The following is a 144,179-nucleotide window of genomic DNA, read 5'->3' as shown; positions in this document are numbered from 1 at the left end:
AGAACTATCAATATACCTAAAATTAAACTGTCTGACACAGTGGTATCCTTGCCAACTGAATGGAGGTAGAAGCGCTCATAACATGCTTGTGGGAGAGCTTGTACAGTAAATATTTGTGTTGTGATATCACGAGAACCTTTTTTTCCTGATAAATAGAAAACATGTATTAAAAGAAATAGAGGGTAACTAAAACGAAATAGCGGGCGAACCATGTTCTTGGTCTTCGAAGTCAAGCCGCATGAATGATAGTCCAAATGTGTGCAATGTGAACTAGAGCTAGATGTCCAACTGACGTAATATATATACATTGATGCCGGGACCTGCCTCTAATAGTATTGAAAGAGGAATACTTATCCAGAAACATCCTTATACTGAGTGGAGAAAAAGCGTAGAACGTCATAGATAACATCATACGAACTTCGTCTAACTGTGCTAACACATCCATCAGAGTAACGTAACAACATCCGGTAGCCCCGGGGTGAATGAAGCCGCTATAAATAGATTACCACGTGTATTTGTTTACAAACATTAGAAGCAAAGCAAGGATGGAAACGTTTTGGTGAGAATGGCTCCCAGAAAGCTTCTCGTTGCCAGATCGTCGAATTGTTCGGCACATTTGGGTTCTATAGTCATCGTGCCCAACTTCAACAGTAGTCTTAGATGTATATAAAGTAAATTACGTCGTTTGAATACTTATCCTTTACCCGAGTGGTGCACATGTTTACATATCCGTGCAAACAGAACACAAAGATTAGAAAGTTTCGTACAGTCCAATTGTTCTCCAGTTATCTTGTGGGTTCTTCCTGACCTGCAAGGAGATGTCGATTCCTTTTTCAAGAATCCGTGTCTGTACTTTATGGGTTTTTCTCAGTTCAAAGGCTTTATTTGCAAGGCGACCACGGTGTTTTTTCAGAGAGACAGGGAGATCAGTTCGGATCGTGACCTTCTTTTCCTTCAGAATTCCCCAGTTCTTGCCTGCATCACTGTAGACATTCTGTCTATCTATTGCCCTGACGAATTTCACTACGATTGGCTTCGGCATTGAAGCCCTGAAGTTTTGAGGATCCGTGCTTTTTCTGGGTAGTCTGTGCACATTGTCGAACATCATCTCCTTGGCATGCTGTATCCCCAGTAGACTGAAGATTTCTTTTGCGGCTGTTTCAGGATCTTTTTCGTCGGGTATGCCATAGATTAGCAAATTGTTTTTCCTGGAGTAAAGTTCAGGAGTGAGAAACTTTTTGTCATATTCTGTTTTCATCGCCGACATATCATCTCTTAGCTGATTTATTTCCAAAATGTTCGCCTCAATTTGTTCAGCATTGTAGTGAACAGTGGCAAGTATGTCGGACGTTTTCGTGTGTAAATCCTTTATCTCAGTATTCATTGATTCCATTCTACTTACTATTTCCTTAGTTTGTACTTGTAGAGCTTCAGCAATAAAGCTTTTTAAGTCGTCCCGGTCTACCTTGTCCGAGTCGAGAACAATGGCGGCTGGCGTGGTTGACAAGCTAGATGTGCTTGTTGTTTTCTCGGTGATCATACTGGATCTTGTCTGAGCCCCATCATCTAGAATTGTGTGCGACGGCTTACCGGGCGCATCTGTATCTTGTTTTGCTCTGTTGTTTCTTTTCATGTTGGACATTTTTAACTTAAAACCGGCCTTTCGAAGAGCAAATGGTTAACGTGTTGTCATGTGGTGACTGTAGGTGGCGCGCTACCTACTTGGGTGTCCCACTTCTTCTGCATCAGATCACGACTGTAAGCTCTAGTGCTAGCTTTGTAGTCACTGTAAGGAATACGAAGTGGTGTCACAGATTTGTTAAGTGCTGCCTTAGCAGCAAGATCGGCCATTGCGTTACCGGAAATGCCAACGTGGCTGGGTAACCAACAAAAAACGATGTCGTATTGGCCAGTAGCAAGATCATTATATAATTCAATAATTTCTATTAAAAGTGGATGTTTACAAGAAAGATTTTTAATAGCCTGAAGGCAAGAAAGAGAGTCGGAATAGATTATATATTGTTTATGTTTATGGCGTCTTTGAATATATTTAAGAGCTGTTAATATGGCGTTAGCCTCAGCGGTAAAAATAGAACTTTCATCTGGTATTCTAGAAGATATTGTTCTGGATCCAATGACAGTGGCACAAGCTACTGCACCACCGTCCTTGGACCCATCTGTAAATAAGGATTTATAACTGCTATATTTGAATTGCTATGTTTGAATTCATTATATTCTTGTTTATACTGTAATTCATTACTTTCTGATTTTTTAAATGTGGTCAGTGTTAGGTCCACTTGGGGCCTAACCAACTGCCAAGGAGGAGAAGAAAGAAGACGGGAAGGAGCTATATTTTCCAGCTCAATGCCGGCAGCAGCAAGAAATGGTTTAATTCTTAAACCAAGAGGCGGTACAAGCAAAGATTTCATATTGTATAAGTCCTCACACAGAGGACTGAAAACACAGTTATATGTAGGGTTTGACTCACTGGAATATAATTTTGTTACATACTGTAAAGCTAATTTTATACGTCGCTGCTCAAGAGATGGCTCATCGGCCTCAACGTACAGGCTGTCAACAGGTGAAGTTCGAAAGGAGCCAAGACAAAGTCTTAGACCTTGATGGGGAACAGAATCTAAAAGTTTCAGGTTGCTTTTACAGGCTCCACCATATACAATGGAGCCATAATCATGTTTTGACCGGATCAGTGATCGATAAAGTTGCAGGAGGGTAGCTTGGTCCCCTCCCCATTTAGAATTTGAAACGACTTTCAACAAGTCAAGTGCCTTCAGGCATTTAGTTTTGAGGGATTTGATATGTGGTAGAAACGTTAAAAAATTGCGTGTGAGTCAAAAATTAATCCCAAGAACTTGGCCTCCTTTACAACTTTGATGGGAGTGCCATCTAGAGATAGTTCTGGGTCCTTATGTGGCTTATATGTTCTCCAAAAATGTATACAATTAGTTTTGGACTTCGAAAATTTGAAGCCGTTTTCAAGACACCATTTATTTATTTTGTTTAAACACAACTGCAGTTGCCGTTCAATAGTATGTATATTTTTACCACGACAAGAAATATTAAAATCATCCACAAATAATGATCCATCAATTGAATCGTTTAAAACTTTTGACAAACTATTTATCTTGATACTAAAAAGTGTGACTGACAAAATACTGCCTTGTGGAACACCCTGATCCTGATTATAATGATCAGACAGAGTAGAACCTACGCGAACTTGAAATTGTCTGTCATTTAAAAAGTTGGCTATGAATTGAGGCAAACGACCTCGCAAACCGAAATCATGTAGATCTATCAAAATGCCATATTTCCAGGTTGTGTCATATGCTTTTTCCAGATCAAAAAAGATAGACACAGCATGTTGTTTATGAATTAGTGCGTTTTTCACAAATGATTCCAGTCGCACTAAGTGATCGACAGTACTTCTATTTTTACGGAAACCACACTGTATATCTGTGATTAGGTTATTGGTTTCCAAGTACCAAACAAGTCGATTATTTATCATGCGTTCCATGGTCTTGCAAACACAGCTAGTTAATGAAATCGGACGATAATTGGACGGATCCGTATGATCACGTCCAGGTTTAGGTATTGGTACTACTATGGCATCACGCCATGAAGAAGGAAATTTACCTGAAGTCCAAATATCATCAAAAATAGATAAGAGCGTCTCTAAACAGGTTACTGGTAAATGTTTCAGGAGTTGATAATGTATGTTATCAGCTCCTGTAGCAGTGTCATGAGCTTGATCAAGAGCAGTATGGAGTTCATGAATAGAAAACGTTTCATTATAATCTTCCCCATTATCAGAATTGAAATTAATAGTTTTCTTTTCTTCTTGTTTTTGATACTGCTGATATTTAGGTACATAATTAGAAGAGGAAGAATGTTTAGCAAGAGTTTCGCCCAGTTTATTCGCAATATCTGATTTATCAGTAAGTAATTGATCTCCATGTTTAAGATGATGGACAGTAGATTTAGTACCTTTACCTTTGATTTTCTGGACCATGTTCCATACCTTGGACATGGGTGTCCGAGAATTTATTTTAGATACATAATTTTGCCAAGATTGGCGTTTGTTCTGTCTAAAAGTACGCCGTGCTTTAGCATTTAAAACTTTAAATTTATTTAAATTATGCACCATAGGATGGCGACGGAAATAATGTTCTGCTTATTTCCTTGCCTTCCTAGCTTGTTTGCACTCATCGTTGAACCATGGTTTTCTTATGTGTGGAACTACAGAGGACTTTGGTATACACTCATCAGCTATGGAATTCAGTTCATCAGAAAAGCATTTAATAGCATCAGGAACGTCAATAAAACGTTCAGGTTTAAGTTTTTCAGCACACAGTGTTTCATATAAAGCCCAGTTAGCCTTTTTAAAACTTCGTCTTGATGATGGAGGAACATCGGATGGAGTTACAGCTTTTAACATAGTAGGAAAATGGTCACTTCCACAGAGGTCATCGTGGACTGACCATTCGAATTCGTTTAATAGTTCGGAATTTGTCAATGATAAGTCGAGAGCAGAATAAGTCCCTGCACCAGGGTGTAAATATGTGTTGGAACCATCATTATAAATACATAAGTCATTGTCGGAACAAAAGTCCTCCAACAACTTACCTTTAGTGTTTGTATTTACACCACCCCAGAGTGGGTTGTGGCCATTTAAATCTCCCATTATAATACAGGGCTTCGGGAGTTGGTCATATAGAGCTTGAAGATCAGTTTTGACAAACGTTGAAGATGGCGAAATATAGAGGGAACATAGCGTAAACGCTACATGTAAAGTAATTCTCACTGCAACAGCTTGCATATTAGTATTAAGTGAAACGGGGCTTTGAATAACGTTTTGTCTGACTAGAATGGATGATCCGCCAGTGGCCCTATCACCGGGAGGTGAAAAACAATGATACGCATTAAATTGACGAAGGTCAAATGTATCTGTTTGTTTTAAATATGTCTCTTGGAGACATAACGCTGAAGGTGTAAAATCTTGGACTAATAGCCGTAATTCATGTAAATTAGTCCTCAATCCTCTGCAGTTCCACTGTACAATATTATTGGAATAAACTATCTTTTGGGGGGATTTATTGGGGATCTACCCCGCACTCTTTTGGAGGGCGACAAGCTATGTGCCCTAGAATGGACGTTTTCAGAAACGTCCATGTCTTCAAGAGACCCGTATTTATTGAACAATTGAATTTTGTTCTGTGATCCTTTAGGAGCTCTTCCACTTTGTTGTTTTGAAGCATCGGGCTTCGGCTTTGGTTTACTTTTCACCGTTTGTTGACTATCAGATGCCGATTGAGACTTTGAGTGTGACTGAGATGATGATTTGTGATCAGAAGACCTTGAGGTACTAGGAAGTGATGATATAGCAGTGTACAAATGCTGTGGAGAATCGCAATTTACCCAATTCAAGGTAGTTTGGCAGCCTGTGGTTGATGTTGTTTTAGAGCTAGAACCTGATGATGTTTTTGCTACTGATGCATAACCTTCTATAAGATCAGATCTCTTTACCAGTTTTTTGGCCTCAGAAAAAGAGATATTTTGAGTAAATTTTAGTTTATTCATCTCCGTTTGCTCTTTCCAAATAGGACACTGTTTAGAAAATGATGAATGGTCGCCTGAGCAATTGGTGCATGTTTTATAATCGTTGTCACGATCTTCTGTTGTGTGTGTCTTCTCACCACAGTGAGCACACACAACAGACAATGTGCAAGTATTTACACCGTGTCTATATTTCTGGCATTTAAAACACCTTAGCGGGTTGGGGATGTACGTATCAACTTGTATGTTGCAGTAGCCTGCCTTTACTGATTTCGGAGCATTTGGACATGAGAAAGTAAACAGATACGTATTTGTTTTGACGGTTTCGTTGTTTCTGCGAGTTGAAAAGCGCTTGACATATAGTACACCTTGATCCTTCATTTCAGATCCTATATCAAGTTCCGACATGTCATCAAACAATCGATCTCTATCTCTCACGATACCTTCACTTGTATTCAAGATTTTGTGTGCAGAAACCGTGACGGGAATGCCCACGAAAGATTTAATATTCATCAGATTTGTTGCTTGCTGCTTTTCCCCGCACTCGACTAGCAGGGCACCCGAACGTAAGCGTCTTATGTTCTTCACGTCCCCAGCAATGCCTTGAATACCTTTGGATACAGCAAAGGGGTTCAACTTCAAAGGTGTCTTCTCAGGAGTCTCAATCACAATTAAACGTGGCCAATACTCAATCGATGTAGACGGTCTATGGTCAGTACCAACAGGGACAATATCAAGTGGACGTTTTGTTTTTTTGTTGGAGTTTCATAAGCCATGGTTAGTGTAATACGGTTCATCATCCGAGCTCCCCACCCACCACGGAGTATCACAAGGACAATGCTAAAGCAAGCGGGCCTCCAGCTTACAGCACCAAGGATACCCGGATGATATACTCCAGCAGAAGAATTAGAAATAATTAATCTACCAGATTGGCCCATGAGCCACCGCCTTCTGGGCATAAGACTCTAGGCAAAAGTTCAGAACTTCAAAAATGCATTTTAAATTTCGAAAAGCTGAATGAACAAATAGGCCAAGACCGAAAGTAAAAATCCAAATAAAATTTGTGCAATGATATATATACTTCATGCACAGAGCTTGGCATGACCAGCCGATTGGTCGAACCGGGTCCATTCAACCACCCGTCTAGGTGAAGTCAGGGCCAAAGTGGTGTGTTGGGCAATGGAACACAGTTAAAAGACCCAGTGCCCTCAACCACCAGGATCCCGTCCTCCACCGACACGGGACGCAACCCACGGCAAACGGGTTGGTGGACCAAATATCCCCCCGGGTCCACTACGGGGGTGTCGGCGAGCTCTTGGCGTTACCCAGCACCCACCACGAGGAGGTGGCTCGCCACGGGTGCCAAAACTAGTAAGTAGAACTAAAACGGTATAACTATTTTTTGGGACAATACTATCTAAAAATGGGCTATAGATTGCCAACAGCTGAAGGTAGATCACCACACAGGGGACCATGGGGACTTACAGTACCTTCGCTACCTGCATGGACCCTAGCTGGATTTACACCATCCCCTCAGCCGTTAGCAGTTTAGATACATCTAGCCATAATTATAAATACAGATATGCTACGATTAAAAGTTGGAAAGTTGAAATTGACTGTGAATGATTGGGGACTTACGTACCCTCTCAGGAGGACAATAATTTTACAGTACTTTAACCCCCCTCGAGGGTACAGCCACTAACAATCTGAAGTACCAATTCAAACTTTCAATAATAAAATATTTAGCTATTTACAATTCATTTAACAAATCTACTTCTTTTGAAAACCCAATAATTAAATGAGAACTAATATTGTTAAAAAGATCCCTCATAGTTTGTGTTTTAAAATAATTATCCCTTGTGATGGAATATTCAACACAGTCAAGCAGGACATGCTTGACTGTGATTCGTTCATCACAAGGGATACAGAACGGAGGATCTTCACTTTTCAATAAATATCCATGAGTATATCTAGTGTGGCCAATGCGACATCGCCGCATGATGACCTCCTCAAGTCTGGACTGACAATCCAAGTAGGTGTAACCGATGGAGGGTTTTATTGCATGTAACTTATTAATACCTACTAGGGTGTCCCACTTCTTCTGCATAAGATCACGGATATACGATCTGATGACAGCTTTGTAATCAGAGTAAAGAATACGAAGTGGTGTCACAGATTTGTTGAGTGCTGCCTTCGCAGCAAGATCCGCCATTGTATTCCCAGAAATGCCTACATGGCTGGGTAACCAACAAAGGACGATGTCGTATTGGCCAGTCGCAAGATTATTATACAATTCAATAATTTCAATTAAAAGTGGATGTTTACAAGATAAGTTTTTAATAGCCTGAAGGCAAGAAAGAGAGTCTGAATATAGTATATACTGTTTATGTTTAGGGTGTCTTTCAATATATTTAAGAGCTGTTAATATGGCGTTTGCTTCTGCTGTAAAAATAGAACTTTCATCTGGTATTCTAGAAGTGATTGTCCTGGATCCAATGACAATGGCACAAGCCACTGCATCACCGTCCTTGGACCCATCTGTAAATAAGGATTTGTAAGTGCTACATTTAGTTTTTAGTTCATAATATTCTTGTTTATATTTTAAGTCATTTTTTATGTGCAGTTAATGTTAGGTCCACGTGTGGCCTAACAAATTGCCAAGGGGGAGAAGAAAAAAGACGGGAAGGCGTTATGTTGTCCAACTCAATGCCGGCAGCAGAAATAAATGGTTTAATTCTTAAACCAAGAGGCGGTACAAGCAAAGATTTCATATTGTATAAGTCCTCACACAGAGGACTGAAAACACAGTTATATGTAGGGTTTGACTCACTGGAATATAATTTTGTTACATACTGTAAAGCTAATTTTATACGGCGTTGATCAAGGGATGGCTCATCAGCCTCGACGTAGAGGCTCTCAATGGGTGACGTGCGAAAGGAGCCAAGACAAAGTCTTAGACCTTGATGATGGACTGAATCTAAAAGTTTAAGGTTACTTTTGCAAGCTCCACCATATACAATTGAGCCATAATCAAGTTTAGAGCGGACGAGTGATCTATATAAGTGAAGGAGAGTAGTCTGATCCCCTCCCCACTTTGAATTGGAAACAACCTTTAACAAATCGAGCGCCTAGGGGCATTTAGCTTTAAGAGATTTAATATGTGGCAGAAATGTTAAATGGGAATCAAAAATTAAGCCCAAAAACTTGGCCTCCTTTACCACCTTAATGGGAGAGCCATTTAAGGTTAGCTCTGGGTCCTGATGAGGTTTATATTTTCTACAGAAGTGTATACAATTAGTTTTGGATTTAGAAAATTTAAATCCGTTTTCAAGACACCATTTATGTATTCTATTTAAACATAACTGCAGTTGTCGTTCAATTGTATGCATATTTTTACCACGACAAGAAATATTAAAATCATCCACAAAGAGCAATCCATCTATCGAATCATTTAAAACCTTAGATAAACTGTTGATTTTAATGCTAAATAAAGTGACGGATAAAATACTGCCTTGTGGAACACCCTGATCCTGATTATAATGATCAGACAGGGTAGAACCCACTCGGACTTGAAACTGTCTGTCATTTAAAAAGTTGGAAATGAATTGAGGCAAACGACCTCGTAAACCGAAGTCATGTAAATCTCTTAAAATGCCAGATTTCCACGTAGTGTCATATGCCCTCTCAAGATCAAAAAAGATAGACACAGCATGTTGTTTATTAATTAGTGCGTTTTTAACAAATGATTCCAAACGCACAAGGTGATCGACAGTACTTCTGTTTTTACGGAAACCACATTGGATATCTGTGATAAGGTTATTTGTTTCCAAGTACCAGACAAGTCGATTATTTATCATGCGTTCCATGGTTTTGCGTACACAGCTAGTTAGTGAAATGGGCCTATAATTGGTAGGATCCGTATGATCACGTCCAGGTTTAGGAATTGGAACAATTATAGCATCACGCCATGAGGACGGAAACTTCCCAGAAGTCCAAATATTATCAAAAATATTTAAAAGGGTCTCTAAACAGGATTCTGCTAAGTGCTTCAGAAGTTGATAATGTATGTTATCAGCTCCTGTAGCAGTGTCATGAGCCTGGTGCAGTATGAAGCTCATGTATGGAAAAAGTTTCGTTGTAATCTTCCCCATTATCTGAACTGAAATTTATAGCCTTCTTTTCTTGCTGATTTTGGTATTGTTGGAATTCAGGTACATAATTAGAAGAAGAAGAATGTTTGGCCAACGTCTCACCAAGTTTATTTGCAATATCAGATTTATTAGTCAATAACTGGTTTCCGTCTCTAAGATGGTGGATGCTACATTTGGATCCCTTACCCTTAATTTTCTGGATCATAGTCCACACCTTTGATATCGGAGTACGTGAATTAAGTTTGGAGACATAATTTCCCCAAGACTGGCGTTTGCTTTGCTTGAAAGTACGTCTTGCTTTAGCATTTAAAATTTTAAATTTGTCTAAATTGTGGACCATAGGATGGCGACGGAAATAATGTTCAGCTTTCTTCCGTGCCTTTCTAGCCTGTTTGCAATCATTGTTGAACCATGGTTTTCGGATGTGAGGAACTGCAGAGGACTTAGGAATACATTCGTCAGCTATGCTCTTTAGTTCATCTGAAAAGCATTTTATGGCATCAGGAATATCATGAAAAAGTTCAGGTTGGAGTTTAGCAGTGCAAATAGCTTCATATAAAGACCAGTTAGCCTTTTTAAAATTCCATCTTGACGAAGGAGGAATATCAGATGGATTTACAGGATTTAAGATTGTTGGGAAGTGGTCACTTCCACAGAGGTCGTCGTGGACAGACCATTCAAATTCATTCAGTAGGTTAGAGTCAGTAATAGACAAGTCAAGAGCCGAATATGTTCCTGTGCCAGGATGTAAATATGTATGTGAACCATCATTATAAATGCATAAATCGTTATTCGAGATGAAATCCTCCAGCAATTTACCTTTGGTGTTAGTATTAGTACTACCCCAGAGTGGGTTGTGGCCATTTAAATCCCCCATGATTAAACAAGGTTTAGGTAACTGGTCATAAAGAGCTTGAAGATCAGACAGTTGACAAGGTGATGTTGGCGGTATGTACAAAGAGCATAGAGTAAAAGCAACCTGTAATGCAAGTCGTACTGCGATGACTTGGAGATTTGTTTTAAGGGGTACTGTGCTATGAATAACATTGTTTCTCACCAGGATAGATGCTCCACCAGAAGCCTTATCTCCTCCAGGAGAAAAAGAGTGGTATGTATTAAATTGACGGAGATCAAAATTATCTGTCTGTTTCAGATGGGTTTCCTGTAAGCACAACGCTGACGGTTTTAAATCTTGGAATAGTAATTGTAAATCAGTCAAATTGGTTGTAAGTCCTCTACAGTTCCATTGTATGATAGGCGAGGATATCATTTCTTCGGAGGATGGACGGGTGATCTACCCCTCAACTTCCTTGAGGGAGACAAGCTATGTGTCCTACCATGGCTATGGTCGGACACGTCCATGTCCTCAAGGGATCCAAACTTGTTAAAGAGTTTAACTGGATTGTCCGCTCCCTTCGGAGCTCTGCCACTGTGACACTTTTTGATAGTTTCAGTGGACGGGTTGTGTTTGTTTTGTGCAGTTTGTTTGACATTTTTGTCTGATTTGGCTCGTTGATCTGACTTTGATGATTGTTTCTGTGATGTAGTTGGGTCCATATTACAAGATACCATGTCCGTTTGTAAAGAAGACATCGTTTGTGAACTTGAATTCTGTTTTTGAGGCCTCACATGGACTTCGACAGGTAATAAAGTAGGTGCTGACTTCCTTGTCCAAGTGTAGTCAGTTTGACAACTGACAGAGTTACATGAAAAAAATTGTTTCGATTGGTATCCCTGAAGTGAAGCGGAAACTGTGGCGGAATATGTCTGACCAGGCTGTTCTTGTGCAAGCACAATCTTCTTTGCTTCAGAAAATGTAATCTTCTGTTCATGTTTTACTCTGGAAATTTTAGACTGCAGCTTCCAATTTGGACAGTCCTTAGAAGATGATGGATGGTTACCAGAACAGCTGACACAAACAGGGCTTTTGTTACACAGATTACCATCTTCGCAATTTCCGGCACAATGATGACACGCTGGTGGATTATGGCGTGACTTGGAGCCATGACCATACTTTTGGCATTTGTAACACCTCAAGGGGTTAGGAATGAACGTCTCAACCCTGAGGTGAAAGTACCCAGCCTTCAGTGATTTGGGATGGTTTGGAACGCAAAATGTCCACAGATAAGTGTTTGTTTTAATGATTTCATTATTCTTTCTGACAGTGAAACGTTTAACATCTGTCACCCCTTGGGCATGTAATTCTGTCACTATGTCAGTTTCTGTCATGTCCGAAAGGCAATGTCCAGCATCACGGACAATGCCTTTACTGGTGTTTAATGTCCTGTGTGGAGAGACCGTCACAGGGACATTTGCAAGAGACTTGGTCGAGAGCAGAATTTTGGATTGTATCTGTTTTTTGCATTCGATAAGTAAAGAACCGGAACGTAGTTTTGTAACTCCTTGTACTTCGCCTGCTAAACCTTCAATGCCCTTCGCAATGGCAAAGGGATTAAGTTTCAGAGGGCCATTATCCACTGAAAACAAGACAAGGAAACGAGACCAATTGTCAGGGTTGATTAAAACTGTTGGAGCCTCATCGTCCGAAGAGAGTGAATCATCAGACTCATGCGATCGTTTTTTAAGTGGGGGTGTCATGATCATAATGGATATAATTCACCTTCCTAGCTCCCCATCCACCACGGAGTGTCAACAAGGACGATGTCACATGTCTGTGGATCTCCAACAGACGACACCAGGGATACCAGGAGGGTATACTCAAGTAGGAAAAATCTTGAAAAGATCAATCCCACCAGATTGGCCCATCTGATGAGCCATCGCCTTCTGGGCATTAAGACTCTAGGCAAATTAAAGAAGATATATGTCAAATCGAGTGGGGTGTTTGAGAAACCAAAAGAGCCAAGGCCTAAATTTAACAACACGGTTTAAAAATATAAGTTGTGCAAATACAGATAATGCACAGGGCTCGACATGACCAGCCGATTGGTTGAACCGGGCCCATTCAACCTCCCGTCTAGGTGAAGTAAGGGTCAAAGGAGTGTGTTGAGCAAAGGGAACACGATTACAGGCTCCCAATGCCCTCAACCCCCAGACTCCCGTCCTCCACCGACACAGGGCCGCAACCTACGGCAAACGGGTTGGTGAACCAAATATGCCCCCGGGTCCACTACGGGGGTGTCGACGAGCTCTTGGCGTTACCCAGCACCCACCACGAGGAGGTGGCTCGCCACGGGTGCCGCAGAGGTGTTTAAATAGCGCAAGAAATGGTGTCTTGAAAAAGGCTTTAAAGTTTCCAAATGAAAAACAAATTGTATACTTTTAGTCATAAATACATACGACATAAGGACCCTGAACTGTTAAATGGCACCCATATCATGGCTGCAAAGGAAGCCAGGTTCTTAGGTCTAATTTTCGACTCCCATTAACCTTTCTGCCAAAAATTAAATCCCTTAAAGCGAAATTCCTGAATGCACAAGGTTTGTTGAAAGTTATTTTCAACTCAAAGTAGCGAGGGGATCATGCCACCTCCGCCCTGCACCTATGTCACTGGTCCTCTCGAAACTTGATATGGCTCCATCTTATATGGTGGAGCCCGCAAAAGCAGCCTACAACTACTTGATTCTGTCCAGTATCAATGTCTAAGACATTGTCTTTGGTCCTTGAGAACCTCTCCTGAAGATAGTCTCTCCTCCGAGGCCGACGAACCATCTTTTACAAACTGCTGTATATTTATCTTAACATTACCAAATCTTAGTTAACATTTATATTAGTTATATTACCAAACTATACTCGAATCTCCAATGAATCTAACCCTGCTTATAACTGTGTCTTCAATCCCCTTCAGGACGATTTATACAACAAGAAATCTATTGGTCCCCCTATTGGGCACATAAATAAACCATTCATTTCTACTACCGACACTGTGCTGGAAAATATACTTCTGTAGTGTTTTTTTTTCTTCTGCGCCTTGGCAACTGGCTCTTCCACAAGTCGACATAACTCTCACAATATTTTAAAGAAAATCAGGAGCCAATGAATTACAGTATAAGCAGGAATATAATAATTTGAACAGTGAATATAATGCATATAAATGCCTATTTAAAGATGGGTGCATGGATGGTGGCTCAGTGGCTTGGGCCATTGGTATTGGTAAACAATATCGTCTCGATAACCACATAGCAGATCTTTTCACAGCAGAAACACATTCTATACTAACTGCCTTTAATTATGTTTAGCAACACCCTAAGTACAAACAGTATATGATTGTCTATTAGGACTTTCTTTCGTGCCTTCAGGCTATTAAAAACCTTCTTGTAAACATCCACGTTTAATAGAAATCATTCAGTTATATAATGATCTTGCTACTGGCCAATTCTACGTCGCCTTTTGTTGATTGCCTAACCACCTTGGCATTTCTCTGAGCATAATGGCTGATTTTACTGCTAAGGCAGCACTCAACAAATCTATGACACCACTTCTTATTCCATACACTGATTATAAAGCTACCATTGGGTCTTATATTGGTGATCTGATGCAAAAGAAGTGGGACACTCAAGCGAGTATCAATAAATTGCATGCAATAAAACCCAATATTGGTTACACTTACTTGGGTTGTCAGTCCAGATTCAAGGCGGCCATTATGCGATGATTCCGCATTGGCCACAAACGACCCATACGCGTAAGATGATATATACTAAAAGGTGAGGATCCTCCGTTTTGTATCCCTTGTGAATAAAGACTCACGGTCAATTATATCTTGCTTGACTGAATTGAGTATTTCCATAAAAGTTGACAACTATTTCAAATCATGACCTATGAAGGATCTTTTTAACAATACCAGTTCTCATTTCATTGTTGCATTCCGAAAAGAATTAGATTTGTTAACTGATTTGTAAATAGATAATATTTTATTATTGGGAGTTTAAATTAGTAATCTCAAATCATCAGTGGCTGTATCCTCAACGATGGTTATACAACCGTGAAATTAGTGTCCTCCTGAAAGGGTACAAGTAGTATGGTACATAAGTCCCAAACCATTTGATGTAAATTTAAGTTTTCCACGCTTGTAATCGTAGTATTTTGTCATGTTAATGTATTGCTAATATTCTACATAAAAGTCAATGGCTGAGGGGATGGTGTAAATCCAGCTAGGGTCCATGGAGTTAGCTAAAGTAAAGTAATCCCCCTGGATCCTGGTATGGTGATCTGCCTTCAGCTGGTGGCGAATACTAGCCCATTTCTACTTTGAAATGCTTAAAAACAGGGTTCTATTCTAAACTCAAGACATACGCTAGCTAAGTTTTATTGAAGGTGTGATACTCTAGTAGTTGTACTGCCCTTCGGTAAGAGGATTTTATGTATGATATATATCTATTCGTATTTTAGAACTAGTTTGAGGTACGATATGGCTGGAATACTGCCTATGTGACTATAAATCTGAACTCACTCACCCCCTCATCTAATGATAGCTCCTGGCGCAGTTCTGTGACGCAATAACCATACGATCATGTGCTCCTTTCTCGGGGAAGCAGGAAGCATAGGGATGAAAATGCGAAAACACGACAGCTTTTAAGAAAAGTAGCGTTGTCAAGATTTCTTAAAGCTTAAGTTGTGGCCTGTCAAGTCATATAGTCTGTCTTTTATTAAAAGAGCAGGCCATCGCATATATCTATTCTTGTTCCGAAGTCGATTGTTTAGGATAAGGTTTCGGTGAATTTGAAATGAACTCGAATACATGTACATGAATCCGACGTTAGGGTTTAAAACATTCATCCATGTACTCGGTAAGTCCTCAGCAACATAGTTTCTTGTCTGAACAGACGATCCCGACCAACCGAATCGATTCGTTAAAATCTGTGGCGTACCCGACACTACCCGACATGTCTTGATTGATGACGGTACTTGTGTAAATCACTGACCTATCTTTCCCAAACTAATATAAAAAAACTTGCGTTCTTTTAACATAAATGTTATTGCCTATGGCGTCATACAACTGAACAAGCGAAGGTTGGAGCATTTAAATACTTCTGAATGCATAGTTCATATACATCGTCGGTGAGAAATGTCAATGAAAGATTTGATTTGTTTACTTTCATTAATTCAAACTATGTTCTTCTTCCTTCTCTCCTTCCATCGCTCTCTCACTGACTTTTGGTTTGATTCTAAAGTCTGAATGCTTCAGAGACACCAACATGTAGCATCTCCAGTAAGCAGGACACTAACTCACTTGTCCAGTACCAGGAGCTGTCCCTTACGGTGGACGTACGAGACTACTACTGCTCCACCGGCCACAACATCTCCCTCCAGACTGGGAATGTGACAACCCTGCTGATGGAAGCTGACTCTGTACCAAGCGCCACAGACAACAGCTCATCAGTAACACTAAATGTGACGGACTCCCATCTGGGCAAAGTAGGACTGGTGTTTAGATGTGACAGCAATCAGTGGAATATAGAGTGTGCTGGTGTGACTAAATTCGGTTAGTTTTACCGTATCCAAATGAAGCACATACCAAGTGTACAAGCTGTTGTTGATGTAGCCTCCAAATATGACATATAAAATAGAATACCGTTGGAAAATAATAGAGTACCCATCGAAAGTTACCAGCCTCTAACTTCAGTCAACTGTTCTATACTAGATTGTGCAAAACAGTCCATACTGTTTAAAGTTACTGTTAAAACATGGACTGATATATTGCAAAACAAATTCGGAAGGGTGAAAAGATTATTGTCATGAGTTCAGTAAATGATGAAACGTTTCCCAAAACTGTAGACCCAAACACAGTCGTTCACATGCACAATATCCGAAAGGTAATATCGTGTATGGCCTCCTTGAGCGTTGAGAACAGCGTTGCCTCGTCTGTATATGGAGTGGATGAGACGGCTGATGAAGACCACAGGAACATCGGGCCCAGACTTGGTGGTACGCCTGAGAGTGTTCAGTGCAAGTTGTCGACCTTGGCCGCACATCTCTGAGTCTCCTCTGGATCTCGTTCCACGTGTGTTCTATCGGGTTTAAGTCTGCACTGAGGGTAGGCAATTGAAGACTGTGTATGCTATGTTGACTCAGAAAGTCTCTAGTTGCTCTGGCAGTATGGGGACGCGAGTTGTCCTGCTGGAAGACATGGTTTCAACGATGACCAAAGTATGGTGAATGAACGAGTGGGTGAGTGAGTTACGTTTTACGCAGCACTCAGCAATATTCCAGCCATATGGCGGCAGTCTGTAAATAATCGAGTCTGGACAAGACAATTCAGTGACCACCAACATGAGCATCGATCTGTGCATGGGAACCGATGACATGTGTCAACAAAGTCAGCAAGCCTGACCACCCGATCCCGTTAGTCGCCTCTTACAACAAGCACAGTCACCTTTTATGGCAAGCATGGGTTGTTGAAGGCCTATTCTACCACGGGACCTTCACGGGTCACCACATTATGGCACGAGGAAGGTCTCAGTGCTTGAACAATATAGGGGGCAGGTGTTACACCATTTCCTCTACCGCGACTAATATTCTGGAGCACAAAAGGGCCTAGTTTGGGACTGAGAGCAATAGCATCCCACACAATGGTGTTCAGACCTCACCACGAGCCTCTTTCCAGGACACAATCATCTGCAAAACGCTCCCGCGTCATCGCCATACCCTCACTCTGCTATCAGCCGTCGAGAAGCAATACCGGCTTTCGGCGGAGAAGATTACAGTTCGCCACTCCCGGGGACGAAAAATTCCAGTGATGTGCGAGTCGCTTGAGGCAATGTCGAACAGTAAGGATCGGACCCAGGTAAGGCCTGTCACATCTGACGTTTCTCTGCCTCAAACGCCTCCGCACTGTGTCGGTGGTGATTGGTCTATGGTGATTTCCAGTGCTTGTCTGTGCAGTTTCCATAAACCTAGTAGAACCATTTTGCAGGCGAGGATAGATAATCTGCTGGTTTTGCCTCAGCATTGTCACGGGCGGTCTTCCACTGCGAGGACGGTCGGCTGTGCATTCAGTGGATTGGACTCGTTGCTGCAGGCGGTATATTGTTCGAACATGAACGGAACTATGACTTCCAACAATCTGGTCAGCATTCAGTATTCAAGTTTGGTCTCTCTGCTCCCTTGATAATGGTGGCCTGTTGCTACTGTCGAAACGTGAATGAGTCGGTGTATGTTCGGTGACTCTACTTATAGGGATGACATCTCGTGATGCAAGTGCATTGTCATTTTCATGAAATGCTCACAAAAATCTCGTCCAATCATTACTTTAGTAACAACGTTTTCACGACGTGTTTCTTTTTATCAAATACAAAACCTGAAATCAAAATTTCTTGAACTGTGGCCACGAACTAGATCTAGGTAACACATAAAACGTGAAAAAAAAGAAACTAAGACGTAACATAACTTAACATAAAATTTCTCAGATGTTGTATCACCATTTACAAACCTTTTTGAGGTAAAGGTAAACTTGCAGAGGGACATCAGTTGTCAGACTGCTCTTGAAAAAGTCAAAGCCGTGCTCATGAATTTAGCAATATTGCAGGCACCAAAATTTGAGATAGTTGATGCCAGTGATGTAGGTGCAGGTGCTGTCCTGATTCAAGAGGAAGACTCAGGAATTGAACGTCATTTTTAAATACTTTTCCAAGACATTTGACAAACAGCAAAGGAATTATTCTTCCATTGAGAAAGAGACATTAGGTCTTTTGATAGTTTTACAGTATTTTGAAGTGTATCTAGGTACCACTGCATTATCAACTGCAGCGTTCACAGATCACAATCCATTGACTTTTGTTCTTTAAGAATCAAAGACTTACGGAATGGAGTTTAACCTTGCCAGGGTTCAATTTTTTTATTAGACACGTTAAAAAAAAGTCAATGTTTGTCCTGAGGCACCTTCCAGTTTGTAAATGTGTGACGACAGAACTATCCTGACAGAACGTCGTCGACAAGCTCGCCGATTGTGGTGTCTAAATCATGTCTGCAACTGTGGTATGGTGGAGAAGTGTCGTTTTAACAGATGAGTCCAGGTTTAACATTACCATTAGCGATGGACGTCAACGTGCCTGTAGAAGGGTGCGAGAACGTAATGCACAAGTCTGTGTCTTGGATATCAATCGCTCTGGCGATGATTCCATGATGATTTGGGGTGGAATAACAACATGTCAAAGGACCCCTTTTTGTGATTTTTCAGGGCAACGTAATCGGTGTGGGCTAAAGGGATCAGATTACTTGACCTGTGGCAATTCCTTTTCTGCAACGTCATGGCCATGGGTTAACATTCCAACAGGACAATGCCCACCCTCATACGGTAAAGGTTGCTATGGATTTCTTACAACACCACAACGTTGACGTTGCCCAGCAAGTTTGGGACGAGACAGATCGACGTCTACACCATCTTCTTCATCCTCCCTCTTACAGCAAGGGTTTGCATGTATTTCTTGCAACACCATAACGTTGACCTACTGTCGTGCCCTGCAAATTCACCGGATCCCTCCCTGATAGAGCATGTTTGGGATGAGATGGATCGACATCTACGCTGTCTACGCTGTCTTCCTCAGATGACGTCCTTGACCTTTAGCATAGTTTGGCGTGACATCCCGCAAAGCCTTCCTTGCACGTTTGATAGGCTCTATGCGTCGTCGATGCACTGCTGTTCTCAACGCCGATGGAGGCATTATTGAGCATGTGACATGGTCGTTTGACCCCTTTCTCGCTTGTGGACTCGTTATGATTGACTTTTCAATTGAAATTCTCCATACTTGTTATGGTCTCATGATCCCTCCATTAAAGTTTATATGTACTTTTGACATAGTTACCCTACTTATCAACTGGGATAATATTGTTACAGTGCACAGTTTAAGTGGCTGGCATATAAGACTAGTTACTGTGTTGACGACACACACACGGACACAGGGATTTACTTGAGTTGTCATCATTCGGCCTATCTGCATATGTATACTTCCTCTTCTGATTGTCAACATCGAACTAAGTCCAACACTGACCTCTCATCGTGTAACATTCAATATAACTGTTTGTCACTCTCAAACCAAGACGGAATGGCGCATACGCAAGGGAGTGAATTGTTCTATACCTATCGAATCACTACGTGTATTTCCTCTTTTATGATGGGTCTTGGTGCTCGTATTTAGCGCAGTAACCATACGATCACGCTTGCCCCCCTCTCTAAGCAGCAAGTGGTAACATAGGGATGATAATGCGACAACATGACACACAGCTTTAAAAAAAGTAGCTTTGTCAAGATTTCTTGAAACTTAACACGTCTCCTATCTAGCCTTGTTTTCTAGTCATCACATATATCTACTGTTATTAGGAATTGACCTTTTAGTTTTTGTATTTTCATTATTAAAAGTGTTTGCTAAGTACGTAAAACTATATACTTTGCGTTATTTAGATTCGAATTTTCCACATTAACCAAGAGTTCTATGTTCACAATAAACACATCAAGGCTCATGTGTCGAATCCGTTACTTTATGAAGTTTCGCTGTCAATACTGGGACTAACAGAAACTAGTTGTAGTGATTTAGAGTAATGAGGTGAATGAAATCAGTTGAGAGAAATACAGGACAAGTAGCATTTTTTAACTCTAATACCGCTTGGGGATGATAAAATAAGGGTCTAGTGATTATTTGACGTGGTTGCATGTGTAAGATGATTACAATGAAAGTCAGGGAGACTGGTAATGTAATCCACTGAGAAAGGCACAATTTTACCAGTAGATAGTAGGACTAATTAACATGTGTGAGCCGTGGACATTCGAAATTAGGACGACCACTTAGCTCATTGTTTGAATTGACTGGACTAATTACAGACATGTGAAATTTCACTGTCAAAATTGCGAATTTATATAAACCCGTCAACAATGTTATACGTATGTGATATTTTCTTTGAGGTGAGGTTAGGCATGAAAACACACACGGTCATTTATATGTTGTGGTAAACTTATATTTCAGCCCTAATGCTTTGTTCGTATTTTTACAACTGAGAATGCTTGAATTCTGATACTAACCCTAGACTGCGTTATGTAACGAAAGTTAAACAGATTATCGATTAACGATTAGATGTATATGCATTTCTAAACTTGGCATCAGTGTGAGTACACTTTAACAATTTCAAAGATACTGATACACTTCTGGCAAAAAATATATAAATAAATAAAATAAATGCAGTCCTTTCAGTTCCCAGGACACCAGCATGCAACATCACCAGTGACAAGGACACAGAGATTCTAACCCTGCATGAAGCGGTGACACTGACCGTGGACATTACTGCGTATTACGATATCCGGGGCTCCCACTGTTCTGCAGATTCAAACTTCACTCTGCAGACAGGTGACGCCTCGCAATTATTACATGTTGGAGATCAAAGACTTTCACCAATAACATTCAATATGACTGAAACACACTTGGGTGGGGTAAGGCTGGTATTCAACTGTCAAGTCCAACACTGGAATCTCAGCTGCGGCGGTGTGACCCGACTCAACAACAGTGAGTTACATTAAAACTCAAATGCTAACGAGGAGTATGTTATCACAAGTACTTATTTGATTGCGATCCGCAATACGTAGCAGTACCACCTATAATGCAGGGCATGTTTTTCACCCTATTACGCCTTTTAGACTGCGTGCAGTCTGGATCAGTATTGAGTTTTCTTTTACACTGACGTTCCACACTGCATTGCAGCTGAGTCTTCGTTCTGATTGTTTTATTCAAAGTAAACCAACACATGTCTGTTTTCTGACGTATTGTCTGACCTTGTCTGAATACCCCGTTTGCAGAAAATAAAGCAATTGGACAAATAGCCACAAGCTCAACTATAGTTATTATTACTGGAGTTGTCGGTGCCGCATTGTGTCTCATCGTCCTCGCCATCATCATTTTCCTAGTCGTCAAAAGAAAGGTAAACTGATTTGAACACGAGTCACACTTCTTATGATCCTAATATACTTTTGAGAGTGTGGGGTATGTCACAACACATGTGTCACTATGCAAGCGAATGAGCGGTCACATGTTGTAAACCGGTAACATTTAATGAGTGAGGATATATCTCAAAATACCTAATGTTAACATGTCACTATGAGATATGAAACTAACTTTCCTCACAAATATTGATCCTAATTTGAATGATAACGATTCTTTAGGATTGCTTTGTAATTACACGCTGAATATGTGAAATGGGAATATATTCATAACCTGCACTTGCATCTGCTTACACTAAAATTGGTGCAAGCCACAATTTTCGGTGCAGGTGTGGGTGTAGAAATTACTTGCTTTGTAAATGACAACTGACGCTCACTGTTTATCCATATAATGGCATCACTCCTTAAATGTGCATAAATTAGCAACCTCAGGAAGCTGAATGTTTCTATGTTACTTTCTTGTTGGGTTAACAGGTATCTGAATTAACAGTACGCCCCCCTTCTGGAGGAAGTGAGCAGCAACCTGTGCACAATGTTGCAGTCAACTCTGGAGGATCTGCCTCTGGTAATAGCCAATACGTCCATGCACTGCATGTTCATTTTGGGTGCAAATCAGGTATTGTAGGTGTCACCTTGGAATGATATAACAGAATCATCACACGCGATAGGTCACAGAAATATATATGTTCAATCGGTCTGCAGACAAATCCCCAGTTGACAAAATCCCCCCAGGGAAAAACTACAACCTTGGACCCCCTTAGGACAAAAAAACAAAAACACGTAGAACAACAAAACCGAATTAATAATGAAGGAAAAAAAACTATTTAGCCGGCATCACACTTACAATGAAAAATAGCAAAAATTGGATTTTTAATTCAATACGTATACGAGACAGACAGACAGATGACAACCTTTACGTTATGGTATCAAGGAGTGTGCCTCTCTAGCTCCTGGAACATCACAAAAGCCACCTATATTGCCACTAATAAAGGTGTATATCACACTGTTGTGTTCACATCACACTTGTTTTTACAGGCACCCATGAAGAGCCACCTCCTCGTGGTGGGTGCTGGGTAACGCTAAGTGCTCTTCTCCCGTGTGGACCCGGGACAGAATGTGTCCACAGCACCCCATTGCTTGTCGTAAGAGGCGACTAAATTGGGCAACCTGTTTGCCGTGGGTTGCGTCCCGTGTCGGTGGAGGACGGGATCCTGGTGGTTGAGGGCAGATGGGCTTTTAACTGCGTTTCATTTGCCCAACACACCACTTCGGCCCTTACTTCACCTAGACGGGTGGTTGAATGGGCCCGATTCAACCAATCGGCTGGTCATGCCAAGCCCTGTGCATGGATTATATACAAAAGCACAGAATTTTTATTTGGAATTGTTGAACTTATGGTCTTGGCACCCTTATTCTTGGAACAATATTTGACTTGACTTTGATATGTTTATCGTGAACTTTGCCTAGAGTCCTATGCCAGAAGGCGATGGCTCATGGGCCAATCTGGTAGAATTATTAATCTCTTAATTTTTCTGCTGGAGTATATCACCTGGGTATCCTTGGTGCTGCAAGCTGGAGATCCGCTTGTTTTTAGCATTGTCCTTGTGATACTCCGTGGAGGGTGGGGAGCTCGGGTGATGAACAAATATGTCTTAAACATGGAATACCAAACACCCCCCAAAAAAACAAAACGTCCACTCGATGATGTTGGAGAACAGCGACAAGGTGCTTCTGCTGATCATTGGCCACGATTTTTGATAATGGAAACTCCGGATAAGACTCCCTTAAAACTTAATCCTTTTGCGGTTTCTAAAGGTATCAACGGAATAGCTGGAGAGGTACAAAACATCAAACACTTGCGTTCAGGATCCATTCTAATTGAATGTAGCAGAAAACAGCAGGCTATCAACCTTTTATCTACGGATATGTTCGTTGGAGTTCCTGTTATAGTCTCTGCCCATAGAACACTAAATACCAGCAAGGGTATAATCAGAGACAGGGATCGACTGTTGGCTGCTATGTCTGAGTTAGACATTGCTTCTGAAATGAAGGATCAGGGAGTAATATTTGTCAAGCGTTTTACTACCCGCAGAAACAATGAAACCATTCAGACAAATACCTACCTCTTTGCTTTCTCTTCACCGAATCCTCCAAAGTCAGTCAAGGTTGGTTACAGCAATATGTCCGTTGACATCTATATCCCAAATCCTTTGAGATGTTTTAGATGTCAAAAATATGGACACGGTGTTAACAACTGTACAAAACCAATAACATGTGGCCACTGCAGTGAAACTAGCCATGTTACAGAAGACTGTACTAGTAACATAAAGAAGTGCACAAACTGTACAGGAAATCATTCTTCCTTTTCAAAAGACTGCCCAGTTTGGAAAAAACAAATGGAAATTACTAAAATCAAATTTACCCAAAATATTAGCTTTGTAGATGCCAAAAAGATCGTTGAATCAACAGCACCAAGTGGTTCATATGCATCAGTTGCCAGGACATCTTCGGACACAAACCTAAAGGTAAACACCTTATCAGTACCCACCTGTTCAATACATTGTCAGACCGACTTGACATGGGTTAAAACCAACACACCTCAGCCACTCACACCTGAACAGTCTACTCAGACTGAGAACTCTGGCAATAACGTGGTTATCCAGCCAGACATTCCATCACAGTCTTCTAATCAAGATTCTTCATCCGGGGAACATTCATTATCTCAGTCCAACCAACAAACTCGAACTAAAGTCAATTCTAAAAACACTGTTCAAAGTATTCATAAACCAAGAACAGAATCATTGAAAAAAAGTGGCAGACCTCAAAAGGGTTCAGAAAATCCAATCAAGATATATAACAAATACGGTTCACTAGAGGACATGGAAGTGTCCGAAAACTCCTGTCCCAGGACACATAGCTTGTCGCCCTCGAAGAAAGTGAGGGGCAGATCCCCCATCATTCCACCTAAAAGATAAGTCAACCTGCTACTATCGTACAGTGGAATTGTAGAGGTCTTAGGACTAATTTTAATGAATTACAGCTATTAGTCCAGGATCTAACACCATCGGTTTTTTGTCTACAAGAAACGTATCTGAAACAGACGGACATTTTTACTTTGCGCCAGTTTACAGCCTATCATTGTTTTTCCCCTCTAGGTGACAGGGCCACTGGAGGATCTTCTATACTTGTACGGAGGGATGTTATTCACAGTCCCGTTATACTAACAACTTCGCTCCAAGCTGTGGCAGTACGACTTACTCTCGGTGTTGCATTTACATTATGCTCTCTCTATATTCCACCTTCATCTGCACTTCAACAGACTGATCTTCAATCACTCTATGATCAACTCCCGAAGCCATGCGTTATTATGGGTGATCTCAATGGTCACAACCCACTTTGGGGCAGCACTAACACTAGCACTAAAGGCAAAATACTTGAACATTTTATTTCCAGTAATGATCTGTGCATATTTAATAATGACTCAAGTACATATCTGCATCCTGCAAGTGGTACTTATTCTTCTCTGGATCTGTCTCTTGCAGATTCTATTTTACTGAATGAATTTGATTGGTCTGTTCATAATGACCTTTGTGGAAGTGATCACTTCCCGACTATTCTCTCAGAACTAACTCCATCTGCTTCTCCATCACATACAAGATGGAACTTTTCGAAGGCTGACTGGCCTTTATTCCAAACTATTTGTAAATCGAAACTGCGACCTGGCTGTTTCAGTGATATAACCGATCCCATTCAAACCTTTGCTGACATTTTAAATGAAATAGCTGATGAGTGTATACCTAAGTCCTCTACGACTCCACATGTACGAAAGCCATGGTTTAATACAGATTGTAGACAAGCTAGAAAAGCGAGAAAAAAGGCAGAAAATTATTTCCGTCGTCACCCAACCGTCCACAACTTGAATAAATTTAAAATACTCAATGCGAAGGCACGTCGCACCTTCAAACAAAATAAAAGGCAATCTTGGAGGAACTATGTGTCCAAACTTAATTCACGTACACCAATATCAAAGGTATGGAACATGGTTCAAAGAATTAAAGGTAAAGGTTCAAAAGCTGCTGTTCACCATCTTAAAGATGGGGATAATTTAATTACTGGCACATCTGAAATTGCAAATAAAATTGGCGAAACTCTTGCCAAGAATTCATCGTCGGCGAATTATGTCCCTGAGTTTCAGAGATATCAGAAACAACAGGAAAAGATAAAGCTTAATTTCGATTCACATAACGGCGAAGATTACAATGAAGTGTTTTCTTTACATGAGCTCCATACGGCTCTTGAGCAAGCTCATGACACTGCAACAGGTGATGATAATATACATTACCAGCTACTGAAGCACTTACCTGAATCATGTTTGATGACACTTTTGGATCTATTTGACCAAATATGGACGTCTGGAAAATTTCCTCCTTCATGGAGAAATGCAATTGTAGTTCCAATACCAAAACCTGGTAAGGATCATACAGATCCGTCGAATTATAGACCAATATCGTTAACTAGCTGTGTTTGCAAAACCATGGAACGTATGGTGAATAATAGACTTGTTTGGTATCTTGAAACCAATAACCTTATCACAAATATTCAGTGTGGTTTCAGAAAAAATCATAGTACCATTGATCATCTGGTACGTTTAGAATCCTTCGTTAAAAATGCTATAGTCAACAAACAACATGCTGTATCAATTTTCTTTGATCTTGAAAAGGCTTATGATACCACCTGGAAGCATGGCATTTTGAAGGATCTGCATGATTTTGGTTTGAGAGGCCGTTTGCCTCTTTTTATATCACAATTTTTAAAAGACAGGCAATTTCAAGTCCGTGTGGGTTCAACCCTGTCTGATCATTATAATCAGGACCAGGGTGTTCCCCAGGGCAGTATTTTGTCGGTGACCTTATTTAGCATTAAGATCAATAGTTTATCCAAGGTTTTAAATGATTCAATTGATGGATCGCTTTTTGTGGATGATTTTAATATTTCCTGCTGTGGTAAAAATATGCATACTATTGAACGGCAATTACAGTTGTGTTTAAATAAAATAAATAAATGGTGTCTTGAAAACGGTTTCAAATTCTCAAAGTCGAAAACTAACTGTCTACACTTTTGTAGGAAATATAAACCGCATAAAGACCCTGAACTATATTTAAGTGGCACTCCCATTAAAGTTGTAAAGGAGGCCAAGTTCTTGGGCCTAGTTTTCGATTCCCATTTAACCTTTTTGCCGCATATCAAATCCCTAAAAGCCAAATGCCTGAAAGCACTCGATCTGTTGAAAGTTGTTTCCAACTCAAAGTGGGGAGGGGATCAAGCTACCCTCCTACAACTATATCGATCACTGGTCCGTTCAAAACTTGATTATGGCTCCATCGTATATGGTGGAGCCTGCAAAAGCAACCTGCAACTATTAGATTCTGTCCACCATCAAGGTCTAAGACTTTGCCTTGGGTCATTCCGAACTTCACCTATTGACAGTCTTTACGTTGAGGCCGATGAACCATCTCTTACACAACGTCGTATAAAATTATCCTTACAATACATGACTAAATTATATTCTAATGAATCTAACCCTGCATATACCTGTGTGTTCAATCCACTTTATGAGGATCTGTACGACAAGAAGTCTTCTCTTGTTCCACCTCTAGGGCACAGAATTAAACCCTTTCTTTCTTCGGCCGGCATTGGGCTGGAAAACATAGCTCCCTCCCGTCTTCTTTCTTCTCCTCCTTGGCAATTGGTTAGGCCACAAGTTGACCTAACATTGACTTCATTTAAAAAATCAGAAACTAATGAACTACAATATAAACAAGAATATAATCAATTAAAAACTAAATATAGCAATTACAAACCCTTATATACAGATGGGTCCAAGGACGGTGGTGCAGTGGCTTGTGCCACTGTCATTGGATCCAGAACAATATCTTCTAGACTACCAGATAACAGCTCTATTTTTACAGCTGAATCAAACGCCATACTAACGGCTCTTAAATATATTCAAAGACACCCTAAACGTAAACAATATATAATCTATTCCGACTCTCTTTCGTGCCTTCAGGCTATTAAAAAATTGTCGTGCAAACATCCACTTTTAATTGAAATTATTGAAATGTATAATGATCTTGCAACTGGCCAATACGACATCGTCTTTTGTTGGTTACCTAGCCACGTAGGTATTTCAGGGAATACACTGGCTGACATTGCTGCGAAGGCAGCACTCAACAAATCTGTGACTCCACTTCTTATTCCATACAGTGATTATAAAAGTGCAATTAGATCTTATGTCCGTCATCTGATGCAGAAGAAGTGGGACACCCAAGTGGGTATCAATAAATTACATGAAATAAAACCTTACATTGGTTATACCCACTTGGGTTGTCCGTCCAGATTTGAAGAGGTCATTTTGCGACGATGTCGTATTGGTCATACAAGGTTTACCCATGCATACCTGTTGAAGGGTGAAGATCCACCATTTTGCATCCCTTGTGATGAGAGAACCACGGTCAAGCATATCTTGCTTGACTGTGCTGAATTCTCCATCATAAGGGATAAATATTTCAATGTAAAAACACTTTCGGATCTTTTTAACACAGTCAATACTCATTTAATTATTGGATTTTTAAGGGAAATTGATTTCCTTGTTGACTTATAATTGATATGTTCTGTAGATAGTTGTATTTTAATGGTTGGTAGTATATATAAGGAACATTGATCATTAGTGGCTGTACCCTCAACGGGGGTTGAAGTATTGTAAAATAATTGTCCTCCTGAGAGGGTACGTAAGTCCCAAAATTTTCAAAGTCAATTTATACTTTCCAGGACTTTTAAGTGTAGTCTTTGTGTTATTTTAATTTTGGCTAAAATTTCTTAAAATTGCCAGCGGCTGAGGGGATGGTGTAAATCCAACTAGGGACCATGCAGGTAGCAAAGGTACTGTAAGTCCCCATGGTCCCTAGTCTGGTGTTCTACCTTCTGTTGTTGGCGATCTATAGCCTGTTTTTATATTGTATTGTCCATATAACGATATCAGTTTTACCTTTCCACACTAGTTTTAATGCTAACTGTGATATCCTAGTTGTTTTACTGTCCTTCGTTGACAGATTTTATAATGGACACAATAGTCGTTTTCATTGATGAATGTTCTCGTCACGATATGGCTGAAACAGTGCCGATGTGACGTTAAATTGTAACTCACTCACTCACTCACTTGTTTTTACAAGTTCTTTTTATCTGGCCTCATTGACTGATTATATACATACAGGGTTTCCAGTACATCTAATTATCACTTCACATGCTGTATATCACTCTTCTGTGTTCATATCTCAGTGTTTGGGGATTTTGCCCAAAGGTTCTTATTTATTTTAGGGGGATTTGTTTCCTAATTGGTTTTGCCTTGAGGGTTTTTTGTCCAAAATGGTTTTGTTCTACAATCGCTCCGTCGTTCTAGTACACCACACAATTCACATCAGCCATTTCGTTCTAGCTGAAATACATCGTAGATGGAAATATGAATCACATAATTTCAGCTTGGTTTTATCACTTCATTCGTTTGTCTTGTCAAGTCACGATATGGCTGAAATATTGCCAATGTGGCCATATATTTTAACTCAGTCAGTCGTTCGTCTTGAGTCTATGTGCTAATATTAAATTTTCAGAAACAAATAGACTTTGCTAATTTCATCTAACTGTTTCAGGTGGTGATCACCTGCATCCTGAAGCTGGAGGAGAATATACGGCTCTGGATAGAAGTGCTGTCCAACCTTCAAACATATACGAACCTCTGGCAACATACGAACAGATATCCAATATGTGAAGCGTTAAAAGTCTACGAAGACACCGCAATTTGACTTTGCATATGAACACATTCTCACCTTTGTACGAAAAACATTACAAACATCTTGAAAAACATTGCGATTTAGACTTATTACCAAAATCAATAATAATTACAATAGAATATGTAAAACAAAGACCATACTGAAACGATATAATGTGCAGTAGACAAGGGTGAAAACCTCCAGCATGTTACAACAGTACTTTGTTAGACAAATGTATATCAGATGACGTGACCACGTTATATTGTTGGAGAAGCATGGGTATGTGTATGGATCCCATTCAATACAGAAGTAAATACACATGAGTAATATACTCAGAGCGTTTCCTTGAAAAATTAAACGTGCGAAAAGTCGATATCTTAAGCTTTCCCTTGCTAGGTGTGTCGTGACATCGGTTTATTCCCAATATGACTACTCCTAGTTTGACTACCCGGCCAATACACAACTTGTCCCTGTCGAGTGTTTTTTTTAATTACTTGCTCTCAAAAACTTAAAAAGTTCTTGTTTGATTTGAGAGAAATATTAACGTGGAAAAGTTCTCTGCAGTTCGAAGAATCCCTACATGCGATGTCACCAGTGTCAAGGACACAGGGACGCTTACACTGCATGAGGAAATGATCCTCACACTAGACACACTGCCCATTACTATGTACGAGGCGCTTTCTGTCCCCTTTCTCAGGATCAGCATAGTATGCACTGTTTAGGTAAATCGAACAGAAACCACAATCATCGGTTCAACCCTGCTGTACTTCGAAAGTATATTTGCAATGCAGTTTCGTTTGTGATTCTGTCAATCCAGAGCCTCTTCAGTTTCTCTCCTTTGCTTGATATCAGTCTCACATTCCAGTAGCAGGAAGAGCTGTGCCCATGCCCTAATACTGCATATTGACAGTGTATTTTCAAAATAGTCAAAATACGTTATATAATGATAGTAGATGGACTGTGACGTTGTGACTGCTTTGAAATACCTATATTTAGAATATAGTTGATATTTTCTTGGAATTTTTGACCGACTTCTATCAACATGGTGGTTACCGAGCATTTCCTACATAAAACGGCGAAAATAAAACCTTCCCTTTGAAAACGACGCCTCATTTTTAAATCAGGTGTTTTTATAGTTAACATTCAAATTTGCTGCGCTTTATGAAGTAAGCAGTATATAATCTCACATTGCCAACTTCAGTAAGTGCCCGTGTGCTGGTATCTAACCATACCTGATAAAGATAAGTGTCCTACTACTGCCACTTTTATTTGCCATTATACACGCACAACAGAATTTCCAGTTTGGACCTACAGTGTGCATGATCTATACCGTGTGCCATTTGCCAACAGACATGCCATTCACAAGGCATCTTTTATATAAGGTACTTGCCCTATATCCTATGTCTCTAGGTACCTTAGACCAACAAACAAAATGTTACAATAATCTATTCGAAACAGAAATAGCACATGGAACATAGAGAGACCATGCAATTTTCTAAGGTGTGCATTAACAACTGAGGAACCGAATACCTCCGTGATTATATATTTAAACAACGACAGTTTAAAGCACGAGTGGGCTTCATCCCACCGTTGTGAACACTTGGATCATTCTTTGATCACAATTCCAATGCCACGTACAGGAATATGCATACGTTTTAAAAAGGAGACACAAAATTTTAAAATCGACCAACGACCATCGCGTCAAGTTAGCGAAATCCAAAGCAAACTGTGATGCTATTCATCACGTAAGCACAAACCACAGTAGGGTCCTGAATTATCAAAAACAAGGTGGTTGAGAGCGCCAGATTCTCGTGTCTCATACACTACATGCAGTCCACTGGTAAAAGACGTTTCGAGTTCTAAGTGGGGAGTAATGATGACACAAAGGTTGATGATCACTTACTTGATAAAATCATACGAGGCATATTTAAGGCATATTTAAGTGCATAGGTGTAAGAAATATCCACGTGGTGTTACAGATATGTCAGGCTTTGGCACTAATTATACTAACATGATATTCCTGTAAAAGACGTGTTTAGAAATCTGCGAAGCCTGATTCAGAATTTTTTGGAATATTAATATTTAACAACACATATCTGCAGCTGAACTTGATCTCACTCTCAAGTGTCCTCAGACAACTCCTGTCTTCTCTAACTTCATTTTGAAACCCATCCTTTGGTATCCTAACAGGATTACGACTAATTCCGCTCAATCTATACTCAGAATTAAACGTTGATACGCCTTAGCGTATATTCATGGATATTCTTGTGAAAAATTTTTGGTTGTGTATTGCAAACAATAAGGCCCTAGTTCATGGCTGACAAATTTAAACCACGGACATCTCTCCAGTGGTATCGACAGAACTTGAACTTGTTTCACCTTTGAAACACGTCGGGGATTATCGACATTTCAGACGTTATCCAAATCCTGCAACAATGCCACAGGAATTCCACCAAATCCTTCCTCGGATATAGACTGATCTTAACGGGGCGAAGAGGTCTGGTCTGTTTCTATGCGCACGGTGTGCACACTGGCTGCTACCTACAATTATACTTTGTGTATAGGTTCTTCTTATGTATAAAGTTGTGTGTCACTTGCTTAATAACATTTTGCACCTACATCGGAATGTAGCATCTATTCCACAGATGGGTTATCGATAACAAGCAAAGTGGAAAACGACTAAAACCTAACCTGACATCAATGGCTTTCGTGAGATTTTGCCTAGGAATTATTAGCCTTCAATCAACATATAAACAGACTCATCATGTTCACAAAGGTCATATTTTAGTCATCAGCTAAAACCTTGTGATATTGTGTTGCTAATGATATTTCTTCTTTCCGTGTCGGCAGCATTCAAAGTACCCCTTAATATTTCAGGAAATTTTTCTCCCCCGATATGATTGTTATTTGTCATCGAAATGATTGCATGAGTTTCCTTATGTACGATAGTCACGCTTAGTTATATGACATAACTTTCGAACAACACAAGCCGTCTTTTCCCTAGTTTTAATGCCACTAAATCTCTCTCTCTCTCTCTCTCGTTCTTTCTGTCAAATATAGTCTCTCTCTTCTCTTAGTCGTTGGCTCTCTCGTGGTCTCAACAAAGGTCATGCATAAATATGTATGTAAGAACATCTGGTATTGCAGAGTGCTATACACATCATGTTGACTTTAGTAAGGGAAGAAAGAACAATGTCATATCTCGTGTACAAATACACGTCAATATTGACTCATACCGGACAGGGAAATGTGCTATGGATACTAAGCGTGTTACGACTGTATGACACATCTAAGAATTATGAATGCATCTGCTCTGTGCCGATGCTTGCTGATACCTACTACATTTTCCCGAACACTGTGTCTCAGTAAAGCGATTCATGAACACATACACTTTCATCGTATGACATGGTCACAATCCCATGCAAGTACAGTTGTTTAAGTGTTGTACGGAATAATACTTCACGGCATTCACTGAGAGAAACAACATTCAATCGTGGTATTAATTCATAGTCACTAAACGCCAAGAAGAAACGTTACCCTGAAAATAGGACAATTTAACACTTCTGAAAAAGGTGTGCGTCACCTTAATATGAATGTTTTTGAAATTGTTTTATGATTTGCATAAAGCTGTATTGTTCAACTTATAACGTCTAAGATATATTTGATAATTTTCAGAAATTCAATAAGGTAGGAGGCTAACGTTTCAGTTGACGTTTAGTATACATATGCATTAACACAGCAGATGTGGCGTGTTGCAGTCGGTTGCCGGATTTCTGTTGCCTTGACGGAAATCGCGCAATTACTTATTTGCGCATTCTGTAATCATGCAGCATTTACATGCCTCTTGTCAGCCAATGACGATTTTTTTGTATCACAACATAAACTTTTATTGTGGATCCGTTTTTGTCACATTATGAGGATCGGTGTAACCAGATAAGTAATATTTGGAAATCCAAAACTGAGAGTACATCACGTTTAGCTCATAACGGATGCTGAAGCCTGTCAATAATTATACCTCTCCCATTATTGGTGTTAGTAGTTTCAGCTTGTGTTAGATTTTATTAGTCCAGTGATATCTTCGTGGACAGCGTTTCCGGTAGTTAATTGCGCGTTTCTGGAAACTTCGCATGACTGTGAGGGGGGCAAGATGCCCCTGTGATCCACATTACACTACGAATGTATGCTACAAACGTGGCCACACTAGCCATTTTCATTTGGGGCAAAGTAATCCGTAAGCATTATGTAATGTTATTGAAACGTTTCTTCTCAAGGGTGTTGTCAAGCAAGCCACAGAGACTGTTTGTAAGGCTATGGGAAGAAATTCTAACTCATGCTATAGTAATAAATTCTGCATTGATTATAGGAGCAGATATCAACACTTTATTGCGAAGTGCCGGTTTCGGAGTGAAACGTTATTGTGTTTGGGCGTTTCATTGAGGGATAATTTGCAAACTTTCTCTGTCGTGTCCAATCCACCAATCTGGCTATTCATTTAGGTGATGACTTGGTGTCAAGTTTAAGGGCGTACTTTGCACAAGACTGCAGGTGCACACAGTTGCTTTTCGTGCAAGGCATAAAATTGTATTGATATGTGAGACAAATCATGAGCGGTACTGATTGATTCAGTTGATTGTATTCTGTACTTTAGAATCCGTTACCCCTTCAAAAAATCGCTGTATTTCTGTAACATGCTCTATTCCGAAGAGTTACCTCCCTTCCGCCATTATGTTCATGTTTGTGGCAACTCAGATGTGAGCATGACTTGAACAGGGAAGCAGTTCAATGTTTTACATTTGACACCATCTCGCAACGTTGGTAGGGTCTCTCGGTTGGGTACGCATACACTGGTTGGACATCACGTGAGTCAAACAGAGGATTTCACCGTTTCACTGTTGTATTCAAAAGGGATACGTCAGAATATGAGGCAAATTGTGAGGATGGCCACTGAACGAATAGTAATAGGAGAGGGTAAATAGGATGCACGTTCCTTGGAAGTCATGACTCAGGTAAGCATATTATATTTTTCTAATATCGTCTCCACCCATGGACGAATATCATGATCCTCATCCAGTCAGCATTGATTAAGTTCCTGTATGAAATAGAAGCGTGGCCTTCTAAACATATGTCTGTCAGCATGAAGACAATCGGCAATTCAGAAATGAAGTTAAAATGACCCAACAATCCCTTTTCGTTCTCCTCGACATCCCAATAGAATGTGTTGTGAAGAGAATGTAACACGAATGGTCTTATTTACTCGAACTTACCTCTCATGTAATATCCTACCCACCATCTTGTCAGATATTACAAATGTATGAGGATTAAATAACCTAGGCCATAATAGCACCAATGACACATTCCGGTAAAGGCGGTGGCGTGAAGTAAGTATTTGGACAGTTTTAGTCATATAATATAAGTGAAGTACAAGTACATTCATGTTACTTTCAAAATTTTCAACTATTTTAACTGTGCACTGTGTCTAAAATATATATTTGAACAATCTATCAGGAGTCAGGAGTCATTAATTGCGTTTCAATTGTGCACTTTGCATAGGTGGTTCTTTGTTGGAGAGAGACACTAGTGGGTGATACATACGAAAGTGAGAGTGTACTTCCTCAGTATATGATCACTTGGTGGAATGTTTGGGTTGTATTGTCAGGTGGTCTTTATTAGTAGTTATTTATAAATAACCTCCGACAAACCTTTGTTTCGGTTATGTTAGATTCTTGCCTTCAACATCCTTACTTAAGACATTCCTTCTAGACTCTTAATGTATTTTTCTGCAAGAGCACATTTAATCAGATGTCATATACCTGTGGCTCTGCCCATTACACTACTTGGATATGTTTTCCTCCTGTAATGTTTTCAGTGCTTGTAAAAATCATTGTTGGTCTGCCAATAAATTGAATTGTATTTTCCGGGAAGGATGTCCATACGTCCGAACTCTGAATGTACATATTCAAGTAGCATTGGAAACAACGTGAATTTGAAAGATATATATATATATATATCCAGAATGTATACAGATCCCATCCACTGGTTAAGCATAAGCTCATCCTCGAATCAACGGGACGCACTTTCTGAATGCTATCTTGCAGCAAGTGTTACTCCTTGCGCATTTAGTAATAAGCCGCACGTAAGTAACATGCAAGGGCTATATTCCAGCTAAGGGTTAGCAAATTGTGCACTGTCTTTTGGACAAGGTGCACCAATTCTTTTCAGGCAGCCTGACGAAGGTTCCACATGTACCTTTTGTGCAACGTGGCATTACGTACATCATGTCCACGGCCATATCTCTGTTTTGTAATAGATTCTGATTAATTATTTGGGACGATCGATTGCAATGTTCTTACATTCGTAATATGTACACTAAACACAAGATGTAGAGCGAAATGTTAATGCTGCTCATGGATCTTCTAACTCAAAGATTTGTGCTTGGGGTCATAGGTTTGTCTAGTGTTGGTGGCTTCTTTCAGCACTGTAACGTTTGTAATGATTCACATCAGACGAACTTTTTTATGTCACCACTGTAATAAGGAACACAATATTTCGGAGTAAATTCATGCTCCTTCATTGGTTTCTTTAATAGGTAATGGCGGAGTACGAATTTACACCAAAACGTGACGTTCGTTAGATTATAGATGTTGACATCCACAACGGGTATATATGATACGCCCCCTTATTTAATAGTTCATTTGAACAGTTTTTGAATTTTCCATTTCCAGGATGACAGCCAACACAGCCGTACACAAGACCTTTCTGTTGCTGACACAATCACTCTGCGGTCAGTTCAACACATTTAGGAAAATCGTTTCAGTACATGACATACTAACGAGTCATTTTAAATGAAAATCGATGCAAAGGTTATTTTGTATTTACGATAATGTAATACCTGAGAAATTCCAAAAGAGTTGAGAATCCACAGCAATCCACACTTCTGAAATATTCTCCACAGTTTCTGCGGTATTCATCTGCTCACATTCCAACTATCTGGGGTCGTCTGGACAGCTGATCTGTGTAGGGGCAAGTCTGGAACACGTGTATTTCAACCCCAGTGGAAATGGCGTTGCTGAATGTAAAATGTCAAATGGATCATGTACGACTCGGAACGTATCGGCCTCTGTCATCAACAGCACTCACTCAGTCCTCAACATTTCTCATGTAGAAACAACAGATGCTGGAGAATGGTCATGTACTGCTGGAATTGATGGTGGCGGCAAGTGTATTCTGACCATTGTCAGTAAGTATATTTCAATTTCATTTTCCCCAATGTTCGGACAGAAGAGGTATAATTTCAAAAGATGCCAAAGGTTTGTGTTGGTCATGAATGTTTGACCTTACATCCGTTGAATCAGAGCTCTGTGTTTTGAGGCCAGGCTCATTATTATTAACTCACAAAAACTGTCCTGTTAATCAAAGCTAGCATAGTGTCAATTTAATAAAGGTTTTCTATTTTGTGTATACATTTTAGTTGTTTACCTACTTTCAAAAAAGGATCTGTAGAACTGGATATTTAGGTAACCCTTAAACGACATTCAGTTTGCGGTTTTAAGGTCAGACCCTTTCTGAAGTGAATTACATATTACAGATTGTTTCATTGTCGCGTGGTCGATCATGGCGCAGTGATGCGTCTCAATAACCATGTCAGGGATCATGCTTCCCCTTTTCAAAAGAAGCAAATGGCACAAATGTGATGACAATGCGACACCAAAGCTTTGAGAAAAGGACCGTTGTCAGGATTTCTTTAAGTAACCTATGTAGTCAAAAGAGCAGTTCACCGCCAACATATATTCTTGTTCGGACGCCTATTATTTGGTAAAAGTTTTTACTGAATTTGAAATGAACTCAAATACACGAATTTGACTGACGTTAGGTTTAATGCATCTATCTATGTACATGTTGAATCCTCAGCAACATATGTTCTTGTCTTGAAAGACGATCAACCCTACTCATTCGTTAAACTGTCTTAAGTACTCGATACTACCCGAAATGTCCTGACTGATGACGGCACATGTGCCAATAACTGACGTGTCTGTTCCAAACTAGAATCGAAATTCGCGTTCATTTAACACAAATGCTGTTTGCCTCTGGTGTCACAAGACACAAATGAACATGCGAAGGCTGTAGCAATGGGTTTGCTAAGTACATGTTTCAGTATGTTTGTGAATGGTCAGTTCATATACTTTAGTGAGAAATGTCAATGAAACATTTATTAGATTTGTTTATTCTACTTTCATTTATTCAAACTATGTTATCATTTCTAAAGTTTGATTGTTTCAGAGACGCCAACGTGTAGCATCACCAGTAAGCAGAACACTAACTCACTTGTCCAGTACCAGGATCTGTCCCTTACGGTGGACGTACGAGACTACTACTGCTCCACCGCCCACAACATCTCCCTCCAGACCGGAAATGTGACAACCCTGCTGACGGAAGCTGACTCTGTACCAAGTGTCACGGATAACACCTCATCAGTAACACTAAATGTGACGGACTCCCATCTGGGCAAAGTAGGACTGGTGTTTAGATGTGACAGCAGTCAGTGGACTATAGAGTGTGCTGGGGTGACTAAATTCGGTTAGTCTTAACGCATCCAAATGAAACATATAACCAAGTGTATAAGCAGGTGTTGATCTAGCTTCTAAATATAGGAAAATAATGTAGTAACCATCAAACGTTTTGACTTACTAGCCTCTCATTTCAGTAAACTGTTCTAAACTAGATTTTTGAAATACATTCTATTCTGTTTATAAGTACTGTTTAGTTGTCGGTCAAGAATTTACTGTTTGTGAACTCTCACTCTTGAACGCAGTTTATCTCCCGTCTGTCCGATATACCCCTCGCCGCATCCAGTGCACTTTATGACATATATGAGATTCTGAGGTGCGCCTGTCATATTTTCATGTACTTCGAAGATTTGATCAGTTTTGAACTGGTATACATTTCCCTCTATTAGATATTGGCGTGTATCACAATGTGATCTCTCGCATTTAGTTACAGATTATGTTTTTTAACAAGGCTTTTACCAAGTTTGCCATCTTCAAAATTTGCTTGGTAATTTTTCCATGACCATTGCTTTTAATCAGCATGCCCTCTGATAGTTTATCTTTTAAAATGTCGATTTTTTGTACGGGCAGGCGAGGTTCACAAACGTTGGTAAATAGTTAAGGATTTCTAGGGTTTAAGGTGTATACAATTGGAAGGACAATTCATGATTCCTTAATGTTTAGCAGTTCACTTCTGTTCAGTTGTTTTGCTTTAGCAAGAGAATAGTTAACTACTTGCCTGGTTGTTTCTGTGTTAAATAAAACTTTTAATTCATTTAGCCTGAAGTCTACACGGTCTGAATTTGAAACCATGCTGCATTTTCTTCGCGCTAAAGAGTAAAGGACATTGTCTGTTGTGTGGCGTGGGTGACATCAGTTGTAGTCTAGATACTGTTTTGAATCTGATACTATATAATGCATATCCTTTTACAATGTTATTTGATATTGAACCGTGCACATGTGAAGATGTTTACTGTTTATCTCTCTCGTATAAGACAAACTTGGGTGTAAATTTTGTAGCATGTTGGAAATCAAATTCCAAATCACTTTCACTTCGTTTCCAGATAATAAAACAGCAGTCATCTAAGAATCTCTTCATTGATGTTGAAATTAAATATTTCGCCAAACGTCTCTTCTTTTTTAGAATATAGTTCCTCCAAGTATCCTAGAACAAGGGTTGCATAGGTAGGAGCCATATTTGTGCAGTACCATTAACTTGTTTATAATGGGAACCATCAAAACGAAAAGTGCTATTGCTCAGGATGAGCTTTATTCTTTCGGTAATGAATTGCTTAGGTGTTCGATCTGGAATCACAGACAGACCTTTTTGTAGCCAGTAGCTCATAGCTTATATTCCTAGATCATGTGGACTATTGGTGTAGAGATTAACAACAAAACGTACCAAGTTTGTACCCTCCTCTACTGATTTGGGGAGACTATTGAGGAAATCAGTATTACCCTGTAAATGGGTTTTGACGTGTTGGGTGAAAAAAGAAACGCACGGGTAATTTTTCAACCCACTTTAATCCCAGTCAGACTATAAAAATATTATGACACCAAATTATATTGAATACTAGTACATGTTTAAATGAGGAATCAGTCACCAAAACATATCACCTGGTAAAAACAGTAATCATAAACACGTAGGTTGACAGATTTGGATGGGGAAGTGCAACGGTGTAGGCGAAATTTTTTTCTTAAAAGCCAAAGAACTGACTAAATGCTTATAGAGGGAAATCTTACCGCCATTCATTAAAGAGGTAAAATCTTTCCCGTTTACGAACAGATACAAAATTTTCAGCAGGATAACGGCACACCTCATACAGTACGCATCACAATGAACTTCTTCACCAGCCAGAATATAACCGTGCTTCCATGGCTCTCTGTATCCCCAGATTTTAAACCACTTGAACACCTTTGGGATTATCTTGATCGACGGCTTTATCGACGTCAGACGCTTCACAAACTACGGCAAGCATTGTAGGATGAATGGACTAGAAAACCCTGGATGCGGATCCGAACACTTATTCCGTCTATGCCCAGGAGATCCCAATCAGTGCTCCAAGCAAACGGAGGTCACAACCGGCACTGACATTAAAGCCGGTTCCGGTGCAGCGCTGGGGTTGTCGTGACATAAACGTACCTTCATTTGGTGCAGCTTCCCATTGATCCTCATCATACAAAGCTTGATATCTGTGAGGGGTTTATTTACTGTGCTATTGTCATTCAAAATACAGATATTGTGTTCCCAGATGAACCTCTGGAAGAGATTTTTGAGAGAGTGTATATCTTCAAAATTACTTAACCTATGTGGTGGACATTGTGGCCCCGCAATAATAGGTCGTAATTTTAAATCATTCGCAGATTGAGTGATAGACTTTTACTGAACTTAATAACCGCACTTTTGTGAATCTGTAGAAGATACTTTCATTGGATTCGAAATTAATCAAGTAATCTTTTTCTTTTTACTGGAATAGGAGTCGAGTATATATTTTTTTTAAGATTGAAGATTACTGTTTTCTCCGAGCTTTCTGGAAGCTTAATATATACCATGTGTAAGAATGTCTAGTGACAGCTGCAGATAATAGTTGGTGTCCATGAAAACTGTCACAGGCTCCGTCTTTATCGGACTTTTGATTCACAATGAATTCATTTTGGAGAACGAGTTTAAGGCTTTCTGTTTTTACCCGAAATGTTAGATCTACCTTTATAAGAATGTTCTGTGAAAGCGAATTCCTTATATTGCTCAAGGACTTTATCAGGGGCTTTATTTTTACCAGCTTTAGGTGTGAAGTTACTTTTGCTTTTAGCGAGCGTCACATCTTCAGTGCCTATGTCATATTCAAAATGGTCTCTATATGTATACATATATGTTGTGTTTTGGTACACACACGCATGCATGCATCCATCCATCCATACATCCATCCATCCATCCATCCATCCATCCATCCATCCATACATACATACATACAATATATGCATGCGTACATATATACATCTTGAATCTTTCAATTTATGGGTAGTAAATATCCATAAATATATGATTTTATGTTTACATCCTTATAGCAACATGCACTGAACGTCAGTATTATACTCTCGTGGTTTCTTAGTTTAGCCCTTTTCATTTATCAGCCCCAAAGAAACCGGAATGTAACATCACCAGTGACAACGACACAGAGGTTCTAACCCTGCACGAGGAAGTGACATTGACCGTGGATGTTACTGCGTATTACGATATCCGGGGCTCCTACTGTTCTGCAGATTCAAACTTCACACTGCAGACAGGTGACGTCTCGCAATTACTACATGCTGGTGACCAGGGTCTTTCACCAATAACATTCAATGTGACTGAAACACACTTGGGTGGGGTAAGGCTGGTATTCAACTGTCAAGTGCAGCACTGGAATCTCAGCTGCGGCGGTGTGACCCGACTCAACAACAATGAGTAATGTGTGTTTCTTGAGTGAGAGATCCTAAAATCACAAACATATGTCCCGTGCCAAAACACAATAATGCTTATATGTAACGATATCCTGCCACGGGTTACCACTATCCTGTCACTATTTGGTTTGTTCTTAATTGTATTCCATCTGAAGTGTATCCTTACATCATGCCCAGAATCTAAATGCTGAGTTTGCCATTCATGAATAATAAACTGGAGCTATCGATAGAACAACCTCTTGTAAAAATGTCATTCCGTAAAAAATAATTACGTAAATTTATTGTTTATCCAATAAACACTACTGTGTAAGTGTATTGGCATATTGTGAGTGGGCGAGTCTGAGCTTTACGTCGCGTATAGCGATATCACGGCGGAGGGCACCGGAGATGGGCTTCACACATTGTGTCCATTGTGCACTATGAACGTAATTGCATGATGTTGAAAAATAATTTATTTATTCAAACCTACATGTCAATATTACCTTTGTGTGAATGACATAAACTATTTTCAATATCAAACGATGATTTTTACCTTGCACATACCAGAAGTATTTTAGGCTCAGAACTGTACGATGCCCACGTACTATAACTGTACTCATTGTGCATGAGTAACACAGTAATCTGATTCAACTTATCCTCGCAACCCTTGGACACGACGCTGCGTGTATTAATTCAAAAATCGTATTTCCATGGCGTGACTTTACTTACAATAATTCACTGTCACGTTTCATATCAGTCCTTGTCAATTTCCAAAAGAATTCATATTTAATACGTTGCCCTCATCACAATTTCTTGCCTTCTTTCGATCGACTACACGGTCGCGTGTCCCAATTTCTACATATGGCGGCGGCGGGTGGTTGTCGGGTGACGGCTGAGTGTAGCAAATGTTTATGCTCCTTAACATTGCCACGGGTTGCTCTCGTCATGTTGATCATATTTTCCACATTTCATCTCATATCACTTTTGGGTCTAACTGAAATTATATATCATGCTCTTGCTTAAACTTCCCCTATGTTACAGAAAGAAAACCACTGGACCAAGTAGCGACATCCTCAGTGCTAATCATTTCTGCTTCTGTAGTTGGCAGCCTGGTTCTAATCGTCGTCGTCGCCATCGTCATCGTGTTTGTCGTTAAGAGAAAGGTAAATCGAATAAAACAACGCTCGTCAGTTCAATCTTGTTCGCCTCCATACATAACTGTGAGGCAACCCACAAGTGCTGCTTATGCTGCCGTGGAAGTGAATAACTCCATACGACTACCATCTGGTCCAGGTCGATCCCACAAGGTAGATGTGATCGATGCAGGAGGTTATGCTAGTGTCGCAGATGTCGTCACTAACGGTGAACACACATCTCCTTGGCCACCAAGGGATGAATCGGATGAATTATCTGCACCATCTGCAGATAGGCCTAAGAAGGAAATAGGTGTCAATGTACAGACGATTGTCCCAGAAGATGATCAGACATGTGCTAATGAACTGTATGCCTCTGTAAACAAGCTGGAGTATACGACAACAAAGAGTGAAGAAAGTATGATAAGTCATCATTTTATTGGATCAACAGTATGATTTGTTCTGTTTCAAGTTTCGAAATTCAATTAAATTTCACTGTAGTTCATCTTTTTGCTACTGAATTGACGGGCGGTGAGATAGCCTAGTGGTTATAAGTTTTTTCGTCACGCCGAAGACCAGGGTTCGATTCCCCAAAATCTGAGAAGCCCATTTCTGATGTCGCCCGCCGTGATATTGCAGGAATATTGCGAGGTTAGATAGGGACATGGTTTCATTACTCTGTAGGTATAGTCATGTAATGAAAAGCCACATCGTGTAAGATTGTAGGTACAGTGAAATACGTTGGGAATTCCTTATCATGTAAATAATGTCAGTTATTCTGGTTACCAATACTTGGCCATATATATGGGTCAGATTGTTTCTTCATTGTACACGTGTACATATGTAGGTGTAGATGTATGCCATGTGTTGTCAGTATAGACTACACACTAACCAGAGACCCCAATGCTGTCATCAGGGGTGACTTCATGAATCGTGTGGTTAGGTTCGTTGATTGCCAGCCAAAGTAGCGGACAGCTGTTGAAATTACGAAAGTTGTTTTCGTAATATCAGTTAACTGGATAGATAACCGGTATCAGGGTCAAAAATGAACGAACGACCTGCTCTTTTGTAGTTTTATAGTCTGTGATTGTCCGTCACAGCACCTTGCACAACACCTGATATGGTAGTGAACACCAGTGAAGAAGATATAAGTGTCTGAAGTGGGATGGTCCTTAGCAATACATACAAACGTAAGAGTTGGGGATGCATCTGTGTAGGGTGTATAGTGGGGTGGGGGTGGATAGTGAGTCCTCACGCAAGACAGGACACGTTCTTGGAAGGAAACAATTTACGTTGTTTAAACAGTATACGTTTTGAGTCACTCGCGTCATACTTAGGGAATAGCTATTTCGTTACGAACTAAGAAAATATACTGAACCGTAAAAGAAACGCAAGTTAATTTTATTGCAAACATTCAGTTCAATACTTTTCTCGCCGTAAAGCATATTAAACTATTATCAAACCACGGTCCCCACGATGACTTTAATGTTGTTTCCGTTTTTTCTTGGTGAAATTGCGCAAACGCGACCTTAGTGATGCAATTTTGCTTTTTGCATGACATTTTCGTGCTGCTCACAAAACATGTGCTTTTCGTGCTTGATGGGCCCTTTATAAGGTACGCCATTCAGAAACATCGCACATTACCAAATGCAACGAGGGATAGCTGAGAAAAGATGCCAAGTCTAACTCAACAGCAAAGAGGGATCGCCATTGGGATGTTGCAGGCCGGATCCACAGCAACTGCGGTTCACCAGGCACTTCCAATGTCACATTGCGACAATCACAAGGCTCTCGGCAAGGAATCAACAGATGGGAAATATTCAGGATCGACCAAGATCTGGACGGCCGAGAGTAACAACGCCAACTCAAGATGGCCACATCCGGGTTACTCACCTTCGTAACCGACAACAAAGAGCGACGCAGACGGCTTCAACCATCCAAGGACCACGTCACCACATCTCTGCAGACACCGTTCGTCGTCGACTGAGGGCAGCAGGCATCAGATGTCGACGTCCTTATGTAAGGCCGATTTTAGCGTCACCGCCAACAACGCTTGCAGTGGGCCAGACAACATCAACGATGGCGGCGTCAAGAATTGCAGTGTCAACAATTGAGGAATCCAGGTTCAACATGTCTCACGCCGGCGGCCGAGTACGTGTATGGAGACGACGCCAACGCTGCGTTGTGGAGGCTGACCGCTAGGCAGGAGGAAGTCTGATGGTTTGGGGAGGCTTCAGCTACCACCACAGAACACCACCTGTGTTTCGTCAACGTGTGACTGCTGTCGTTTACAGAGATCAAGTTCCCAACAACACGTTGTACCCCTTTTCCAAGCACAGCGTCCTCTCCAAATCTTCCAGCAAGACAATGCTCGTCCTCACACGGCACGGGTCTCCATGGACTTTCTGAGAGCAAACAACATTCCGGTGCTGCCCTGACCCTCTCTGTCCCCCGATATGGCACCGAAAGAACGCGTGCGGGAAGAAATTGGAAGAAGAATGCACACAGCTGGTCCACCTCAAAACCTGAGGGATTCGGAAGCACGGTTGACAAGGGAATGGAATCAACTGCCACAAGCCTTCTTCCAGAGACTTGTTGACTCGATTAGACGTCGCTGTACTGCCTGTGTCGACAGCAATGGCGGTCACACACGTTACTGATTACGAGACTCTGTTTTGTCATTTTTACTGTTTACGGGTGCTTAATTTTTTGTTGACAGAGATGAATTTTCCATCAGAAATCATACACCATTTCATCAACAATCATGTGTCTGTTGTTTTTTCAATTAATCAAGGTTATGAGTACCCAAGATAGCAGTGTAAGATTTTTGAAAACCGACTTGCGTTTCTTTTGCGGTTCAGTATAGTTCCTATCAAGTGCCTGCAACAATTACTAGAGCTTGTAGTATTCAACGACTAAAAGGATGGGGTGGCAGCCGTGACGGTTTTGCTGAGCGTGTATCTCAATGATATACATTAAGCGATGTCTGCTTTTTCTCTTACGGACTGGGCAGACCAATACTTGAATATTGTGTGTTGGGGAGATTCCTGCAGTACTGCTTAACACTTTCCACTGTAAACGATTTGATTCCAGAAAGAGACGAAACCTCCAGAACAATGGATCTGGATGTCAAACACCTGCTCCTAACATCCTAACATAAGTATCACTCTTTCGTAATTACTGTCTTGCCTGTGCTTGAAAATCAACTTATTATATATTTGCAGAAATGCACAAGAGATGGGACATGATACTGCAATATGAAGCAATTTGGTAAAGCTCCACGTGTGTTTTTTAGCGCGGCATGTCATCTCTTTGTATGTATTGGAAGTATATGTAGTAGGTTTACATTTAGTGGTATATATACTGAGTTGATTCCGACGAAGGTTACTATGGGTGTCCATGCGCGAAGCTTTAGACGTAACGTACTGTAGTGCTGACTCCTCTCTCCACACTTTACGAAACCCTTATCAACCTCTATATGTTTACTGTCGTCCATAAGGCAACTATACCCGGAACAGAATGTACCATGGCCCTCTTAAATCTGGAGATTGGAAAAGACTTATTTAGGAGAAAATTTATTTAGGATACATAATTTTGCCAAGATTGGCGTTTGTTCTGTTCAAAAGTACGCCGTGCTTTAGCATTTAAAATTTTACATTTATTTAAATTATGCACCATAGGATGGCGACGGAAATAATGTTCTGCTTTTTTCCTTGCCTTCCTAGCTTGTTTGCATTCATCGTTGAACCATGGTTTTCGAATATGTGGAACTGCAGAGGACTTTGGTATACGCTCATCAGCTATGGAATTCAGTTCCTCAGAAAAACATTTAATAGCATCAGGAACGTCAATAAAACGCTCGGGTTTAAGTTTTTCAGCACACAGTGTTCATATAAAGCCCAGTTAGCCTTTGTAAAATTCCGCCTTGATGATGGTTGAACATCAGATGGAGTTACAGCTTTTAACATAGTAGGAAAATGGTCACTTCCACAGAGGTCATCGTGGACTGACCATTCGAATTCATTTAATAGTTCTGAATTTGTAAGTGACAAGTCGAGAGCAGAATAAGTCCCTGTCCCAGGGTGTAAATATGTGTTGGAACCATCATTATAAATACACAAATCATTGTCAGAACAAACGTCCTCCAACAATTTACCTTTAGTGTTTATATTTACACTACCCCAGAGTGGGTTGTGCCCATTCAAATCTCCCATTATAATACAGGGCTTCGGGAGTTGGTCATATAGAGCTTGAAGATCAGTTTTGACAAACGTTGAAGATGGCGAAATATAGAGTAATGTATATGTACATGTAAAGTAATTCTCACTGCAACAGCCTGCATATTAGTATTTAGTGAAACGGGGCTTTGAATAACGTTTTGTTTGACCAGAATGGATGATCCGCCAGTGGCCCTATCACCCGGAGGGGAAAAACAATGATACGCATTAAATTGACGAAGGTCAAATATATCTGTTTGTTTTAAATATGTCTCTTGGAGACATAACGCTGAAAGTGTAAAATCTTGGACTAATAGCTGTAATTCATGTAAATTAGTCCTCAATCCTCTGCAGTTCCACTGTACAATATTATTGGAATAAACTATCTTTTGGGGGGATTTATTGGGGATCTACCCCGCACTCTTTTGGAGGGCGACAAGCTATGTGCCCTAGAATGGACGTTTTCAGAAACGTCCATGTCTTCAAGAGACCCATATTTATTGAACAATTGAATTTTGTTCTGTGATCCTTTAGGAGCTCTGCCACTTTGTTGTTTTGAAGCATCAGGCTTCGACTTTGGTTTACTTTTCACCGCTTGTTGACTATCAGATGTCGATTGAGACTTTGAGTGTGACTGAGATGATGATGTGTGATCAGAATACCTTGAGGTACTAGGAAGTGATTCCTCAGTCTGTGATGATATAGCAGTGTACAAATGCTGTGGAGAATCGCAATTTACCCAAGTCAAGGTAGTTTGGCAGTCTGTGGTTGATGTTGTTTTAGAGCTAGAACCCGATGATGTTTTTGCTACTGATGCATAACTTTCTATAAGATCAGATCTCTTTACCAGTTTTTTTGCCTCAGAAAAAGAGATATTTTGAGTAAATTTTATTTTATTGATCTCCATTTCCTCTTTCCAAATAGGACACTGTTTAGAAAATGACGAATGGTCGCCTGAGCAATTGGTGCATTTTTTGTAATCGCTGTCACGATCTTCTGTTGTGTGTGTCTTCTCACCACAGCGAGCACTCACAACAGACAATGTGCAAGTATTTACGCCGTGTCCATATTTCTGGCATTTAAAACACTTTAGCGGGTTGGGGATGTAGGTATCAGCTTGTATGTTGCAGTAGCCTGTCTTCACTGATTTCGGAGCATTTGGACATGAGAAAGTAAACAGATACGTATTTGTTTTGACGGTTTCGTTGTTTCTGCGAGTTGAAATGCGCGTGACATATAGTACACCTTGATCCTTCATTTCAGATCCTATATCAAGGTCCGACATGTCATCAAACAATCGATCTCTATCTCTCACGATACCTTTACTTGTATTCAAGGTTTTGTGTGCAGACACCGTGACCGGAATGCCCACGAAAGATTTAATATTCATCAGATTTGTTGCTTGCTGCTTTTTCCCGCACTCGACTGACAGCGCACCCGAACGTAAGCGTCTTATGTTCTTCACATCCCCAGCAATGCCTTGAATACCTTTGGACACAGCAAAGGGGTTTAACTTCAAAGGTGTCTTGTCAGGAGTCTGAATCACAATAAAACGTGGCCAGTACTCAATCGATGTAGACGGTCTATGGTCAGTATCAACAGGGTCAATATCAAGTGGACGTGTATTTTTTTGTTTGTTGGAGTTTCATAAGCCATGGTTAGTGTAATAGGGTTCATCATCCGAGCTCCCCACCCACCACGGAGTATCACAAGGACAATGCTAAAGCAAGCGGGCATCCAGCTTACAGCACCAAGGATACCCGAATGATATACTCCAGCAGAAGAATTACAAATAATTAATCTACCAGATTGGCCCATGAGCCACCGCCTTCTGGGCATATGACTCTAGGCAAAAGTTCAGAACTTCAAAAATGCATTTTAAATTTCGAAAAGCTGTATGAACAAATAGGCCAAGACCGAAAGTAAAACTCCAAATAAAATTTGTGCAATGATATATATACTTCATGCACAGGGCTTGGCATGACCAGCCGATTGGTCGAACCGGGCCCATTCGACCACCCGTCTAGGTGAAGTCAGGGCCAAAGTGGTGTGTTGGGCAATGGAACACAGTTAAAAGCCCCAGTGCCCTCAACCACCAGGATCCCGTCGTCCACCGACACGGGACGCAACCCACGGCAAACGGGTTGGTGGACCAAATATCCCCCTGGGTACACTACGGGGTGTCGGCGAGCTCTTGGCGTTACCCAGCAGCCACCACGAGGAGGTGGCTCGCCACGGGTGCCTAAACTGATTTGAACACGAGTCACTCTTCTTATCATCCTAATATGCTTTTGAGAGTGTGGGGTATGTCACAACACATGTGTGACTATGCAAGCGAATGAGCGGTCACATGTTGTAAACCGGTAACATTTAAAGAGGAAGGATATATCTCAAAATACCTAATGTTAACATGTCAATATGAGATATGGAACTAACTTTCCTCACAAATATTGATCCTAATTTGAATGATAACGACTCTTTAGGATTGCTTTGTAATTACACGCTGAATATGTGACATGGGAATATATTCATAACCTGCACTTGCATGTGCTTACACTACAACTGGCGCAAACCACAATTTTCGGTGCAGGTGTTAGGTGTGGGTGTATACATTACATGCCTTTTTGTAAATGACAACTGACGGTCACTGTTTATCCATATAATGGTATCACTCCTTAAATGTGCATAAATTAGCAACCTGAGGAAGCTGAATGTTTCTATGTTTGTTTCTTGTTGGGTTAACAGGTATCTGAATTAACAGTACGCCCCCCTTCTGGAGGAAGTGAGCAGCAACCTGTGCACAATGTTGCAGTCAACTCGGGAGGATCTGCCTCTGGTAGCCAATACGTCCATGCACTGCGTGTTCATTTTGGGTGCAAATCAGGTATTGTAGGTGTCACCTTGGAATCATATAACAGAAACCGAATTGATAATGAAGGAGAAAAACTATTTAGCCGGCATCACACTTACAATGAAAAATAGGAAAAATTGGATTTTTAATTCAATACGTATACGAGACAGACAGACAGATGACAACCTTTACGTTATGGTATCAAGGAGTATGCCTCTCTAGTTCCTGGAATATCACAAAAGCCACCTATATTGTCAGTAATAAAGGTGTATATCACACTGTTGTGTTCACATCATACTTGTTTTTTTTACCTGGCCTCATTGACTGATTATATACATACAGGGTTTCCAGTACATCTAATTATCACTTCACATGCTGTATATCACTCTTCTGTGTTCATATCTCAGTGTTTGGGGATTTTGCCCAAAGGTTCTTATTTATTTTATGGGCATTTGTTTCCTAATTGGTTTTGCCTTGAGGGTTTGTTTGTCCAAAACGGTTTTGTTCTACAATCGCTCCGTCGTTCTAGTACACCTCACCATTCATATCAGCCATTTCGTTCTAGCTGAAATACATCGTAGATAGAAATATGAATCACATAATTTCAGCTTGGTTTTATCACTTCATTCGTTTGTCTTGTCAAGTCACGATATGGCTGAAATATTGCCAGTGTGGCCATATATTTTAACTCAGTCAGTCGTTCGTCTTGAGTCTATGTGCTAATATTAGATTTTCAGAAACAAATAGACCTTGATAATTTCATCTAACTGTTTCAGGTGGTGATTACCTGCATCCTGAAGCTGGAGGAGAATATACGGCTCTGGATAGAAGTGCTGTCCAACCTTCAAACATATATGAACCTCTGGCAACATACGAACAGACATCCAATATGTGAAGCGTTAAAAGTCTACGAGGACACCATATACTGCAATTTGAATTTGCATATGAACACATTCTCACCTTTGTACGAAAAACATTACAAACATTTTGAAAAACATTGCGATTTAGACTTATTACCCAAATCAATAATAATTACAATGTAATATGTAAAACAAAGACCATACTGAAACGATATAATGTGCAGTAGAGAAGGGTGAAAACCTCCAGTATGTTACAACAGTACTTTGTTAGACAAATGTATATCAGATCACGTGACCACGTTATGTTGTTTTTGATTCTGTCAATCCAGAGCCTCTTCAGTTTCTCTCCTTTGCTTGATATCAGTCTCACATTCCAGTAGCAGGAAGAGCTGTGTCCATGCCCTAAAATACTGCATATTGACTGTGTATTTTCAAAATAGTCAAAATACGTTATATAATGATAGTAGATGCACTGTGACGTTGTGACTGCTTTGAAATACCTATATTTAGAATATAGTTGATATTTTCTTGGAAATTTTGACCGACTTCTATCAACATGGTGGTTACCCAGTATTTCCTACATAAAACGGCGAAAATAAAACCTTCCCTTTGAAAACGACGCCTCATTTTTAAATCTGGTGTTTTGATAGTTAACTTTCAAATTTGCTGCGCTTTTTGAAGTAAGCAGTATATAATCTCACATTGCCAACTTCAGTAAGTGCCCGTGTGCTGGTATCTAACCATACCTGATAAAGATAAGTGTCCTACTACTGCCACTTTTATTTGCCATTATACACGCACAACAGAATTTCCAGTTTGGACCTACAGTGTGCATGATCTATACCGTGTGCCATTTGCCAACAGACATGCCATTTACAAGGCATCTTTTATATTAGGTACTTGTCCTATATCCTATGTCTCTAGGTAACTTAGACAAATAAACAAAATATTACAATAATCTATTCGAAACAGAAATAGCACATGGAACATAGAGAGACTATGCAATTTTCTAAGGTGTGCATTAACTACTGAGGAACCGAATACCTCCGTGATTATGCATTTAAACAACGAGAGTTTAAAGCACGAGTGGGTTTCATCCCACTGTTGTGAACACTTGGATCATTCTTTGATCACAATTCCAATGCCACGTACAAGAATATTCATACATTATAAAAAGGAGACACAACATTTTAAAATCGACCAACGACAATCGCGTCAAGTAAGCGAAATCAAAAGCAAACTGTGATGCTATTCATCACGTAAGCAGAAACCACAGTAGGGACCTGAATTATCAAAATCAAGGTGGTTGACAGCGCCAGATTCTCGTGTCTCACACACTACCTGCAGTCCACTGGTAAAAGACGTTTCGAGTTCTAAGTGGGGAGTAATGATGACACAAAGGTTGATGATCACTTACTTGATAATATCATACGAGGCATATTTAAGTATCGTGTGCATAGGTGTAAGAAATATCCACGTGGTGTTAGAAATATGTCAGGCTTTGGCACTAATTATACTAACAGGATTTTCCTGTAAAAAACGTGTTTAGAAATCTGCAAAGTCTGATTAAGAATCTTTTGGAATATTAATATTTAACAACACATATCTGCAGCTGAACTTGATCTCACTCTCAAGTGTCCTGAGACAACTCCTGTCTTCTCTAACTTCACTTTGAAACCCATCCTTTGGTATCCTAACAGGATAACGACTAATTGCGCTCAATCTATGCTCAGAATTAAACGTTGATACACCTTAGCGTATATTCATGGATATTCTTGTGAATATTTTTTCCCAACCAGAGCAAAAGTGTGTTAAGAAGCATTTGTGGTGGTGTATTGCAAACAATAAGGCCCTAGTTCATGGCTGACAAATTTAAACCACGGACATCTGTCCAGCCGTATCGACAGAACTTGAAATTATGTTAGGTGACGTTTCACCTTTAAAACACGTCGGGGGTTATCGACATTTCAGACGTTATCCAAATCCTGCAACAATGCCACAGGAATTCCACCAAATCCTTCCTCGGATATAGACTGATCTTAACGGGGCGAAGAGGTCTGGTCTGTTTCTATGCGCACGGTGTGCACACTGGCTGCTACCTACAATTATACTTTGTGTATAGGTTCTTCTTATGTATTAAGTTGTGTGTCACTTGCTTAATAACATTTTGCACCTACATCGGAATGTAGCATCTATTAAACACATGGATTATCGATAACAAGCAAAGTGGAAAACGACTAAAACCTAACCTGACATCAATGGCTTTCGTGAGATTTTGCCTAGGAATTATTAGCCTTCAATCAACATATAAACCCACTCATCATGTTCACAAAGGTCATATTTTAGTCATCAGCTAAAACACTGTGATATTGTGTTGCTAATGATATTTCGTCTTTCCGTGTCGGCAGCATTCAAAGTACCCCCTAATATTTCAGGACATTTTTCTCCCCTGATATGATTGTTATTTGTCATCGAAATGACTGCATGAGTTTCCTTATGTACGATAGTCACGCTTAGTTATATGACATAACTTTCGAACAACACAAGCCGCCTTTTTCCCTAGTTTTAATGCCACTAAATCTCTCTCTCTCTCTCTCTCTCTCGCTCTTTCTGCCAAACATCCTCTCTCTCTTCTCTTTGTCGTTGGCTCTCTCGTGGTCTCAACAAAGGTCATGCATAAATATGTATGTAAGAACATCTGGTATTGCGGAGTGCTATACACATCATGTTGACTGTAGTAAGGGAAGAAAGAACAATGTCATATCTCGTGTACAAATACACGTCAATATTGACTCATACCGGACAAGGAAATGTGATATGGATACTAAGCGTGTTACGACTGTATAACACATCTGAGAATGATGAATGCATCTGCTCTGTGTCGATGCTTGCTGATACCCACTACATTTTCCCGAACACTGTGTCTCATTAAAGCGATTCATGAACACATACACTTTCATCGTATGACATGGTCACAATCCCATGCAAGTACAGTTGTTTAAGTGTTGTACGGAATAATACTTCACGGCATTCACTGAGAGAAAGAACATTCAATCGTGGTATTAATTCATAGTCACTAAACGCCAAGAAGAAACGTTACCCTGAAAATAGGACAATTTAACACTTGTGAAAAAGGTGTACGTCACCTTAATATGAATGTTTTTGAAATTGTTTTATGATTTGCATAAAGCTGTATTGTTCAACTTATAACGTCTAAGATATATTTGATAGTTTTCAGAAATTCAAAAGGGTAGGAGGCTAACGTTTCAGTTGACGTTTGGTATACATATGCATTAACACAGCAGATGTGGCGTGTTGCAGTCGGTTGCCGGATTTCTGTTGCCTTGACGGAAATCGCGCAATTACTTATTTGCGCATTCTGTAATCATGCAGCATTTACATGCCTCTTGTCAGCCAATGATGATGTTTTTGTATCACAACATAAACTTTTATTCTGGATCCGTTTTTGTCACATTATGATGATCGGTGTAACCAGATAAGTAATTTTATTTTGAAATCGAAAACTGAGAGTACATCACGTTTTGCTCATAACGGATGCTGAAGCCTGTCAATAATTATACGTCTCCCATTATTGGTGTTAGTAGTTTCAGCTTGTGTTAGATTTTATTAGTCCAGTGATATCTTCGTGGATAGCGTTTCCGGTAGTTAATTGCGCGTTTCTGGAAACTTCGCATGACTGTGAGGGGGGCAAGATGCCTCTGTGATCCACATTACACTACGACTGTATGCTACAAACGTGGCCACAGTAGCCATTTTCATTTGGGCGAAAGTAATCCGTAAGCATTATGTAATGTTATTGAAACGTTTCTTCTCAAGGGTGTTGTCAAGCAAGCCACAGAGACTGTTTGTAAGGCTATGCGAAGAAATTCTAACTCATGCTATGGTAATAAATTCTGCATTGATTATAGGAGTAGATATCCACACTTTATTGCGTAGTGCCGGTTTTGGAGTGAAACGGTATTGTGTTTGGGCGTTTCATCGAGTGATACTTTGCAAACGAGTCGATCTTTCTCTGTTGTGTCCAATCCACCAATCTGGCTATTCATTTAGGTGATGACTTGGTGTCAAGTTTAAGGGTGTACTTTGCACATGAGTCGACCGCAGGTGCACACACTCGCAACATTTGCTCTTCGTGCAAGGCATAAAATTGTATTGATACGTGAGACAAATCATGAACATTACTGATTGATTCAGTTGATTGTATTCTGTACTTTAGAATCCGTTACCCCTTCAAAACATTTTAAAAGTTGCTGTATTTCTGTAGCATGCTATATGCTGAAGAGTTACCTCCCTTGGGCCATTATAAAATTCATGTTTGTGGCAACTCAGATGTGAGCATGACTTGAACAGGGAAGCAGTTGAATGTCTCTCGTCAATTGGGTACTCTGAGTAGACATCACGTGAGTCAAACCGAGAATTACACCGTTTCACTGTTGTATTCAAAAGGGACACGTCCAAATATGAGGCAAATTGTGAGGATGGCCACAAAACGAATAGTAATAGGAGAGGGTAAATAGGATGCAAGTTCCTTGGAAGTCTTGACTCAGGTAAGCATTTTATCTCATATATCGTCTCCACCCATGGACGAATATCATGATCCTCTTTTCTGAGTGAATATTGTATAACTCTCCAGTCAGCAGTGATTAAGCACCTGTATGAAATAGAAGCGTGACCATCTAAACATATGTTTGGCAACACGTAGACAATCTTCAATTCAGAAATGAAGTAACTATTTGGACAATTTTAGTCATATGATATAAGTGAAGTACAAGTACATTCATATTACCTTCAAAATGTTCTACTACTGTAATTGTGCACAGTGTCAAAAATGTATATTTGAACAACGTCAAGAGTCATTAATTGTGGTTCAGTTGTGCACTTTGCATAAGATGTATGGCACCCGTGGCGAGCCACCTCCTCTTGGTGGGTGCTGGGTAACGCCAAGAGCTCGCCGACACCCCCGTAGTGGACCCGGGGGGATATTTGGTACACTAACCCGTTTGCCGTGGGTTGCGTCCCGTGTCGATGAAGGACGGTAGTCTGGTGGTCGAGGGCAGCAGAAGCCTGGAACCGTGCTCCTGTTGCTCAACACACCACTTCGGCCCTTACTTCACCTAGACGGGTGGTAGAATCGGCCCGATTCTATCAATGGTCACGCCAAGCCCTGTGCATGGTGACTGTATTTTGCACATTTTAACTATTATTGGGTATTGGCCGTTTCTACTGTGTTGAGTATTCCATCACAAGGGATGAGTATTTTAATTCACGAACTCTGAAGGGTCTTTTTAATAACACAAGCTCTCATTTAATCATTGCATTTTAAAAAGAATTAGATTTATTGACTGAATTGTAAATAAATATTTTATTATTGGAAGTTTAAATTCATAACTGTGCTTGTTAGTGGCTGTATCCTCAAAGAGGGTTGAAGTACTGTAAAACTATTGTCCCCCGAGAGGGTACGTAAGTCCAAAAACATTCAAAGTAAATTCAAAGTTTCCACGTTTTTAATCGTAGCATAAGTGTCTTTTTATTTGCATGGCTAGATTTCCCAAACTGCTGACGGCTGAGGGTATGGTGTAAATCCAGCTAGGGTCCATGCAGGTAGCAAAAGTGTTGCAAGTCCCCATGGTCCCTAGTATGGTGATCTACCTTCAGTTGTTGGCAATCTATAACCCATTTTTATATTGTATTGTCCTCTATAGATAAATTATTTTAGGTGTAGTTACTAGTTTTACATTCATGTCTGTGATATTCTACTGTCCTTTGTTGACAGGTTTTTATAGTGTATATATGATCTTTTTCATTGTTGAATGTTCTCGTCACGATATGGCTGAGATATTGCCGATGTGACGTTAAATATGAACTCACTCACTCACTCATTGGCCGTTTCTATGTCAAATATATACACTATGTATTTACTGAACTGCCTAGAGTCCTATGCCAGAAGGCGGTGGCTCATGGGCCAATCTGACACTATTGACCTCCAGGTTCAAATTGTCATCAAATAAATGTAGGGTCTGAACCAACCTGACTTTTATTTTGTTTGGCAATATTTGCCACCTGTGTTCATATTGCATGAGTATAACATCCTTGTAGCCCTAGTGTTTGTTGTTGGGTTCCACTACAGCACTGTCCTCGTTGACACTCGATGGCGGGTGGGGAGCAGGGATGTCGAATGTTTTACCTTTCAACATGGCTTCCCCTCAAATCACTGGTTTTCGGTACACAACTAAGAGACGGCATATTGATATAGATACTATTTCGTCTTCTGACGATGAAAGCTTGGTCTTAAATGTAGAGTCATGGCCACGATTTCTGATTGTGGAAGTAATTCACAGTCCAGTTTCTCTAAACGCCCCTCTCCAAGCTGTTTCAGTACGTTTGACTCTGAATATTGTTTTCACCTTGTGTTCTTTGTATATCCCACAGTCCTATTCTCTTCACCAGTCTGATCTTCAGGCTCTTTATGACCAACTTCCCAATCCCTGTGTAATAATGGATGATTTGAACGGTCATAACCCACTTTGGGGCGGTAATGACACTAATGGAAAAGGAACATTACTTGAAGGTTTCTTCTCAAATAACAATTTATGCCTTTTTAACGATGGTACTAAAACCTATCTACACCCTGGAACTGGCTCGTATTCCTGCTTGGACCTATCAGCTGTTGATTCCAATTTACTAAAAGAATTCGAATGGTCAGTTCATGATGACCTCTGTGGTAGCGATCCTACTGTATTCAAGTCAGTTACACCATCTGATGTTCCTCCGTCTTCGAGATGGAATTTTGCTAAAGCAGACTGGGCTCGCTATGAAACTCTTTGTGCAGAAAAGCTAACACCAGATGTTTTCATTGATGTTCCCGACTCTATACAGCTCTTTTCCGATAGGCTTCACAAAATAGCTGATGAATGTATTCCGAAATCCTCTATTATTCCCCACATATGTAAACCTTGGTTTACTGCAGACTGCAAACAAGCTAGGAAGGCACGCAAAAAGGCTGAGCAATATTTCCGTCGTCATCCAATTTTCCATAATTTAAATAAATTTAAAATACTCAATGCAAAAACCCGGCGTACTTTCAAGCAAAACAAGCGTCAATCGTGGCGAAATTATGTTTCGAAGAAAAATTCACGAACGCCAGTGTGAAAGGTATGGAACATTATCCAGAAAATTAAAGGTAAGGGTAGCAAGCCAAGCATACACCATCTCAAATGCGGAGATGAACTGCTGACGGATAAATCTGATATCGCAAATAAACTGGGTGAAACACTTGCGAAACATTCTTCCTCAGCTAACTACATTCCTCAATTTCAAACATACCAAAAACTGCAGGAAAAGACAATTCTCAATTTTCAATCAGATAATGGGGAAGATTGTAACGAAATCTTTTCTATTCATGAGCTTCATACTGCTCTTGAACAATCCCATAATACTGCAACAGGAACTGATGGTATACATTATTAGCTCCTAAAACACTTACCAGAGTCCTGTTTAGAGACACTATTGAATATTTTCGATGACATTTGGACATCAGGTAAATTTCCTCCATCCTGGCGTGATGCCATAGTTGTACCTATTCCCAAACCTGGACGTGACCATACCGATCCATCAAATTATAGGCCCATTTCATTGACTAGCTGTGTTTGCAAAACCATGGAACGCATGGTCAATAACATGGAATCTAATAATTTCTTCACAAATATCCAATGTCGTTTTCGTAAATCTCGTAGTTCCGTTGACCATTTAGTTCGACTGGAGTCATTTGTCAAGAATGCCTTTATCAGCAAGCAACATGCAGTGTCGATCTTTTTCGATTTAGAAAACGCTTATGATACCACCTGGAAGCACGGCATCTTAAAAGACTTACATGACTTTGGTTTACAGGGCCGTATGCCTCAGTTTATATCACACTTTTTAACTGACAGGCAATTTCAAGTCCGAGTGGATTCTACCCTATCTGATCATTACCATCAGGATCAGGGTGTCCCACAAGGCAGTATTTTGTCAGTCACTTTATTTAGTATCAAGATCAATAGCTTAGCTAAAGTTTTAAATGATTCAGTTGATGGTTCACTTTTTGTGGATGACCGATTTTGCAACCAAGGCAGCACTCAACAAACCTGTGACACCACTGCTTATTCCATACACTGATTATAAAGCTTCCATTAGATCTTATATCCATGATCTGATGCAGAAGAAGTGGGACACCCAAGTGGGTATTAATAAATTACATGCAATAAAAAATTATATTGGTTATACCTATTTGGGTTGCCAGTCAAGATTTGAAGAGGTCATCATGCGGCCATGTCGTATTGGCCATACGAGATATACTCATGAATATTTATAGAAAGGTAAGGATCCTCCATTTTGCATCCCTTGTGATGAAATAATCACACTCACAAGGGATAAATATTTCAAATCACCAACTATGAAGGATCTTTTAGTAACATAAATTCTCGTTTAATTTTTGCATTTTTAAAAGAATTGGATTTGCTAACGGATTTGTAAATAGATAAATATTTTATGGTTGGAGGTTTAAATTGATAGCAAAGATTGTTAGTGGCTGTATCCTCGAGGGGGTTTCAAGTAGTGTAAAATTATTGTCCTCCTGAGAGGGTACGTAAGTCCACAAACATTCAAACTCTCTGCTATTTTAATCGTAATATATGTGTCCTTTTAAATGCATGGCTAGACGTGCCTAAATTGCTAACAACCGAGGAGATGGTGTAAATCCAGGTAGGAACCATGCAGGTAGCAACAGTACTGTAAGTCCCCATGGTCCCTAGTGTGGTGATCTACCTTCAGTTGTTGGCAATCTATAGTCCATTTTTATATTGCATTGTCCTCTATGATTAAACTGTTTTATAACTACTTACTAGTCTTAGATGGATATCTGTGATATATACCAGTGCTTTTACTGTTCTTCGTCAACAGGGTTTTAGTTTCTTATATTCTTTCATTCCACAATGTCGTTCTTACTTGTTCCCGTCACGATATGGCTGCAATATTGCCGATGTGACGATAAAATTTAACTCACTCACTCACTCCTTGATATATGATCACATGGTAGAAAGTTTACTATGTAGTGTTAGGTGGTCTTTGTTATTAGTTATAAATACCCCCCGACAGACCCTTGTTTCGATTATGTTAGATTCTTGCCTTCACCATCCTTACTTAAGGCATTCCTTCTGGACTCCTGAATTATTTTTCTGCAATAGGACAGTTAATCAGATTTCCTGTACCTATGTCTATGCCCATTACAGTACTTGAATATGTTTTCCTCTTATAATGTTTTCAGTGCTCTTAAATATCATTGTTGGTCTGCCAATAAACCGAATTGTATTTACCGGGAAGGCTGTCCACACGTCCGAACTGTGAATGTATATATTCATATAACACTGGAAACCACATGAATTGGAAAGATATATGTATCCAAAATGTATACAGATCCCATCAACTGTTTGAGCATAAATTCACCCTCGAACTAACGGGATGCACTTTCGGAATGCTGTCTTGCAGCAATTGTTACTCCTTGCGCATGCGACAACCTTAGTTGGCTGTATTCCAGCTAAGGGTTAGCAAACTGTGCACTTTAGCCCAAGGTGCTCCATGTCTCTTCAAGTAGCCTGAGGAAAGTTCCGTATGTGCCGTTTGTACAACGTGGATTTGCTTGGCACAACGTACTTCATGTACACGGTCATATCTCCATTCTTTATGGATTGCGATAATCTGTGTATGATATTGGCGACGATCCATTGCACTTTTGTTACATTTTTGGGCGGGTGCACTAAACAATAATGCTGAGCAAATTTTAGCGATTGTCTGTTTGGGTTTACACGTTTGTAGAGTGTTGGTGACATTCTTTAGCACAGTAACGTTTGTAATTTTGTGGTAACGTCCAATATTTAATGGATACATTTCTTTGAGTGTCATTTACAAATAATTCTCATAAGACGAACTATATCACAAAGAATACACAGATCCGGAGAAAAATTATGCTCCGTCATCGGGCTCTTGTTCATTATCAGGTAATGAAGGAGTACCCCAAAACCTTTTTAGATGCTGACATCTTTTTTAGACTACGGCATCATCTACAACAGGTCTATATGTTACGTATTTAATAGTTCATTAGACTACTTTGTGTGTCAATTTTCCATTCCTAGGATGACAACCAACACAGCAGTGCCCAAGACCTTCCTGTTGCTGACACAATCACTTTACGGTCAGTTCAGTACATTTGGGGAAATCATTTCAGTAAATGACATTTTAACGAGTCCCTTTAAATGAAAATCGATGCAAATGTTATTTTGTATTTACGATACTTGAGTAATACAAAAGGGCTTGACAAACAATCACTAATCCACACTTTTGAAATATTCTCCACAGTATCTGCGTTACTCACCTGCTCACATTCCAACTATCTCGGGTCTTTTGGACAGCTGATATGTGGAGGGGAAGGTCGTGCACACACGTATACTAATCCCAATGGAGATGTCGCTGCTGAATGTGGATTGAAAGATAGATCATGCGACACTCAGGACGTATCAGCGTCTGTCATCAATAACACTCTCTCAGCCCTCAATATATCTCGTGTAGAAACAGCAGATGCTGGCGAATGGTCATGTACTGCTGGAACTGATGGTGGCGGCAAGTGTATTCTTACAGTTGTCAGTAAGTATATTGTTACGAGTGTGTATTTTTTGTATATTTTGTTATTAATTAGGTAATAATTATGATGGGTCACATTTTACATAATAGATAATCCGCATTTTTAGAATTCTCGCAGCAGGCTTGTCCGGTAATTATCTGCCCTTGATTTCCTGTTTGTTTACTTCCGGGAGATTGTTTCGAGGGCATTCTACGGCGTTGGCGATGGCCGTAGATGTCCGAACGTTAAGGTAATGACTGAATATATATAAGAAGGCTGGTTGCCGTTTTGCAACACGGACATTCACTGGAGTTTCAGATTTTGAAAAATGTGTTGAATCATTACATTGATGAGGGAGTTTTTGAAGATGATGTTTTGAAAATGGTGCCAGGGGAAGGTTGAAAAATCAACTGAAAATAAAGAAACTTGAAATTCAATTACAAATTCAAAAACAAGAAAATAGAAAACAAGAAGAACTGAAAAAGATGGAAATGAAAACGTTTGAGATGGAGAAGGACACGGAAAGAGAAAGGGAAGGGAAAGGGACAGAGACACAAAGGAATTAGAATTGAAGGAATTGCAAATCGACAAAGGAATTGCAAATCAACAAAGAAACTGCTCTGAAAAAAACTTGAAAACCCTTCTCAACCCAGAGATTCTTCATCATTTGACATTGCAAGGCGTACTAGGCTTGTACCACATTTTAATGAGAACGAGGTAGACAAGTATTTTCTACATTTTGAGAAAGTTGCTGAAAATTTCCAGTGGCCTAGGGAGTAATGGACTATGTTATTGCAAACTGTTTTGAAGGGTAAAGCTCAGTATGCTTATTCAGCTTTGTCAATACAGCAAAGCTCAGATTTTGATCTTGTGAAGAGTACACTTTTGAAAGCTTAAGAGTTAGTACCTGAGGCTTATCGTCAGAAATTCAGAAGTGCTCACAAAAGGGATTTTCTATTCTATTTTCAATTCTACCTATTTTGATGGTTTGAGACAGTTAGTGCTGATGGAAGATTCCAAGCACAGTGTTCACGCTGACCTTAAGCCTTATTTGGATGAACAAAAGATTGATGACTTACATAAGGCAGCAATGTTGGCAGATAATTATTGTTTGACTCACAAGAGTTCTTTTAAGTTCTTGTAAGTAATACTAAGTTTTCTGGCCCAAAGGGCTTAAGACTTCAGGACATGCAGGTTACAGTGGTGGTAGAACAGGTTCAAATTCTAGTGGCAAGCAGTCACATACTTTTCAGTCTAAGCCTAAGACTACCAGTGGTTCTGATCCTGTTTGTGCGTATTGTAAGAAGCCAGGTTATTTGATGTCTGCATGTTACAAACTCCAGTTTAGAAATCAGGCTACAGGTTCCCCAAATGCTTTTGTGTCCATCGCACCTACGACTTTCTTTCCAGGTGGTTATGAGGAGAGTTTTGTCTGTGAGAGTATGTCTCCAGATTATGTAGTTCGGAAGGTGTTTTTGCATTTTGTGTATAAAGGTTCTGTGTCACTTATGGGAGATAATTCTACCATTTAGCCCATTATTATCTTGAGGGATACTGGAGCTCTTCAATCTCTGATTTTGAGGGATATTTTGCCTTTTTCTGATGAGTCTTCAGCTAGCTCGGATGTTTTGCTTCAGGGTATAGGTAGCATTTCTTCTGCTCCTCTCCATTTTGTGAATTTGACCTCAGAATTGATTTCAGCTGAGGTGAAAGTTGGTGTTCTTGACTCTCTCCCAGTTCCGGGTGTTGATTTGTTGAGCGGTAATGATCTTATGGGGTCAAAAGTTGGCGCTGATCCAATTGTCACTGTTTTGCCAGAGAGTTCAGTTAGTATTGAAAAGTTGGAGGATGAAATCTCAGGTTTCTTTCCTTGTGCAGTGACTCGTTCAATGTCGAAAGGCATTTCTTCTAAGACTTCTTTGGAGAATGATACCATTTATGATTTGTCAGGTACATTCATGGATCATTCCTTGTGTGAGGTGGAGACAGATGACTTCAAAGAGTAGTAGCTCGTCAGGACTTCTTGATAAGTCAGATAGTTTGTCAGGTGGTGAACACATTCTTTCCAGAGAGCAGTTTATTAGTGCTCAGCGTGAGGATGTTGAGGTGCAGACGTTGGCTGAGAAGGCTGTTTCTTTTGAGGAGGTTAGCAAGGTTCCAGTTTGTTACTACTACAAGGATGGTGTTCTGCGGAGGATGAATAGATTGTGCCATCAAATTGTGATACCAAAATTATTTCGAAAACACGTACTTTCATTATCACATGAAAGTGGCAGGTCATTTGAGTGTAAACAAAACTTGTGAGAAAAGTTTGGCACATTTCTTTTGGAGAAGTTGGAGACACGATGTGGCTGAATTTTGTAAGACCTGTCATGCATGCCAAAGTGTTGGAAAAAAACATCAGAAAATTCCTTCCGCTCCCTTAAAACCCATACCGGCTTTTGAGGAACCTTTCCGTAGAGTTATTATTGATTGTGTTGGGTTCAGTACCTAAGACTAAATCTGGTAATCAGTATTTACTCACAATCATGTGTGCCTCTACCAGATTTCCTGAAGCAATTCCGCTTCGTAGGATTCTGCGAAACGTTCTTTTCCTGAAGAGGGAGAGTGTTACGAGTGTGTATTTTCTGTATATTTTGTTATTAATTAGGTAATAGTTATGATGGGTCACATTTCGTATAAAAGATGATCCGCATTTTTAGGATTCTCGCAGCAGGCTTGTCCTTGACTTCCTGTTAGTTTACTTCCGGGAGACTTTTTTGAGGGCATTCTATGGTTTTGTCGATGGCCGTAGGTGTCCCAACTTTCAGGAAATGACTAAATATATATATATATAAAGGCTGATTGCCGTGTTGCAACACGGACATTCTCTGGATTTACATCATTGCCAACAATCCGCCAACACCTGAATCCTTGATAATGAAAGTTCACAGTCTAAATTCATGTTATATATGTTTGCCTAGAGTCTGATGCCAGAAGGCGGTGGCTCATGGGCCAATCTGGAGATACTGACCTCTAAATTCTGAGCTTCTTAAGGGGAATGGCATGGGCTAAAAAGACATCTTAGCTAAATACGTCTGTATCTCTGGAGTTTAACATCCCTGTAGCTCTGATCGTGCAGTTTGTTTTCCACTGTAGGATCGTCCTTGTTGACACTCGATGGTGAGTGGAAAGAAAAGAAAAATATACGTAGACATCTTTCAACATCATCTGATGATGAAGTGTCTTCCGCAGAAGTGGATACTTGGCCATGAGTCTTGGTCTTTGAAGCAACAGATGGAAGTCCATTGAAACTGAATCCCTTTGCCATTTCTAAGGGCATCAAAGGTGTCTGTAATGAGGTGACAAACGTAACAAGGCTTCGTTCTGGTTCACTCCTTATTGAATGTGCCCGAAGGTGACAGTCTATCAACCTGTTAGGATTAAAACAATTCGCTAACACTCCAGTTGTTGTCTCTACACACAGATCATTGAATACTTGCAAAGGCATTGTCCAACACAGATCTCGTTGTCTGGATTATATGTCGGAGGAAAACATTGTTACAGAACTGAAACATCAAGGAGTGACGTCTGTACAGCGTTTTACGAGAGAAAAAAATGACTAACACAAATACCTACTTGTTTACGTTTGGACCGTCTACTATACCAAAAGCCGTTAAAGCAGGTTATGTCAACATCTACAGCATTTACAAGTACCGTCTACCCCATCTACGTCTGTAACGGATCATAATCCATTTGAACCTCTCGATATGGAGGTTACTCCTTCACAACCAGTACATGGGAGAAGTCGTACTCGATCCCCTGTTGAGCCGCCATTAATAGTACTACCAATTTAATACAATGGAATTGCAGGGGTCTTGGGAACAATTTTAACGATCTACAGTTATTATCTCAAGATTTTAAACCATCAGCTTTTAGTCTACAAGAGACATACCTGAGAAGTACTGATAGCTGAATCGCGTCAGTTCAATTCATATCATTCATTCTCACCCCCAGGAGATAACGCCACTGAAGGTGCCTCTGTTCTGGTGAGGCAGGGTGTTATTCATAGCCCTGTTCGTCTTAAAACCAATCTTCAGGCTGTTGCTGTCCGTCTTACTTTACAGATAACCTTTACACTTTGTTCTTTTATATTTCTCCTTCTTCGGTTATTCAGCAGTCCGATCTTCAGTATCTATTTGATCAGCTCCCAAAGTGCTGTCTCATCATGGGTGATCTTAATGGCCATAACCCTCTGTGGGGAAAGTCTGCAACTAACCATAAAGGTAAACTCCTTGAGGATTTCATTTCAAATAATAACTTATGAATATGTATTGATGGATCAGCCACATACTTGCATCTTGGTACAGGAACATAATCTGCACTTGATCTGTCACTAACAGAACCAGATATTTATAACGAATTCGAATGGTCAGTCCACGATGACCTGGGTGGAAGTGACCATTTTCCCACAATACTTTCTGCTATAAACCCTAATGATGATCCTCCCCCAAGAAGGCGGAATTTTAGAAGGGCCAACTGGACTTTTTTTCGGACTCTTTGTTCCGACCAATTGAAATATGAATGTTTTGACATTGTTATAGATCCTATTCAGTTGTTTTCGGACTAGTTAAATGAAATAGCTTGTTATAGATCCTATTCAGTTGTTTTCGGACTAGTTAAATGAAATAGCTGATGAAACTATTCCTAAGTCCTCTGCAACACCACACATTCGAAAACCATGGTTTACTGATGATTGCAAACAGGCCAGGAAATGTAGGAAGAAGGCAGAGAAATACTTTCGCCGGCATCATACAGTTCACAATTTCAATAATGTTAAAATAAATAGTGCCAAGGCTCGACGTGTTTTTAAACAGAATAAGTGTCATTCATGGCGAAACTGTGTTTTCCAAATAAATTTTCGTACACCTATTTCAAAGGGGTGGAACATGATTCAAAGAATAAAAGGCAAAGGTTCCAAACCTACTTTTCATCATCTGAAAGATGGTGACAGTTTATTGACAGATACAGTTGACATTGCCAATAAGCTTGGGGAAACTCTTGCCAAACATTCGTCTTCGTTTAATTACAGTCCAGAATTTCAAGAATATCAGAAACAAGAGGAGAATAAGAGTTTGAATTTTAACTTCATTACATGAACTCCATACTGCACTTGAGCAAGCTCAAGATACAGCAACAGGGGCTGATGAGATCCACTATCAGCTCCTGAAGCATTTGCCCGAATCATGTTTGGGAACACTGCTACATATTTTTCATTCAAAATGGACTTCAGGGAATTTCCCAACTTCCTGGCGTAATGCCATTGTAGTCCCTATTCCAAAACCTGGCCGGGACCATACTGATCCTTCAAATTACAGACCAATCTCTTTAACGAGTTGTGGCTGTAAAACCATGGAACGAATGGTCAACAATAGATTAACTTGGTATCTTGAAACCAGTAACCTTATAACAAATATTCAATGTGGTTTCAGGAAAAATTGTAGTACCCTTGATCATTTGGTACGACTAGAATCGTTTCCTAAAAATGCCATAGTAAATAAACAACATGCGGTATCAATATTCTTTGATCTTGAGAAAGCGTATGATACCACCTGGAAGCATGGCATCTTGAAGGATCTACAAGATTTTGGTTTAAGAGGTCGTTTACGTTTTTTATATCACAGTTTTTAACTGACAGGCAATTTCAAAGTCGAGTGGGTTCTACCCTGTCTGACAATTATAATCAGGATTAGGGTGTCCCACAAGGGAGTATTTTGTCTGTTTCTTTATTTAGCATTAAAATCAACAATTTATCAAAAATTTTAAATGATTCGATTGACGGATCACGTTTTGTGGATGATTTTAATATTTCTTGTCGTGGGAAAAATATGCATACTATTGAGAGGCAACTGCAGTTGTGTGTAAACAAAATTAATAAATGGTGTCTTGAGAATGGTTTCAAATTTTCTAAATCCAAAACTAATTGCATACATTTCTGCTGCAAATATAAACCACATAAAGACCCAGAACTGTTTTGAAATGGCACTCCCATCAAAGTTGTCAAGGAGGCCAAGTTCTTAGGTCTGATTTTTGACTCACATTTAACGTTTCTGCCACATATCAAATCCCTAAAAACTAAATGCCTGAAAGCACTTGATTTATTGAAAGTGTCTAATTCAAAGTGGGGAGGTGATCAAGCGACTCTCCTACATTTATATAGATCACTTGTCCGTTCGAAGCTTGACTATGGCTCCATTGTATATGGTGGAGCCTGGAAAAGCAACATAAAGCTGTCCATCATCGAGGTATCATGCTTTGTCTTGGCTCCCTTAGAACTTCTCCTGTTGACAGCCTTTACGTTGAGGCCGATGAGCTTTCTCTCAAATCAACGCCGTATAAAACTATCTTTACAGTACATTACAAAATTATCCTGCATTTGATTGTGTCTTTCGTCCCCTTCGTCCCCTTTATGAGGATCTGTATAACAAAAAGTCTTCCCTTGTTCCGTCCGTCCCGTGGAGTCAGAATTAAACCATTCATTGCTGCTGCTGGCATTGACCCGGAAAATATAGCTCCTTGTCGACTTTTTTCTTTTCCTCCTTGGCAGTTGGTTAGGCCACAAGTGGACCTAACATTAACTACGTTTATAAAATCAGAAACTAATGAATTACAATATAAACAAGAATATCATCAAGTAAAAAGTAAATATAGCAATTACAAAACCTTACAGATGGGTCCAAGGACGGTGGTGCAGTAGCTTGTGCCACTGTGATTGGATCCAGAACAATATCTTCTAGAATTCCTGATAACAGCTCTATTTTTACTGCAGAAGCAAACGCCATCTTAACAGCTCTTAAATATATTCAAAGACACCCTAAACATAAACAATATATAATCTTTTCTGACTCTCTTTCTTGCCTTCAGGCAATTAAAAACCTGTCATGTAAACATCCACTTTTAATAGAAATAATTGAATTGCATAATGATCTTGCTACTGGCCAATACGACATCGTCTTTTGTTGGTTACCAAGCCATGTAGGCATTTCTGGTAACACAATGGCCAAGGCAGCACTCAGCAAGTCTGTGACTCCACTTCTTATTCCTTACTCAGACTATAAAACTGTTATTAGATTTTATATCCGTGGTCTGATGCAGAAGAAGTTGGATACCCAGGTAGGTATAAATAAATTACATGCATTAAAACCTTATATCGGTTATACTTACTTGGGTTGTCAGTCTTGATTTGAGGTCATTATGCGATGATGTCGTATTGGCCATACGAGGTATACTTACGAATATTCATTAACAGATGAAGATCCTCCGTTTTGTATCCCTTGTGATGAAAGAATCACAATCAAGCATGTCCTGCTTGACTGTATTGAATATTCCATTAAAAGGGATAAATTTTTTAACTCACGAACTTTAATAATGTTACCTCTCATTTCATTTTTCACAGACTTAAATTTGCTAAATGAATTGTAAATAGATAAATATTTTATTCTTGGAAGTTTGAATTAGTAACTTAGAGTGTAGCAAATGTAAAGTCCCCATGGTCCCTAGTATGGTGATCTACCTTCTGTCGTTGGTGATATATAGTACGTGTTTTATATTGTGTTGTCCACATAGTAATATTAGTTTTAACTTTCCACTGTAGTGTTAAATTGTAACTGTGATATTCTAGTTTTTTTACTGTCCTTTGTTGACAGGTTTATTTATGAAATACATATTATCCATTTCCGTGTTAAATGTTCTCGTCACGATATGGCTGAAATATTGCCGATGTGACGTTAAATATTAACTCACTCACTCGCTGTCAGACCGATCGCTGTGTTTACATTCTGCACATATTTGATTCTCTCTCGCAGTAAGACTTTGGCGAGTTTACTATATTGCATCTTGTGACCCATTACCTTAGATTTTGTCTCACTTGCACTGTAATTGAGATCAGTGTTGTGAAATTGACTTGTGACTTAGTATACCTTGCTCTCTTTGTTTATTAGTAATACAGAATTTGAATGTTCATGACTTGTCTTTTTCTGATTTGCTGGTTCCCAGTGGATTTCATACATTGTTTGTCACGGCAAATTCTTAATCGTAACAATATTTCAATTTCACATTTCCGACTGTTCAGAAAGAAGTGGTATACGTTCAAATGATGCCAACGGTTTTTATGGATCATGAATGTTTGCACCTGACATCCGCTGAATCAGAGCTGTGTGTTATGAGGCCAGGCACGTTATTATTAACACACAGTCATTCTCCTGTTGATCAATGTTAGCACTGTGTCAATTTATGAAATATTCTGTATTGGATTATTTATTGCGTTTGGTTACCAGAAAGGTTATGTGGAATTGGATATTTAGGTAACCCGTAAAATAACATTCAGTTTGCGGTTTCAAGGTCAGTATGATCATTTTGACACTTTCTGCGTAATTCCAAGCTATTGTAAATTCATACCCTTCCAAGACGAGTTAATATTAAAGATTGTTTCGATCGGTAGTGTCTCATTGTTGTATTATCCCCCATCAATAATGTAGCACGATCTGTTGTGATGCACAACAATTACATTGTGTGATGTATTACGTACGTCCCATTGTAGCCAATTCACCAGTGGCGCATACGCGCAGGAACTGAATTGTTCTATACTTGTCGAATCAATGCTTGTATTTCCTCTTTTATCTCATGATGGCTCTTGGTGCAGTGGTGTGGCGCAATAACCATACGGTCATGTTTCCCCTTGTTAAAGAAGCAAATGGTAAGATAGCAAATGACAATTTGACAACACGACAGCTTTCAAAAAAATAACATTGTCATGATTTCTTAAACCTAACTTGTATCCTATATAGTCTAAAAGGAGCAGGTCATCACATAAATTTATTCCTGCGATTGTTTGGTATACATTTTCCCTGAATTCGAAATGAATGAAAATTCTAACCGATATGCTCCCTCTTGCACCGGCGCTGAGTGGAATGAACGAGAACATTCCTCGTAGGCCTCTCTTGTCCATGCACGAGTGTTCCTCAGGCTGCCCTCCTTATAGGACTAGTCCCTAGTCCCAAGCTGATCATGCAGCATGCTCCCTTATCTACCCACGTGAGTACCTCAGAGTGATCAGTCTTCTTGTCGCACCACTGTGTTGACGAAATGAACTCAACTGCATGAACGTTAGGGTTTAAAACATACATGCACATGGTAAGTTCTCGGCAACATACATTCTTGTCTTAGAAGACAATCAACAGCACTGATTCGTTAAACTAGACGTACTCGATACTATCCGAATATGTCTTGATTGATGACGCTACTTGTGTAAATCACTGATCTATCTGTCCTAAACTAGAATTTAATTTTTTTTAAACACAAATGTTGTTGTCTGTGGCGTTCAAGACACAAACGAAGGTTGTAGCAAGGGTTTTGCTGAGCCCATGTGTAAATACTTCGGTGCATGCACAGTTCATATACTTCTGTGAGATATATCAATGAAAGATTTAATTTGTTTACTCTACTTTCATTTATTAAAGCGAGGGTATCATTCTAAAGTTGGTAACGCGTGGTCTACTACTCCGAGGTCGGTCGCCGGTCGATCCCAGCTGATTGTAGCGCCTCCATAAACGGGAAATGGTTGTATGATGAACGTTAAAGTTCCTTGCCATAGATGACTGTGATCCGCCAGTTTCTAGATGTCCGATAGCGATGTTCCTGTCAGCTGCACTTAATCTTGGCATTTTCAATTCGTCGCTGAATGTCGTTGCACGCTAACTGAAAAGTGTTCACTGCCTTCCTTATATATCCTACATTCTGGTGCATAAATACAGCACTTTTCACGTGCTTAGCGCAAAAGGTTTAATTTGCACGTGCACATCTCATGAATCATATTCATTTCAAACATCACTATTTCGTGAAAAGATGTGTGTAAGCGATTTTTCATGGACATTACCTAGGTTTGATTTAACAATACAATACAGTGAATTTGAAGTACTATTATCACCTGTGCGTTTCTTTTTTGACAGAGTATATTTTCTTGTCTCAACAGACGACCAACCGAACCGATTCGTTAAACCTCCTCGTGGTGGGTGCTGGGTAACGCCAAGAGCTCGCCAACACCCCCGTCGTGGATCCGGGGGGGGGGGGGGGGGGGATATTTGGTCCACCAACCCGTTCGCCGTGGGTTGCGGCCCTGTGTCGGCGGAGGAGGGGATCCTGGTGGTTGAGGGCAATAGAGGCCTGCAATCGTGTTCCTGTTGCTCAATACACCACTTTGGCCCTGACTTCGCCTAGACGGGTGGTCGAATGGGCCCGGTTCGACCAATCGGCTGGTCATGCCAAGCCCTATGCATGGAGTATTGTTATATTTTTCAATGCACAAATATCATTTAGAATTGTTATAACTTTGGACTTGGCTATATTATCTGAAACATTTTTTATTCTGACATATGTTGTTCTGAAATTTTCCTAGAGTCCTATGCCAGAAGGCGGTGGCTCATGGGCCAATCTGGTGGAACTATTAATCTTTTATTTTTTCTGCTGGAGTATATCATCCGGGTATCCTTGGTGCTGCAAGCTGGAGATTCGCTTGTTTTTAGCATTGTCCTTGTGATACTCCGTGGTGGGTGGGGATCTCGGATGATGAAGTCTCAACCCTTAATATGGCTTATGAAATCCCCACAAAAAAAACCAAAACAAACGTCCTCTTGAAAATGATGTTGATGATAATGACCTTCGACCGTCCAGATCAATTGAGTTTTGGCCACGCTTTCTTGTGATCGAATCTGCTGATAAAACGCCTCTAAAATTGAACCCGTTCGCAGTTACCAAAGGTATTCAAGGTATTGCCGGGGAGGTTAAGAACATTAAACGTTTACGTTCAGGTGAACTGCAGGTTGAGTGTGGGAAACGGCAGCAGTCAGTCAATTTGATGAGCATACAATCGTTTGTTGGAATTCCGGTCACTGTATCTGCTCATAAGACGTTAAACACGAGCAAAGGGATCATCAGAGACCGTGAACGGTTGTTTTCTGACATGACAGAACTTGATATCATGATTGAATGAAAGATCAAGGTGTGCTCGACGTCAAACCCTTTTCAGTCCGTAAAAACAATGAAAGTGTTCGAACCAATACTTATCTGTTCTCCTTTTCATCTCCGACAGCTCCAAAATCATTGAAGGCTGGTTACTGCAACATCAAGGTTGACGTGTACATTCCGAACCCGCTCAGATGTTTTAAATGTCAGAAGTACGGCCATGGTGTAAATACTTGTACATTGTCCGTTGTGTGTGCCCACTGTGACGAGAAGACACTCTCAACAGAAGATTGTACCAGTGATTTTAAAAAATGCACCAACTGCTCAGGCGACCATTCCTCAGTTTCGAAACAATGTCCTGTTTGGAAAGAGTGAGTGAGTGAGTTATCATTTAACGTCACGTCGGCAATATTGCAGCCATATTGTGACGAGAACATACGTCACATAAAAAGGAATATATAGGCATATTATGAAGAACCTGTCGACGAAGGACAGTAAAACCACTAGACTATCACAGTTGGTATTTAAAACTAGCGTAGAAACCTAAAAGCTACTATTATCACCATTTGGACAGTACAATATAAAAACAGGCCATAGATCGCCAACAACCGAAGGTAGATCACCATACTAGGGACCATGGGGACTTACAGTACCTCAGCTACCTGCATGGTTCCTAGTTGGATTTACACCATCCCCTCAGCTGCTGGCGACTGTATGCAAGATTAGCCACAATTTAAAATTACACATATTCTACGACTAAAAATGTGAAAGATTAAATCTGACTTCAACTGTTTGGGACTTACGTACCCTCTCAGGAGGATAATTATTTTACGGTACTTCAACCCCCTTCGAGGATACAGCCACTAACAATCTTAGTTGCTAATTCAACTTCCAATCATAAAATATTTATCTATTTACAAGTCATTTAACAGGTCTATTTCCTTTAAAAATGCAATGATTAAATGATAACTAACATTACTAAAAAGATCCTTCATAGTTCTTGATTTAAAAAAATTATCCCTTGTGATGGAATATTCAGCACAGTCAAGCAAGACATGCTTGACTGTGATTCTTTCATCACAAGGGATACAAAACGGAGGATCTTCACCTTTAAACAAATATTCATGTGTGTATCGTGTGTGGCCAATACGACATCGTCGCATGATAACCTCCTCAAATCTGGACTGACAACCCAAGTAGGTGTAACCAATGTACGGTTTTATTTCATGTAATTTGTTGATACCTACTTGAGTGTCCCACCTCTTCTGCATCAGATCACGGATGTAAGACCTAATGATAGCTTTATAGTCAGTGTATGGAATAGGAAGTGGCGTCACAGATTTGTTGAGTGCTGCTTTAGCAGCAAGGTCGGCCATTGTATTACCAGAAATGCCAACGTGGCTGGGTAACCAACAAAAAACGATGTCGTATTGGCCAGTAGCAAGATTATTATACAATTCAATAATATCAATTAAAAGTGGATGTTTACAAGAAATATTTTTAATAGCCTGAAGGCAAAAAAGAGAGTCGGAATTGATTATATACTGTTTATGTTTAGGGTGTCTTTGAATATATTTAAGAGCTGTCAATATGGCGTTAGCTTCTGCTGTAAAAATAGAACTATTATCTGGTAATCTAGAAGATATTGTTCTGGATCCAATGACAGTGGCACAAGCCACTGCGCCACCGTCCTTGGACCCATCTGTAAATAAGGATTTATAATTGCTGTATCTATGTTTCAATTGATTAAATTCTTGTTTATATTGTAATGCATTTGTTTCTGATTTTTTAAATGTAGTTAATGTTAGGTCGACTTGTGGCCTAACCAATTGCCAAGGAGGAGAAGAAAGAAGACGGGAGGGAGCTATATGATCCAGCTCAATGCCGGCAGCAGAAATAAGTGGTTGTATTCTTAAACCAAGAGGCGGAACAAGTGAAGATTTCTTATTGTATAAATCCTCATAGAGAGGATTGAAGACACAGTCATATGCAGGGTTTGACTCATGGGAACATAGTTTTGTGATATACTGTAAAGCTAATTTTATACGTCGCTGCTCAAGAGATGGCTCATCAGCCTCAACATAAAGGCTGTCAACAGGTGAAGTTCTGAAAGATCCAAGACAAAGTCTTAGACCTTGGTGGTGGACAGAATCTAAAAGTTTTAGGTTGCTTTTGCAGGCTCCGCCATAAACGATGGAGCCATAATCAAGTTTAGACCGTATCAATGATCTATATAAGTGAAGGAGGGTAGTCTGATCCCCTCCCCACTTTGAGTTTGAAACAACCTTTAACAAATCCAGTGCTTTCAGGCATTTAGCTTTAAGAGATTTAATATGTGGCAAGAAGGTTAAGTGAGAATCAAATATTAGACCCAGGAATTTTGCCTCCTTTACGACTTTGATAGGAGTGCCATTTAAATATAGTTCAGGGTCCTTATGCGGTTTATATTTCCTACAAAAGTGTACACAATTAGTTTTCGACTTTGAGAATTTAAAACCATTCTCAAGACACCATTTATTTATTTTATTTAAGCACAATTGCAGTTGTCGTTCAATAGTATGCATATTTTTACCACGACACGAAATATTAAAATCATCCACAAAAAGTGATCCATCAATCGAATCATTTAAAACCTTGGATAAACTGTTGATTTTAATACTAAATAAAGTGACGGACAAAATACTGCCTTGTGGGACACCCTGATCCTGATTGTAATGATCAGACAGGGTAGAACCCACTCGGACTTGAAATTGCCTGTCTTTTAAAAACTCTGATATAAAAAGAGGCAAACGGCCTCTCAAACCAAACTCATGTAAATCCTTCAAAATGCCATGCTTCCAGGTTGTATCATAAGCTTTCTCAAGATCAAAGAAAATTGATACAGCATGTTGTTTATTGACCATAGCATTTTTAACGAAGGATTCCAAACGGACCAAATGATCAATGGTACTACGATTTTTCCTGAAACCACATTGAATATTTGTTATTAGGTTATTGGTTTCAAGATACCAAACCAATCTGTTATTCACCATACGCTCCATGGTTTTGCAGACACAGCTAGTAAGCGATATCGGTCTGTAATTTGATGGATCTGTATGATCTTTACCAGGTTTTGGTATTGGAACTACAATAGCATTACGCCATGAAGGAGGAAATTCTCCAGACGTCCATATTTTGTCAAATATATCTAAAAGTGTCAATAGGCATGGTTCCGGTAAGTGTTTCAGTAGCTGGTAATGGATATTATCATCACCCGCTGCTGTGTTGTGAGCTTGCTCAAGAGCTGTATGTAGCTCATTTAAGGAAAACACTTCATTGTAATCTTCACCATTATTTGATTCAAAATTAAGGTTTTTCTTTTCCTGTAACTTCTGGTATCTCTGAAATTCAGGAACATAATTTTCTGATGAAGAATTTTTGGCAAGCGTTTTGCCAAGTTTATTGGCAATTTGAGATGTGTCAGTAATCAACCTATCACCATCTTTAAGATGGTGAACAGCAGATTTCGAACCTTTGCCTTTTATTCTCTGAACCATGTTCCATACCTTGGACACTGGTGTGCGTGAATTAATCCTGGAGACATAGTTCCTCCAGGACTGCCGTTTGTTTTGTTTGAACGTACGACGTGCCTTCGCATTTAGTACTTTAAACTTATTTAAGTTATGGACAGTTGGATGATTTCGAAAATAATTCTCTGCTCTTTTCCTCGCCTTTCTGGCCTGTTTACAGTCTGTGTTAAACCACGGCTTCCGTACATGTGGATTTGTAGAGGATTGTGGTATGCATACTGCAGCTATCTCATTTAAAACGTCAGAAAAACGCTGAATTTTATCACGTATTTGACTGAAACATGAAGGTTGGAGTTTAGATGAGCACAATGTTTTAAATAAGGACCAATCTGCCTTAGAAAAATTCCATCTTGTGTAAGATGGAGCTTCAGATGGGGAAATTTCTGATAAAATAGTTGGAAAGTGGTCACTTCCACAGAGGTCATTGTGGACTGTCCAATCAAATTCATGAAGTAGATTAGAGTCTGCAAGAGACAAATCTAGAGAAGAGTAGGTGCCTGTTGCAGGATGCAGATATGTATTTGAGTCATCATTGTATATACAGAGTTCATTATTGGATATAAAATCTTCCAGTATTTTACCTTTACTGTTTGTATTTGTACCACGCCAGAGTGGGTTGTGGCCATTCAAATCACCCATTATAAGGCACGGTTTCGGAAGTTGATCATAGAGAGATTGTAGATCAGATAGTTGGAGTGCTGAAGAAGGCGGAATATACAAAGAGCATAATGTAAGTGCAACGTGAAGAGTAAGTCGCACTGCAACGGCTTGGAGATTCGTTGTAAGAGTTACAGGGCTATGAATAACGTCTTGTTTGACAAGTATTGACGATCCCCCAGAGGCTCTGTCACCCGGAGGTGAAAAATAATGATACGCATCATATTGACGTAACTTAAAAAGATCTGTTTCTTTCAGATGCGTTTCCTGCAGACATATTGCTCGTGGTGCAAAATCTTGGACCAATAACTGCAATTCATTAAAATTGGTTCTTACCCCTCTACAATTCCACTGCACTATATTTGGTGAATGATTCATCACTTTGGTGCATTTATTGGTGATCTACCACGCCTTGATCTAGAAGGCGATAAACTCCCTGTCCGGTGATGGATAAGTTCAGACGTATCCATATCTTCGAGGGACCCAAACTTATTAAAAAGCTGAATCTCATCTTTTGAACCCTTAGCGACTCTATCGCTTTGGTTGATTCTGGTAAGTTTTTGGTTTCCTTTCACAGTTTGTGCGACTTGATGTCCAGGTACAGCTTTTGACTGACACGAATCTGATTTGGATTTGGAATGAACATTTCGACCAGAGGACTTTCTATCATCTAGCTGAGTCTTTGGACTTGCGGAGTCCTGTGACAAAGGCATAGGCTGAGGCTGAGATGGCGTCATGGCTGCAGTCTGAGTAGCAGAGTCTCCTCGTGGTAATGATTCTTGACTTGTGATGGGTTCAGGAGAATTAGATTTTATCCATGTCAGCTCTGTCTGACATTCAACTGAGAGTGTAGTCGTGGGTGGTCTTTTACTAACAGAAGCGTAAGAGTCATTTGGGTAAACAGAGGGAACAAGCTTCTTAGCTTCAGCATAGCTGATATTTTGAGAATGTTTTATTTTATTGACTTCCATTTCCCTCTTCCATATCGGACAATCTTTTGATGAGGAGGAATGCTTTCCTGAACAGTTGACACATTTTTTAAAGTTATTTGTACAGTCTTCTGTAACATGAGATTGCTCCCCACAATGAGCACAAGTAATACGGTTGGAGCAAGAATTTATCCCATGACCAAATTTCTGGCATTTAAAGCACCTCAGTGGATTTGGTATATACACCTCAACTGGAAGATTGCAATACCCAGCTTTGATTGACTTTGGTGCCGTTGGAGAGACAAATGACAATAAATATGTGTTTGTGAGAACTATTTCAGAATTGTGACGCCTCGTAAAACGTTTCACGTGCGTGACACCTTGATCTTTCAGTTCAACCATGATGTCAAGCTCCGTCATGTCCTCTAAAAGATGATCTCGATCCCTGACAATGCCTTTACTTGAATTCAGTGTACGATGGATTGACACTAAAACAGGGCATCCGGCCAACGTATCAACTGACAGCAGGTTGGTTGCTTGTTGTCGTTTACTACATTCTATGAGTAACGACCCAGATCTCTGTCTCCTGATATTTTTCACGTCTCCTGCAATACCATACACTGCTTTGGAAACAGCAAACGGATTGAGTTTAATTGGTTTTTTATCCACAGATTCTATCACTAGAATTCTCGGCCAATAGTCTACCTGTTTCAATGGTCGATAACTGTCATTTGTGCTTGGGTCATTATCAAGCTGACGTTTTTTTCTCAGGGGGGTTTCAGGTTCCATGTTAATGTATATAAGATTCATCATCCCAGCTCCCCACCCACCACCGAGTATCATAAAGACAATGCTATCTACAAGTGGATCTCCGACCTGCAGCACCAAGGATACTGGGATGATATACTCCAGCAGAAGGATTAAACAAGTAATCAGTCTACCAGATTGGCCCATGAGCCATCGCCTTCTGGCACCAGCATCTAGGCAAATTTTATCAAATTTGAAAATTCATATATCATACAATATATACTTAAAACCAATTATGTCAACATTGTGTCCAAGCCAAATAGTTATTGAGCAACGAAATATAGTGCTCAGGGCTCGGCATGACCAGCCGATTGGTTGAACCGGGCCCATTCAACCACCCGTCTAGGTGAAGTAAGGGTCAAAGGGGTGTGTTGGGCAAAGGGAGCACGATTACAGGCCCCCAGCGCCCTCAACCCCCAGACTCCCGTCCTCCACCGACACAGGGCCGCAACCCACGGCGAACGGGTTGGTGGACCAAATATGCCCCCGGGTCCACAACAGGGGTGTTGGCGAGCTCTTGGCGTTACCCAGCACCCACCACGAGGAGGTGGCTCGCCACGGGTGCCTGTTTGGAAAGAACAAATGGAAATAAATAAAATCAAATTCACTCAAAATATCTCTTTTTCTGAGGCCAAAAATATAGTAAAAAGATCTGATCTTCCAGAACGTTATGCTGCAGTAGCAAAAACAACACTGGAGTCACGCTCTAAAATAACAAAATCATCCACAGGCTGCCAAACTACCTTGACTTGGGTAAATTGCGATTCTCCACAGCTTTTGTACCCTGCTATATAATCACAGACTGAGGAATCACTCCCTAGTACCTCAAAGTCGACTTTTGATCACAAATCATCATCATCTCAGTCACATTCAAAGTCTCAATCAACATCTGCTAGTCAACAAACGGTGAAAAGTAAACCGAAGCCAAAGCCTGATGCTTCAAAACAACACAGTAGCAGAGCTCCTAAGGGGTCACAAAATAAAATTCAATTGTACAATAAATATGGGTCTCTTGAAGACATGGACGTTTCTGAAAACGTCCATTCTAGGGCACATAGCTTGTCGCCCTCCAAAAGAGTGCGGGGTAGATCCCCAATAAATCCCCCCAAAAGATAGTTTATTCCAATAATATTGTACAGTGGAACTGCAGAGGACTGAGGACAAATTTACATGAATTACGGCTATTAGTCCAAGATTTCACACCTTCAGCGATATGTCTCCAGGAGACATATCTAAAACAAAGAGATACATTTGACCTTCGTCAATTTAATGCATATCATTGTTTTTCACCTTCGGGTGATAGGGCCACTGGCTGATCATCCATTCTAGTCAAACAAAACGTTATTCAAAGCCCTGTTTCACTTAATACTAATATGCAGGCTGTTGCAGTGAGAATTACTTTACATGTAGCGTTTACGCTATGCTCTCTTTATATTTCACCATCTTCGGCTTTTGCCAAAACTGATCTTCAAGCTCTATATGATAAGCTCCCGAAGCCCTGTATTATAATGGGAGATTTAAATGGGCATAACCCACTCTGGGGTAGTGTAAATACAAACACGAGAGGTAAATTGCTGGAGGACGTTTGTTCTGACAATGACATGTATTTATAATGATGGTTCCAACACATATTTACACCCTGGTACAGGGACGTATTCTGCTCTCGACTTGTCATTGACAAATTCAGAACTATTAAATGAATTCGAATGGTCAGTCCACGAGGACCTGTGTGGAAGTGACCATTTTCCTACTATATTAAAAGCTGTAACTCCATCTGATGTTCCCCCATCATCAAGACGGAATTTTAAAAATGTTAACTGGGCATTATATGAAACACTGTGTACTGAAAAACTTAATCCCGAACGTTTTATAGACGTTCCTGATGCTATTAAATGTTTTTGTGAGGAACTGAATTCCATAGCTGATGAGTGTATACCAAATTCCTCTGTAGTTCCACACATAAGAAAACCATGGTTCAACGATGAGTGCAGACAAGCTAGGAAGGCAAGGAAAAAGGCAGAACATTATTTCCGTCGCCATCCTATGGTGCATAATTTAAATAAATTTAAAATTTTAAATGCTAATTGAGTGAGTTAACATTTAACGTCACATCGGCAATATTTCAGCCATATCGTGACGAGAACCATTCATGTCATACATAATAGAGAATGGTTAAAAAAAATCTGTCAACGAAGGACAGTAAAGTAACTAGACTATCACAGGAAAATATTTATACATCTAGCCATAATTATAAATACAGATATGCTACTATTAAAAATTGGAAAGTTGAAATTGACTGTGAATGACTGGGGACTTATGTACCCTCTCAGGAGGACAATAATTTTACGATGCTTTAACCCCCTTTGAGGATACAGCCACTAACAATACTAGTTGCTAAATTACACTACCAATCATTAAAATATATCTATCTACAACAGTTATTAATCAAAATTCAATCAGGAGGATAATTATTTTACGGTACTTCAACCCCCTTCGAGGATACAGCCACTAACAATCTTAGTTGCTAATTCAACTTCCAATCATAAAATATTTATCTATTTACAAGTCATTTAACAGGTCTATTTCCTTTAAAAAAGCAATAAGTAAATGAGAACTAACACTATTAAAAAGATCCTTGATGGTTTTGACATTGAAATATTTCTGCCTTGTGATGGAGAATACGGCATCGTCGTAATATGACCTCTTGAAATCTGGACTGACAGCCCAAGTAGGTGTAACCAATATAGGGTTTTATTTCATGTACTTTATTTATACCTACTTGGGTGTCCCACCTCTTTTGGATAAGGTCACGGATGTAAGATCTAATACTAGCTTTGTAGTCAGAATAAGGAATGAGAAGTGGTGTCACAGATTTGTTGAGTGCTGCCTTGGCGGCACGATCGGCCATTGTGTTCCCAGAAATTCCTACATGGCTGGGTAACCAACAAAAGACAATGTCGTATTGGCCAGTAGCAAGATCATTATACTATTCAATTATTTCTATTAAAAGTGGATGTTTGCAAGAAATGTTTTTAATCGCCTGAAGACGAGAAAGGGAGTCGGAATAGGTTATACATTGTTTATGTTTGGGGTGTCTTTCAATATATTTAAGAGCGGTTAATAGTGCGTTTGCTTCTGCTGTGAAAATAGAGCTGTCAGCCGGTAATCTGGAAGAGATTGTCTTAGACCCAATGACTGTGGCACAAGCCACTGCCCCACCATCCTTGGATCCATCTGTGAATAAGGCTTTATAGGTATTGTATTTACTTTTTAATTGATGGTATTCTTGTTTATATTGTGATTCATTAGTCTCTGATTTTTTAAATGTTGTCAGTGTAAGATCAACTTGTGGCCTAACCAATTGCCAAGGAAAAGAAGAAAGTAAACGGGAAGAAGCTATATTTTCTAGCTCAATGTCAGCAGCAGAAAGGAAAGGTTTCACTCTGATACCAAGAGGCGGAACAAGTGAAGACTTCCTGCTGTACAAATCCTCATACAAGGGATTAAATACACAGTTATATGCAGGGTTTGATTCGTTAGAATATGATTTTGTTACATACTGTAAAGTCAATTTGGCACGGCGTTGGGTAAGAGATGGCTCATCAGCCTCGACATAGAGGCTGTCGACAGGTGATGTTCGAAAGGAGCCAAGGCAAAGTCTGAGACCTTGGTGGTGAACAGAATCCAAAAGTGTTAGGCTGCTCCTACAGGCTCCACCATATACAATTGAACCGTAATCAAGTTTCGAACGGATCAATGATCGATAAAGTTGTAGGAGGGTAGCTTGATCCCCTCCCCACTTACAATTTGAAACGACTTTCAACAGGTCAAGTGCCTTCAGGCATTTAGTTTTGATGGATTTGATACGGGGTAGAATCGTTAAATGTGAGTCAAAAATTAATCCCAAGAATTTGGCCTCCTTGACAACTTTTATGGGAGATCCACTTAGAAACAGTTCAGGATCTTTATGCGGTTTATATTTTCTACAAAAATGTATACAATTAGTCTTTGATTTAGAAAACCTAAAACCGTTTTCGAGACACCATTTATCAATTTTATTTAAACACAATTGTAGTTGCCGTTCAATAGTACGCATGTGTTTTCCACGACAAGAAATATTAAAATCATCCACAAAAAGAGATCCATCAAGTGAATCGTTTAAAACCTTTGACAAACTATTGATCTTAACACTAAACAATGTGACGGACAAAATACTGCCTTGTGGGACACCCTGATCCTGATTGTAATGATCAGACAGGGTAGACCCCACTCGAACTTGAAATTGTCTATCTTCTAAAAATTGTGAAAATTGATATGAAAAGGGGTAAACGACCCCTTTAACCAAAATCATGGAGATCTTTCAAAATGCCATACTTCCATGTAGTATCATATGCCTTTTCAAGATCGAAAAATATTGATACAGTATGTTGTTTATTTAGCATGGAATGTTTGATGAAAGATTCTAAACGTACCAAATGATCGATCGTACTACGATTTTTCCGGAAACCACATTGAATGTCAGTGATGAGGTTGTTGGTTTCCAGGTACCAGACTAGACGATTATTAACCATACGTTCCATTGTCTTGCAAACACAGCTAGTTAAAGAAATTGGTCTGTAATTAGATGGATCGGTATGATCCCGGCCAGGTTTAGGAATAGGAATGATTATGGGAAATTGTCAGATGTCCAGATACTGTCAAAGACATTCAATAATGTTTCTAAACACGATTCAGGGAGATGCTTAAGGAGCTGATAATGAATATTATCGGGTCCTGAAGCAGTGTCATGAGCTTGCCCAAGAGCAGCATTGAGCTCATGAATAGAAAATAGTTCATTATAATCTTCCCCATTATCTGAATTAAAATTAATATTCTTTTTTTCTTGATGGTTTTTAAATTTCTGAAAAGTAGGTGAATAATTGGATGAGGAGGAATGTTTAGCTAACGTTTCACCTAGTTTATTAGCAATATCAGCTTTTTCCGTTAAAAGAGTGTCACCCTCCTTAAGATGGTGCACGCTCCTTTTGGAACCTTTACCTTTTATCTTCTTCACCATATTCCATACCTTAGAAATAGGCGTTCGTGAGTTAATTTTAGAAACATAATCTCGCCATGACTGTCGTTTACTTTGTTTAAATGTACGACGACCCTTTGAAATTTTAAACTCATTTAAGTTGTGGACGGTGGGATGCCGACGGAAATATTTTTCTGCCTTTTTCCTAGCTCTTCTAGCTTGTTTGCAATCAATAGTAAACCATGGCTTCCGAACGTGTGGAACCATAGAGGACTTGGGAATACATTCATCAGCAATCATGTTTAATTCATCAGAAAACATCTGTATAGGATCAGACACATTGAGAAAGAATTCTGGTTTTAATCTGCTTGTACATAAGGTCTCGAAAAAAGACCAATCTGCCTTGTTAAAGTTCCATCTAGACGACGGTGCAGCATCACTGGGGTTTATGGCTGAAAGTATAGTGGGAAAATGGTCACTTCCACAAAGATCATCGTGGATTGACCATTCAAATTCATTGTATAAACAGGAATCAGCAACAGATAAATCAAGACTGGAGTATGAACCAGTCGCAGGATGCAGATATGTGTGAGAATCATCATTAAAAATACATAAATCAGCATTTGTGAAGAAATCCTCAAGAATCTTTCCTTTCCCGTTGGTGTTACTACTGCCCCAAAGTGGGTTATGACCATTGAAGTCTCCCATGATAATACAAGGTTTTGGGAGTTGGTCATAAAGCATCTGAAGATCAGATTGCTGTAGAGACGATGATGGCGGAACATAAAAGGAACACAAGGTAACAACAATATGTAGAGTTACACGGACTGCAACTGCCTGAAGAGGGGTCTTGAGAGAAACATGACTGTTGATAGTGCTATGGTTCACTAAAATTGAAGATCCTCCGGTAGCTTTATCTCCTGGAGGTGAGAAACAGTTGTAGGAATCATACTGTCTGATATCAACTGTATCCGTGGATTTGAGATAGGTTTCTTGCAAACATAATGCTGTTGGTTTGAAATCTTGAATTAATAATTGTAAGTCGTTGAAATTGGTTCTAAGGCCTCTACAGTTCCACTGAAGAATATTGAAAGAACAGTTCATGGAGGTTGAACTGGAGATATTGGTACTGAGGAAGATCCTCTCCGTTGGATTAGTGGAGATGGACTGACTTCCATGTCTAAAGGTTCAAAGCTGTTATGAACCACTACAGGGAATGTTAAGGGGGAAGGCACCTCTATATGTTGGAGGGTCCTTCACTCTTTCTTCTTCAATTGTTTCCTTTCTTTGCTTGTCAGTTTTACAGTTTGTTGTGATACCTTTGCTGTATCAGTTTCAGATCCAAGCCCTGGTTTAGATGCAGTCTGATGTTCGCTATTAATGTCAGTCTGTGATACAGACGTGGTAGATTTGTTAACTTGTTTAGCAATTGGAGTCAGTGATCGTTTGTCTGTGACCCAGCAGATGTCAGTCTGACATGCTCTGTCCAAAGTGCATTTTGTAGAGGAAATGGCAGCAGAGTACGAGATTGTGGAGGGAGGAGTAGGAGTTTGCTGAGTCAATAGTTTATCTGCTTCAGAAAAAGAAATATTATTGGTATACTTGAGTCTGAGTATTTGTGATTGTTTCTGATAGACTGGACAGGATTTTGATGAAGAGAAGTGCTCACCGTGGCAGTTAGCACGCCTAATGGCATCTGTACAGGTAGTGCCTTCATGATCTTTACTGCAACGGGAGCAAGTTCGGGACTTAGTACACGACCTGGCCCCATGCCCAAACTTCTGACAATTATAACATCGGAGTGGATTTGGTATGTATACATCGACTCCGATGTTGAAACAACCAGCCTTAATTGATGATGGTACTGTGGGAAGTGCAAACGTGAGAAGATAAGTGGTCGTTGGAACAGTTCTGTCCTGATCTTTCCTGGTGAATCTTTTCACAGACGTGACTCCTTGAGATTTGAGCTCTGATGCTATCTCATCCTCGGACATATCAGAAAGACATCTGGCACGATCACGGATGACACCCCTACATGAATTTAGATATTTGTGAACAGTGACTGTGATTTCAGTAGTCCCAAAATGATCAGCTTTGAGGAGATTAATTGACTGTTGACGCCGTGAACATTCGACAAGCAGAGACCCATTTCTGAGACGCGTTACATTCTTGACATCTCCACAAATCCCTTCAACAGCCTTGGACACAACAAAAGGGTTAACCTTGAGAGGTGCTCCATCAACTCCATTAACCACCAGAAACCGTGGCCGTGAGTCGATATTACTTTGAGAGGCACTTTCATCTTCAGAAGAAATGTTATCTGTATCTAAATGTCTTCTTTTATTTTTCGATCTAGAACCAGTGGTGGGTAAGGTTGCCATGATAAGGAAAATCGTTCAACATCCCCGCTCCCCACCCACCATGGAGTGTCAACAAGGACAGTGCTGAAATGGAAGCCGACTACAAACACTAGGGTTACGGGGATGCTATACTCCAGCAAAAGAGACACAGGTAGCTGCCATAGTCAAACAAGAGTAAAAGAAAGGCTGGTTCTGCCCTAGACATTTACCCGAAGACAAAGAGAACCTGGAGGTCAATAATGCCAGATTGGCCCATAAGCCACCGCCTTCTGGCATAGGACTTTAGGCAGAATTAGTTCTAACATGATAGTGTATATTAGAACAGATCAAGAAATAACGTAATAGTCAATGGTAACAAAGTTAAATGCGTCCACGCTCAGGGCACGGCGTGACCAGCCGATTCATAGAATCGGGTCGATTCTACCACCCGTCTAGGTGAAGTAAGGGCCGAAGTGGTGTGTTGGGCAACAGGATCACGGTCACAGGCCCCTGGTACCCTCAACCACCTCGATCCCGTCCTCCACCGACACAGGGGCGCAACCCACGGCCAACAGGCTGGTGGACCAAATATTCCCCCGGGTCCACTAGGGGGGTGTTGGCGAGCTCTTAGCGTTATCCAGCACCCACCACGAGGAGGTGGCTCGCCACGGGTGCCTTTAAATGCTAAAGCACGACGTACTTTTAACAAAACAAACGCCAATCTTGGCAAAATTATGCATCCAAAATAAATTCTCGGACACCCATGTCCAAGGTATCTAAATCAAAGGTAAAGGTACTAAATCTACTGTCCATCATCTTAAACATGGAGATCAATTGCTTACTGATAAATCAGATATTGCTAATAAATTAGGTGAAACCCTTGCTAAACACTCTTCCTCTTCAAATTATGTACCACAATTCCAGCAATGTCAAAAACAAAAAGAAAAGAAAACCATTAATTTCAATTCTGATAATGGGGAAGATTATAATGAAACGTTTTCTATTCATGAACTCCATACTGCTCTTGATCAAGCTCATGACACTGCTAAAGGAGCTGACAACATACATTATCAACTCCTGAAACATTTACCAGAATCCTGTCTGGAAACTCTCCTAAATATTTTTGATGATATTTGGACATCAGGTAACTTTCCTTCATCATTGCCTGACGCTATAGTAGTACCAATACCTAAACCTGGACGTGATCATACTGATCCATCCAATTATCGGCCGATTTCGTTAACTAGCTGTGTTTGCAAGACCATGGAACGCATGATAAATAATCGACTTGTTTAGTACTCGGAAACAAATAACCTTATAACTGATATACAGTGTGGTTTCCGTAAAAATAGAAGTACTGTCGATCACTTAGTGCGTTTAGAATCATTTGTTGAAAATGCACTAATTAATAAACAACATGCTGTGTCTATTTTTTTTATCTCGAAAAAGCATATGACACAACCTGGAAATATGGTATTTTAAGAGACTTACATGACTTCGGCTTGCGAGGTCGTTTGCCTCAATTTATTCCCAACTTTTTAAATAACAGACAGTTTCAAGTTCGAGTGGGTTCTACCCTGTCTGATCAATACAATCAGGATCAGGGTGTTCCACAAGGTAGTATTTTGTCTGTCACACTTTTTAGTATAAAGATAAATCGTTTGTCAAATGTTTAAACGATTCAATTGAGGGATCGTTATTTGTGGACGATTTTAATATTTCTTGTCGTGGTAAAAATATGCATACTATTGAACGGCAAATGCAGTTTTGTTTAAACAAAATAAATAAATTGTGTCTTGAAAACGGCTTTAAATTTTCTAAATCCAAAACTAATTGTATACATTTTTGCAGAAAATATAAACCACATAAGGACCCAGAACTATCTCTAGATGGCACTCCAATCAAAGTTGTAAAGGAGGCCAAGTTCTTGGGCCTAATCTTTGACTCCCATTTAACATTTCTGCCTCATTTCTGCCTGAAGGCTCTTGACTTGTTGAAAGTTGTTTCCAACTCAAAGTGGGGAGGGGATCAAGCAACCCTCTTACACCTATATCGATCACTCGTACGTTCGAAACTCGATTATGGCTCCATCGTATATGGTGGAGCCTGCAAAAGCAACCTTAAACTCCTTGATTCTGTCCACCATCAAGGCTTAAGACTTTGTCTTGGGTCTTTCAGAACTTCACCTATTGATAGTCTCTTCGTTGAGGCCGATGAACCATCTCTTAATCAACGTCGTATAAAAGTGTATTTACAATACATTACTAAATTATATTCTAATGAATCTAACCCTGCCTATAACTGTGTGTTCAATCCCCTTTATGAGGATTTGTATAACAAAAAGTCTTCTCTTGTTCCACCTCTTGGGCTCAGAATTAAACCATTTATTTCTTCTGCCGGTATTGAGTTGGAAAGTATATCGCCTTCCCGTCTTCTTTCTTCTCCTCCTTGGCAATTGGTTAGGCCACAAGTTGACCTAACATTAACATCATTTAAAAAATGGTAACACACTGGCTGACCTTGCTGCTAAAGTAGCACTCAACAAATCTGTGACACCACTTCTTGTTCCTTATAGTGATTACAAAGCCACCATTAGATCTTATATCCGTGATCTGATGCAGAAGAAGTGGGTACCAAGTGGGTATAAATAAATTACGTGAGATAAAACCTTACATTGGTTATACCCACTTGGGTTGTCAGTCCAGATTTGAAGATGTTATTTTACGACGATGTCGTATTGGCCACACTAGATATACTCATGTGTACCTTTTGAAAGGGGAGGATCCTCCGTTTTGTATCCCTTGTGATGAAAGAGTCACGGTCAAGCATTTTTCGCCAGCAGCTGAAGGGATGGTTTAAATCCAACTAGAGACCATGCAGGTAGCAAAGGTACTGTAAGTCCCCATGGTTCCTAGTGTGGTGATCTACCTTTCCATGCTAGTTTTAATTGAAATTGTGATATTCTAGTTATTTTACTGTCCTTCGTTGACGGGTTTTTACAATGTCTATATGCTCTTTTTCATTGTTGAATGTTCTTGTCACGATATGGCTGAGATATTGCCGATGTGACGTTAAATATTAACTCAGTCAGTCGTTAAACTCTGTGTCGTACCCGACACTATCCGACATATCTTGATTGATGACGCTACTTGTGTAAATCACTGACCTGTCTTTCCCAAACTAGAATCTAAAAGCTAGCTTTCTTTTAACATAAATACTGTTGTCTGTTGCATCGACGCAACTGAACAAGCGAAGGTTGGAGCATGGGTTTGCTAAGCATATGTTTAAACACTTCTGAATGCACATCTCCTATACATCGTCGGTGAGAAATGTCAATGAAAGATTTGATTTGTTTTCTCAACTTTCATTAATTCAAACTATGTTCTTCTTCCTTCTCTCCTCACATCGCTCTCTCACTGACTTTTCAGAGACACCAACGTGTAGCATCACCAGTAAGCAGGACACAAACTCACTTGTCCAGTACCAGGATCTGTCCCTTACGGTGGACGTACGAGACTACTACTGCTCCACCGCCCACAGCATCTCCCTCCAGACCGGAAATGTGACTACCCTGCTGATGGAAGCTGACTCTGTACCACGTGTCACGGATAACACCTCATTAGTAACACTAAATGTGACCGACTCATTTCTGGGCAAAGTAGCACTGGTGTTTAGATGTGACAGCAGTCAGTGGAGTATAGAGTGTGCTGGTGTGACTAAATTCGGTTAGTTTTCACGCATCCAAATGAAGCAGATACAAAGAGTATATAATCTGTTGTTGATGTAGCTTCCAAATGTGATATATAAAATAGAATATCGTTTTAAAATAATATGGCACTCATCAAAATTATAGACTTATTAGCCTCTTACTTCAGTCAACTGTTCTAAAGTAGATTGAAAAATATTTCTATTATGTTTAAAGGTATTGTTTAAACATGAACAGATGTATTGTAAAACAAATTCCGGATGTTGAAAAGATAACTGTGATGAGTTCAGTAAATGATGAAAATGAGTTAAAATTGGAAATTTTTCAATGCAACTTGACATCAAAGCGCAGCTTTTACATGCACGATATCTGCACATGCGTTTTAGACATTTGATGCATCGTCCTCATGCAGTTCATATTAATAAAGTTTGCAGTTGATTTCCCCAAATTAGTGGAGAAATTATATACACTCTGAAGATCCTTAGCACACACATAATTTAATCAAATTCGACCGGTTTCACACTGTTGATGTGATCATCATAAGAGTAACTTTAGAGACCACACTTTGTGTGTAACGATATTGCTAAACTATGTCGTCACTGAGATATAAAGTCTCACTCCTGAACGCCGGGAATCTCCCGTCTGTCCGATGTAGCCCGATGAATAGGAAGGAGCCATATTTGTGCAGTACCTTTTACTTGTTTGTAATGGGAACCATCAAAATGAAGAGCGTTATTGCTCAGGATGAGCTTTCTGCTTTCGGTAATGAATTTTTTATGTATTCTATCTGGAATCACAGTCGCATATTTTCCTAGCCAATAGCTCATAGCTTATATTCCTAGATCATGTGGACTATAGAAGTAGAGATTAACAATAAAGCTTACAAAGTTTGTGATTTGGGGAGACTTATTGAAAGAATCAGTAACTGAAAGGTTTCAGTAGTTTACTCTCTCAAAAAGGAAACGCACGGGTAGATGGTAATTTTTCAACGCACTTTAATCCAAGTCAAACTATAAAAATATTATGACAGCAAATTATATTGATTACATGTATAAATAAGTAATCAGTCACCAAAACACATCACTTGGTAAAGACAATAATCATAAATACGTAGGCTGACAGATTTGGATGGAGAAGTGCATCGATGTGGGCGAACATTTCTTATAACCCACGAACTGACTAAGTCCATATAGAGGGGAATCTCACCGCTATTCATTACAGAAATGAAATTCGAGTTTTCGACCCCCAGATAAAAATCTTCAGCCGGATAACGCCACACCCCATACAGTACGCATCACAATGAACTTCTTCACCAGTCAGAATATAACAGTGCTTCTATGATTCTCTGTATCCACAGATTTTAAACCCAATCAAACATCTGTGGGATTATCTCTATCGACGGCTTTAACGACGTCAGACGCTTCACAATGACGTATTTTTTGGAGAATGAGCTTTAGGTGTACTGTTACTTTTGTTCCTAGCGAGCGTCACATCTTCAGTACCTGTCATATTCAAAATGGTATATATAAAAAATACTATATAAGAAGTAGTTTCCGAAATAATAACACAACTCGGATCTTCACCTACATGTTTCAATCGTGTATCTTAGAGAGAGCTCTAAGTGAGACTAATATTTTGATTGATGGGTTGTAAATTTCCATAATATTTGATTTAATGTTTACATCATTATAGCAACATATACTTTACGCCAATATTATACTACCCTGGCTTCTTAGTTTAGCCCTTTTCATTTAACAGCCCCCAAGAAAACAGAATGCAACATCACCAGTGACAAAGACACAGATATTCTAACCCTGCACGAGGAAGTGTCACTGACCGTGGACATTACTGCGTATTACGATATTCAAGGCTCCTACTGTTCAGCAGATTCAAACTTCACACTGCAGACAGGTGATGTCTCGCAATTACTACATGCTGGTGACCAGGGTCTTTCACCAATAACATTCAATGTCACTGAAACACACTTGGGTGGGGTAAGGCTGGTATTCAACTGTCAAGTGCAACACTGGGATCTCAGCTGCGGCGGTGTGACCCGACTCAACAACAGTGAGTAATGTGTGTTTCTTGAGTGAGTGAGTGAGTGAGTGAGTTAATATTTAACGTCACATCGGCAATATTGCAGCCATATTGTGACGTGAACATGTTACATATTGAAATGAAGACGTGCATATAGTAAAAACCTGTCAACGAAGGACAGTAAAATGACTAGATTATCACATTGAGAATATAAAACTAGCGTCGAAATCTAAAAAATAATAGAACAATACAAACCAATTTGGACATCACAATGTAAAATTGGGCTATAGATTGCCAACAACTGAAGGTAGATCACCACACTAGGGACCATGGGGACTCACAGTACCTCAGCTTCCTGCATGGACCGTAGCTGGATTTACACCATCCCTTCAGCCATTAGCAATTTGGACAATGCTAGCCATACATTAAAATAACAAATATACTACGATTAAAAACTATTGGTAAATTTAAACTGACAATGAAAGTATCGGGACTTACGTACCTTCTCCGGGGGACAATAATTTTACACTACTTCAACCCCCTTCGAGGGTACAGCCACAAACAATCAAAGTTACTAACATAAACTACCAAGCATTAAAATACAACTATATACAGAACATATTAATCAAAATTCAACAAGAAAATCTATTTCTTTTAAAAAAACAATGATTAAAGGACAATTAACTGTGCTAAAAAGATCATGAAGTGTTTTCACATTGAAATATTTATCCCTTGTGATGGAGAATTCAACACGGTCAAGCAGGATATGCTTGACTGTAACTCTCTCATCACAAGGGATAGAAAACGGAGGATCCTCACCTTTCAACAGGTACACATGGGTATATCTTGTATGGCCAATACGACATCGTCACATGATGGCCTCTTCAAATCTCGACTGACAACCCAAGTGGGTATATCCAATATACGGTTTTATGGCGTGTAATTTATTTCTTCCCACTTGGGTGTCCCACTTCTTCTGCATCAGATCACGGATGTAAGTTCTAATGCAAGCTTTGAAATCAGAGTAAGGGATAAGAAGAGGTGTAATAGATTTGTTGAGTGCTGCCTTGGCAGCAAGATCGGCCATTGTATTTCCAGAAATGCCCACGTGGCTGGGCAACCAACAAAAGACGATGTTGCATTGGCCAGTAGCAAGATCATTATACAATTCAATAATCTCAATTAAAAGTGGATGTTTACAAGACACATTTTTTATAGCCTGAAGGCAAGAAAGAGAATCAGAATAGATTATATACTGTTTATGTTTAGGATGTCGTTGAATATACTTAAGAGCCGTTAATATCGCGTTTGCTTCTGCAGTAAAAATAGAGCTTTTATCTGGTATTCTAGAAGATATTGTCCTGGAGCCAATGACAGTGGCACAAGCCACTGTGCCACCGTCCTTGGATCCATCTGTAAATATGAATTTGTAATTGGCATATTTTTTTTCAAGTTGATAATATTCTTGTTTATGTTGTAAGCCATTGGTTTCTGATTTTTTAAATGAGGTCAATGTTAGGTCGACTTGTGGTCTCACCAACTGCCATGGAGGAGAAGAAAGAAGTCGGGAAGGAGCTATATTGTCCAGCTCAATACCAGCAGCAGCAATAAATGGCTTAATTCTGAGCCCAAGAGGCGGGACAAGAGAAGACTTTTTGTTATACAAATCCTCATAAAGAGGGTTAAAGACACAGTCAAATGCAGGATTTGACTCAGTAGAAAATAATTTGGTTATATATTGTAAAGAGAGCTTTATACGGCGGTGGTTAAGAGAAGGTTCATCGGCCTCAACGTACAGACTGTCAACAGGAGAAGTTCGAAAAGACCCAAGACAAAGTCTTAGGCCCTGGTGGTGGACGGAATCAAGTAATTTTAGGTTGCTCTGACAGGCTCCACCATAGACGATCGAGCCATAATCAAGTTTCGATCGTACCAACGATCTATATAAGTGAAGGAGGGTCGTTTGATCCCCTCCCCATTTTGAATTAGAAACAACCTTTAACAAGTCTAGTGCCTTCAGGCATTTAGCTTTAAGGGATTTAATGTGTGGTAAGAACGTTAAATGAGAATCGAAAATTAAACCCAAAAACTTGGTCTCCGTTACAACTTTGATGGGAGTGCCATTTAAAAATAGTTCAGGGTCCTTATGTGGGTTATATTTTCTACAAACGTGTATGCAATTAGTTTTGGATTTAGAAAATTTAAAGCCGTTTTCAAGACACCATTTATTTATTCTGTTGAGACATAACTGCAGTTGTCTCTCAATAGTGTGCATATTTTTCCCACGACAAGAAATATTAAAATCATCCACAAATAATGATCCATCAATGGAATCATTTAAAACCTTGGATAAACTGTTGATCTTAATACTAAATAACGTAACAGACAAAATACTACCTTGAGGGACACCCTGATCCTGATGGTAATGATCAGACAGGGTTGAACCCACTCGGACTTGAAATTGCCGGTCTTTTAAAAACTCTGATATAAAAAGAGGCAAACGGCCTCTCAAACCCAAATCCTGTAAATCCTTTAAAATACCATGCTTCCAGGTCGTATCATAAGCTTTCTCGAGATCAAAGAAAATTGATACAGCATGTTGTTTATTGACGATAGCATTTTTGACAAAGGATTCTAAACGTACCAAATGATCAATGGTACTTCGATTTTTCCTGAAACCACATTGAATATTTGTAATAAGATTGTTGGTTTCAAGATACCAAATTAAACGATTGTTTACCATTCGTTCCATGGTTTTACAGACACAGCTCGTTAAAGAAATGGGTCTGTAATTCGACGGATCAGAGTGATCCCGACCAGGTTTTGGTATAGGGATGACAATGGCATTACGCCACGAAGATGGGAAATTCCCCAAAGTCCATATAGTATCAAAAATGTGTAGAAGTGTTTCCCAACATGATTCCCATAAATGCTTCAAGAGCTGATAGTGAATATTATCATCTCCTGTTGCTGTATCATGAGCTTGCTCAAGGGCAGTATGTAGCTCATGCAGTGAAAATAGTTCGTTGTAATCCTCACCATTGTCTGAGTTAAAATTAATTCTTTTCTTTTCTTGTTGTTTCTGGTATGTCTGAAACTCAGGGACATAGTTGGTTGAAAAGGAATGCTTAGATAGTGTTTCACCAAGTTTGTTGGCAATGTCAGCCGTTCCTGTCAATAAAGAGTCACCATTCTTGAGATGATGAACAGAAGATTTCGAGCCTTTACCCTTGATACGTTGAATCATATTCCACACTTTTGAAATCGGTGTACGAGAACTGATTTTGGAAACATAGTTGTGCCAAGACTGACGTTTATTTTGTTTGAATGCACGTCGAGCCTTGGCATTTGAAAGTTTTACTTTGTCTAAATTATGGACTGTGGGATGTCGACGAAAGTATTTTTCAGCTTTCTTCCTACACTTTCTGGCTTGTTTACATTCATTGGTAAACCATGGTTTACGAATGTGAGGATTTGCAGAGGACTTAGGTATTGTGTGATCAGCTATGGCATTGAGCTTATCTGAAAATAACTGAATTGGATCTTCGGTATTATTAAAATGGTCAGGAGTTAGATTTGAATAACACAATACCTCATACAGGTGCCAGTTTGCATTTTTAAAATTCCACCTAGATGACGATGAAGCAGCATGTGGGCTGGTCGCTGTCAGAACAGTGGGAAAATGATCGCTGCCACAAAGGTCGTCATGAACGGACCATTCAAATTCAGTTAATAAGTTCGCATCTGTAAGAGAAACGTCCAGTGCTGAATACGTTCCAGTGGCAGGATGTAAGTACGTGTCTGAATCGTCATTAAATATGCACAGATTATTGTCATTTATGAATTCCTCGAGTATTCTCCCTTTGGTGTTTGTAGTTATACTTCCCCAAAGAGGGTTGTGTCCATTCAGGTCCCCCATGATAATACAGGGCCTAGGAAGCTGATCGTATAGCTGTTGAAGATCAGATTGTTGCAGTGTCGTAGATGGAGGGATATACAGTGAACACAGAGTAAATACAATGTGCATAGTCAGCCGTACAGCAACAGCTTGGAGATTTGTCTTAAGAGGAATGGAGCTGTTTATGGCATCCTGACGAATCAAAATAGAAGATCCTCCTGAAGCCTTATCTCCGGGTGGAGAGAAGGAATGGTAACAGTTGTATCTTCTTAAAGCAAAGTCGTCAGTAGATTTAAGATACGTCTCTTGGGGACAAACTGCTATGGGCTGAATATCTTGGACTAATAATTGCATCTCATTGAAATTTTTCCTGAGTCCTCTGCAATTCCACTGAATGAGATTTGAGCCACTCATGGGGGCTGAACTGGGGATCTAGGACATGTAGAAGGACCACTCCCAGGCACGATACAGTGCGAGGAAGTGATATCCATCTCAAGCGGTTCAAATGAGTTATGAACCGTCACAGGGGTTTCCAAAGTGGAAGGCAGCTCCAAATGCATTAGCGTTTTACCCTTTTTCTTTGAATGTTTCTTTTTATTTCTTGATAGTTGACTTTTCTCATTTTCTTGGTCACTTGTAGAATGAAGCGTATGGACAGATAGCGGTTCAGGGAGATCGTCCGTCTGAGAGGCTGATGAACATTTCTGCAAAGTTGGAGATGAGATAAAGTTACCAAGGCTGATCTGCTTATCTGTCACCCAAGACAAATCTGTTTGACATGAGACTGATTGTCTTGTGACAACATGTGAAAATTGAGTTTGCTGAGTTAAAGAAACTGCAGCGGAGTAAGTAGAAGCAGTAGACTGTGTGACAGTGGAAACTAATTTTCTTGCTTCACTGAAAGAGATATTGTTTGTGTACTTAATTTTGAGGATTTTAGATGATTTCTAGGACATGATTTGGATGATGCTAAGTGCTGTCCGTGACAGTTAGCACACTTGATTTCATTATTGCAGTCAGAGCTCTCATGCGCCCCGCTGCAACGGACACAGATAACCTTGTGATTGCAAGTCTTGGTACCATGACCAAATCTTTGGCATTTAAAACATCTCAGTGGTGTTGGTATATACACTTCCACAGCAATGTTATAATACCCGGCCTTTATAGATTTGGGCAAAGAGGACAAGGCAAAGGTAAGGAGGTAAGTGTGTGTTTTGACAATAGTGTTATCCTGTTTCCTAGTGAACCGTTTTACAGATGTAACACCTTGACTTTTTAAAGCAGCTGATATTTCATCTTCTGTCATGTCAGACAGACACTTTGCATAATCCCGCACTATTCCTCTACATGAATTGAGTGACTTGTGCACCGTGACAACAACCTTGGTGTTAACAAATTGCTGAAGGTTCAGCAAATTGACAGATTGTTGCCTCCGTGCACATTCAACAAGCAGTGAACCACTTCGGAGAACAGTGACATTTTTCACCTCTCCACATACACTTTGAATGCCTTTGGACACAGCGAAAGGATTAAGGTTCAGTGGGTTTCCGTCAAAAGAAGAGATAACAATGAACTTTGGCCAAGAATTAGCTACATCTGAAGAAACTTCTTCATCAGAGGATAAAGATTCTACGTGGCGACGTTTATTTGCCTTCAATGAACCAGGATTGGGGTTTTGAGACATGGAGTGTGAGTAATATTCAGCACCCTTGACCCCCACCCGCCATCGAGTGTCAACAAGGACGATGTTGCAGAGGCAACCATCTACAACACCAGGGCTTCAAGAGTGGTATACTCCAGCAAATACAACGTGAATAGCCATATTTGCCTACCAAAAAGCACAGTCAGGCTGGTTCAGCCCTAAACAGGTAATTGGAGGCATACAGAATTCAGAGGTTGACATTACCAGATTGGCCCGTGAGCCACCGCCTTCTGGCATAGGACTCTAGGCAATTTAAAGTCAGGAATAATTTGAAAATATTTGGATAACAGATATCAAAGACACCAATATCCAATGGACTAACTGTGCAAAAAATAGTTCTACGCACAGGGCATGGCGTGACCAGCCGATTGGTTGAATCGGGCCCATTCAACCTCCCGTCTAGGTGAAGTAAGGGTCGAAGGGGTGTGTTGAGCAAAGGGAACGCGGTCACAGGCCCCCAGTGCCCTCAGTGAGTGAGTGAGTGAGTTAATATTTAACGTCACATCGGCAATATCTCAGCCATATTGTGACGAGAACATTTAACAAAGAAAAGGACTATATGTACATTATAAACTCTGTCGGCGAAGGACAGTAAAACAACTAGGATATCACAATTTGATTTAAAACTAGCGTGGAAAGTTAAAACTAATATCACTATTCGGACAATACAACATAAAATCAGGCTATAGATTGCCAACACCTGAAGGTAGATCACCATACTAGGGATCATGGGGACTTACAGTACCTTTGCTACCTGCATGGCCCCTAGTTGGATTTACACCGTCCCCTCAGCTGTTAGCAATTTAGTCCCATCTAGCCAAAAATTAAAAATACACATATGCTACGATTAAAAACAGTGGAAGTCTAAACGTACAGGAAAGGTTTTGGGATTTACGTACCCTCTCAGGAGGACAATAATTTTATGGTACTTCAACCTCCTTTGAGGGTACAGCCACTAACATTTCAAGTTACTAATCTAAACTACCATCAATTAAAATGCAGCTATCTACACAACATAATAATCAAAATTCAACGATGAAATCAGTTTCTTTTAAAAATCCAAGAATTAAATGAGAACTTACGGTGTTAAAAAGGTCCTTCATTGTTTTCACATTGAAATATTTATCCCTTATGATGGAGAATTCAACACAGTCAAGTAGTATATGCTTGACCGTGGTTCTCTCATCACAAGGGATGCACAACGGAGGATCCTCACCTTTCAATAGGTATGAATGAGTATATCTTGTATGGCCAATACGACATCGTCGCATAATGACCTCTTCAAATCTGGACTGACAGCCCAAGTGAGTGTAACCAATATAAGGTTTCATGGCATGTAATTTATTTATTCCCACTTGGGTGTCCCACTTCTTTTGCATCAGATCACGAATGTAAGTTCTAATGCTAGCTTTATAGTCACTGTATGGAATAAGAAGTGGTGTCACAGATTTGTTGAGTGCTGCCTTAGCAGCAAGATCGGCCATTGCATTCCCAGAAATACCTACATGGCTGGGTAACCAACAAAAGACAATGTCGTATTGGCCAGTAGCAAGATCATTGTACAATTCAATAATTTCTATTAAAAGTGGATGTTTACAAGAAATATTTTTAATCGCCTGAAGACAAGAAAGAGAGTCTGAATAGATTATATATTGTTTACGTTTAGGGTGTCTTTGAATATATTTGAGAGCTGTTAATATAGCGTTAGCTTCTGCTGTAAAAATAGAACTATTATCAGGTAATCTAGAAGATATTGTTCTGGATCCAATGACAGTGGCACAAGCCACTGCGCCACCATTCTTGGACCCATCTGTATATAAGGATGTATAATTGCTATATTTATGTTTCAAATGATTATATTCTTGTTTATACTGTAATTCATTCGTTTCTGACTTTTTTAATGAAGTTAATGTTAGGTCCACTTGGGGTCTGACCAACTGCCAAGGAGGAGAAGAAAGAAGACGGGAGGGAGCTATGTTTTCCAGCTCAATGCCAGCAGCAGAAAGAAAGGGTTTAATTCTATGTCCTAGAGGCGGGACAAGAGAAGACTTTTTGTTGTATAAATCCTCATAAAGGGGATTGAAGACACAGCTATATGCAGGGTTAGATTCATTAGAGTGTAATTTAGTTATGTATTGTAAGGATAATTTAATACGACGTTGTGTAAGAGATGGTTCATCGGCCTCAACGTAAAGACTGTCAATAGGTGAAGTTCTGAAGGAACCAAGACAAAGTCTTAGACCTTGATGATGGACAGAATCAAGAAGTTTCAGGTGGCTTTTGCAGGCTCCGCCATATACGATGGAGCCATAATCAAGTTTGGAACGGACAAGTGATCTGTATAAGTGTAGGAGAGTAGCTTGATCCCCTCCCCACTTTGAGTTCGAAACAACTTTAAGTAAATCGAGTGCCTTCAGGCATTTAGTTTTTAGGGATTTGATATGTGGCAAAAAAGTTAAATGGGAGTCGAAAATAAGACCCAAGAACTTGGCCTCCTTCACAACTTTGATGAGAGTGCCATTTAGAAATAGTTCCGGATCCTTATGATGCTTATATTTTCTACAAAAGTGAAGGCATTTAGTTTTAGACTTTGAGAATTTAAAGCCGTTTTGTAGACACCAGGTATTTATCTTATTTAAACACAACTGCAATTGCCGTTCAATAGTGTGCATATTTTTCCCACGACAAGAAATATTAAAATCATCCACAAAAAGTGATCCGTCTACTGAATCATTTAAAACCTTGGATAAACTATTGATTTTAATACTAAACAATGTGACCGACAAAATACTGCCTTGTGGAACACCCTGATCCTGATTATAATGGTCAGACAGGGTAGAACCCACTCGGACTTGAAATTGTCTGTCACTCAAAAAACGTGAAATAAAAAGAGGCAAACGACCCCTCAAACCAAAATCATGTAAATCCTTTAAAATACCATGCTTCCAGGTGGTATCGTATGCTTTCTCAAGATCAAAGAATATCGATACTGCATGTTGTTTATTAACTACTGCATTTTTAACGAAGGATTCTAGTCGTACCAAATGATCAATGGTACTACGGTTTTTCGTAAAACCACACTGAATATTTGTTATAAGTTTATTGGTTTCAAGATACCACGTTAACCTACTGTTTACCATTCGTTCCATGGTTTTACAAACACAACTCGTTAAAGAGATTGGTCTGTAATTAGACGGATCAGTATGATCCCGGCCAGGCTTTGGAATAGGGACAACAATGGCATTACGCCACGAAGGTGGAAACTCTCCTGAAGTCCATATGTGATCAAATATTTCTAAAAGGATTTCTAAACATGAGTCGGGCAAATGCTTTAGAAGCTGGTAGTGAATATTATCAGCTCCTGTTGCAGTATTATGAGCTTGCCCAAGGGCAGTATGGAGCTCATATAATGAAAATAATTCGTTATAATCTTCACCATTGTCTGAATTAAAATTGATTTTTTTCTTCTCCTGTTCTTTCTGATATTTTTGAAACTCAGGGACATAATTTGATGAAGATGAATTCTTGGCTAAGGTTGCACCAAGTTTATTTGCAATGTCAGTTTTGTTAGTTAATATAGTCTCACCGTCCTTCAGATGATGAATAGTAGATTTGGAGCCTTTGCCCTTTATTCTTTGGATCATGTTCCACACCTTTGACATTGGTGTACGTGAATTTATTCTGGAAACATAATCTCGCCAAGACTGACGTTTGTTTTGTTTAAATGCACGTCTAGCCTTAGCGTTAGTAATTCTGACTTTGTCTAGATTATGGACAGTAGGATGTTTGCGAAAATATTTTTCAGCTTTCTTCCTACACTTTCTAGCCTGTTTACATTCATTAGTAAACCATGGTTTACGAATGTGCGGAATTGGAGAGGACTGTGGAATTGTTTTGTCAGCAATGTCGTTTAGGATGCTCGAAAACGACTGTATAGGATCTTCACTGTTCTTAAAAAGATCACGCTTCAAGTGTTCAACACACAGAGTCTGATATAAAGACCAATCAGCCCTGGCAAAGTTCCTTCTTAATACAGGTGGATCATCAGCAGGGTTTATGTTTTTGAGAATGGTGGGGAAGTGATCACTGCCACATAGGTCATCATGGACCATCCATTCAAATTCATTGTATAAGTTGGTATCAGCTAGTGATAGATCCAGGGAAGAATATGTTCCCGTGGCTGGATGTAAATAAGTGACTGAGTCGTCATTTAAAATACATAACTTATTATCGGAAATGAATTCCTCTGAAATTTTACCTTTATTATTAGTATTTTCACTTCCCCAAAGCGGATTGTGTCCGTTAAGGTCCCCCATAATAATGCATGGTTTTGGAAGCTGATCATATAGATTTTGAAGATCGGATTGGCGAACATCTGAAGATGGAGGAATATACAAACTGCACAATGTCAAAACAATGTGTAAAGTCAGGCGAACTGCAACTGTTTGAAGATTCGTATTTAGAGTAACAGGGCTATGTGTCACACTCTGGTGAACCAAAATAGAAGCACCTCCAGTTGCTCGATCTCCCGGAGGAGAAAAAGAATGATAATTGTTGAACTGTCGTAAAGTAAAGGTATCAGTAGTTTTTAAATACGTCTCTTGGAGACATAGCGCTGATGGCTGAAAGTCCTGTATCAGCAATTGCACTTCGCTGAAATTGTTTTTCAGTCCTCTACAATTCCACTGCAGTATATGTGACAACTGTGTCATGGTGCCTCAATGGGCGATCTTTCACGTGAATGTGAAGAAGAACTATTCCTCCGCTTGTCCTGTTGGGACAGAGTTACGTCCATGTCTAGAGGTCCAAATGAATTTTGGAGAGGAATCTCTGAAGGTGAAGAGTCAGTAAGTGAGAGATTTCTATTTAATTTTTTCCCTTTCTTTCGTTTTGATTGAACTGTGGCTGGTTGTGAACTGGCACGTTGCAAGGTAGGCGTTTGTGATGACTCAGGCTGAACATCAGTCTGAGACCCAGACGTCGACAGGATAACTTGGGCAGTAGCTTGTTTGGGTGAAAGGACGGGTTTTTCTGACTTGACCCATGTCAAGTCAGTCTGACACAATACAGACGATGTTACCACAGATCGGGAGACTGCAGCAGAATAAGTTTTAGTCAATGGAGGTGTTGTCTGAGTTTGAAACAGTTTCTTTGCCTCCAGGTAAGAAATATTATTTTGACACTTGAGTTTCATGATATGTGATTCTGTTTGCCACACTGGGCAAGACTTGGAAGACGCAGCATGAGTGCCATTACAATTGCAGCATTTGAGGTCCTTCTGGCAGTCAGTGCCATCATGGTTGTCACCACACCGATGACAGACAGGAGAGTTCCGACATGAGTTTGAACCATGTCCAAACTTTTGACATTTATAACATCGGAGTGGAGTGGGGACATACACCTCCACTCCAATGTTAAAATAGCCTGCTTTGATGGAATCAGGAAGGGACGAACGAGCAAAAGTCATTAAGTATGTATTTGTGTTAATGATAACACCATCTTTCTTTATTGTGAAACGTTTGACAGCAGTTACCGCCTGGTCTTTCAACTCGGTAGTGATTTCATCCTCAGACATGTCAGACAGGCAACGAGCCCTGTCACGAACAATGCCTCGACAAGAGTTCAGAGACCTGTGCACAGTCACAGCAACCTCAACATTTGCAAATGTTTTGATTGACAGCAAATTGAGAGACTGCTGTCTCCGTGCACACTCCACAAGAAGCGAACCACTACAGAGACGGGTGACGTTGCTCACCTCACCACAAATCCCAGATATAGCTTTGGAAATGGCAAATGGGTTTAGTTTGATTGGTGAAAAATCAACAGCCTCGATCACCAGAAATCGTGCCCATGAATCATTGTTAAAAGAAGTATTTCCAGATGAAACATCCAAATCCTCAAGACGTCTTTTCTTTTCGCTGCGAGATGAACCAGAGTTTATTAGTGCCATGATGAAAGAAAAACGTTTCAGCACCCCTGCTCCCCACCCACCATGGAGTGTCAACAAGGACGGTGTCAAATAGCATCGGATATCCTAGATGCCGACACCAGGGATACAAGGATGTTATACTCCAGTGAGTATGACACAAATAGCAACATTTGTATACCATATTAACTGCCAGGGTGGTTCTGCCCATGACAAGAAATTGGACACATGTTGAATCTGGAGGTCAACATCACCAGATTGGCCCTTGAGCCACCGCCTTCTGGCACAGGACTCTAGGCAATGTAAATATATTACAGAGTAGAACGCACCAATGTAAAGTTATGAATCATTTAAACATTGCAAATCAAAAATGTCCAAGACCCAAAAGATAATTTACTGTGCAAATATAATCACCATGCACAGGGCTTGGCGTGACCAGCCGATTGGTCGAACTGGGCCCATTCGACCACCCGTCTAGGTGAAGTCAGGGCCAAAGTGGTGTGTTGAGCAACAGGAACACGGTTCCAGGCCCCTGTTACCCTCAACCACCAGGATCCCGTCCTCCACCGACACAGGGCCGCAACCCACGGCCAACGGGTTGGTGGATCAAATATACCCCCGGGTCCACAACGGGGGTGTCGGCGAGCTCTTGGCGTTACCCAGCACCCACCACGAGGAGGTGGCTCGCCACGGGTGCCCCCAGTGCCCTCAACCCCCAGACTCCCGTCCTCCACCGACACAGGGCCGCAACCCACGGCAAACGGGTTGGTTGACCAAATATCCCCCCGGGTCCACAACGGGGGTGTCGGCGAGCTCGTGGCGTTACCCAGCACCCACCACGAGGAGGTGGCTCGCCACGGGTGCCGTTTCTTGAGTGAGAGATCCTAAAACCACAAACATATGTCCCGTGCCAAAACACAATAATGCTTATATGTACCGATATCCTGTCATGGGTTGTCACTGTCCTGTCACTATTTGGTTTGTTCTTAATTGTATTCCATGTGAAGGGTATCCTTACATCATGCCCAGAATCTAAATGCTGAGTTTGCCATTTATGAATAATAAACTGGAGCTATCGATAGAACAACATCTTGTAAAAATGTCATTCCGTAAAAAATAATTCCGTAAATTTATTGTTTATCCAATAAACATTACTGTGTAAGTGTATTGGCATATTGTGAGTGGGCGAGTCTGAGCTTTACGTCGCGTGTATCGATATCACGGCGGAGGGCACCAGAGATGGGCTTCACACATTGTGTCCATTGTGCATTATGAACGTAATTGCACGATATTGAAAAATAATTTATTTATTCAAACCTACATGTCAATATTACCTTTGTGTGAATGATAGAAACTATTTTCAATATCAAACGATGATTTTTTCCTTGCACATACCAGAAGTATTGTAGGCTCAGAACTGTACGATGCCCACGTACTATAACTGTACTCATTGTGCATGAGTAACACAGTAATCTGATTCAACTTATCCTCGCAACCCTTGGACACGACGCTGTGTGTATTAATTCAAAAATCGCATTTCCATGGTGTGACTTTACTTTCAACAATTCACTGTCACGTTTCATATCAGTCCTTGCCAATTTCCAAAACAATTCATATTTAATACATTGCCCTCATCACAATTTCTTGCCTTCTTTCGATCGACTACACGGTCGCGTGTCCCAATTTCTGCATATGCATATGCAGGAATCATGTCTTTATATGGCTACCGCACGATATAAACCTCTCACAAAATGAGTGAGTTTGCCCCAGCTCTAGTTCAGAGAAAACTCGATAACTATTACACTTGAGTTGTACGATTGTACAATTGCACAAGTAGGATCTGAAGATCCACGTGGCTTGTGTTGGTACACAGCTTAGGTATTTGGTGTTTTAAGTAATATTTTACTTTTTATCTGGAAGTGGCGGATGGTGAGATCAAGGACTTTCAAGTCCTGTCTGTTATAATGATAGGACGCCACAGCCTGTGTGAATATATAAGATACACGGGTATTCTAAGGATACTAATAGGGCTTAGCAGCCATCGACCGTATGGTAACTCAGAGGAAGGAGACTAAGTATGTTGCCATAATTGACAATCCATGAAAACAAGTGTAAAGTGGAAGTGTACACGAAAACTCACGTATCGTCGTATATGAACCAAAATAGATCTTTAACTACTTAATATCGGTGTTTGTAAACTCTATACTATTTTTCTTACAAAAAAATATATAACCTGCACTATAAGTGCTGAAGTTTATGCCGAGCTAAACAGTCGAGAGTTATCGCCCTGTTGATTCTTTCAAATAATTAGAATACGCTTGTGTTTACTGCACTTTTGCTACGATGTTCTTGACATGGATGATATAACACGTATACATCAGCAAGTGTGTGCGGTAGATAATCGGATCACTCACAGTATCAGAACAATACACAGTGTAAAAAGGTAATCCGAGATGGGCGTCATTTACATTTGAAAATAGTGGGTCTTTCACCGTGCACCATCTGATATATTTTGCTAGATGTTATTTTTGTACAATGTAACAGCGTGGAACCCACGTGAAATGGGTCCAAGACGTCAATCATAATTAATTTCGGCATCAATGACGTCATTTCCACGGGACATAAGCTATGATGTATTCATTGTGGACACAGAAATCTTGGTTAATGCAGAAACCTAACTTGTAACACCAGACCAAAAGTTAGTTACTTCTGATGTCTGTGTTGCTTTGGCTATAGAACCACCTGTCAAGGATATCTTATGATGAAAACGTGGAAGACAGAACGGTTCATTTTCGTGTAAACTCGCCCTTTAGAGGTACCCGTGGCGAGCCACCTCCTCCTGGTGGGTGCTGGGTACCGCCAAGAGCTCGCCGACACCCCCGTAGTGGACCCGGGAGGGTATTTGGTCCACCAACCCGTTTGCCGTGGGTTGCGGCCCTGTGTCGGTGGAGGAGGGGATCCTGATGGCTGAGGGCAATGGGAGCAAGACCAGTGTTCCTATTGCTCAACACAGCACTTCGGCCCTGACTTCACCTAGACGGGAGGTTGAATGGGCCCGGTTCAACCAATCGGCTGGTCACGCCAAGCCCTGAACATTACTGTATGTAATGTTACACAAAAGTTTGAGAATCGTAAGATGTATAATATTAGGTCTTGGCCGACTTTTGGATCTTCAGAATTTCCAATTTCATGCCCAAAAGGCGGTGGCTCATGGGCCAATCTGGTGGAATTATTAATGTTTTAATTCTTCTGCTGGAGTATGTCATCCGAGTATCCTTGGTGCTGTAAGCTGGAGGCCCGTTTACTTTAGCATTGTCCTTGTGATTCTCCGTGGTGGGTGGGGAGCTCGGGTGATGAACCATTTACACTAACCATGGCTTATGAGAACCCAACAAAAAAAAACAATACGTCCACTTGATATTGACCCTGTTGATAGTGACCATAGACCGTCTGCATCGATTGAGTATTGGCCGCGTTTCATTGTGATTGAGACTCCTGACAAGACACCATTAAAGTTGAACCCCTTTGCTGTATCCAAGGGTGTTCAAGGTATTGCAGGGGATGTGAAGAACATAAGACGCTTATGTTCAGGTGCCCTGTTAGTAGAGTGCGGAAAAAAGCAACAAGCAACTAATTTGCTGAACATCAAATCTTTCGTGGGTATTCCGGTCACGGTTTCTGCACACAAAACCTTGAATTCAAGCAAAGGTATCGTGAGAGATCGAGACCGATTGTTTGATGATATGTCGGAAGTTGATATAGGATCTGAAATGAAGGATCAAGGTGTACTCTACGTCAAGCGCTTTTCAACTCGGAGAAACAGTGAAAGCATTAAAACGAACACCTATCTGTTTACTTTTTCATCCCCAGGTGTTTTAAATGCCAGAAATATGGACAAGGCGTAAATACTTGCACATTGTCTGTTGTGTATGCTCACTGTGGTGAGAAGACACACACAACAGAAGACTGTGACAGTGATTATAAAAAATATACCAATTGCTCAGGCGACCATTCGTCATTTTCTAAACAGTGTCCTATTGGGAAAGAGCAAATGGAGATCAATAAAATGAAATTTACACAAAATATCTCTTTTTCCGAGGCCAAAAAACTGGTAAAGACATCTGAACTTTCGGAAAGTTATGCTACAGTAACAAAAACATCATCGGGGTGTAGCTCTAAAACAACATCAACCACAGGCTGCCAAACTACCTTGACTTGGGTCAATTGTGATTCTCCACAGCCTTTGTGCACTGCTATATCATCACAGACTGAGGAATCACTTCCTAGTACATCAAAGTCTTCTTCTGATCACAAATCATCATCTCAGTCACACTCAAAGTCTCAATCGACAGGTGATAGTCAACACACTGTGAAAAGTAAACCGAAGCCAAAGCCTGATGCTTCAAAACAACAAAGAAGCAGAGCTCCTAAAGGGTCACAGAACAAAATTCAACTGTTTAATAAATATGGGTCTCTTGAGGACATGGGCGTTTCTGAAAACGTCCATTCCAGGGCACATAGCTTGTCGCCCTCCAAAAGAGTGCGGGGTAGATCCCCAATAAATCCCCCTAAAAGATAGTTTATTCCAATAATATTATACAGTGGAACTGCAGAGGATTGAGGACAAATTTACATGAATTACAGCTATTAGTCCAAGATTTCACACCTTCAGCGTCATATCTCCTAGAGACATATTTAAAGCAAACAGATACATTTGACCTTCGTCATTTTGATGCATATCATTGTTTTTCACCTCCGGGTGATAGGGCCACTGGCGGATCATCCATTCTAGTCAAACAAAACGTTATTCAAAGCCCTGTTTCACTTAATACTAATATGCAGGCTGCTGCAGTGATAATTACTTCACATGTAGCGTTTACGCTATGCTGTCTTTATATTTCACCGTCTTCGGCTTTTGCCAAAACCGATCTTCAAGCTCTATATGATCAGCTCCCGAAGCCCTGTATTATAATGGGAGATTTAAATGGGCACAATCCACTCTGGGGTAGTGTAAATACAAACACTAGAGGCAAATGTTTGGAGGACTTTTGTTCTGACAACGATTTATGTATTTATAATGATGGTTCCAACACATAGTTACACCCTGGGACAGGGACTTATTCTGCTCTCGACTTATCATTGACAAATTCAGAACTATTAAATGAATTCGAATGGTCAGTCCACGATGACCTGTGTGGAAGTGACCATTTTCCTACTATATTAAAACCTATTTCCATCTGATGTTCCTCCATCATCAAGACGGAATTTTAGAAAGGGTAAGTGGGTTTTATATGAAACACTGTGTGCTGAAAAACTTAAACCCGAACGTTTTATTGACGTTCCTGATGCTATTAAATCTTTTTTCTGATGAACTGAATTCCATAGCTGATGAGTGTATACCAAATTCCTCTGTAGTTCCACACATAAGAAGTTTCCGTCGCCATCCTATGGTACATAATTTAAATAAATTTAACGTTTTAAATGCTAAAGCACGGCGTACGTTTAAACAGAATAAACGCCAATCTTGGCAAAATTATGTATCCAAAATAAATTCTCGGACACCCATGTCCAAGGTATGGAACATGGTCCAGAAAATCAAAGGTAAAGGTACTAAATCTACTGTCCATCATCTTAAACATGGAGATCAATTGCTTACTGATAAATCAGATATTGCTAATAAACTAGGTGAAACCCTTGCGAAACACTCTTCCTCTCCAAATTATGTACCAAAATTGAGAAAGCATATGACACAACCTGGAAATATGGCATTTTAAGAGATTTACATGATTTTGGTTTGCGAGGTCGTTTGCCTCAATTCATAGCCAACTTTTTAAATGACAGGCAATTTCAAGTCCGTGTGGGTTCTACCCTCGCTGATCATTACAATCAGGATCAGGGTGTTCCACAAGGTAGTATTTTATCTGTCACTCTTTTTAGCATCAAGATCAACAGTTTATCGAAAGTTTTAAGCGATTCAATTGATGGATCGTTTTTCGTGGATGATTTTAATATTTCTTGCCGAGGTAAAAATATGCATACCATTGAGCGGCAACTGCAGTTGTGTTCAAACAGAATAAATAAATGGTGTCTTGAAAATGGCTTCACATTTTCGAAGTCCAAAACTAATTGTATACATTTTTGGAGAACATATAAACCACATAAGGACCCAGAACTATCTCTAGATGGCACTCCCATCAAAGTTGTAAAGGAGGCCAAGTTCTTGGGATTAATTTTTGACTCACATTTAACGTTTCTACCACATATCAAATCCCTGAAAACTAAATGCCTGAAGGCACTTGTCGTTTCAAATTCTAAATGGGGAGGGGACCAAGCTACCTTCCTGCAACTATATCGATCACTGATCCGGTCAAAACTTGATTATGGCTCCAGTGTATATGGTGGAGCCTGTAAAAGCAGCCTGAAAGTTTTAGATTCTGTTCACCATCAAGGTCTAAGACTTTGTCTTGGCTCCTTTCGAACTTCACCTGTTGACACCCTGTACGTTGAGGCCGATGAGCCATCTCTTGAGCAGCGATGTATCAAATTAGCTTTACAGTATGTAACAAAATTATATTCCAGTGAGTCAAACCCTGCATATAACTGTGTTTTCAGTCCTCTGTGTGAGGACTCATACAATATGAAATCTTTGCTTGTACCGCTTCTTGGTTTAAGAATTAAACCATTTCTTGCTGCTGCCGGCATTGAGCTGGAAAATATAGCTCCTTCCCGTCTTCTTTCTTCTCCTCCCTGGCAGTTGGTTAGGCCCCAAGTGGACCTAACATTGACCACATTTAAAAAATCAGAAACTAATGAATTACAGTATAAACAAGAATATAATGAGTTGAAACATAAATATAGCAGTTATAAATCCTTATTTACAGATGGGTCCAAGGACGGTGGCGCAGTAGCTTGTGCCACTGTCATTGGATCCAGAACAATATCTTCTAGATTACCAGACAACAGTTCTATTTTTACTGCTGACGCTAACGCCATACTAACAGCTCTTAAATATATTAAAAGACGCCATAAACATAAACAATCTATAATCTATTCCGACTCTCTTTCTTGTCTTCAGACGATTAAAAATCGTCCTTGTAAACATCCACTTTTAATTGAAATTATTGAATTATATAATGATCTTGCTACTGGCCAGTACGAAATCGTCTTCTGTTGGTTACCCAGCCACGTTGGCATTTCCGGTAACGCAATGGCCGATCTTGCTGCTAAGGCAGCACTCAACAAATCTGTGACACCACTTCTTATTCCTTATTCTGACTACAAAGCTAACATTAGAGCTTACACTCGTGTTCTGATGCAGAAGAAGTGGGACACCCAAGTAGGTATAAATAAACTACATGAAATAAAACCCTACATTGGTTATACATACTTGGGTTGTCAGTCCAGATTTGAAGAAGTTATTTTGCGACGATGTCGTATTGGCCATACAAGATATACCCATGTGTACCTGTTGAAAGGTGAGAATCCTCCGTTTTGTATCCCTTGTGATGAGAGAGTCACGGTCAAGCATATCCTGCTTGACTGTGTTGAATTCTCCATCATAAGGGATAAGTATTATTCTGTAAAAACTGTTAAGGATCTTTTTAACACAGTCAGCGCTCATTTAATTATTGTTTTTGTAAAGGAAATTGATTTCTTGGTTGAAGTTTGAGTACTATGTTCTGTATATAAATGTATTTTAATGATTGGTAGTTTAGGTTAGGAACTAGAATTGTTAGTGGCTGTACCCTCAAAGGGGGTTGAAGTATTGTACAATTATTGTCCCCTTGAGAGGGTGTAAGTCCACAAACATTCCATGTAAATTTAAATCTACCAGCTTTTTAATCGTAGTATTCATGTTGTTTTAATTTTGGCTGGCATATTGTACACTCGCCAGCAGCTGAAGGGATGGTGTAAATCCAACTAGGGTCCATGCAGGTAGCAAAGGTACTATAAGTCCCCATGGTCCCTAGTTTGGTGATCTACCTTCAGTTGTTGGCGATCAAAAGCCTGATTTTATAGTGTAATATCCTAATGGTGATGTTGTTTTTAACTTTCCATGCTAGTTTTAATTCCATTTGTGAACAAGGGATAAGTATTTTACAGTAAAAACAATGAAGGATCTTTTTACCAACGTTAATTCTCATTTTGTTATAGGTTTTTTCAAAGAAATTGATTTTGTGGTTGAATTTTGAATAATATGTTTCTGTAAATAGATGTATTTTAATGATTGGTAGTTTGAATTAGTAACTTGAATTGTTGGTGGCTGTACCCTCAAAGGGGGTTGAAGTATTGTAAGATTATTGTCCTCCTGAGAGGGTACGTAAGTCCACAAACATTCACAGTAAATTAAAGTCTACCAGGTTTTTAATCGTAGTATTCATGTTCTTTTAATTTCGGCTAACCTTTCGTACAATCGCCAGCAGCTGAGGGGATGATGTAAATCCAACTAGGGTCCATGTAGGTAGCAAAGGTACTGTAAGTCCCCATGGTCCCTAGTGTGGTGATCTACCTTCAGTTGTTGGCGATCTATAGTCTGTTTTTATATTTTATTGTCTACATAGTGCTAATAATTTTGATATTAGATGTTCTCATCACGATATGGCTGAGATATTGCCGATGTGACGTTAAATTTTAACTCACTCACTCACTCACTCAATCGCCCTGTAGCACTGTTTAGTTTACTGTTGGTTCTGCTAAGAACCTGTCCTGTAGTGCGCTTGTTTTATGAAGACGTTAGCCTAACGTAAGCCTATCGTAAGCTTAAGTTCTCGTAAAGTTTCTCGTAACATTCGTACCTCCTATACTGTAACATAGGACGTTCGAATGCTACCTGAAAAGTGACGATATCTTAGGCTTACTAGAGGTTTGTGAAACGGGGCCCTGGTTGTAAATACCATAGCGTGTCAGCAGCATGTGTACTGAGCTGATCTAAACGTAGTAACATTTTCACGAAGAGCATGAGTCAGTGAGTGAGTGAGTGAGTTAAGATGTTAAATCACATCGGCAATATTTCAGCCATATCCCGACAAAGAGACAAGTTATAATTTCATATTAAACAAATGAAAATGTATTAAACTGTGTCAAGGAAGGGAAGCAAAACAACTAGATTATCACAGGTTTCGATTAGAAACTAGCAAGTAACTCGCACTCATAGCTACTACAGATGATCTACTATAGAAACAGGTTATAGGTTGCAACAACTGAGAGTAGATACACCATACTAGTGATCATGAGGACGTACAAAAGTTTTGATACCTGCGTACACCCTAGCTGGATTTACACCATCTCTTCGGCTATGATTCTATGATTAAAGAGAAGTTACACTGACTTTGAACGTTTTGAGATTTATGTATCCTCTAAGGAGGACAAAATTTAATAACATGAACTTATGCGGGTCTAGGATTCATACTCCGGTGGAACAGCGTATCCTTGATAAACCTATGGCACGTCGCCCGACGGATCAAACAACTCACGCAATATAGAACTGAGACATTTTCATCTTTGTCATCTGTTAGATTAACGTCGCCTGTGCCGTTCACATGGGAGGGCCTTCTGTCGTATTAGATTATACCCTTATTCGTCACAATAGCAACCGCTGAGTGTGGGAACACTCTTACCACAGAGGTCAGAATGTTTTTGTGTCATTTGAGATTCCCACAAAATAGGCTGCGTCTCATTCAAGAACCTGTCGTAAAACACGCAACATAAACGTTGATACCCGGAATAACCCGTTCATATGCTTCTTACGGTTGGTTGCCATGGTAATAGGTCAGAGTGACACCTGGTAGTTGTCTATTTAAAGTGTTACACTAGAGAAATAATTGTACAATCGACGCTGCTTTCAGCAGATATTTCTTCGAAGGTGGAAAGGGTTTTGTTGTCTCTGTTTACTCTTCTCCTCTTGTAGCGATAGGTTTTCCTCCATCACCTTGTCAATATTCACACAAATGTTTCGAATATGTTAGTTTCTGCCGCGACGTGCACTGTAACGTTTTCTGCCACGATCTGCACTGTAACGTTTATATCCAGTTGATGGACACCTCCAATATCGCCCCTCCCAAGAAGATGTGTTTTCAGGGAAGGATTGTTGATTCCAAATCCTCAGATATGTATGGATGACTTTTTGTCACGAAGCATACCCGTCTACACGCTGACAACAGTTGAAGTTACAGATTTGGGTAAATTTTTGTGTCGGGTTTGTGTTTTTTAAAGCCCGCTAAACAGGGATGTGATTAACGATGAGAGTATAAGGAGCCATATATGTAAAGAGATTTATAGATGCTGATAGCTTTCATTTAAGTCAGAACTGTGTGAGTGTTTTGTCTTTTAATCAACAAACATAAATAGTATCATGATCAGTGTGATGAATTTAGCACCTGAGTGACAAGTTAAGGCTAGACAGACACGCCAGGATGCAGTTAAAGTCATTTCTCTGTCACACAAACGGGTACGTAATCAGGCCTAGATCAGACAATCCAGTGATCAACAAAATGAGCACAATCCATGTAGCTAACATTCTATGGCATGTGTGAATCCGATCTGATGTGTGGTCAGTATTTGTGTTCCTGTTCTTCAGGTTGTTCCTAGTTGTACCATATGTTACCGTGTATTAAAGAAGAGCGATTGACTTGCTTTTGGCTGTTTTTCCATTTTACTTTCTTCATGGCAGGCACGATGAGCTTTCTCTAAAGTACCACTATTCAATAGTCGCGATAAAGTCGGAATCAGTCAAATGATATTTTTCTTATGAATATGGAAAAAGTGTATAATACCATGAGGTAATACAATGCCCTGGCTACCTGTGTCGGTGATAGTGTTGCTCACGTGTCATACAAGGATTTAATATCCCTGTGGGAGATTTCCCTGTTATCACCGAACCACAGAACTTCCTGACACACGAACAATCGTTGTATTATTATGTATTGATGGGTGTAGCTGTTTCCCATGAATACACAGGAAAATATTTTACCATTTGGTAATATATTATTGATATCGTGTGCGACGGCCACAGCTGCAACAAATATCTATTCAGCAGTGTTCTATCACCTCTAACAAAACCACGACCAGCCACACAGTTAATCCTTTCCCACTTACTGAAATCATGTAGCCATGGATACAGTTGTTTCTATCAATGGTCGAGAGGTAAATTATGAGTACATTGTATGAAATTCAAAGCCTTTTCAAATCGTTTCCCTTACATAGGAACGTAATTGTGTATGTAGTATAATCTATATTTCATTGCACGGAAGATATTTTAGACATGCAATAGGTGACGAATTACTTTAAAATTGATCTACGCGACTAGAGAGGTCGGGTGTTCAGGCTCGCTAGCATGGTTGGCAAAGTACATCATATCCCAGTTGCGTAATTCGATGACCATGCTGTTTGTCACTGGGTTGTCTGGTCCAAACTCGATCATTTACAGAGCCGGAATGTTGCAGGGTTACGGAGTAACAATACACTCACTCACTCACTCACTCACAACTATTAGGCATGTGACATGTCTGTGCATCACTGCATCTGAAGTCTATAGACAGATTGACACAATATACAACGCACTCTTTGGGGAATGATCATAATATACAGGTAACCAAGTCAGAGATCAACAAAAGCATTTTAGTAGCCTCGTGAACCCCCACTGGTAGTTAGGGAATACTTTACAGCGGAATGCCCAGTAGTGTTCTTGAAATCAAGAAACATGAGAAACTAAAGAGTCATCGTACTTCCGCTAAAACGCCAATGCAGGACTGTTACTAATCACTGATAAAATCGCACGAGCCGGAACCGTCTTGTAGCAGGAAGTTCATCAATAACATAGTTGACCTTTTTCCGTGCAATGTAACGGTCTCCACCCAACAACATTCGTCCATGAAATGAATGACAACAACTATCAGGAGGAAAATCAGCTCAATTTTTTGTTTGTTATCGTGTCATAGTAGGGGGTGACAAATATCACTGATTCAGAACGGCGTGTTTAATAGGTATATTGTGTGTATGAAATATACTGAGCAGGAGGAAATACTTCACACCTATTGGTTTGAACTCTTCTCACGCAGAGTTTTAATTCCACTCGTAGGACCAAAGATTTCAAAACGAATAACAATATTAACTAATATGAGGAAATAAAATACCATCAAACAGACGCAGTATATCCATAGGGGCAAGTGCATTTGTTGAAAAAATATAATATTCGAATGAACAAATATCTTCCACAGATCTCAGAATAAAACATAAATAATATATATTGACGCAATGATACAAGTATACTGATGGAGAAATATGTTTGCATTTGTAACAATGATAGAAATAACAGTACCAACAAGTCCGTTCTACTAAAAAAGGTTTTCAACACACTGTATTTGTTCTAAGGAACATTAACATCATCCACTGCAGCGCAACATCTTAAGCACCTCATGTTGTAGATGACTTGAACAATAGATGGTTTTGAAGACCTGCATCAAGCAAATTGCTCTGTAATCCACAGCAAGATTTTATACAGATATCATTTATCTGGTATATACACATATTCCAACTGATTTTCACAAAGCATTTGCTGTAATGTTCGAACCCGTAAACAAACCCGAGCACAAGGCAAATAGGCAAAATATAAAACCCAAACAAAGAAAGAATATAAGAAGAAATAACACAAATACATGCGTACCATAAAAAGCCGGAGATATTGGATTTACAGGTTAACAATATGCGTATGATTAAGCCAAATAGGAAACAGATGGTGAAGTGAAATTAGGAGATAATGTGACAATTCTTTCCATTCCTTTGTAAATGGATCATGTGAGGGTTTTTTAGACTTTTTCTCACATTGGCATTGGCTCGTGATATGCTCGCAAATGGAATATCCTCGACTTTCTTTAATATATGTGAAAGAGGTAGAAGACTCTCGTCACCAATGAACATATATGGTTACAATAGCTTCCTCTAAATACATTTTGAACCTCATTGTTTTCCCAGCCCTGACGATCCCGATCTGGCCCAGTTCTGAACCGTACACCCGACTCCCGTGGAGCTAGGCGAACAACGCACACACCAACATCCCCGCTCCACTTTCATTTGTATATAATGCATTGTTATCTGATTTTCGCATGTATAGAACAGAAAACACATGATTTATGTCTCGAATGATCTAAGGAATTCGTTTTTCATCGCAATACACCCTGTGCTCTCTCCATGCGTTAGAGCGGTAAATTGTTAGGCTTTGCATTACAGAAAACCTATGAGGGTGGAGGAGCTGTATGTTGTCACAAAGATCGATGAATTCCTTGAATGTGGATAATTCCAGTTCCGTCACGGCAACGGAAGTTTTCGAATACACTGTGCAAACAAATCGCCTCTAAATATGACGAATATACGTAGCAAATAGGTAGAGAAGCGCATCCTAGTTCTCCTAAAAAGTCGCAATTCAGTAATTCATTAATAAAAATGGAATTATGCGTTGATATGCAAACGGAAGCTTTCACTAAGCTAGTATTTTAATACCACACGTGGAAGAGATGGGATTAATGCAGCCTTATTTCATCCTGTGATCGACTGTAAAATCCATAATTCTTTCACAGACTTATAAATGTATCAGTATTTCATCATTGAAATTACGCCACCTCTATCACATCTAAATTATTTTATCAGTATTCAGTCGTTCTTGTAAAGCTAAATATTACTGATAACTGATCGCAGAACTGATCAAACAACTAACTGGGCGGCAAGATACATCATGTATTCATTGCGTTTGATGACATTTTGCCCTGTGTGCTCGTGGTGCAAAATCAAGACAAAAGAAGGAAGGATTGAAAATACTTCAGATGATTTGGAGTAGTATAGGGAATAGGGGTTCTGGACCACTTTCAAGAAATGTCTCTACAAAGCCTTATTTACTAAATAAGGAGTAGTATAGGGAATGGGGGTTCTGGACCACTTCACATATAGAGTGTGCTAAAGCTAAGCAAAATTTCCCCCTGTCAGTGACACCACCAGGGTTGATATGATGAAACCCAATGCAGTTAGAATGCTGGCGATGGTGATCCCTTGCTCCCGGAACAATATCCGAATCCTGTTGGCTAAAGTTGTATCCTCATTCAGTATTCTATCGATTGTTTCCCGAATGCGACTGATCTGGGATCGAAGCTGTTCACGATTCGAGGAAGCTGCTTCCAATCGTGTACGTCTCTCGTCTTCTAAGTCGAGTAGTCGTTCATTGATACGACGCTTCATATCATCGTTTTCAGTTTCGTTGAGTTTGGTTTTTTTCCCTAGTGATGTGCTCGTCGATTTCGTTCAGTTTCCCCATGTTGTTCACGAGCTCTCCACGCACGCGTTTCACGGCTTCGTCTAAGCCGTGCAGTTCCCTTACCGGAAAGTCAAACCCCGGTAACGGTTTGTCCCAGTAGGTGCTCAACAGTTTTTCTATGCTGTCCGAGGCTTCTGTAGCACGCTGTGGTGTCATTTCATCTCTAGTGGTGAGGTGGGATCTGGTAGCTTGCAGATCTTCAACAACGGCCTTAGGTATTGCACCAACGCAATCATTCATGTTTAGATGTTCACGGATAAATTTGACACCATGGCGGCTGGCTAGAGTTGACAAGGCCAGTGGTTTTTTATTGCGCTTGTTAAAGAGGTCAACCTCTGGTTTAGCCTTAAGGCGTAGAACACCCTTTGTATCAATAAAAAAATTATCAAGGTATCGGCCCTGTGGATCAACGTAGTATTTATCACTTCTTAAACTTTCGTAATAATCATCTACCGTTGTTGCTAAAAGTTCTTGGTTCAATGGTGAACTAGTAAATGAGGTCTCCTGCTCATCAGATGCCTGGGCACTAGCGCCCGGCATCTCCGTCATATCTATGTCTTCATCCATTAGTATTTAAATACATTTTATTTATATATAACAATGTACGGCAGAAAATTAGATCCTTTCAGAAGATTGAGAGAGCCATTAGGGGCCAGAGCCGTGCGACAGTCGGTGACCATCACCAACAATCCCAGCAAGATAGACCAGAATCAAACTCTGCTGGTTAGATTTCCAAACCTTGGTGAGAATGACCTCATTGTACCAGGCACTGTTCGACTGGCGTTCAATATCACGTTGACCTCCGACAACGACAAACGTGAGCTAGTGCGGAACGTGGGTCGAGCTATCATCAAGAAAACGACCGTCAAGATCAGCGGTAACGAGGTGCTGAGTATCGACGACAGCGACGTGTTTCACTGCTACAAGGATCTCTGGAAAAGCGAGGGAGAACGAGTCAATGATGTGTACCAGGGTATCAGCAAATCAACCCGGGCGCGCATAGGGTATGTCTTCACGCAAGACCAGCAAGACAAGCTATCGGACGGTGAAAAGGCCATCGCTCGAGCATACGGGAATCGATTCTGCGTGCCGCTCGACTTCGAGTTGCTCACGGGACACGCGCCGTTTTACCAGGCCGCGCTGGGTGATAGGCTCGAATACGAGCTCACGTTTAACGACTATAGCAAAGTAGTGCGTACGCCGAACGGTGATGAGGCCAGTTATGCCATAGACAACATCTCTCTGGAGTTCGACATGGTCACTAGCCCGGAGCTGGCCAGGTAGGTTCGAAGCCAGTACTCTGGGAAGATGGCTATCCTGTACGATCGCGTACTGAGGCATAGATCAGTCATGCCAGATAAGAGCGACACTGTGTGGAATATCAACCTGAACGTGCCGGCGCGATCGATGAAAGGTATCCTGGTCGTCCCCCTGGAGTATTACGATCCATTCCGGAGGGACAGCGAGAAGTTTTTCAACCCCGAGATTGAAAAGGTGGAAGTGACCATCGAGGGCGTGCCCAACCAGCTGTTCAGTCATGGTATGAGACCACACCAGCAGTGGGATGAGATAAAAAAGCTACCAGTGGGGGATTACATAACAAAGGACCTGGACCTCGGCTCCATGCAGATCGGTGAATACCTGACCACCAAGTACGCCCTATGGTTGGACATGCGATCCACGGATGATGATAAACTGCACGGTAGCGGGCGCCGTATAGATAACGGCAGCGAAGGGATAACCATCCAGATTACTAAGAAGGCTCAACCCGCTGGTAAGTTGAAATTATATCTGTACGTTATTATGGACGCGCAACTTAATATAGACAATGGGAGATTCGTGCAAGCCATCTACTGATGGGGGGTACCCCCCCACACCCCCCAACAATAAACTACCACAACTACCCACTGACCCACACTGCGCCATAGTGTGCGGGCAGACTGGCTGTGGGAAGACCGTTTTCGTGTTGGATATGTTGGAGGGTTACTACAAGGATGTGTTCGATAACATCGTTATCATGTGCCCTACTCTGAGCATGAATAAAACGTACGCGCGACCTTGGGTGATGACGGACCCGGACGTACACAAAATCGACCCTGGAACACGTCTGCAGGACTGGTTGAAAGCTCTTCACGAGAAATTTAAAGGGGAACCGACGCTGTTCATACTGGACGACTGCAGCGCTAATCGCGAGATAACAAAAAAGAGAGACATGCTATCGTACCTGGCCTTCTCCGGCCGGCATGCAAATCACAGCGTCTGGGTGCTAACGCAGAAGCTCAACTCGGTGTTGAAAGACCTCAGGGAGCAGACGCGATGGGTGGCCTTATTTCACTGCAAGGACAGGGATTCGTTCGAGGAGTGTTTGAGAGAGAACGATGTGATGAGTAAATTAGAACGGGAACAGGTGAAGAAACAGCTCGCTGAAACTAAACACGCTAAGCTCGTGCTAAAGACCAACCAACCAGTAGCATATATAGTATGCTAAGCAAAGCTAAGCAAAGCTAAGCAAAGCTAAGCAAATGCTAAGCATAGCTATGATATTTGAAGTATTTGTCGTGTGCAACTTAGCCTTCATTTCTCTGTGTTTTGTCTGCATCGGGTATTACATAGTTAAAACTAAATCTTACTTGTTATATTATAAGATGGAGTGTGAGGAATTACTCGAACAATTGGGGGTCTCCCCCACGCCGCCGGCAGGCCCCACTGATGATAAGCGAGAGAAACTGGTGGCGTTGGCTGTTGGCGGCAAAGCCAAACATTACTTTGGAGACTACACTCCGGATAAAATTCACAAAATGTCAGCCGAAGAAATCGATAAGCTGTACGCTAGATACGAGTCCCGGCTCGGAGCAGAAATGACAAAGACAATAGGATCGGCTATGACCCAGATGTACACCGGTATTGTATCACACTTCCTTCCCATTCCACCAGAGCGCCGACTTTACCTGTGGGAAGACCTCGAGAAAGACCCTTTTATCGAACACGCCGTGAGCTCTATCAGCTGCGGGCTGTACCACAAAGATGGTATGTTGTTGGCTCCAGTGACGGCGGCGATTATCACGGCAAAACATTGTCAATTTGAGAGAAAGAATAATAATAATAGTATAGATGGATGCTGCACAGGAACCAGTGGAGGTACCCCCAACAGTGGAGGAGACCCCTTCACAGGAACCAGTGAGGGAAGAGACCTCAGTGGGGGTACCCCCAACAGTAACCAGGCAGAAGAATCCTAAGAGAGTAGCTGCCAGTAAAAAACGGTGGTGTAACCAACATAAAGTGACCAACCCCCGACTGTTGTTGGCTGTAGGCGTAACTGCTGCCATGGTTATAACATGGTTATACGTGGGGGTACCCTCCCACAGTGAGCCACCACCCAACAGTGAGCCCCCCACCCCCACTATTGACCCGCATATCATGTTATAATTTTAATATTTTATATCATATACATAATGTCTGAGGGGAAAACGTTCGTCAACGACGCATACCACGCCACAGTGGTAGCCAGTCTAGCCGTAGGGTACGCTCGGTTGACTAAAATGGTGCTTAAACAACCAACTATCAAGCTAGATTTCAACCTGCAGGATATGGGTATGCTCATAATGAACCTTGGTATGGCGATGGCCACAAAAGACATCCTAGTAAAACAAGGAATAATACCTGATAATATAATGAAATAAATATAGGGATGGCCACGATAGCTATGATGGTCGGTGGGGCGTTAGTGAATGCCCTGGCATTTTCCGGGAGTAATTTCCTCTTCTCAAAACTACGAGATGATCACGCGCCTGAAATACAGGAAGAAAGGAAGCGGCACGATCTCGCTACTGAGAAATTACAAAGGGCACAGACTGAGTACGCTAAAAAACGCCTCCAGAGGATCGATTTTATTAACGAACAACTCCAGCGTGAAAACCATGCCGTTCAAACATTCAACGATGTTGATGAAGCAATGAAAGAATACTACCTACTAACTGGTAAACAATTGGAACCGCTCAATAAACCCACACTCGCTCAGTACTACACACCATCCAAGGGACAAATGAATCGTGAACTGGGCTTCATAGTGTTGGGTATAGCAGCTACTGCGTTGGTTGCGAAGCAATTAAATTAAAATACCTATATAAGTAAAGATGAGACCCGCTCCATACCGATGCGAATACATACTTATGGGGAAGACCGAGGCCTGTGGTAGGAAATGCAGGAATCAGGGGTTCTGTTGTTTCCATATGGGAAGTCCTAACTACATGTGTTCTGTGTGTGGTATCGGGGTTAAAGGACACTACTGTCTATGTAAAGCTCACGGAGCGAACGTAGTCAGACATCAACTCATCTACGAGAATAAAAAAGGCTACATAAAAGAACGTAGGCGACTGCTCAAGATAGACTCCAGTGCGTGAAAGGGTTATCTCCCTTTACTGTGAAGCAATTAGACATTGGTTCTCTTAGGTGTAAACACTATGTCTACTGTACGCGAGCTGAAGAGGGTCGCAAAACAGTGAGGTGTGATCGGGTATTCTCGAATGCGGAAGTCAGCATTGTTGAGATTACTAGGTTTAGAAGCCCCTCCTTCAGTAAAACAATTAAAAGCTCAAGCAAAACAGCTTGGATACACGGGTTATTCAAACCTGGGGAGAGCCGGGTTAACCGCATTGTTATCACATGCCCCCGTAGCAAAACCTCCCACTGTAAAACAACTGAAAACCGAGGCACACGATTTGGGTTTAGGCGGGTATTCCCGTATGAGAAAACCACAGCTTTTAGAATTATTACGACAGAATAGAGCTATTGACCTACAGTTCGTGCGCACTGAGCGCGCTGTAGGCAACTATTTGAGAGGTTGGCGCATGCACGTTGATAGAAACATAGACATTACAGATATCAAGCCTCTGATAGCTGATAAGGTCAACCAGGAACTAAATAACCTAGGAAGTATCAAGTTTCAGATCACAGTGAAAATGTCGCTCGATAAGCAGGTTGGGAGTACCACTGAGTATGTTCAGCCTTACTTCCGAGGTCAACAAGAGGTCGTCACACATACAGAGACCATTGACGCATCAATCGATACCAGTTTTCAGCAGATACGAGAATACCTAGAACGCTACACACACTTGGGGTCCGGGTGGGTTGTAGATAAAATCGATAATGTCTATCTAGACACAGCTAACTATGTGCCGTTCAGAGGCGGGTCATACCTAGCCTTGCCCCCCTACTATAGGAACAAACATGCCATAGTAAACGTTAAGAATAGAGGAAACGATTGCCTGAGGTTAGCTATCAGGTCAGCCTTATTTCCAGCTGGCGCTAATTCAGATAGGCTTTCTAGCTATCCCCAAGATGATGGGCTCAATTGGGATGGTATAGATGAACCCACCCCCATATCCCAGATCACTAAAGTAGAAAAACAGAATAATCTGGCTATAAATGTTTTTGGGCACGAAGGTAACACAACAATAGTACACAGGGTCAGCCCGGTGAAGGATCGCCAAGTTATCAATATATTCATGATCCAGCGAGGTGACAAGTATCACTACACATGGATAAAACACTTTAGCAGGCTGTTGTATGACCAATCAGCATACAAAGGAAAGACCCACTTCTGTGAACGATGTCTACATGGCTTCACCCGAGCTGATTTATTAGAATCCCACCGGGATGATTGTCAAGGTGTGGGGCAGACGGCCATACGAGTCGACATGCCTAAGGAAGGTGATAATATCCTAAAATTCTGTAACCACAAGAACCAAATGTCTGTGCCTTATATCATATACGCCGACTTTGAAGCCTTAGTTGTGGGGGATACCCCCACACACCCCAGTGGTGCTGCCGGCGAGACTCCCAGTGGTAGCTTCACCCACAAGACACAAGAGCATAAAGCCTGTTCGTTTGGATACATTGTCGTCCGTTGTGACGGGGAAACGAAAGCTCCGGTAGTATATAGGGGGCCTGACGCGGCTGAAAGGTTTCTAAAGTGTTTGCAGGAGGAAGAAAAAATTATTAGGAATGCATTGTATAAAATCGCTCCCATGCGTCTGACCCGAGTCGACAGGCTAGCCCACGCTAGTAGCACTAACTGTCACGTGTGTGAATCAGCACTTAACGGTGATTCGGTGAGAGATCACTGTCACATAACTGGTAAGTATAGAGGCGCCGCTCACAACGCGTGCAATCTCAAGCTTAAAATCAACCCTAAGACAATAAACATCCCCGTTGTCTTTCACAACTTGAGAGGGTACGACTCACACTTGATCATGCAGGCCATCGCGAAAATCGATGGTAATATAACGTGCATCCCCAACAACATGGAGAGATACATCTCCTTCAGCTTAAATGGACTTAGGTTCATTGACTCGTTTCAGTTCCTCCTGTCGTCACTCGACAGTCTGGTCAAGGCCAACAATACCTTCCCTATCACCAATCGATACACAGACGCCGAGACTAGACCCCTGCTTATGAGGAAGGGTGTGTACCCCTATGAGTACATGGATAGTTGGGCCAAGTTCACCGAGACCAGACTACCCCCTATTGACTGCTTTTATAGCAAGCTGAATGAGGCGTCCGTCTCACGAGATGATTACTCGCACGCGACTAACGTATGGAATAAACTGGGTTGTAAGAACCTGGGTGATTATCACGACCTGTACTTGAGGACAGATGTACTGCTGTTAGCCGACGTGTTTGAGACGTTTAGGCGGACGTGTTTCAAGCAGTATAAACTCGACCCCGCATGGTATTACACCAGCCCAGGTCTGTCCTGGGACGCCTTGCTTAAAAAGACCGGAGTTAATTTGGAATTGCTCACAGATTACGACATGCACCTATTCATTGAGAAAGGCTTGCGAGGTGGGATTTCCATGGCATCCAAACGATACGCGAAAGCAAATAATCAATACGTGAAAGGTTACGATCCTAACAAGCCAACCAATCACATTCTCTACCTCGACGCAAACAACCTGTACGGCTGGGCCATGAGCCAGTATCTACCTACAGGGGGATTCGAATGGGTACCCCACGTTGATGTTATGGGGGTTGCACCAGATTCGAACAAAGGGTATATCCTCGAGGTTGACTTAGAGTACCCCAAGGAATTACACACATCGCACAACAGCTACCCCCTGGCCCCCGAACGTATGAGGGTTAACCCAGACTGGATGTCTGAGTACCAACATAACTTGTCAGGTGGGCGTGTGACAGACGTTGAAAAACTCGTGCCTAACTTAATGAATAAGACCAAGTACATCGTTCACTATCGCAACCTACAGCTGTACCTGTCGTTGGGTATGAGGCTGACCAAAATACACAGGGTGTTCATGTTCGACCAGAGCCCATGGATGGAGCCCTACATCAGAATGAACACAGACCTACGAAAAAAAGCCACCAGTGATTTTGAGAAAAATCTCTACAAGCTCATGAACAACTCGGTGTTTGGTAAGACTATGGAGAACCTGAGGAAACGCGTGACCGTGAAGCTGGTTCGGTCGAGTGAGGAAGACAAGCTCAGGAGATTGATAGCCAGTCCGGCATTCAACCGTAGTAAGATATTCACAGACAACCTGGTTGCCCTACACATGAGTGAGTGAGTGAGTGAGTTAATATTTAACGTCACATCGGCAATATTGCAGCCATATTGTGACGTGAACATGTTACATATTGAAATGAAGACGTGCATATAGTAAAAACCTGTCAACGAAGGACAGTAAAATGACTAGATTATCACATTGAGAATATAAAACTAGCGTCGAAATCTAAAAAATAATAGAACAATACAAACCAATTTGGACATCACAATGTAAAATTGGGCTATAGATTGCCAACAACTGAAGGTAGATCACCACACTAGGGACCATGGGGACTTACAGTACCTCAGCTTCCTGCATGGACCGTAGTTGGATTTACACCATCCCTTCAGCCATTAGCAATTTGGACAATGCTAGCCATACATTAAAATAACAAATATACTACGATTAAAAACTATTGGTAAATTTAAATTGACAATGAAAGTATCGGGACTTATGTACCTTCTCCGGGGGACAATAATTTTACACTACTTCAACCCCTTCGAGGGTACAGCCACAAACAATCAAAGTTACTAACATAAACTACCAAGCATTAAAATACAACTATATACAGAACATATTAATCAAAATTCAACAAGAAAATCTATTTCTTTTAAAAAACCAATGATTAAAGGACAATTAACTGTGCTAAAAAGATCATGAAGTGTTTTCACATTGAAATATTTATCCCTTGTGATGGAGAATTCAACACAGTCAAGCAGGATATGCTTGACTGTAACTCTCTCATCACAAGGGATACAAAACGGAGGATCTTCACCTTTCAACAGGTACACATGGGTATACCTTGTGTGGCCAATACGACATCGTCGCATGATGACCTCTTCAAATCTCGACTGACAACCCAAGTGGGTATATCCAATATACGGTTTTATGGCGTGTAATTTATTTCTTCCCACTTGGGTGTCCCACTTCTTCTGCATCAGATCACGGATGTAAGTTCTAATGCAAGATTTGAAATCAGAGTAAGGGATAAGAAGTGGTGTAATAGATTTGTTGAGTGCTGCCTTGGCAGCAAGATCGGCCATTGTATTTCCAGAAATGCCCACGTGGCTGGGCAACCAACAAAAGACGATATTGCATTGGCCAGTAGCAAGATCATTATACAATTCAATAATCTCAATTAAAAGTGGATGTTTAGAAGACACATGTTTTATAGCCTGAAGGCAAGAAAGAGAATCAGAATAGATTATATACTGTTTATGTTTAGGATGTCGTTGAATATACTTAAGAGCCGTTAATATCGCGTTTGCTTCTGCAGTAAAAATAGAGCTTTTATCTGGTATTCTAGAAGATATTGTCCTGGAGCCAATGACAGTGGCACAAGCCACTGTGCCACCGTCCTTGGATCCATCTGTAAATATGAATTTGTAATTTGTATATTTTTTTTTAAGTTGATAATATTCTTGTTTATATTGTAAGCCATTGGTTTCTGATTTTTTAAATGAGGTCAATGTTAGGTCGACTTGTGGTCTCACCAACTGCCATGGAGGAGAAGAAAGAAGTCGGGAAGGAGCTATATTGTCCAGCTCAATACCAGCAGCAGCAATAAATGGCTTAATTCTGAGCCCAAGAGGCGGGACAAGAGAAGACTTTTTGTTATACAAATCCTCATAAAGAGGGTTAAAGACACAGTCAAATGCAGGATTTGACTCAATAGAAAATAATTTGGTAATATATTGTAAAGAGAGCTTTATACGGCGGTGGTTAAGAGAAGGTTCATCGGCCTCAACGTACAGACTGTCAACAGGAGAAGTTCGAAAAGACCCAAGACAAAGTCTTAGGCCCTGGTGGTGGACGGAATCAAGTAATTTTAGGTTGCTCTGACAGGCTCCACCATAGACGATCGAGCCATAATCAAGTTTCGATCGTACCAACGATCTATATAAGTGAAGGAGGGTCGTTTGATCCCCTCCCCATTTTGAATTAGAAACAACCTTTAACAAGTCTAGTGCCTTCAGGCATTTAGCTTTAAGGGATTTAATGTGTGGTAAGAACGTTAAATGAGAATCGAAAATTAAACCCAAAAACTTGGCCTCCGTTACAACTTTGATGGGAGTGCCATTTAAAAATAGTTCAGGGTCCTTATGTGGCTTATATTTTCTACAAAAGTGTATGCAATTAGTTTTGGATTTAGAAAATTTAAAGCCGTTTTCAAGACACCATTTATTTATTCTGTTGAGACATAACTGCAGTTGTCTCTCAATAGTGTGCATATTTTTACCACGACAAGAAATATTAAAATCATCCACAAATAATGATCCATCAATGGAATCATTTAAGACCTTGGATAAACTGTTGATCTTAATACTAAATAACGTAACAGACAAAATACTACCTTGAGGGACACCCTGATCCTGATTGTAATGATCAGACAGGGTTGAACCCACTCGGACTTGAAATTGCCGGTCTTTTAAAAACTGTGATATAAAAAGAGGCAAACGGCCTCTCAAACCCAAATCCTGTAAATCCTTTAAAATACCATGCTTCCAGGTCGTATCATAAGCTTTCTCGAGATCAAAGAAAATTGATACAGCATGTTGTTTATTGACGATAGCATTTTTGACGAAGGATTCTAAACGTACCAAATGATCAATGGTACTTCGATTTTTCCTGAAACCACATTGAATATTTGTAATAAGATTGTTGGTTTCAAGATACCAAATTAAACGATTGTTTACCATTCGTTCCATGGTTTTACAGACACAGCTCGTTAAAGAAATTGGTCTGTAATTCGACGGATCTGAGTGATCCCGACCAGGTTTTGGTATAGGGATGACAATGGCATTACGCCAAGAAGATGGGAAATTCCCCAAAGTCCATATAGTATCAAAAATGTGTAGAAGTGTTTCCAAACATGATTCCGGTAAATGCCTCAAGAGCTGATAGTGAATATTATCATCTCCTGTTGCTGTATCATGAGCTTGCTCAAGGGCAGTATGTAGCTCATGCAGTGAAAATAGTTCGTTGTAATCCTCACCATTGTCTGAGTTAAAATTAATTCTTTTCTTTTCTTGTTGTTTCTGGTATGTCTGAAACTCAGGGACATAGTTGGTTGAAGAGGAATGCTTAGATAGTGTTTCACCAAGTTTGTTGGCAATGTCAGCCGTTCCTGTCAATAAAGAGTCACCATCCTTGAGATGATGAACAGAAGATTTCGAGCCTTTACCCTTGATACGTTGAATCATATTCCACACTTTTGAAATCGGTGTACGAGAACTGATTTTGGAAACATAGTTGTGCCAAGACTGACGTTTATTTTGTTTGAATGCACGTCGAGCCTTGGCATTTGAAAGTTTTACTTTGTCTAAATTATGGACTGTGGGATGTCGACGAAAGTATTTTTCAGCTTTCTTCCTACACTTTCTGGCTTGTTTACATTCATTGGTAAACCATGGTTTACGAATGTGAGGGTTTGCAGAGGACTTAGGTATTGTGTGATCAGCTATGGCATTGAGCTTATCTGAAAATAACTGAATTGGATCTTCGGTATTATTAAAATGGTCAGGAGTTAGATTTGAAGAACACAATACCTCATACAGGTGCCAGTTTGCATTTTTAAAATTCCACCTAGATGACGATGAAGCAGCATGTGGGCTGGTCGCTGTCAGAACAGTGGGAAAATGATCGCTGCCACAAAGGTCGTCATGAACGGACCATTCAAATTCAGTTAATAAGTTCGCATCTGTAAGAGAAACGTCCAGTGCTGAATACGTTCCAGTGGCAGGATGTAAGTACGTGTTTGAATCGTCATTAAATATGCACAGATTATTGTCATTTATGAATTCCTCGAGTATTCTCCCTTTGGTGTTTGTAGTTATGCTTCCCCAAAGAGGGTTGTGTCCATTCAGGTCCCCCATGATAATACAGGGCTTAGGAAGCTGATCGTATAGCTGTTGAAGATCAGATTGTTGCAGTGTCGTAGATGGAGGGATATACAGTGAACACAGAGTAAATACAATGTGCATAGTCAGCCGTACAGCAACAGCTTGGAGATTTGTCTTAAGAGGAATGGAGCTGTTTATGGCATCCTGACGAATCAAAATAGAAGATCCTCCTGAAGCCTTATCTCCGGGTGGAGAGAAGGAATGGTAACAGTTGTATCTTCTTAAAGCAAAGTCGTCAGTAGATTTAAGATACGTCTCTTGGAGACAAACTGCTATGGGCTGAATATCTTGGACTAATAATTGTATCTCATTGAAATTTTTCCTGAGTCCTCTGCATTTCCACTGAATGAGATTTGAGCCACTCATGGGGGCTGAACTGGGGATCTGGGACATGTAGAAGGACCACTCCCAGGCACGATACAGTGCGAGGAAGTGATATCCATCTCAAGCGGTTCAAATGAGTTATGAACCGTCACAGGGGTTTCCAAAGTGGAAGGAAGCTCCAAATGCATTAGCGTTTTACCCTTTTTCTTTGAATGTTTCTTTTTATTTCTTGATAGTTGACTTTTCTCATTTTCTTGGTCACTTGTAGAATGAAGCGTATGGACAGATAGCGGTTCAGGGAGATCGTCCGTCTGAGAGGCTGATGAACATTTCTGCAAAGTTGGAGATGAGATAAAGTTACCAAGGCTGATCTGCTTATCTGTCACCCAAGACAAATCTGTTTGACATGAGACTGATTGTCGTGTGACAACATGTGAAAATTGAGTTTGCTGAGTTAAAGAAACTGCAGCGGAGTAAGTAGAAGCAGTAGACTGTGTGACAGTGGAAACTAATTTTCTTGCTTCACTGAAAGAGATATTGTTTGTGTACTTAATTTTGAGGATTTTAGATTGGGTTTCAAAACTAGGACATGATTTGGATGATGCTAAGTGCTGTCCGTGACAGTTAGCACACTTGATTTCATTATTGCAGTCAGAGCTCTCATGCGCCCCGCTGCAACGGACACAGATAACCTTGTGATTGCAAGTCTTGGTACCATGACCAAATCTTTGGCATTTAAAACATCTCAGTGGTGTTGGTATATACACTTCCACAGCAATGTTATAATACCCGGCCTTTATAGATTTGGGCAAAGAGGACAAGGCAAAGGTAAGGAGGTAAGTGTGTGTTTTGACAATAGTGTTATCCTGTTTCCTAGTAAACCGTTTTACAGATGTAACACCTTGACTTTTTAAAGCAGCTGATATTTCTTCTTCTGTCATGTCAGACAGACACTTTGCATAATCCCGCACTATTCCTCTACATGAATTGAGTGACTTGTGCACCGTGACAACAACCTTGGTGTTAACAAATTGCTGAAGGTTCAGCAAATTGACAGATTGTTGCCTCCGTGCACATTCAACAAGCAGTGAACCACTTCGGAGAACAGTGACATTTTTCACCTCTCCACATACACTTTGAATGCCTTTGGACACAGCGAAAGGATTAAGTTTCAGTGGGTTTCCGTCAAAAGAAGAGATAACAATGAACTTTGGCCAAGAATTAGCTACATCTGAAGAAACTTCTTCATCAGAGGATAAAGATTCTACGTGGCGACGTTTATTTGCCTTCAATGAACCAGGATTGGGGTTTTGAGACATGGCGTGTGAGTAATATTCAGCACCCTTGACCCCCACCCGCCATCGAGTGTCAACAAGGACGATGTTGCAGAGGCAACCATCTACAACACCAGGGCTTCAAGAGTGGTATACTCCAGCAAATACAACGTGAATAGCCATATTTGCCTACCAAAAAGCACAGTCAGGCTGGTTCAGCCCTAAACAGGTAATTGGAGGCATACAGAATTCAGAGGTTGACATTACCAGATTGGCCCGTGAGCCACCGCCTTCTGGCATAGGACTCTAGGCAATTTAAAATCAGGAATAATTTGAAAATATTTGGATAACAGATATCAAAGACACCAATATCCAATGGACTAACTGTGCAAAAAATAGTTCTACGCACAGGGCATGGCGTGACCAGCCGATTGGTTGAATCGGGCCCATTCAACCTCCCGTCTAGGTGAAGTAAGGGTCGAAGAGGTGTGTTGAGCAAAGGGAACGCGGTCACAGGCCCCCAGTGCCCTCAACCCCCAGACTCCCGTCCTCCACCGACACAGGGCCGCAACCCACGGCAAACGGGTTGGTGGACCAAATATCCCCCCGGGTCCACAACGGGGGTGTCGGCGAGCTCTTGGCGTTACCCAGCACCCACCACGAGGAGGTGGCTCGCCACGGGTGCCCCCTACACATGAAGAAAAGCCACATAAAATTCCACCGGCCTGTTTACGTGGGGATGAGCATCCTCGATTTATCCAAACACCTGATGTACGACTTTTACTACAACGAGCTCAAGAAACAGTACGGTGACAGGTGTGAAGTGCTGTACACTGACACGGATTCCCTGCTGATGGAGATTCGAACCGAGGACGTGTACGAGGACATGAAAAAACACCTCGATTTATACGACACCAGCGACTACCCTAAGACCCATGCCCTACACAGTACGGTAAATAAAAAGGTCCTAGGTAAGATGAAGGACGAGTGCGCTGGCACGCCCATAGCCGAGTACATAGGTTTGAGACCTAAGATGTACTCCATACTGAAAGCCGACAATAGTGAGATCCGGAAGGCTAAGGGTGTTAAGAAGTATGTGGTGAAACAACACATCAAACACGCCAGATTCAAGGAAGCCCTGTTCAAGACCCGTACCTTTAGGCATAAAATGAACACACTTAGAAGTGATGGACATAAGATATACGGACTGACTATAAACAAGACGTCCCTGTCACCTATGGACACGAAACGTTGGATAGCTATTGATGGGATAAACACATACGCGTATGGACATGAAAAAATTTGAGGCTATTTACTACAGCCCGCGTGGGTACTGGAAAGGAGCTAGCGCAGTAGATAAGCTAGCTAAAATAGCGCGAGTACCCCCGGAGGAAGCCAAAGCGTGGCTTGAAAAACAAGCCCTGTGGCAGATCTATTTGCCGGCACCACGCTACGTGCCTAGAAGGAGGTTCGGTATTAACATACCTAATAGCGTTCACCAGGCAGACCTACTGTTCCTACCCCACGACAAGAGGTACAAGTATGCCTTAATCGTAGTGGACGTAGCCAGTCGTTACAAGGAAGCCGAACCCTTGACCACGAAAGATTCGGCCCAGGTAGCCAGAGGATTCGAACGCATATACAAACGCAGCCCGCTGACGTGGCCAACAGAGCTGCAAGTTGACCGGACGGGAGTTCATGGGTGCCGTGTCACAACTGCTAGCCAAACACGATACAAAGGTCAGGCTTGGCACGGCCGGAGCCCATCGCAGCCAAGCCATAGTTGAGAGATTTAATAGGACTTTGGCTGAGCGCTTGTTCGGCCATCAGTATGCTAGGGAGATGGTCACCCCTGGAAAACGATCGACTGAATGGGTCACAAGGTTACCCAAGGTGGTGTCGGCAATCAACCATGAAGTCACCCGTCTCACCGGTAAGAAACCGGCAGACGCTATCAAACTAAAATCAAGAGTTGCAGAGTCGGCCGCTCCATTGCGTTGGAAGGAGAAACAGATACCAGATAGGGCCCTAGTGAGGTATCTATACCAGCCGGGGGAACACGAGGGTGATAGCCGTAAGCGGGCCACCGATCCTATATGGTCAATCAAAACTTACAACATAGATAAAGTGGATATGAAAGCCGACGAACCTAACTTATACTACTTGAGGGATGGCCCGTGTAGGGGGTTTGTAAGAGAAGAATTATTAATCGTACCGTACGGCACAGTGTTACCTCCAACCAATACACGGTAAACTGTTTCATAGACACCCAACCTTTTTGTAGTAGGGGTAATAGTAGCAAGATCTAAGGTCCCAACCAAAGCCTTATTTAGTAAATAAGGCTTTGTAGAGACATTTCTTGAAAGTGAGCCAAAACCCCTATTCCCTATACTACTGTTTTAGATCCAATGACAGTAGCACAAGCCACTGCGCCACCGTCCTTGGATCCGTCTGTAAATAAGGATTTGTAATTACAATATTTATTTTTTAGTTGATTATATTCTTGTTTATATTGTAATTCATTAGTTTCTGATTTTTTAAATGTAGTCAGTGTAAGGTCTACTTGTGGCCTAACCAACTGCCAAGGAGGAGAGGAAATCAGACGGGAGGGAGCTATGTTGTCCAGCGCTATGCCAGCAGCAGAAAGGAAACGTTTCACTCTTAGTCCAAGAGGCGGAACAAGGGAAGACTTCTTGTTATACAAATCCTCATACAGAGGTTTAAAGACACATTTAAACGCAGGGTTTGACTCGTTGGAATATAATTTGGTTATATACTGTAAAGATAATTTTATACGGCGTTGTTTAAGAGATGGTTCATCAGCCTCAACGTGCAGGCTGTCGACGAGTGAAGTTCGAAATGAGCCAAGACAAAGTCTTAGACCTTGATTGTGAACAGAATCTAAAAGTTTTAGGTTGCTTTTGCAGGCTCCACCATAGACGATGCAGCCGTAATCAAGTTTTGAACGTATCAATGATCGATAAAGTTGCAGGAGGGTAGCTTGATCCCCTCCCCACTTACATTTAGAAATGACTTTCAACAAGTCAAGGGCCTTCAGGCATTTAGTTTTAAGGGACTTAATATGAGGTAAAAATGTTAAATGGGAGTCAAAAACTATACCTAAGATCTTAGCTTCCTTTACCACTTTGATGGGAGTGCCACTGAGAAAGAGTTCAGGGTCCTTGTGCAGTGTATATCTTCTACAAAAATGTATACAATTAGTTTTCGATTTAGACCGTTTTCAAGACACCACTTGTTAATTTTGTTTAAACACAACTGCAGTTGTCTTTCAATAGTATGCATATTTTTACCTCGACAAGAAATATTAAAATCATCAAAAAGGGATCCATCAATAGAATCATTCAGAACCTTAGATAAACTGTTGATTTTAATGTTAAATAAAGTGACAGATAAAATACTGCCTTCTGGGACACCCTGATCCTGATTATAATGATCAGACAGGGTAGAACCCACTCGGACTTGAAATTGTCTGTCATTTAAAAAGTTGGAAATAAATTGAGGCAATCGGCCTCACAGTCCAAAGTCATGCAAATCTTTCAAAATGCCATATTTCCATGTAGTGTCATAGGCTTTTTCTAAATAAAAAAATATAGAGACTGCATGTTGTTTATTAATTATAGCGTTTTTGACAAATGATTCTAAACGCACTAAGTGATCAATGGTACTTCTGTTTTTACGAAAACCACACTTTTGTTTATCATTCGTTCCATGGTTTTGCAAACACAGCTTGTGAGAGAAATTGGTCGATAATTTGAAGGATCAGTATGATCACGTCTAGGTTTAGGGATTGGGACTACAATAGCATCTCGACATGAAGACGGAAATTTTCCCGAAGTCCAAATGTCATCAAATATATTTAAAAGGGTTTCTAAGCAAGATTCTGGTAAGTGTTTCAGGAGTTGATGATTTATATGATCAGCTCCTGTAGCAGTATCATGAGCTTGTTCCAGAGCAGTATGAAGCTCATGAATAGAGAATATTTCGTGATAATCTTCACCATTATTTGAACTGAAATTTACAGCTTTCTTTTCTTGCTGACTTTTATATTTCTGAAATTCAGGCACATAATTTGAAGAAGAGGAGTGTTTGGCGAGGGTTTCACCCAGTTTATTTGCGATATCGGATTTGTTTGTCAGTAGCTGATCACCATCTTGAAGGTGTTGAATGCTGGATTTAACGCCCTTACCCTTGATTTTCTGAATCATGTTCCATACTTTTGATATCGGCGTACGTGTATTGATCTTTGATACATACGTTCGCCAAGAATGGCGTTTACTTTGCTTAAAAGTACGCCGAGCTTTAGCATTAAGAATTTTATATTTGTTCAAATTGTGGACCATAGGATGGCGGCGGAAATAATGTTTAGCTTTTTTCCGTGCCTACCAAGCCTGTTTGCAATCGTCGTTGAACCACGGTTTTCTAATATGTGGAGTTGCGGAGGACTTAGGGATACACTCATTGGCTATGTTGTTCACCTCATCAGTGAAACACTTTATAGCGTCAGCAACATCAGTGAAAAGTTCAGGTTTAAGTTTGTCAGCACAGAGAGTTTCATATAAAGGCCAGTTAGCCTTTTTAAAATTCCATCTGGATGACGGAGGAACATCAGAAGGGGTTACAGGTGTTAGAACTGTAGGAAAGTGATCACTTCCACAAAGGTCGTCATGGACGGACCATTCAAATTCATTCAGGAGGATTGCGTCAGTGACAGATAAATCAAGACTAGAATAAGTACCATTCCCAGGATGTAGATAAGTGTGAGAGCCATCGTTATAGATGCATAAATCATTATTTGAAATGAACTCTTCAAGTAACCTTCCTTTATTGCTTGTATGCACACTACCCCATAGTGCGTTATGACCATTGAGATCACCCATAATGATGCAGGGCTTTGGAAGTTGGTCGTAAAGTGCTTGAAGATCAGTTAATTGAAGCAACGATGTTGGGGGAATGTAAAGAGAGCACAAAGTAAAAACAATGTGCAGAGTTATTCTAACTGCAACAGCCTGAAGATTGGTATGAAGTAAAACAGGGCTATGAATCACACCCTGTCGAACTAAAATTGAAGATCCACCAGTAGCTTTAGTCCCTGGTGGGGAGAAGGAATTGTACTGACGTAAATCAAAGTTATCAGTTTCTTTAAGGTAAGTCTCCTGCAGACATATTGCTGATGGCTTATATAATCTTGTATCAATAAATGCAAATCATTGAGATTGGTCCTAAGACCTCTGCAATTCCACTGAATAATTGAACTAGAAACGCTCATGTTAAAGGTGGTTGTACAGGGGATCTGTGTTTCCCTTTTCTAGACGACTTACTGGTGGTGCGCAGATGAGGGAGAGGAGATACATCCATGTCCTCTAAGGTTTGAAAACGATTCTGTATCCGTACAGGGTCACGCTGACCCTTTGGAATACAATCAGAACGATTAGAATGGTCAGATTGTTTGGTTGCCGTTTTCAAATCAGACGATGGTTTCGGTACCGACTGCAGGTTCACTGTTGAAGTCCTTGGCGAGTGTGAGACAACTGTAGATGGATCATCCGTTTGAAATGAAGAACTAGATGACTGTCGAGGAGATGTAGTGAGGATCGGAGCAGAGGATTCTATCCATGTATAATCAGTTTGACAACATACGGAGTGATATGAAACCGATCTAGAAGCTGGAATTGAGACTGAAGCAGCAGCTGCATAACATGGGCCTGGTTTTTCAAGAGCTAGTACAAGTTTCCTAGCTTCTAGGAAAGAGACATTTCGTTCATGTTTTATTTTCGAAATTTTTGACTGGAGTTCCCATGTAGGGCATGTTCTGGACGACGAAGGATGATTTCCAGAGCAGTTTACACACGCTAGAGGTTTATCACAGAGTTTGCCATCTTCACAGGTGCCTCCACATCGATGACAAGCAGCCAGACTACGGCATGATTTAGAACCATGGCCATATTTCTGACATCTGTAGCACCTCAGGGGATTTGGGATGTAAGTATTAACCCTTAAGTGACAATAACCAGCCTTCAGTGATTCCGGACGTGTTGGAAGACCAAATGTAAATAAATAGGTATTGGTCTTTACGATGTCATTTTCTCTGTTGTAAGTAAACCGCTTAACAGCAGTTACACCTTGTGAGCGTAATTCTGAAATGATGTCACACTCATCCATATCTGAAAGGCAACGTCCCACATCACGGACAATGCCTTTACAACTATTGAGTGTTCTGTGAGGGGACACCTCCACAGGAACATTAGCCAGTGATTTGGTTGAAAGAAGTATTTGTGACTGGCTTTTCTTTTTACACTCGATCAGAAGAGATGCAGAACGTAGCTTCTTGATTTCTTTGACATCGCCAGCTAAACCTTCTATACCTTTAGAAATGGCAAAAGGATTCAATTTTGGTGGACCATCATTTGGTGCTGACATGACCAAAAAGCGTGACCAATGATCAGGATTTGGGAGAACTTCTTGAATTTCATCCTCAGAAGATACTGAATCATCAGATTCATACGAACGTTATTTTCAGTAGGGGTGCCATGGTGGTATTGAAAATGATTCACCCTCCTAGCTCCCCACCCACCACGGAGTGTCAACGAGGACAATGCATTCTGTATGTGGGTCTCCAGCACACGGCACCAAGGATACTAGGAGGGTATACTCAAGCAGGAAAATATCCCAAAAAGATAAATCCTACCAGATTGGCCCATGAGCCATCGCCTTCTGGGCATGTAAGACTCTAGGCAAATGTATATATGACATATTTCTACTCAAGTAATGTTTGACAAATAAAAAGAGTCGAAGCCTAAAAGTAACAATACAGTTCACAGGGCTCGACATGACCAGCCGATTGGTCGAACCGGGCCCATTCAACCACCCGTCTAGGCGAAGTCAGGGCCAAAGTGGTGTATTGAGCAACAGGAACACGGTTACAGGTCCCTATTGCCCTCAACCACCAGGATCCGCTCCTCCGCCGACACAGGGCCGCAACCCACGGCAAACGGGTTGGTGGACCAAATATCCCCCGGGTCCACTACGGGGGTGTCGGCGAGCTCTTAGCGTTACCCAGCACCCACCACAAGGAGGTGGCTCGCCACGGGTGCCAGGTACTTTTTAATGACTCATCAATTTATTCACTCCATTTATCTGAAATGTGTCGCACCCAGGTCTGCCCCACTTTGCTGATTGGAAAAAGTACAGTAAGCTTCAAAGTGGCTGTAAATATCACCTCGCTCCACTTGAAAGAGTCGAATTTTAGCCGCTTTTAGCGATATTATCGCAATATCAAGAACAGAAACTAGCTTCACACATAATATATCCAATAAGAATCCAACCCGACATGACGAGCAACCGCTCTAATCACTGAACTTCTCCAACCGCTCCTGACATGCCACACCGTGCTACGACGACTGAATGCAGCGGGTATCATAGCTCGACGTCTTCTGCATGGAATAGCATTGACCCAGGAACATCATCGTCGCAGGTTACAGTGGGGAGGACTGTTCGTTGCTGGTAGGCATGAATATGGCAGCGATTGGTCTTTACAGGCGAACGTCGAATCATCATGTTCCATAGTGTGCATACGCCCCAGACCCTCTCCCCCAACATATTCTTGATTATTTTGTAATTCATTCGTTTCTGATTTTTAATTGTAGTTAATGTTAGGTCCACCAATTGCCAAGGAGAAGAAGAAAGAAGTCGCAGCAAGACATGGCATGATTCTGAGCCCAAGAGGCGGAACAAGGGAAGACGTTTTGTCATACAAATCCTCATAAAGTGGATTAAAGACGCAATTAAATACAGGATTAGATTCATTAGAAGCTAATTTTGTCTTTGTTTTTGCTGAATAGAATTAAAGTGAAAATATCAAACTTATCAGTTTTGTATTTTGCTGGTTCTGATGGGATTTCTCACACCTTTTGTCATGGCAATTCTTAACCATAACAAAGCATAAAATAAAATATCAGTAAAACTGTCTGTTCCTTTGACTTTGATATTGTTGTGACAGCATAAAATCTGAGAAAATTCAGGTAAGCTCTCATAACCCACTGCACGCCGGAAGCTGAGGACTCAATCCCAGACAGTGGTGCCTGCTTGTTTTCATCTTACAGCTCTGATCCTGGTGCTTTGTTGTTTTTCAAGAACCTCTCCTGCACATATGTCACAACTCCTAGAAAGCTGATCCAATGACTGCGTACAGAATATGTCATGGTAGTGTCACTGTAGTCATTATATGTATGTGACTGAATCAGTGAGGCGTCTGTATGCACCAGGTGTGTGCAGTTGAATGCAGCATAGACACAAAATGAAGACTTGCACACACGTGTGACAGGCAAATGTCACGGAATTAAGGATATATGTAATTACATGGAAGGTGGAATGTGACCATATGAATACCAGGTCCCTATCGAAAGATCTAGCGGTACATGGCGTAATACATCTATTTTGAGTAGACTTGCATCAAGAAAATCTTGCCTCAAACATAACGGTGGATAGGACTGATCAAAATGATCGACTATCGGAAATATCGCTGTTAGGAAAAATATCAATTACAAGTGAAAGAAAACACAATAACGACAACAACAAAAAACATGTCCACGCCCATAAGAAATGTCTTATGCATATAAAGAATTATCAGAGCTGAGTGTACAATTGTTATAATACCAGGAGTTTTTATTTGTTTCAGCAGTATTTCAGCAGTACGATGTTGCTCGTTCCAGACCAGACGGACCAGACAATCCAGTGATTGTCACCATGCGAGACGATAACGGAGCATGTGTTCATGTGTAGGATAAAGTACGGGGTCATGATTGGAAAAGTAAGCACATTAAAATATTGTGACAGAGTTTAAGGGGTAAGACCTGTTACCAGGTACCTCCGGTACAGTGGGACATATCACAGATAGGTCTATGAATCACCATGAAATAGCAATGATTTCAGCTGTTACTGAAAATGCGAGCGTATCCTGCTCCATGGGCGGAACCCGTCATAAACATATTCAAAGTCTAGTCAGTTGTGTTCCTGAAGGTTTTCGGGAAACAAGTAGGATGAAATGCACGTTTTTTTGTATTTTTGTCACCGATATCTCACATTTAGAAATGTTCTCCCAATTACCTTCTTGCTGTTCTTGTTAATTATTTACTGTATATTATTTACTGGTTAGTTTATTAAACAAAACAGCGAACATCAAGGGTGAAGAAATACATTAGCACCATGTTTGATTCAAACGCTCAAACACAATAGCCCAGTGCATGTGCAAAGACGGACGTCCTCTGCTACTTGTATCAATTGGGCACTGGCAGTTGTGAATCGGTTGGTTTCGAGGGGCTAAGAACACAGCACAATGGTCACCTGCCCTTTATGCTTTTTCTGGGTTTTACAGAGCGAGGTCTGTTCTGTACGCTACCAGTGACCTGGAACCTGTTCCTCAGTCAGTGAACGGCAAATGACACACACGTAGGCGGCGAGAAACACTTTTTATGGATTCATATAATTTCTTTCGTTTGAGGTACGAATTAGAATGTAATTTCTTTCTCCTAGCGTCGGAAGATACAACAAAGTGAGTGAGTGAGTGAGTTAATATTTAACGTCACATCGGCAGTATTTCAGCCATATCGTGACGAGAACATTTTGATACTAAAATGAAACATGCATACATTATAAACAGCTGTCGTAAAAGGACTGTAAAACAACTAGAATATCACAGTTATACTTAAAACTAGTGTGGAGAATTAAAACAAATACCACTGTTTGGACAATGCAATATAAAATACGGGCTATAGATCGCCAGCAACTGAAGGTAGATCACCATACTAGGGACCATGGGGATTTACAGTACCTTTGCTACCTGCATGGACCCTAGCTGGATTTACACCATCCCTTCAGCTGCTGGCGAGTGTAAGACATTTTAGCCAAAATTAAAAGAACACAAATACTATGCTTGTGATGGAGAATTCAACACAGTCAAGCAGGATATGCTTGACCGTGGATCTCTCATCACAAGGGACGCAAAATGGAGGATTTTCACCTTTCAACAGGTATGCATGTGTATACCTTGTATGACCAATACGACATCGCCGTAATATGACCTCTTCAAATCTGGACTGACAACCCAAGTGGGTATAGCCAATGTAGGGTTTTATCTCATGTAATTTTTTTATACCAACCTGGGTGTCCCACTTCTTTTGCATCAGATCACAGATATAAGATCTAATGGTGGGGTTGTAATCACTGTAAGGAATAATAAGTGGTGTCACAGATTTGTTGAGTGCTGCTTTAGCAGCAAGGTCAGCCAATGTGTTACCAGAGATTCCTACATGGCTGGGCAACCAACAGAAGACGACGTAGTATTGGCCAGTAGCAAGATTATTATACAATTCAATAATTTCAATTAAAAGTGGATGTTTACAAGAAATATTTTTAATAGCCTGAAGGCAAGAAAGAGAGTCGGAATAGATTATATACTGTTTGTGTTGAGGGTGTCTTTGAATATATTTAAGAGCAGTTAGTATTGCGTTAGCTTCAGCTGTAAAAATTGAACTGTTGTCTGGTAATTTAGAAGATATTGTTCGGGATCCAATGACAGTGACACAAGCCACAGCGCCACCGTCCTTGGACCCATCTGTAAACAAGGATTTGTAATTGTTATATTTATGTTTTAATTGATGATATTCTTGTTTGTATTGTAATTCATTTGTTGCTGATTTTTATATGTGGTCAATGTTAGGTCCACATGGGGCCTGACCAACTGCCAAGGAGGAGAAGAAAGAAGACGGGAGGAGCTATGTTTTCCAGCTCAATGCCGGCCGAAGAAAGAAAGGGTTTAATTCTGTGTCCTAGAGGCGGGACAAGCGAGGATTTCTTGGTGTATAAATCCCCGTGAAGGGGATTGAAAACGCAGTTATAGGCAGGGTTAGATTCATTAGAGTATAACTTAGTAATGTACTGTAAAGCTAACTTTATACGGCGGTGCTCAAGAGATGGTTCATCAGCCTCAACATAGAGACTGTCAATAGGTGAAGTTCTGAAGGACCCAAGACAAAGTCTTAGGCCTTGGTGGTGGACAGAATCAAGAGGTTTAAGATTGCTTTTGCAGGCTCCTCCATATACGATTGAGCCACAATCAAGTTTTGAACGGACGAGTGATCGATATAGGTGTAAGAGGGTAGCTTGATCCCCTCCCCACTTTGAGTGGGAAACAACTTTCAACAAGTCAAGAGCCTTGAGGCATTTAGTTTTAAGGAACTTAATATGAGGCAGAAATGTTAAGTGGGAGTCAAAGATTAGGCCCAAGAACTTGGCCTCCTTAACAACTCTGATGGGAGTGCCATCTAGAGATAGTTCTGGGTCTTTATGTGGCTTATATTTTCTACAAAAACGGATACAATTAGTTTTGGATTTAGAAAACGTAAAGTCATTTTCAAGACACCATTTATTTATTTTGTTTAGACACAGCTGCAGTTGCCGTTCAATAGTATGCATAGTTTTCCCACGACAAGAAATACTAAAATCATCCACAAATAACGATCCATCAATTGAATCGTTTAAAACTTTTGATAAACTATTTATCTTTATACTAAAAAGAGTGACAGACAAAATACTGCCTTGTGGAACACCCTGATCCTGATTGTAATGATCAGACAGGGTAGAACCCACTCGGACCTGGAATTGTCTGTTATTTAAAAAGTTGGGAATAAATTGAGGCAAACGACCTCGCAAGCCGAAGTCATGTAAATCTTGTAAAATGCCATATTTCCAGGTAGTGTCACATGCCTTCTCAAGGTCAAAATAGATAGAGACAGCGTGTTGTTTTTGGATTAGTGCATTTTTCACAAATGATTCTAAACGCACTAAGTGATCGACAGTACTTCTTTTTTTACGGAAACCACATTGTATATCTGTGATAAGGTTATTTGTTTCCAAGTACCAAACAAGTCGATTATTTATCATGCGTTCCATGGTTTTGCAAACACAGCTAGTTAGTGAAATTGGTCGATAATTGGAGGGGTCAGTATGATCACGTCCAGGTTTAGGTATTGGCACTACTATGGCGTCACGCCATGAGTGAGGAAAGTTACCCGATGTCCAAATATCATCAAAAATATTTAGAAGAGTTTCTAGGCGGGATTCTGGTAAATGCTTCAGGAGTTGATAATGGATGTTATCAGCTCCTGTAGCGGTATCATGGGCTTGATCAAGAGCAGTATGGAGCTCATGAAGAGAAAAAGCTTCATTATAATCTTCCCCATTATCTGAATGGGAGTTAATAGTTTTCTTTTCTTGTTGTTTCTTATACTGCTGGAATTTTGGTACATAATTAGAAGAGGAAGAATGTTTAGCGAGGGTTTCGCCCAGTTTATTTGCAATATCTGATTTATCCATTAGTAATTGATCTCCATGTTTAAGATGATGGACTGTAGATTTAGTACCTTTACCTTAAATTTTCTGGACCATGTTCCATACCTTGGACATGGGTGTCCGAGAATTTATTTTGGATACATAATTTTGCCAAGATTGGCGTTTGTTCAGTTTAAAAGTACGCCGCGCTTTAGCATTTAAAATTTTCAATTTATTTAAGTTATGCACCATAGGATGGCGACGGAAATAATGTTCTGCTTTTTTCCTTGCCTTCCTAGCTTGTTTGCAGTCATCGTTGAACCATGGTTTTCGGATATGTGGAACGGCAGAGGACTTTGGAATACACTCATCAGCAATGTTATTTAGTTCATCAGAAAAGCACTTGATAGCATCAGGAACTTCAATACAATGTTCAGGTTTAAGTTTGTCAGCACATTGTATAGTATATAAAGACCAGTTAGGCTTTTTTAAAATTCCATCTGGATAATGGAGGAGTATCAGATGGGGTCACACATTTAAGTATAGTAGGAAAATGGTCACTTCCACAAAGGTCATCGTGGACTGACCATTTAAATTCATTAAGTAAGCTGGAGTCAGTTATTGACAGGTCACGGGCTGAATATGTTCCTGTTCCAGGATGTAAATATGTATCTGCACCATCATTGTATACACATAAATTATTATTTGAAATAAAATCTTCAATAATTTTACCTTTAGTGTTTGTGGTCGCACTCCCCCAGAGCGAGTTGTGGCCATTCAGATCGCCCATGAGTACACATGGTTTGGGAAGTTCATCATAGAGAGACTGAAGATCAGGAAGAATAAGAGTTGATGATGGCGGAATGTACAATGAACACAGAGTAAGTGTAATGTTCAACGTAAGTCGTACTGCAACTGCCTGAAGGTTTGTTGTGAGTTTCACATGACTGTGGATAACGCCATTTCAGACAAGAATGTATGATCCTCCACTGGCCCTATTATCAGCAGGAGAATAATAATGATATGCGCTGAACTGACGAACGTTTAAAGAATCTGTCTGCTTCAGATGCGTTTCTTGTAAGCAGATTGCTGACGGTTGAAGGTCTTGGTCTAATAGATGTAGCTCATGCACATTATTTTTAAGGCCTCTGCAGTTCCACTGTAAAATGTTCGAAGAAACTATTTCTTTGGGGGGTTTATTGGGGATCTACCCCTTCACTTTCGAGAGGGTGACAGACTATGTGCCCTGTGCTGGATGTTTTCGGACACGTCCATGGCTTCAAGGGATCCAAACCTATTGTATATCTGGATCTTATGTTCTGCACCTTTAGAGGCTCTGCCATTTTGAGTTTTCTTACAAGTACCATTGTTTGGTTTCACTTTGGTTTTTGAAACCTGTTTCCCATAATTTCCAATAGAGAGTGTTGGGGTAGACTGTGATGATGATTTATCCTTTGACACTGACCGAGATTGAACTTCAATTGTGACTGGTGTTTTTGATTGTGATTCGATGGTTTGTGTTGAGTGGTGAGGTGAGTATACCTCAGGTGTATCATTGTCAACCCATGTCAAATCGGTTTGGCATGATGTGGAAAAGGTGGACATAGGTACAGTTGCTTTTTGACTCGTTCCAGCGGATACTCGAGTAACTGAGGCATATGACTGATTTGGTTCTGGGGTCTGAACAGCAAGCTTTTTGGCATCAGCAAAACTAATATTTCTGGTGAATTTAATTTTTGTTTATTTCCATCTGTTGTTTCCATAATGGACAGTCT

General features: G+C 40.4%; 3 protein-coding genes across 3 annotated transcripts; all 3 read left to right on the top strand.

Annotated features, from left to right (window-relative positions):
• The first annotated feature begins 10,787 nt into the window (after positions 1 to 10,787).
• LOC137289838 (uncharacterized) lies at positions 10,788 to 22,677 on the top strand. Its single transcript, XM_067820884.1, has 6 exons — positions 10,788 to 10,830; positions 15,865 to 16,161; positions 20,861 to 21,169; positions 21,469 to 21,581; positions 22,091 to 22,165; positions 22,636 to 22,677. The coding sequence occupies exons 1-6, from the start codon at positions 10,788 to 10,790 to the stop codon at positions 22,675 to 22,677; spliced, it is 879 nt and encodes a 292-aa protein (XP_067676985.1).
• Positions 22,678 to 36,146: 13,469 nt separating this feature from the next.
• On the top strand, positions 36,147 to 44,374 carry LOC137289681 (uncharacterized). The gene is made up of 6 exons (XM_067820871.1): positions 36,147 to 36,204; positions 36,376 to 36,660; positions 37,701 to 37,997; positions 41,099 to 41,411; positions 42,432 to 42,937; positions 44,244 to 44,374. Exons 1-6 carry the CDS (start codon positions 36,147 to 36,149, stop codon positions 44,372 to 44,374), a joined length of 1,590 nt encoding a protein of 529 aa, XP_067676972.1.
• Positions 44,375 to 60,635: 16,261 nt separating this feature from the next.
• Positions 60,636 to 143,257, top strand: LOC137289521 (uncharacterized). Its single transcript, XM_067820865.1, has 5 exons — positions 60,636 to 60,693; positions 60,858 to 61,142; positions 88,861 to 89,157; positions 90,897 to 91,205; positions 143,166 to 143,257. The coding sequence occupies exons 1-5, from the start codon at positions 60,636 to 60,638 to the stop codon at positions 143,255 to 143,257; spliced, it is 1,041 nt and encodes a 346-aa protein (XP_067676966.1).
• The last annotated feature ends 922 nt before the right edge of the window (positions 143,258 to 144,179 follow it).

Source organism: Haliotis asinina, chromosome 1 (assembly GCF_037392515.1).
Source record: "Haliotis asinina isolate JCU_RB_2024 chromosome 1, JCU_Hal_asi_v2, whole genome shotgun sequence".
Lineage (NCBI taxonomy): Eukaryota > Metazoa > Mollusca > Gastropoda > Lepetellida > Haliotidae > Haliotis > Haliotis asinina.
Note: the sequence above shows the minus strand (reverse complement) of the source record. Positions and strands in the feature narration are given on the sequence as shown.

Excerpts from the sequence above, each read along its gene's own strand:
- LOC137289838 (XM_067820884.1), top strand. The coding sequence starts at position 10,788 with ATGCTCCACCAGAAGCCTTATCTCCTCCAGGAGAAAAAGAGTG. Across the intron at positions 16,162-20,860 it reads TGCTGGTGTGACTAAATTCG|TTCCCAGGACACCAGCATGC; the intron begins GTTAGTTTTACC and ends CAGTCCTTTCAG. Across the intron at positions 21,582-22,090 it reads TCCTAGTCGTCAAAAGAAAG|TACGCCCCCCTTCTGGAGGA; the intron begins GTAAACTGATTT and ends CTGAATTAACAG.
- LOC137289681 (XM_067820871.1), top strand. The coding sequence starts at position 36,147 with ATGACAGCCAACACAGCCGTACACAAGACCTTTCTGTTGCTGACACAA. Across the intron at positions 36,205-36,375 it reads GCTGACACAATCACTCTGCG|TTTCTGCGGTATTCATCTGC; the intron begins GTCAGTTCAACA and ends TATTCTCCACAG. Across the intron at positions 42,938-44,243 it reads GACAACAAAGAGTGAAGAAA|GCCGGATCCACAGCAACTGC; the intron begins GTATGATAAGTC and ends GGGATGTTGCAG.
- LOC137289521 (XM_067820865.1), top strand. The coding sequence starts at position 60,636 with ATGACAACCAACACAGCAGTGCCCAAGACCTTCCTGTTGCTGACACAA. Across the intron at positions 60,694-60,857 it reads GCTGACACAATCACTTTACG|TATCTGCGTTACTCACCTGC; the intron begins GTCAGTTCAGTA and ends TATTCTCCACAG. Across the intron at positions 61,143-88,860 it reads GTGTATTCTTACAGTTGTCA|AGACACCAACGTGTAGCATC; the intron begins GTAAGTATATTG and ends CTGACTTTTCAG.